The sequence below is a fragment of the Chenopodium album genome, chromosome 22 (genome assembly GCF_948465745.1).
Source record: "Chenopodium album chromosome 22, dcCheAlbu1.1, whole genome shotgun sequence".
NCBI lineage: Eukaryota > Viridiplantae > Streptophyta > Magnoliopsida > Caryophyllales > Amaranthaceae > Chenopodium > Chenopodium album.
In genome coordinates, this window is record NC_137855.1 from 18,379,979 (window position 1) to 18,524,157 (window position 144,179).

A 144,179-nucleotide genomic window follows, 5' to 3' on the forward strand; every position below is an offset into this window, starting at 1 on the left:
CGTGGTAATTGATATTGAAGCATGCTTTAACCTTTTGCTCGGCAGACCTTGGCTTCACGAGAACAGGGCAGTAGCCTATACATTACACCAAAAGGTGAAGTTGCTCACGGATCATGGTGCAGTGACACTTGTGGGTAATCCAGAAGTTATGAATGTTTCTATTCTTGGAAAATCGGTGCTCCATTTAGATGAAGAAGAGGGTAGTCAATTAGACGGATTCACTATTCACAATATTGGATTTGATCCAATTGGCTCATGGAAAGAAGAAGAAGAAACGGAGGAAGATCTGGAGGAGGACTTGGAGGAAGACGAAGAAACCGACGAAGAGCCGGAAGAAGAAACTGAGGAAGATCCAGAAGAGGAATGTCAAGAAAATGACAATGACTCTGAAGTTAATTCCCAAGAAGCTAGAGGTGGAACAAACTGGTCCAATAAAGATGAGGCAGAAGAAGAACCCAAAACTCCAAAAGACAACGATCCTTGTTTTAGAGGATAGTCTTGGACAAGTAATTCTTTTAGACGGGGTCATGATGAAGGATCTCGGAAAAGATCTAGGGGCCGAGGATTTTGATTTGGATTTCGATATCCTATGCTATAGAAGGTTAGTGTACCCGGAGGAGTTGGTTCTTTTCCCTAACTACCGGCATGAAGATCGTTACCAAAATCTTCCCCGGTTTGAAAAGTTCAACGGGTTGGGAGATCCCATCCTCCATTTATACAACTTTGTGAACACCTTATACCCCTTAAATGTTCCAGAAGAGCATTTTCCCATGTTGTTCAACAGGAGTTTGGATGAACATGCGTTATCTTGGTATTATACCTTAGGGGTAACAACTAAAAGTTCTGGGGGAGAAATTGCTCAAGCATTCAGTGATTGGGAATTTGAGTTTCGACAGACTGACACTGAAAAGCTGAAGCTAGTGAATATGGAGCAAAGTGACCAGGACTCCTTCTCGCATCTCTTTTCAAGATGTTCTTACATTCGGGCTCAACTTCGTTTTCCTATTACTGATCGGGAGTTCATGTTGATATTATTGAGGAAGTTAAATGATTTTTATTATCGTCATATGGTCTCTGTTATGTATGTCGACCTCTCGCATATGGAGAGACATGGTTACGAAATTGACGCATATCGACTACAAGAAAGAAGGCCTAAGGTGCATCCTTAAGGTGAAAGGGCTAACAGGAGGATATTCACTCGAATTGATGAACCATTAAGTGTGGTGTATGATCGTTTAAGCAAAAAAGGTATTCTTCGGGCAAAGAGCTATGTGTATTCATTACCACCACATGGAACAGATATGAGACAATATTGCAGTTTTTGTCATCAATACGGGCATAGAACAGATACCTTTTATGATCTTAAGTGTGCGATCTAGGATCTCATCGATCGCGGAATCATTGCTCCAGCCCATTCTAATTCTAACACACCATAGACAAACCCGACACAACCACAAACCTCCCAAGCTGATTTGTTGCTTCAGCTGCTCGAAAAAGGCCGTATCAAGCCACTACCTCGTCGAGCAGGAGCTGATCCTGTTGGGCCAAATCTCAGCAAATATTGTCATTATCATCAGTTACATGGTCATGATACTAATGAATGTCACGCCCTCCGTTGGTGTATAAAGCGCACCACTGGAATTTCTTGTCCGAATCAGAAAGTGTCCATAAATGCTTTGTCCATTTTGACACGCGAAGACGATCCCACTCTTTTGAATTCCTCGTCACTATTTGGAGAAGATATCTCAACAAGATTGCGAGGAAGGTTGCTCTAGGATAGTTGGAGACCCTGAAGCTAAGGAGTATCTCTACATGGGAAAGGAAGCATCTGCAATCACTACAACAACATGGTGATCTCTATCTCACCCTCCATCAAGAAGGATAAATGAGAGGGGTAGTATGAACTTTGTATTGTAAGCATTTCTTTTTTATTTTCTTTTAGTACAAAGAACTACGTACAGCTTGATCCCCCAAAGCACTATTTCATGATCATACACAAATATTGTACTTGCACGCACTTTGTTATTGGGGTACGTAGGCAACTCTGATCGAGTGCAGTTGTTTCAAAAAAAATCTTCTTTCTCCATTTTGAACTACGACGGGTCTGATTCTCCAAAAAGAAAAAAAAATATATACAAAAAAAATCTATCTGGAGATACGTAGGCAGCCTTATGGCACGACTTGAAATAATTAAAAGTTTGTTTTTTTGGGAATGAACACCCCACTAACTTATCTAACTTAACATACGTCTTTTAAATCTTTACCAAAATCTTTTTTTTCCGCATGTATTTTTGCATTCGTCATTTTTTTTTTCCAAAAAAAAAGGAGGAAATCCTAACCTTGAGTATGCATTGTTTAGGTATCCTTTGCCAACCAATGACCAACCAAACTCGAAAATCTACCCTACATCCAAATTCCATTCAAGAAATCCAAGACCCAATACCACAAACACTTACCAGAGGACTTCAATTGATGTTGAAAATGGGTTATGTTCCAGGAACTGGTTTAGGACGAAACGGTGAAGGCATGAGGCATCCAATCCCAATAATTGATAAGCGAAATCGTCATGGTTTGGGTTTCGACGAGAAAATGGGTTCTAAATTCATGAAAAGGAAGTCTCTCACCTTGAATGGGCAATTTGTGTTGCAAAACGACACTGAGCCGTTTTATGAGTTTCCAGAACCTTGGCGTGACTTAGATAAAGAGAAAACTCACCCTGGGTTAGAAATTTTCTTTACAGAAGCAAGGAATGAAGAATTTATTGAGAAATGGTTTGATAAGAAACAAGTATTTGAGAAAGATGTTGATTGGGCTGACTATCTAAAGCAAGGAGTTCCAAGAGGCTTGTTTTCGTTAAATTCTGATTATGAAGCTAGATTCGATCCCATTGCACTTATCACTCCAATAAGAACATAAGTTGAAAATGATATTCGACCCGAAACTCAAGAGCAATTCCTTCCTTTCCCCGAACTATATCCCTTTCAATCCTCTACCTCAGACGGTTATGAAACCGATAGTTCATCATCTAGCCAAACATCTATTCATACACTGCCTGATATCTCATATCATGAAGATATCAATAAAGTTACTTGTAAACATATTTGCGTATAAGAAATTGATCTTGATTATGATGCATTTTATAATAATGAACTTTTCAATGAACTTAAATCATGCGTGACACCCATGGAAGAGTCTATAACTGTAAACATAGGTACGGATAATGATGTAAAAGAAGTCAAGATAGGATCTTCCCTTTCCCTCGATGAACAAAATGCATTCATTACTTTACTTAAAGAATATGTGGATGTGTTCGCATGGTCTTATGTTGACATGCCTGGTGTCGATCGTAATATTGCTGAACATCGTATACCACTCTACCCTGATAGTAAGGCAAAGCAACAAAAGCTTCGTAGAATGAAACCAGAAGTTAGTCTCAAAGTTAAGGAAGAAATTCAAAAGCAGCTTGATGCCAACTTCATCAAACCAATCAAGCATCCGGAATGGCTGGCGAATGTGGTAGTAGTGCCCAAAAAAGATGGAAGGGTCAGAGTGTGTATTGATTTTAGGGATTTAAATTCAGCATCGCCAAAAGACTATTTTCCATTGCCCCACATTGATGTTCTGGTTGATAACACTGCTGGACACGCCATGTTCTCATTCATGGATGGATTCTCGGGATATAATCAGATACTTATGTCAGAAGAGGACATGTCCAAAACTTCTTTTATTACCCCATGGGGAACCTTTTGTTATAGAGCAATGCCTTTCGGATTAAAGAACGCTGGGGCAACCTATCAACGGGCCGCAACGACGATTTTGCATGACCTCATCCATGATATTGTGGAGGTCTATGTTGATGATATGATTGTCAAAAGTCATGATCGTGAGACGCATCTTGATGCTTTAAAATCATTCTTCGATAGAATTAGGAAATACAATCTGAGATTGAATCCTCAAAAATGTGTATTTGGAGTAACTTCGGGAAAACTTTTAGGCTTCGTCGTAAGTCAAGACGGAATTAAGGTCAATTCTGACAAGGTAAAGGCCATACAAGAGCTTCCTCCGCCAAGGACAGAAAAGGAGATTCGGGGATTTCTTGGTAGAATTCAATATATTAGTAGGTTCATATCGCAATTGACAACTCGGTGTGAACCTATATTCAAGTTACTTAAGAAAAATGTTCCTACAAAATGGAATAACGAATGTCAAGCCTCATTTGATTCAATGAAAGAATATCTCTCCAATCCTCCAGTTTTAATGCCGCCGAAACCGGGCAACCCTTGATATTATATCTTACCATCACGGAAACGGCCATGGGAGCTCTTTTGGCTCAGTATCAAGAGGGTACAAGGAAGGAAATAGCTATCTACTATCTCAGTAAAAAGTTCCTTGAGTATGAAACTAGGTACACTCCTTTGGAAAGAGCTTGCATTGCCCTTATTTACGCAACCAAGAAGCTTCGACATTATTTGCAAGCACATACTACTTATCTGGTCTCGAGGTTAGATCCAATCAAGTACATTTTTGAGAATCCAATTTTGAGTGAGAGAATAGCAAGATGGCATGCGATATTGTCAGAATTTGACATCCAGTGTGTGAATCAAAAGTCTGTCATGGGGAGGGCCATATCTGAAGCTTTGGCTGATGGACCTATATCGGGTGATGAATTTGATGATGATTTTCCAGATGAACATATTTTCAGTCTTAGTACGTCACAATGGAAGATGTATTTCGATGGAGCCTCTAACAGGAGGGGCAATGGTGCAGGAGTATTATTGATCGATCCTTATGGAGTACATATTCCCTTCGCTGTGAAGCTTAGTTCTCCAACGACAAATAACACGGCTGAATATGAAGCCTGCATCTATGGAATCAAAGCAGCATTAGCAGCTGGTGCAAAGAATCTCACGGTATACGGTGATTCTTTTCTCATAATTTCCCAGACTATTGGAGCTTGGAAAGTTCGGGACGTAAGGTTGCAAATGTACACGGAGTATCTTCAACAATTTATCCCATTCTTTGAAGAATAGAGTTCAAACATCTCCCTCGCGAACAAAACAGTTTCACTGATGCTTTGGCAAATCAGGCGGTAAATTTAACTTGGGACGATGATGTGAAGATACAATCAGTAACAATTGTAGAAAAAGAAATTCCAGTGGTTAATTTTGAACCAACAATTGCTTTATTGGCCCAAGAAGATAATGAGGATGCTTGGTATACTGATGTTAAGAAGTATTTAATCGATGGAGAATACCCTAAAGGAAGTCACAAGAAGGATCAGTTGGCTATTCGAAGGGTAGCTTCCCATTTCACAACATTGAAAGGTTTGTTGTATCATAAACTTTTCGATGGAAATTTGCAATTATGCATCGATGGGGAGCAGACACAAAGGATCATGGAAGAGGTACATAGGGGAGAATGTGGGCCTCATATGAATGGACGAATGCTTGCTTAGAAGATTCTGCGAGCAGGGTATTATTGGACCACTTTGGAAAGTGATTGCATCCATTTTGTACGAACATGCAAAAAATGTCAGCTATTTGCAAACCTTAATCATATGCCGCCAGTTAGCCTAAATAATTTTACTTCACCATGGCCTTTTTCCAGCTGGGGCATAGATATCATTGGGCAAATACATCCGAAAGCTTCGAACGGGCATCAATATACATTGGTTGTTGTCGATTACTTTTCAAAATGGGTGGAGGCATCATCATATTCGAAACTAGGGGCCAAACAAGTTTCAAAATTTGTAATTAATAGCATTATCTGTCGGTATGGGATACCTTTTGAAATTATTTCCGACAATGGTTCACAATTTGAAGGTCATCTCAAAGAAACCCTTGAGAAGTACAAAATCAGACATCATCAATCATCACCATATCGTCCTCAAACCAATGGAGCTGTTGAAGCAGCTGACAAAACCATCAAGATGATAATCGCTAAGATGACAGATAGGGCTCGAGAATGGCCTGATAAACTTCCCTATGCACTTTGGGGATACAGAATTTCCATTCGAACACCAACTGGGACTACTCCATATTCTTTGGTATATGGAATGGATCCGCTTCTTCCAATCGAAACGGAGATTCAATCGCTTCGCGTAATGAATGAAAGCGAGATATCTGAAGAACAATGGTTTAAAGAACAATATGATGAACTTTCTTTAGCAAGTGAACGAAGGTTACAAGCCCTTCACAACATTCAAATTTATCAAAGACGCATTGCTCGGGCTTTTAATAAAAAGGTCAGGGAAAGAAATATCCAAGAAGGAGATTTGGTACTTAATGAAAATCGAGCACCGATTCATGATCCACGTGGAAAGTTCAAGCCAAACTGGTCTGGTCCCTTCTTGGTCAAACATCTTACACCAGCGGGAGCAGTAAAATTGATGGATCTTGATGGAAATGAATTTGTTCATTTCACCAACCTTGATCAGTTAAAAAAGTATTATGCTTGATTGGTACAGTGTTGTATTTGTGGGATTCGAAAAAAAAACTTGAATCTCCTACTAGCTTTAGATAGTTATGTGTATCATGTTAAAGTTTAGATTTCATTCATGTTTGCCTTGCATGCTTAATGGTCATGTAGAAATATTCATTATTATTAAAAGATCATGATCAAGTCAATACTTAACAAAATATGATTACAACGAACAAAATTTTTTTTAACGCAAACTCTCTCGCTTTTTAGCGAGATTACATCCACTTTTAACCATGAAAACAACAACCACATACATCATACCCTAAAGACCAACGCCTTCGGATACGATTTTTCTGTTGGAATTGAAAATACATAAACCAAGGAGACACAAGTACAAGTATTGAATTATAATAAGGAAATTCTTCTAAGGATTGATTCAAGCATCACCCTCGAGGTCTTCCAACAACCATGTTGTGTAGGATGGGGTCAGAACATCGTTCTCAAGGACTGTAAATGCAGAGATCGTTCGTGCAAATTGCCATACACGAGATGATGCCCTAAGAGCTTCCACATTACCAATATCATAGGTGGTACAAGGTACTGATGGAAGCTCATGAAGCTCTAGAAGTCGCTGGAGTTGACCCGCTTGTCTCAAACATCTCCAAGGAAGATAGAAGGTGACGCGACATAATCCTGGAAGTTGAACACCCTTGCGTCTGCTAGTGCTAATTGTTATGGAATTTATATTGAGAAATGAAATGATCCATTCCACATCAGCTGCAGCAAAAAGGTCTGTCCATCCACCTTGGTTGCAACATTGACGGAATATAGGAAAAAAGTCTTTCTCCCAAATATGTCGGGTTTGGTAAGGAGTTTGAAAAGGTGGCCTAGACAGCTTGAATTTCTCGCATAACCAAAGTTGAAGCACAATTGGACACCCTTTAACGAAACCACCTGGATTTTGTTTCAGATGGTCAAGCCCCATCATAAGTTCCCCTAGGATAAGAGGCCCTAAACGGTTCCCTGACTCAATCTGTGACAGCAAAGAAAGGCAACGAACATGACAGGAAAATAATGATTCTTTGAGCAAAACAAGGCCGAGCAATAAAAGGATGCAAGCTCTTTCTTGGCATCTTTTGAAATCCTCATTATTGGCAGATTCCCAATGAGATAAAGAGAAGGTTTCAAGGAAATTCTCTAAGATTAGGCTGTCAAGCAGGCGATAATTGCTTTCCATATTTAATGGTATGCCTAGCAAATCCCTCATGGCCGCATTGGTTGCCCTTGGGTCAACAGGTGTAATCACACGACCTTCTTTATAAAGACCTAGTAAACCCTCCACTTCTTCGATCTAGAAGAGGAGTCATTTCCGTCTCTCCAAAACGAAAGACATAACGTTCTTCATCCCAAAATTCAACAGCAGCATGAATCATATCATACCGAGGTTGAATAGCTAGGAGAGGGGTGATGCTTCTGGTGAAGACACTTGTGTAAGGGGAAAGGCGAGGTGGAGAAATATTTTCTACCACCCCTTTTAGTTGGAGCTTTCTAGCTCCACCGATTTCATTTAATTCTTGAAATATGGCATTCATTTTTTTTTCTTAGAAATTTGAGGAGAGAAGAAATGAGACTTAAGAAGCTTGAAGGAAGTTTGATTTGGTGTAGAAAAGAATGAGTACCACATCCTTTTATAGGGTTGGTATTAACAATGGGGCCAGGAAGAAAAGGCCAAAGGAGTCTACTTTTCCAAAAACTCGGTACAAACCGGCTGCTATTTTTGCATCCGAAATCCATAAACTGTTTTTAAAGAATGATTGTTATTTTTTCTTCAAGCTCGTGCAAATTGGAGTTTTGATATTCTGCAAGGTTAAGCCAGTTTTTCAACTGCACCCAAGCCAACATTTGTGTTGCAACTGAGTGAGGATTTCACTCTATTTTTTTAGCCAGTTTTTCAACTGCACCCAAGCCAACATTTGTGTTGCAACTGAGTGAGGATTTCACTCTATTTTTTTAGCCAGTTTTTCAACTGCACCCAAGCCAACATTTGTGTTGCAACTGAGTGAGGATTCCACTCTATTTTTTTAGCTAGTTTTTCAACTGCACCCAAGCCAACATTTGTGTTGCAATTGAGTGAGAATTTCACTCTATTTTTTAGCCAGTTTTTCAAACTGAACCCAAGCCAACATTTGTGTTGCAATTGAGTGAGAATGTCACTTTATTTTTCAGCCAGTTTTTCAACTACACCCAAGCCAACATTTGTGTTGCAATTGAGTGAGAATTTCACTTTATTTTTCTGCCAGTTTTTCAACTGCACCCAAACCAACATTTGTGTTGCAATTGAGTGAGAATCTCACTTTATTATTCAGCTAGTTTTTCAACTGTACTCAAGCCAATGTTTAAATGAAAATCAATTGGGATTTTCCTCCTTTTTTTTTAGGAACGTACGTACATCAAAATTTTGTGTCTTTTCTCAAACATTGATTATCGTTTTATTGAAACTCAATCAATGTGTGGCAATCTGTAGACACCAAATTTTGATCCTACCTTTTTAATTACCTCTATTTTTTTTTTACTATAATTATTGTTTTTTTTTTTGCAAATAATAATTATTATTTTACTAATTATTTTTATAAACTTAATAATGTTTGTTTTATTACATAAAACGAAGGAAACGAGTAATAATAATGATTTTTTATTAATAATTTCCAAAATACATGTTACAATTTGTACTTCTAAATTACTAAATTACAAAATATTGAAGTAGAAGCTCACATTACATGCATTATTACCCTGCTCCGCCGAAGTAATTTTCGGGTTTTTACTTGTGGATTAACAAGTAAATTAATATGGCCATTAGGAGGACCACTAGCCCCACAATGTACATAAAATACACCCTTATCATCCTCATGTGTTCCTCAAATGTAAAGACAGGCTGATCTTCTTGATTTTCTTGAAACATGGTGGTTGAGTTTAATGGTGGTTTTTGTTTGATTTTTTCGGGTAAGGAGGAAGATGGAAGAAGATAAGAATTAAGTGGTGAGTGGAGATTTTGGATAAGGGTAATTTCTTTTTATAGTAAAAGTAAGTATTTTAGACCGTATTTTTATACGTATATGTATAATAATCGTATAGTATAAAGTGCAATATTTTTTGTCTCGCCAGGGGAATATGTCATTTTCCTTATAAACAAGCATTGTTTAACCCTTTAGAGTATAGTAAGCATATTAATATGTTCACTTAGACTGTTAGAGTGCTTTTTATTTTTATCTAGTGATTTTTGTTGTGTTTTGTGCACTACCCTAGTATATGACCAGTTTACCTAAGCTATAAAGTCCAATACTCTAAAGACTCATATTCGACCAAGGTAGGGAAATGACAAACATTCTCTTTCTTGAATGAGAATTTTTTACCATTATGAGCTGTGGACTAAGATAATACCACCCTTTTTTTTAATCTATTTATATTCCTTTAATCTATTTTGGATCCGATAAATTTCAATTCAGGCCAATTGTACCAATTTTATCTAACATGATAGATATGTGGATGTGAGTAAGTGGGATTTTGATGGTTAATATTACGCGTACAATGAATGGTGCAATACGTATTTTAGCAATTATATTGAAGCAATCATATATTGAATGCAGCGAAATATACGGATCATGTCTTTGAGTTTTCATTTCTCTGACAATTTGGTTACATGATGTACGTTTTTTTGTTTTTTTTTCTTTTACTTTTTTTTTGTTTTTTTTTCTTTTGTTGTTTATTTTCTCTGACAATTTGGTTACATGATGTTCGTTTTTTGTGTTTTTTTTTTCTTTTACTTTTTTTTTTGTTTTATTCTTTTGTTGTTTATTTTATTATTATTATTATTATTATTTCTTTCCTTTTTCTTTCTCAGATTTATTTACTTAATCTAGTTTGTGTATTCCTTCTTCAATTTTGATAAGCAATTGTCAATGGTGAGTAAACGTTACCTTTTTTTTATCCCCTGCGGTAAATGTGGTGTCCAATAAATTTTAGTTTGGATCAATTGTATCAATATTTATCCGACGCTAATTGGGATAGCAGGATTCCATACGCGTCATGTATTGTATTTTACTATGCAAGCACTATTTGACACTATGCAAGCACTATTTGACACTATGCAAACACTATTTGGCACTATTCCAAATAGTAATTTTTGTAATGAAAACTTTGTTTTTCCGACATATATTTGGCTCCAGTTTTATTTGTTTTCCTGTTGTTTTGATCTAGTTTTGTATCTTTTGTCTTTGTTTTTTACGACTATGGTAAATATAAGTTTGCGTTTTAGTAGAGTAAAGTAAGATAAGAGTTCACTTTTTTTTTAAGGTCATTTGGTTAAGGGAATATATTTTACTCTTGACCACCTTAAATTTACGTTGTATGACTTAGTATTGTATGATGTATTTTCACGTTGACCTTATCAATATTATGATTTTATATGATCCACTTTTTTTTTTAGTAAGGGTTATTATTTGAAATGCTCGTATATATAAGGTTTTGTCGTATGTTCAGATATTCTTGGGTAAATTTGTATGTACTATTTAATAAGGGTAGGGGTTATTTCTGTTTTACTTTTTTTTTACTAACTTTGAGATATTTTGTCCACCCCTTTTGGTATTGTAACCTAACGTCTTTGTATATCTTCTAGAGCTGACATCTCAGAGCTAACTTTTTTTTTATAATTGTTGTTTTAACACCTTGGTAAGTATAATAGTGACTAATTAAATTTAGACGCTCTTTTATTATATAACATGTAAGTATTTTATTTATTTATTTATTTTTTTTGAGTTATGACACGACTTGGTCATACATATTTTTTATATATATACCATGGCATTTTAGAACCTATTTATTATGTGAATATTAGAGTTGATTTTATTACGGTTATCTTTATTTTATCAGTTTAAGCATTGCAAAACAGATTAGCAAGTTTGTTACATGAAAAACAAGAGAATTTAATATCAAGATTCTCATTATTACCAAGATCTTGATATTTACCAAAGTAGTCCTTGAATTTTAACTTATTTACTTTTTTTTATTTACAAATTAACCCCTTTATTTACCTATAAATACTCCCCTAATTCTCAAGTTTTAACACACCAAAAAAAAATTCTTACAACTCTTCTCTCTAAAAATTCTCCTCTAATCTTAGTTTTAGTTAAAATCTCTCTAATTTAGCTTTATTATTAAGTTATAAGCTTTTTATAAAGCATCTTATAATTAAGTTGCTATTTTTATTTAAGTATTGTTATTATCTTTAATTCCTATAAAAAAAACAAAAAAAAAATATTTCGAGTGTTGTTATTATCTTTGTTAAAAATATTAGTTTAATTGCTTAAATATTCCTATTCTAACTTAAAACCCAAAAAAAAAGTTTATTTCTTAAGTTTAGCTTTATTTTTCAAGTTTATTTTCTCTAATCAAAAAAAAAAAAAAAAAAAAAAAAAAAAAGTTAATTAGCTTCATTTTGCTTTAGTTTCTTTAATAAATAAAAACTCAAAAAAAAAATTACTTAGACTCTTTAATTAATTTTAACTAAGGAGTGATCATATTTTCATCCTTGATAAACCAAAGAGGTTATCCAAAATATTGCTACATCTAGCTCAAGGTATTATCTTCAATCTTTTCTTAATTTCCTTAATTATTATTATTATGCTAACTAATTAATATGTTTGTTTCCATGTGATGTTATCAATAGGGGTAATGATGATATTAGGTGCTAAATTAGCCCTGAATCTTTAATTAATCCACATTAGAAAGCCAAGCCTATTGGTGAGGTGATACGTTATAAAAGAGGGGGGTAATTGCATTTTGCATTGCATCTCTTTCTAATGCATTTTATTAAATATGAAAGATTAATACATTCATATGTCTGCCTAAAGCATATTTTTAAGGATGATTTATTTCTTAAAGTGAGTTTAAAGACCTAATGAATTAAGAGTTTATGTAGAGGTTGTTCAAGAGTAGTGAGTTACTTACCATGTCTCAAAGATGGCCTATGAACAGGGCCGTAGCAATGATTTTGGGGGCCCTGTTCCAAATCGAAAAGGGGCCCTTAATAATGTGAAAATTATACATTTTTTTTAATCTATAATTTAGGCAATGCACAATTTTCCTATATATATATGTTGCAAAATGAAAATGCTTGCAAGATCGAAATTGATTTCTCATTGCCATTGTTATGGAACAAAATTAGTTTGAATTTGACTGAGTTTAATTTTTTTTTTTTTTTTTCCGTTGAAAATCCTTAAATGGGTGAATATCCAATATAATTTTTGGTGTTTTCCATAGAATTGACTGATGTAATTATGGAGGAATTTGGAAAATTAGAGAAATTAATATGGAAGGTTGAAAAGGGGGGAAAATAATGAGGAAGATTAGCGTGAATGTAGCTAACTCATTTATTGTTAATTAAATTGCTCTTGATATTCCAAAAAAAAATGAATATGCGCATAGTATGCTCAGGCTTGGCATTATAACTTATAAACAAGGAGTTTAGCCTTTTTTTTCTTTTTTTAGTCAGAATAAAAAATAAAAAAATGGGCCCCTTTAAATTGGGGGCCCAGTGCAAAGGGGCACCTTGCACTTGCTGTTCTACGGGCCTGCCTATGAAAGAACTTTTACGACCAGAATCAGTTCCAGTTTTTTAGCTCAAGTGATAGAACTTTTCAAGAGATTTCCAACCATATCTCATAATAATTTTTTCGATTTTTCTATGATTTTTAATGATTTTTTTAGTTTAAACTATCAAAAAGATGAAATATGCACGTTTTTCTCTTAATTGCTTTTTAAAATTTTTATTAATGGCTGTATGAAACCTATATTACACTATATTATATATATAATTCTTAACTTATGAAGTCTTAATAAAAATATCTTTAATCTTATTTTAAAAATGATTTTAGAAATAAGAGTTTTAACAAGCCTTAATTCTAAGTGTTGTTTTAAGAAACTTTAACCTTATTTTAAAGATGACTTCAGAAATAAGAGTCTTTAATTCTAAATGTTGTTGTTTTAAAATCTTTAACCTTATTATAAGATGAATTTTGAAATAAATGATGTCTTAAGGACTTTAATTTTCTTTTAAGACTTTAGGAATAAAAGTTTTAACAAACTTTATTTTTTTTAATAATTTTGTGAACCTTCTTATTTCAAACCCTTTTGTGAACAAGAATGAATCATAACTTTGATTGTTTGTTTTTAATAAGTAATAATAGTTAATATGAGGTTATGGCCTCATTTCCAAATATGAGGTTAAGATTAATTATTTAGTCATATAAGGTTGTAACAATTACCCATCTCCATGAAAATAAGCTTACATCCCATTATAATTACCCGATGGATTAATTGACAATCGGATATGATTAAATAGTTTATTGTTCCCTTTTATTTGGAAGTAAGGCCTTGACAGGTGTCGTGTTTTACTTGGCCAATTCCATTAAGCCTAAACACATAACCTTTAAAACCTTACAAAAATTACCCTTGAGTGAATTTAAACCCAAAGTGAGATTATATATTGAACCCTTACAATTTTGCTCCAAAAAATACCTTGACCCACTAGAAAGTCGTCAATTGGGACGCATTTGTTGAATTGTCTTATTCAAAAGACATTTTTTTTTTTTTGTGATCACTAATCGGGGTGATTTTTCTCAACCAAGGTGGTTCATTTTAATTTTATGAGTGAATCCGTCAAAGATCACTAAAATCCCACTTACAAAAATGACATTTATGTCAACAACCCAAATTAAAAACCCAATGGAATTGGTTATTTAAAACATGGCATCTGTCCGAACTACGAAGGTTTTGATCCGTGAGTGAATTCAAAATCTCACTATGATCGGTACGTAGTGCAACTTTGGTGCTCAAACCTACCTTGTATTAATTATTTTTTGTGGTTGATATGTCTTAAAACTTTTTTTTAACAACGCAATAGTAAGAGCCCGTTCCTTAGAACGGAAGAGAAGGCGAGTTCCAGACGTTCGATTCTCTTAACCTAAACCCCGAACCCTGTGCCTTTTTTTTTATGGAGTTAGCAGTTGATTTTATTTATTTATTTAATTTTATTTCTTAAAATTGACTGTTTTTAAATCCGTCCTTATTCGGATAAAAATAAGGTGGTGACTCTAATTCTTGTTTATAAGTCTTATCAGACACCTAAGTGGAACCTTTATAGACTAACCCTCTGCCCACTAAAAACCAGGTACCACACTATCCCCCAAAGAGATGGTATGAGAATGAGATTACGAGGTGACTAATGCCCAGGGGCGGTCCCACCTTTAGTCATGGTGGGTCCTGTGACATGGTATTATTTCCAAAAAAAAACATTAAAAAAAGCATTAGATTATTGCCTATACTATATTTTCTATTGTGTAGTTGACTAGTTTGCTATCGAAATGCCAGCTCTTTTCAATTATTACCACAATGTTACTGTTCAATCATTTGGTCTACTGGAGTCCTACGTACCTCCCCATTCAACTAGCCCCCAAGTCTTAGCATTGTCTCAACCAGGGCATTTTCGAGATTTTTGAGGCTGCTAACTACAATCATAAGGCCCAGTAAATTTGTTAAAAGACAATTAGTTAATGTAAAATTACATTAGCATCATCGTCAAGATTAGAATATTTTTTATTCGGGTACATCATTTATATTACTATATATTTTCAATAGAAACTTGTGCTTACCTCATAATGAACTCATCAAAATCTTAGTATTTATTTTATTTTCGTTTTTCAAAACCAAGATTATATTTCTTAATGTCAGGAGAAATAATTGAAACATTCAATACAATTACAATAGTTTTTTTTTTTTTAACAAAAAAAAAACAAATTAGCGATTATATTAAAATTGAAGCAAATTGAAAATTTAATAGATAAAACATGAAAATAATATTGACAATCATTGTGAAAAAATTTAAGAGCTTGGGTATAGAATGATTGAAAAGACCAATCCCACCTTTCGACTTTTGCCCATCTGCTCAAAATAATCGATCCCATCTTTTCGAATTCCGGAATTAATCCCACCTTGTAACCCCATCTTCCCTAAATGAAACTTTTTACCTTCAACCTGTTTTACAGGTTAAATTTTTTTTTAAATTTTTTTTTAATCTTCATTTCCACCTCATCCCCTTCATTCAACCACCATGACCACCCACCACCACCAAACTGACCGCCTGAGATGCAACTCCAGCCCCACCCAACCACCTAAGCCACACCCACCCAAATCCTACAAGTCTTCTCTACAACAAGCTCCAAGGTTTGAATCGGAAACCTCGTTCCCACCCATCACCATTGATTCGTATCAGTCAAGCTCCAAGGTCAAGCTCCGAGGTTTCGTCTTTGTTGTTCTGGCGGTCAAGCTCCAAGGTCAACCTCGTTCCCACCCCTCACCCCAACTCTAAACTAATAGCCCACTCAAATTGTTGTTACTCGGGTGAATAAAGAAGACGATGGAGATACCTGTTGGAGTAGACTCGGGCGAGTAAGGAAACTCGCTGGGAGTTGAGGAAACTGAGTCGACTCAACTCAGGGAACTCGCCAGTGAGTTGATTCTCCTGAATTTCCAATCCTTTTATAACGATCAACTCTGAAAAGCTAGGTAGGATGGGACCCATGACTCCATGAGAGCATTGATGTCGAGAACGAGCTCTTGGAGGTGGGTGAGTCGGGAATAAGATGTGGTGGTGGAATTATTTCTGGAATTAAAAAAGGTGGGATTATTTTGAGCAGATGGGCGAAAGGTGGGATTATTCTTTCAATTTTTCCAAACAAAAATTGTAGAATGTGAGAGGTTGTGATTGAAAGATCTCGATAAATGATGTAAGCATAAAAAATTTTGCCCATTGAAAAGCTTAGTTTACGTAAATTGTTTAAGAAGATGAATTAAAAGGTAGAGGGTTTTTAAGAGAATGATAATCTATTAAAAAGTTTTCCTGAAAAGGTTTAATATATGATGTCATTTATTAATGAGAAAAAAGTATCCCACAAGTTTCAAACAACAACATGGATATAAATTACACTTTTTACCATCTTAGCTAGTAGCATTTATGTTCTTTATATACACATAAATTAATATATCTTTAAGTAAATACAAATAAAAATAAAAATAATTATATAGCCCGGAAAAAGTAAGCAAAGAAGAATTGCCTCAACAATTCCAAGGCAATGAACAGTAATTCTCTATAAATAATCTTTCTTACTAACATTATGTTTTAAAGTAACAATCTGGTGCAACACCCGAGTCTCACACTAGTTGATAGTATTAATTTAAGTGTTTTTTTTTTAATTCAAGACATGGTAAATTGGAGAGATAAGTCGAAGGGTTTAATAAGCTTACTTAGGGGTGAAAGTTCGGTTTTCGGTTTGGTTTTCTGCCCAAACCAAAACCGAACCACCATATTTCGATTTCTTGATTTTGCAAACCACACCGCACCACTTTAGCTTTGAAACTGAACCAAACCAAACCAAACCACCTAAATTTCAGTTTTCTTAAAAAAAAATAACCAAACGGCCGCACCGAATTTTCCTATAAAGCATTACAAACATCAAATTTTGCAAAAAAAATCGATAGAAGTTGCGACAAATGCTTGTAAAGGGGGATGGACCCATGATGAAAAGCCTTTCCATTGTAAGGAGACAAGGGCAGTCTGGGAGGATTTCCAGCTTGTGGCATTGCATGCACTTTTGGCTTCTATTCTTTCCCCTGCTGGTTATCGACCACCGTATCTATCTAAGGGTCTTGAGATATTCCATAAAGGTAATTAATGTAGGTTTGCGTGTCTTGTGCCTTCATCTCAGTATAGTATTTATTTCCACAGTTCTAGCTTTTGTCTTTCAACATTGATCTCCATCTTCTGTATGTTTGCCTTTAGTGTGCAGTAATCTTCCATGTCTAGTGTCAGTCTCGATATTTTGCTCTTAAAATTCTTTGTTTTGGTAAATTTCATCACTAGTCTGACATGTTTTGGATTTGCCTGCATAGCCAACATGAGCAAGGGTCTGAATGTCATAATTTCAAATAAATGTAATTGTATTTTGGTTGTCATTTGTTTCAACAGGTAAGCAAAATTCTGGAACCAAGGTTGCTGAATTTTGTTCTCAAGCTCTTGTTGCCTTAGAAGTGCTAATACATCCTAGGGCACTTCCTCTAATAGATGTGCCACTGTCAAATGGCAATAGCTATTCTTTTGGGAGGACAGATTTTGGTGTTCCTACAGACAAGCAACCTCAGAACTTTCTGTATGAAATGTACAAGGAAGAAAATCTTGAATCAGGCGTTCCTGCTCGTGGAGTTCACAAAGGTATGCCGTTTGACGAGAATTCACTAGATGTTACCAGACATCGAAATCATGAAGAGGCCAATGTTGTCAATGGTTTACCTAATGACGTGATGCCAATGGAGAGAGATGACAGTTTAAAACCAGCAAACCTTCCCAGTAAAGTAAAATTTTCTTATGACAGAAAAATGGTAGATGTGCAACATCGCGAAGAGAGTAATAAATCATCTCTAGCATCTATCCATGATGACAACCCTGTTGTCTTACCAGTGAGCAGCTCTCATGTTGCTATAACTTCAACAACAGAAGTAGAATATGTAGTTACTGCTGCTCCGGATAACAAATTGAAGATGCCAATGATAGAGCAGGATGATGATTTATCTGATTCATTTCCTGATATCATTGATGCAGATCCAGATTCAGATTCAGATTCTGAGTAGAATATTCTTAGGAACTATGAAACTCATTTTCCCTGTAGATTATTTTATGAATTTTTTGAAAAATAGAACTATTTTTGGTGAGATAACATCATAACAATAGCTTTTTCACCTAAAAGAAATTATTTGAGGCTTAGATGTATGCATGTACGATGTACCTTTATATATATTTTTAAGGTCCTGTTTTATTTGTCTTGAATATTCATTTACTAGATTGATCTAGATTAATATATATATATATATTTTTTATAACATAATAGTATTTATGTTTCATTCGTTTCAGTAAAAATTACAATTTTCATTCATAAACTAGTGTGTGTAGCCCGGGAGTTGTACAGGGTTGCTACTTCAATAATTCTTTGTGATGATCTATTTGATATTTTTAATGTCTTTTTTTTATTATTATTTTTTTTTATTTTTTTAATTAGACTTTGTGATTATAAATTATATATACTTCCTCTATTTTTTTTTTTTTTATATATTTTTGCACCATAGGGGTGAGTACAAATATTTTGGTAGTGGAAAAAAGTAAGAGAGAAAGGTAAAAATACAAAATTACCCATGTGACATTGATAAACTAAAAAGTAAGTGTGAAAAGGAAAGGGTATGTTGGCATTTATAGTGTGAATACAAATAATTTTTTTCCTAAAGAGGAAATGGTGCAATATTTGTGAAACTTCCTAAAAAGGCAGGTGGTGCAATAATAAAAGAACGGAGGAAGTATTTATTTCATGTTTATAGCATACTTGATAATTGGCTTAGATGGTTAAATAACCTTTGGGTGTTTTTTTGACAGGAAGCAAAAGCTTTTATTCATTAAATATGGCTAGAATCAGCCAACACATACTCCATTACATCACTAGGGAAATCTTCCATCCAAACTCTAAGACTAGGATAAAAAATACAAGCTTTTGCTAAACCATGGGCAACACAATTTCCAGCTAGATCCCCACACATTGGGCAAATTATTTCAACATTCATGCCCCTTCTAGCAAGGTTATCTCTAGATGCCAGGGCCTCTCTTAACCCACGCCACGCAAATATTTTGATTTTTTGGGGAACCTCGACATTCCAGACTAAATTCCTGTCAAAGGAAATTGCCCCATCAGATGGAGATGCTACATTGTTCATTTGCTCCACAGTGATCAGATCATATGCACTCTTTACCGATAAATTTGCGTCTTTTGTATAATGCCACATCCAACAATCCTTGCTATCAAACATAGGAATAGGGATACTTCGAATCATACTAACCTCTGTCTCAGAGAAAAGGGTGTTGAGCACACTCACATCCCAAGACCTATTACTCCAGAGCTGACGCACATACATAGGGCAGGTAGCATCATCACTTTGGCTCGAAACAGCAGAAAACTCATGGAGTTGAAACCTAGGGGTCCCTCCATATGTGTATAGAGCTGCCATCTCCAATGTTTTTTCTAACACCCTTCTTTAAAACATCACGTGCTCCAAGGATCGACCTCCAAGTGTAGCTTGAGTTTGGATTAAGTTTAGCCTCCATAAAAGTCGAATGAGGGAAATATTTTCCTTTTAGCACCTTAGCCATAAGTGAGTCTTCTTGTGACAGAATTCTCCAGGCTTGCTTGGCCAATAGTGCCTTGTTAAAATTCTTCATATTCCTAAAACCAAGCCCTCCTTGGCTCTTAGGAACATACAATTTCTCCTACGCAACCCAACAAATTTTCTTCTCCTCCTTTTTTTGCCCCCAAAGAAATTGCCTACAAAGTTTTTACACCACATCCAAAATGCTAGCCGGGATTAAGAAGCATTGCATTGCATTGCATACGTCGGAATAGCTTGAGCGATAGACTTGATTAAAATTTCTTTTCCGGCCTGAGATAAGAATTTTTCTTTCCACCCCTTGAGTTTTTTCCAAATCCTGTCTTGAATATTTTGAAAAATCTGTTTCTTTGATCCCCCAATGTACGTTGGAACACCAAGATACTTGTCATGTCCTTCGACAACCTTAAAGGATAACTTCATCTGAAGCGTATTTTTCCATTCTTGCTCAATGTTTCGGCTAAAGGACACCTCCGATTTATCCATATTCAATTTCTGACCCGAAGCAATCTCATAGGTAGAAAGAATCCCAAGAACACTATCAACTTCTTCCGTCGCTCTCACAAAAAGAAGGCTATCATCAGCAAAGAAAAGGTGCGAAATCGGATTAACATGTCTACCAATCTTCACCCCGTGAATGAAATTATGATCTTCCACATCCCTCAAAAGTGTCGATAAGCTCTCCGCACACATGATAAATAGAAAAGGGGAGATAGGGTCCCCTTGTCTAATCCCCTGAGTCGGCTTGAAGATTCTCGATGGTTGTCCATTGACTAGGACATCAAAAGAGGCCGTACTCACACAGTTCATCACCAAACTCACAAACGAGCTAGGAATACCCAATTTCAACATCATCTCTTGCAAAAATTTCCATTCAACTCTGTCATAAGCCTTGCTCATATCTAGCTTGAGGCCTAGATATCCTTTCTTTCCTTTAATTTCCTCTTCTTTCTGAGATAGTGGAAACACTCATAGGCCACTAATACATTATCAGTGATCAACCGGCCCGGAATAAATCCACTCAGCGACTCATGAATAATGTGAGGAAGAACAATTTTCAATCTGTTTTCTAGCACTTTTGTAACAATTTTATACAACACATTACACAAACTAATAGGTCTAAAATCAACAGGAGACTCACATTCTTTCTTTTTCGGAATTAAAATAATGTGAGTCTGATTTATAGAGCCTATGTCCCCATTATTATTCAAAATATTTAACACTTTATCAACTACATCATCCCCCACAATATCCCAAAATTTTTGAAAAAAAATTGCAGACATACCATCGGGCCCGGGGGCCTTTGTAGGGTGCATTTGAAAAAGTGCTTTATGGACCTCCCCGCCAATGAAAGGGGCTGCCAACGTCATGTCTTGTCTCTCATCAATAAGCGGCTTCACCTTATCAATTACAGGTGCAGTCTCTAATATTGGATGTTCGAATCCCCTTACCATCATCTTTTTATATGGACCCAATATTGGATCACGTGGCATAGTGATTTTGGGTGTTCGAATCCCCTTACCATCCTCTTTTTATATGGACCCAATATTGGATCACGTGGCACAATGATTTTGGTCGCTTAAGTAGTGATGAAGTGGCATAATGAAAGATTTAGTAGGAGATGTGGCGTGGTAGACTTTCTTAGTAATGTCTTTTAATATATTAGTATAGATGGAATACAGACAAATTTAATCTTGAATTTTTTTTTTCTAATTAGTGCACTTTTTTCTTTGTTTTTATTTAAGATTTTATTTTTATTTTTATTTTTATTTTTTTTAAAACTGTTCATGTGCAAAACCTCCATTTTCTCATAAATATGAAAAAAAAAATGTATTTATTTACAATATTGTCACTAGATTGACAAAATTTCTCAATAATAAAGATTAACTTTAATTTTCTTCTTAAAATATATTTTAATTGTCGTAATTTTAGTGAAATATAGGAAGTTACATTTGCAGTAATTAAATTAGTGAGCGGAGTAGCGCGAAGGCAGAATTACCTTAGTTCTCTGCATTCACATCCATACAGTCTCATAATCAAAGGCACTCCACAATCAAACCTGGAATTTGGCATGTATAGGATTGTAAATGTTAAATAAAGTTGTGACCCAATTTAGGATAATTTTACAATCAAGTATAGGATTATTTGATTGTAAAATAATCAAATGGTTGTAAGCTGCATTTGAGGTTTTTACCATAAGTATGTTGGAAGTTCTTGGTATAAAACAAGAGTGTTGGGGAAAAATAAGAGAGAGAGAAAAAAAACAAATGAAAGGGGAAAAGTCCCACATTGATTGGGGAGGAAGGTTTTGCCTTGTTTTTATATTGTAGTGCTTTAGCACTACTTAGTTGAGTGAGTTGGAGGTATGTGTTACTCCACACACACGCGCGCGCACGGGGAGCCGGGCCCGGGCGGGTGGGGCTCGGGCCTCGGGACTTGGGGAATGCGATGCGCGGGTGTGGGTCCTTGTTATCTTTTTGGAGAAATTTTATTTCCTTTTTCCTTGTTAAACAGAATATTCCCCAAGTATCCGTTTTTGACTGTTGGGATTTTCTGACTGTTGCGGAAACTAATCAGTCATTAATTCCTTAATTGTAGCTGACTAATTAATTCCTTGTTTCTTTCCTCGGTTGTTGACTGACCAAATTAATCTGGTCATTTTCTTAGCCAGATTCTTCCCACCTTTTATGCTTCCCGTTTTCCTCTTCAACCTATAAATACTTGGCGGTTTTCTCAGCCAAAACACACAACACAATTAGTCTTCTCTCTTCTCTAAAATTATCTAAACACATGATCTTTTCGTTCTGTTTTCTGGGCAAGTATTCTGAGTTCCAGTCGGGTTTGAGAGTGCATATAAACTCCGGCGTCGTGCTTATCCTGGAGGGCGACCGCATTTGTCTACTGCACCGAGAGGTAGCGCGGAATCGTCTTTTAGGTTAGTGGTTCTCCACGACACAACTATTGTCAATTTGGTTCACGCATCAAGAGATAAGTACATTCTGCTTTATTGCTTATTAGTATAACAATCTAAAAGACGATTATGACTTCCAAATTCCTTGTTCCTGATATGTCTAAACTAGAACCTCTTGATGGAAAGAATTATAAACGTTAGGCTATTAGGATGCATTTTTATTTGGAGCAGGTTGATGTTGCATATGTTCTTGATGCTATTGTTGAACCTGTTGATAAAGATGATTTGTCTAAATCTGAGATTAAGTTTTCTAAGGATGATAGAACCTGTAAGGGCATTGTCGTTGCATTATATGTCGAATAGTCTGTTGGATATTTATATGGGTTTTTATCATGCTAAGGATATTTGGGATGCTTTAGAGAAAAAACATGGAACTGATGATGCTGGTACTAAACGTTATTGTGTTAGTAAGTGGTTAAGTTTTTATGTTGTTGATGATAAGCCTATTATTGATCAGATTCATGCTTATGAGAGTGTTTGTATTGATATGGCTGCTGAAGGTCTGTCTAGTTGTGATACTACCCTTGCTATTGTTCTGATTGAGAAACTCCCTCCCTCTTGGAAGGATTTTCGTAACCAACTCATGCACAAAAAGAAAGACCTAACCTTAGAGGAACTTGCTGCCAACCTCAAAATTGAGGAGGAAAACCGTATCAAAGATAAAACCCTTTCTGTTTTTCCTTCCTCTTCTTCTGCCAAAGCCAACCTTGTTGAACCCAAATCAAACAACTAGTCCAAAGCTAAAAACAGTAACCTTAAGCCTAATGGGAAGATTTAGAAGTACAAGTTTAAGGGAATCTGTTATGAGTGTGGTTTGACTGGTCACAGGGCTAAAGATTGCAGAGTCAAGGAGAAGAATGGGCAAAGTCAAGCAAATCTTATTGAGGATTCTGACGTTATTGTTGCTGTTGTTTTAGAAGCTAACTTTACAAGTAATGCTGCTGAGTGGATTGTTGACACTGGAGCTACCAGGCACATCTGCGCCAACAAGGACATGTTCACTACCTATGACAAGGTTGAAGGTAAAATTGTCTTCATGGGCAACTCAGCTTCTGCTTTTATCCAAGGCAAAGGGAAGATCGTTCTCACTCTCACTTTTGGAAAATTGCTTACTCTCACTAATGTTTTGCATGTTCTAGAAATGCACATTAATTTCTGGCAGTTTGCTCATAAAAGCTGGACTGAAGCTCTCCTTTGATTCTGATAGATTAGTTCTTACTCGCAATGGAGAATTTGTGGGGAAGGGTTTTTGTAATGGGGGGCTTTTTACTCTTGACGTTAAAGTTGACACTATGAATAAGAATGCTAGTACTTCTTCTGCTTATATTGCTGAGTCTATTGATTTATGGCATGCTAGATTAGGTCACGTTAATATTGATTCTGTTAAAAGGCTTAAACACTTAAATTTGATTCCAAGTTTTTCTAACACCGATTTTTCGAAATGTCAAGTTTTTGTTGAAGCCAAATTTACTAAGAAGCCATTTAAATTAGTAGATAGACAGACTGAAGTACTAGAACTTATTCATAGAGACTTAGGTGATTTTAATAATCACGAAAGTAGAGGGGGTAAAAAGTATTATGTTACTTTTGTTGATGATTGTTCACGTTTTTGCATGGTTTATCTTCTCAGGTCTAAGGACAAAGCTGAGGAAATGTTCCTCAAATATAAAGCTGAGGTAGAAAACTAGTTGGGCAAAAAGATCAAGAGGGTTAGGAGTGACAGGGGTGGTGAGTACAGCCCTGACACTCTTAAGGCATTTCGTGAGCAACTTGGCATTGTTCATGAGACGACGGCTCCCTATTCACCCAAACAAAATGGTATAGCTGAAAGGAAAAATAGAACTTTAAAGAATATGATGAATTCTATGCTTATTAGTTCTGGGCTTCCTAATAACATGTGGGGGGAGGCTATTCAAACTGCTTGTCATGTTTTGAACAGGGTTCTTAACAAGAAGCTTGACAAGACTCCATACGAAATATGAAATATGAAAAGGTCGAGCGCCAAACCTGAAATACTTGAAAGTGTGGGGGTGCCTAGCAAAAGTAGGCATACCTAGTTTCAAGAGGGATAAAATTGGTCCAAAAACTGTTGATGCTATTTTTATTGGCTATGCTTATCAAAGTGCAGCTTATCGTTTCTTTGTTAAAGATGCTAACAACTCTTATGTAAATGGTCATATCATTGAAGCAAGAGATGCTAAGTTCTTTTAGAACATTTTTCTTTGAAAATGTCTCCTTCTAATGATAGTGAATTGCATGCTAGTAGTTCTGTTAGTTTACCTATTGCTAATGCTCCTATTACTAACGATGATTCTGTTTTGGAGCCAAGGAGAAGCAAAAGGGCAAGAAAGGAAAACAGTTTTGGTCCTGATTTTATTACTTCCTATTTATCTGAATCTTCCTTAATTGATGGTGATTTTGTGCATATTTTTGTTTTGGAAGATGATCCAAGAACCTATGATGAGGCAATGAGGTCAGTTGATGCTGTTTTTTTGGAAAGAAGCAATTGATAGTGAATTACAATCAATTCTCAATAATAACACTTGGGAATTGGTTGAACTTCCTAGAGGTTGTAAGCCCATTACTTGTAATTGGATCTTTCGGAAAAAATTAAAGGCCGATGGATCCATAGACAAGTATAAGGCAAGGATAGTGGCAAGGGGTTTTACTCAAAAGTTTGGCATTGATTATTTTGATACTTACTCCCCTGTTACTAAAATTGCAACCATTAGAACTTTAATTGCTCTTGCTTGCATTTTTGATCTTGTTGTTCATCAAATGGATGTCAAAACTGCATTTTTGAATGGTGACTTGGATGAGGAGATTTACATGGTCCAACCTGAAGGTTTTGTTGTTCTAGGACAAGAGGAAAAGGTTTGTAAGTTAGTCAAGTTATTGTATGGGCTTAAACAAGCTACAAAGCAATGGCATGACAAATTCGATAAGACTATGACTGGTAATGGTTTTCATGTTAATGAAGGTGACTCTTGTGTTTATTTTAAGCAATATAATCATGGTTGTGTACTTATTTGTCTTTATGTGGATGATATGTTGATTTTTGGGACTGACTTGGATCGTGTAAATGAGACAAAACAGTTTTTGAGTTCGAATTTTGAAATGAAAGACATGGGTGAGGCAGATGTGATTTTAGGAGTAAAAATAAAAAAGACTCCAAATGGCATCTGTCTTAATCAGTCACACTATGTTGAAAAACTTCTTAAAAAGTTTGACTCATTTAATGTCGATCCAGTTAAGACTCCCTATGACCTAAGTTTCCGCCTAAAGAAAAATAATGGTATTCCAATTAATCAGTCTTAATATGCTAGAATTATTGGTAGTGTTATGTTTCTTATGAACTACACTAGACCTGACATTGTTATTCTGTTAGTAGGTTGAGCAGGTACACTCATAATCCAAGCAGTGATCATTGGATTGCTCTAAGGAGGTTGCTTAGGTACCTTAAGGGTACTATTGATTGGGGTTTGTACTACTCCAAATTTCTTGGAGTTTTGGAGGGTTTTTGTGATGCCAACTGGGTATCCGATAATGATGAAGTTAACTCCACAAGTGGCTATGTCTTCACCCTTGGGGGTGGAGCTGTATCCTGGAAATCTTGTAAGCAATCTTGTACTGCTGTGTCTACTATGGAATCTGAGTTTATTGCTCTTGAATTGGCAGGTCATGAGACAGAATGGTTGAGGAACATGCTTGCAGACATTCCACTGTGGGGGAAGCCAGCTCCTTCAGTTGCACTTCATTGTGATTCGCAAGCTGCTATTGCTATTGCACACAACCATGCTTATAATGGGAAGAAGAGACACATCCGTCTGAGGCATAAAGTCGTCAGAAATTTGCTGTCTGAAGGGGTGATATCACTGGACTATGTTAAGTCCAAAAAGAACATTGCAGATTCGTTAACTAAAGGCCTATGTAAAAAACTAGTTTTGGAAACATCGGAAGAGATGGGGCTAAAGCCCGTTGTATGAATTGTGAAATAATGAACTCCTACTCACTACGAGTTCAAAGGGGAACATTATGTAATAATTCGGAAGAACATTTTTATTTTTTTGTCCATCTCTAGATGTTTGTTTTGTGCTTTCATACATATGAGAAGGAGGTTGAGCATACGGCTCTTAATGAACCCATATCCATATTTTTGGAGGTGTGTTGTAGCTCACACTTGATGGAGTTCACCTACTTAGGTGTGGAAGTGTGGCCGCTTCATATGAGTATTTCGTGGGCTTATACTCTAGAGCACCTATGACCATCCAGGCTGGACGTATGGCCAGTATAATGCGTCACTTTTATTCGCGGAATTTCAAAATATTATACATGTTCAATTGTGTGGCTCAAAGTGACGGGCCCCTAACTCCCTATTGAGTTCAAGACGAAGGTCACTTGGTAGGTGAGGGATCATAGCTTGATGGCCACTATATGTTAATTCAAGTCGCGAGACATTGACACTTATGCAATTGTTTTGTTTTTGCCCAGAATTCATTTTTCCTTTCTATCTTCGAACATGTGGGGGATTGTTGGAAGTTCTTGATATAAAAACAAGAGTGTTGGGGAAAAATAAGAGAGAGAGAAAAAAAACAAATGAAAGGGGAAAAGTCCCACATTGATTGGGGAGGAAGGTTTTGCCTTGTTTTTATATTGTAGTGCTTTAGCACTACTTAGTTGAGTGAGTTGGAGGTATGTGTTACTCCACAAACGCACACGTGCGCGCGCTGAGCCGAGCCAGGTCGGATCGGGCCTCGGGATTTGGGGTCTTGGGGAATGCGATGCGCGGCGTGGGTCCTTATTATATTTTTGGAGAAATTTTATTTTCTTTTTCCTTGTTAAACAAAATATTCCCCAAGTACCCGTTTTTGGCTGTTGGGATTTTCTGACTGTTGCGGGAATTAATAAGTCATTAATTCCTTGATTGTAGCTGACTGATTAATTCCTTGTTTCTTGCCTCAGTTGTTGACTGACCAAATTAATCTAGTCATTTTCTTAGCCAGATTCTTCCCACCTTTTATGCTTCCCGTTTTCCTCTTCAGCCTATAAATACTCGGTGGTTTTCTCAGCCAAAACACATAACACAATCAGTCTTCTTTCTTCTCTAAAATTATCTAAACACATGTTCTTTTCATTCTGTTTTATGGGCAAGTATTCTGAGTTCCAGTCGGGTTTGTGAGTGCACATAAACTCCGGCGCCGTGCTTATCTTGGAGGGCGACCACATTTGTCTACTGCACCGGGAGGTAGCGCGGAATCGTCTTTTAGGTCAGTGGTTCTCCACGACGCGGCTATTGTCAGTTTGGTTCACGCATCAAGAGATAAGTACATTCTGTTTTATTGCTTATTAGTATAACAAAGTATTGTGTCCATCATGTAAGGTAATTCGCCATAGGTGTAATAGGTGATGCCCATAGTTGTTTAGATTGGAATTGACCTACGGTAGTTTCATCTTTTGAGGCGTTCGTACGCCATGGCAGCCTATGACCTGCAATTTTACACGTAGTTTCTTACTTACCATTTCCATTTGCACTCGCTTGTTCTAGACATTATTCTTATAATTGAAACCCAAAGCCTCTTCTTGTGCTTTACACTAACGTTTCTTAGTTACCACTTCCATTTGCACTCGCTTGTTCGTGACATGATTCTTCTATCTGAAACCCAAAGCCTCTTGTGCTTTACACTTCCATCTTTTGTACGTGTAAACCTATCAAGTGGATAGATGGTAGATTTGGGAGTCCGACGAACTAGGTGGAGGTAGGTGCTCCGGTTGACTCTGGATTGTTGGTAAGTAAATAATCTTAATCATCTTAGTGATTGATTTCCATAGACTATAACAAAATAATAATAACTAGTTTTGCAAAATTCAGAACTTAATAAACTTATTTCATTAATGAAATAATTACTATTACATAAGATCATTCAACAGTGGGCTCCATTGACCGCCATCTAGCTTTCTGCAGGCTGTGAAATTGGTAGCACACTACTTTGTCTAAGTTTAGTGTAAAATTGGCATCAAATTCTGTTCTATATCAGAACGTGTAGCATGGTATTATTGTACAAGAATAATTTATAAACTACCAAACATACACGACATCGCCACATGTTCCTAATATTGGTGCACTCGGGATCTGACCCTTTTTTAGGTTGCACGAATCCTAAACTGGTGTCTTAGGAGTCCTCACCAAGAAGTAGTGCTTTGAGAATAGCTTCATTCATCCCGTCTGCAAAGGGAAACAAATGCCCTGCTCCGGACACCTCATGGTACTGAATCCATGGATGTCTTTGAGCGATGTATCTCTGCAATGTGACAGGTACAAGTGTATCTTCATTACCCTGCCATAGATGCACTGATCCTTGCTTGGATCCAAAGGGATTTGTCAGATTCAGTGGACTAAAATCCCAGCTCCCAAATCCAATCATCATGTCCCGGTATATTGATTCGAATTCTCCTTGTTGCTTCACCTGTCCCTGGAAAGCCACAGATTTTCTTTATTACAATTTATCCTACTATACCAAACAGTTGCTCTGATATCGAGACAAAATATACTATTTACACATCAATCCATTAATCACTTGACCTTCTCACAAACTACATTTCATCTAACTCGATAAATTGCTATATATTTAGCCATGATATGACAGATATCAAAATACCATAGCCAGATTCAGTTGATCAGATATAAGTCAGTTTACCAGTTTGAAACAGATGAAGCAAATTGGCATATATTTTATAATTTCTCTCCTTGCAAAAGTTCTAAGGAAGACAACATGCTAGTAAGCTACATAGTTAAGACTGATGAATATCAAGCAGCAGTTCCAGATTGAATTATAAGCTACATTGTGTATCCAAAAACAAAAGAACAATAAGCATTATGAAATGAGGTCAAAACTGATGGAATGAGCTAACTTACCATATGACCAGTTCCAAGTGAAATAATCTTGGGGATAAGTTCATAATCCTGTCGACTTAGTACAGCTTTTCCAGCAGCGACACTGGAACCAGGAAATAGCCTTTGAGTGTTCCACCAGTAAGTAAGCCAGGGGAAGTAGTAGACAACCCTTTGTGCCCATTGATCCTGAGGTGGCTGTCGTTGAAAGGCTTCATTAGCTAAGTTGTCAGGGAAGCCACTCCACCAGTAATTCACAACTGGAGCTAATAGTGCTGCTCCTGCTAGCCTGCAACAGCATACCAGCAAAAAAAAACCAAAAAGCATTTTTAATTATATTATGATCTTACATTCTAAAACGAACACATGAACATTCAACCATTATCAATGGCCTTTTAAATAATATTCTCAGGCATTTACATTATATAACGGGTTCAATTAAAATAGCTCTTTAATAATCAAAGGCTTTGTTTTGTTGTTCTTTTTTTTTTTTCTTTTTAAAATTATGTTGGTGAAATTTGTGTTTCAATCCATGGTGAATTGGAAATAGCCTCATGCTCATAATTAAGTAATGTACATCACCCTCCATTACATCAGAGTGAGCCACTATGAAGGCATGATGATAATAATAATGATATTGAAAAATTATCTATTCCAATATACTAAGTAGTAGATTTGAATAATCCCAAGGTTTTTTTCTGCATTAATATTGTCAGGGTTATCACTGTCAAATAGTAGCAAATTTTAAAAAACCTAATGTTTTCCAAGGCATTATAAGCTAGCTCAATGTGGGTGTGGGTCCGATCTATCAGAATACGGCCAATAATTCAATGTAATATCAGACTTATCAAGAGGACCTTTACCAATTGAAAATTGATCATTATATAGGTAAGTATTTTGTCAATAGACTTGTACATAGCATTGTTTACTTTCAAGGAAGTCATTCTCACATTCTCACTCTCCAAATTTTCCAGAAGGGAGCAAGCCTACTGCTAACGTCTTAAAAAAGTCAAATTCTAATACCACAATGATGAATACTTTACAAAATGTATAGGAACAGAAATGATTCAAAAAGTTGATGACAGGTAACCTGTAGACTCTGACAGGATGCTACCACACCAAATCATTTTGTAGGTTCTTTATCCCAATTTTGAGGACTTCCAAGAGTTCCAACTCATCAAATGAACCAAACAATTCTTATAATATATTCACTCGATATTATGAACCTTGTAAACGTATAATACTCATAAGCGATAATATAGAAGGCCTGGTCATAGAAAGAACCATACTTCGCTACTTGTGTTAAGATGTATGGAGTGGCTATGTATAAGACAATACCTGTGAGGAATGTATTTGAGGGAACCCCAAACTGTTTGGCCGCCCATGGAGAAACCAATCAGATAAAATTTATCCCCAAGTTTTAACTGGTCGGCAAGATCTTCAATATCTAAAGCAAAGCTTTTAACTGTTCTCTTTGGATCAGGATCACTTTCTCCATAACCTGGCCTATCAAATGACACTATATACAATCCCAACTGTTCAATGACTTCCTGTGAGGGAGAGAAAAAAAAAATTGAAGCTTATGAATGTCTAATATGCCAAATCAATCGAATGAAATAGCGTTTCTTGTCTAGAAGTAAAGAGTGCATTTTATGTGTATTAATGACAAGAAAAGTTCATAACATAATATGCAAATGAATCACAAAAAGAAGTTAAATTAACTTATGTGAATAGTGTCCATAGTCAAAACTTTTCAGCTAAAAAATTTCAGAGGAAGTATCTATTTGTCACATTGTTAAAGAGAAAAATGAGAGAATAAGTGTACAAATTAATAAAACATCAATAATAGGCAAGGGTAGAGACTTTGGAGTTGAGTTATTAAGGTTTAAATATTTTAACTGGGCTGTCCGACCACCTTCTCTAATTTTTTCTTTAAAGTGGGTGCCAAAAAGGTATGTAGGAAGAAAAAAAACGGAGGAAGTATAATTGTAGCTAAGAATCTATTTTTGGATTTTTAAGAGATAAAACAAAAGTGAGTAACAAATGCAAAAGAGATTATGAGGACTAGCCTCAGATACACACTTAGGAGCCGTTTGGTTCATGCCGGGGAATCGAAATGGAATGAACAAAGGGAATGTAGGAGAATGGAATGAACCCCTTTCCAAGTAGTATGTTGTTTGGTTTTCAAAAAACAAAGGGAATCACCACAACCACCACACATCCCCTTTCTTCACTTTTCCGGCCACCAAAAGCCACCCCACAACAACGAAGGGAATCGTCAGCCCTCGGCGCACCTCCCCCACCCCTCGCCGCCCCTCCCCTCCCCAGAAAAACTTCCACCACCCACGCAAAAACACTTTCCCTCCCCTTAAAAACGCCGGCTGATCTTCCCCCCACCCTCGAAACCCTAGCGGCTAGGACCTGCGTTTATCAATCACAACACATAGTGATACATAATGGCGAAAATCATGAAGGACCTGAGTTTACCACAGATGTTCACAAAAGGACCAAGTTGAGAGAGTTCTCCGATTACATGTCATCAAAAGCTAGTCTTCTTTCTAAGCAATGTATTAGTAATTTATTGATAACCAAGGTAGGAGATAAGTTTTTTTTGCTTTACTACGCTGAGATTAGACTAGGCTCTCTATTTGTTTTTCATTCTTGGAAAAACTATTTTCTACCTTTGAGAAAATTGTTTCCACACTTTATAAACCAAATTATGGAAAATGGTCCTGAAAATGTTTCCGTCAAAACAAACGGAGACTATGAATGGAAATCAAATTAAACCCTCACTTGTGATCTAGCCTACTGGGTATGCTACTCAAACTGATGCTCAGAGTTATCAAAGCCAACTAAGAGACACTCCAAGCTTTCTGGAGCTTACCATCTATTGCTCAAACTTAAATAAGCATCATTTCCATTGGAGAGGTAGCAAATTCCAGCTAATTCTCTTCTTCTTTGATCTACAATAACTCACCCTTCAGACCTTTTAAGTCAATTTTAAGGGTATCTTCTAAGTAATATCTCAATGTTTCGAGCTAGTCAAACCTGAGAGTTGACCCTTTAAACAACCACCTACCTACCTAATCCAGAAAGGTGCCCACTATACATGACATGTGGCTTTATGTCACCTTAAAATCAACCAAACTTGAAGCCCCTGAATCTCCAATTATCCTGAAGACTTGATAAAGCATACAGTAAATTCTATGTTATTTGTTTGCAAGAGTGTTGTGCATACCAAAAAGACATAGGCAACACCCGAATGTATCGTTCAAAAAAAAGAGTCAAGTGTGCTTAAGCAAAAGATAACACTGTGTTGATGACCCTGTCCAAAAAAAAAAAAAAGAAAAAAATGTATCGATGACAAAGATGATTCATATTGAAACTAATAATGGTGCTGGATATGATATTCTATTGTTTCATTATGGATTTTTGGAGAAAAAGTCTATTTCATGCTTTTAGTATAAAGATAATATTCTTTGGAAATCCCATATTACATCATTTTTGGAAAGGAGAAAGAATCTTAAATCTATCTATAAGTAAAAAAAATGAATATTGATACATTGGAAACATAAACTGATTAAAAGTTTTTCTTAGGTATGTTAGATAAAAGATAGTACTCCCTAGAGTACATTAGCTCTTTCATTCTCATATACTCTCTACATTTTCATTTTGTGAATGAATTTACTAATATTTTATCATCTCTCTCTTCCTACACCTAGAAATCTCTTTCATTCAATTGGTAAAAACCCCACTAACTCTTGCCTCATCTAATTTTCAATAAAACAACAATTGATACCATTTATCACCTAAATCTCAGTGCAAAGACGAGAATAAACACCTTTCAAAGATGGAGGGAGTATATGAATATTGCTGAAATCTAAATGTTGCAAACTTGCATTTGAAAAAACTATTTTATTTTATTTTATTATTTTTTTTGAGGCAATTTTTTTTTTTTTTATTTATAAAGGGACCATTACCAAAAAAATAAAAAAATTATTCATGTAGCACCAATTTAGATCACATCACAAGAGCATATCAATTCATGTAAGTAGGCCCAACTTATATTCCTCAATGAATTTTTTTTTTCAATTTGCAATTACAAGTTTTCAATAAATTTAAAAGCAAGAAAGAAAGAATAAGGAATTTATATCCTTAGGTAGAAAAAAAACAAAATCAATTACCTTACGAAGGTTAGCTGCAACAACCACATCATGCCTGGAATTGCCAAAACCATGAACAAATACAATTTTAAACTTGGCATTCTCCTTTGGTACACCAATCTCACTGTAGGCCAAATATCTACCATCCCTCAGCTTCACTCTTGGTGCTGTTATGGGCGGTCCACCAGGAAACCCACATATCCTCGGTGATGGTGGCAGGTTAGATTGATAAATACATGTTGCCACTAAGGCAATAAGCAAGATTATTCCAACACTCTTCAACATACCTAAGAATATATTTTGAATTATAAGATGGAAACATGAACAACAATCTTTACTTAATGTTATTCTAGTAGATCGATCAACTTTTAATGTAGATAAATGGCACATACTATGTAAACAAATATCAGCAATTTACGCGATAACCAAAGAAAGACATGAACATTCATCACATAGGATATCAGTAGATTGCAATTCAGTGAATCATACAATTTAAAGATCATATTCAACAGGATTATTTACATAATTTCCATTCTACATGCGGGTGTAAATTATACACTCTATTCATCTCTTGCATTCTTCCACTCAACTATATAAAACATATTATTGACAATATCAGTTAACTTAACCCCCGGATCACAAAGATTAGTACTGTTCCATTAAACAAAAACATTTATTTCTCTTTTTAATTTTAGTTTGTAAAGTACAATTAATAATGAGATTCAACAAGAAATACTCCTAATTTGCCATCTGGGTAGTAACTTAATTTACTCATTATTGAACCCAAATGAACACACAAACAATTAAGAACAATTAATATCAAAATATACCCACAAAATTGAAAAACAGTAAGAGTACAATTTCATTGAATGAGAAAAAAATCAAAAGTAAAATTTGCATGAGTTGATTAAGAAAAGAAGAAACCTTCTCAGAAGCTGGGAAGATGAAAGTTAGTGACAATTTGAAACCAAAAGTAGCGCAGCTGAAGACTTGCTCTGAAGCTTGGTATGATTGTACTGATACAAATCATACAGGAAGAGTATAACTCTGAAGTTTGAATTTGGCAGAAAATGGTAGAAAAAGATAAACAAGTGAATTTGGCAGGGATTTCAATGCTGTTGTTGGTGGGTGAACCGGTATCTAATCCAGGCACACGCCCACACGTATGACACATAATGACGAAGTTTCTATTCTCACTCAATTCGAATTTTATTACTTACTCCATTTTTTATTATCGCCATATTTTATTACTACGAATTTTTTTCACTATTTATATACTGGTATCAACTTTGATTATACTTGTAGATTTTTATGAACGTAATAACAATGTATTTTATCTTAATGATTTCGAGAAGTTTTTGATAATCTTTTGTCAACTTCAACATCAAATCGGATCCTTAGGGTCAAAATGACTCCTAAAACGAACCTCTAAATAACATATTTTTGGCTTGAAAATCAAAGAACTTTTTAAATTCCGTTACATTTAACAGAAGGCTCTTGATACACAGTGGCAACTAGACTTGGCAAATGGGTCATTCGGGTCGGGTATGGGTCGGGTCATTTCGGGTCGGGTCAAGTTCGGGTCAAAAAGTTATCGGGTCATGTTCGGGTCGGGTCATTCCGGGTTTCGGGTTGATTTCGGGTCGACTGAAAATCGGGTCGGGTCGGGTATCGGGTCAAGTTTGGGTCGGGTCAGTTCGGGTCGGGTCAATTTTTGGGTCAACTTTGGGTCGGGTCAACTTCGAGTCGGGTTAGTGCATTGGGAAATATTCTCATATTCAGATGTAAGATTACGGACACACTTGTTGATCAATTAAAAATTTTCAAAATTTCAATTTTAACAAAGTTACAACTTAAAAGTGAAAATTCAAGAGGGAAACAAAATAAAACTTTTAACTTGGTTAAAATTGTGGGAAATTCTTACCCCCAAATGGCTAAAACTCCAAAAGTATTTCATGATGAGGACAAGAGGTAAATTATGAGCGGGAATACTCCCTCCAAATTTCCATAAGTAAAAGGTAAAGTGACTAAATTCTAAAATACAGAAAAACAAAAATAAAAGTAAAAAAATAGGAAGATAAAAAAAATCCTTTAGCTTAAATAGATTTGGGTCAATTAATTCAATTTAATTGCGGTTTTTTTCTATTTCGGTTTGCTAAGGTCAAGTCTTTAACTTAAATAGATTCTGGTCATTTCAGGTATAAGATAATTTTGGTTTAGGTCATTCTGGGTTTCGAGTCTATTTGGGTCAATTAATTCAAGTTAAAGGTCGGGTCAACTTCGGGTCTCGGGTCAACTTCGGGTCGGGTCGTTTCGGGTCTCGGGTCAACTTCGGGTCGGGTCATCTCGGGTCTCGGGTCAACTTCGGGTCGGGTCATCTCGGGTCGGGTCGTTTCGGGTTTCGGGTCTAGGTCGGGTTATTTCCACTTCGGGTCGGGTATGGGTCGGGTCGAGTTGATTCGGGTTTTGGGTCAATTTCGGGTCACTGATTTCGGGTCGATTTTGGGTCATGGGTCGGGTCATTCGGGTCGGGTCATCGGGTCTGGGTCAGGATTGCCAGGTCTAGTGGTAACTAGTAAAAACTGATTTTTGGTTCTTGTATGATGGTAAAATAAAACTATTAAGAGTTGGTAATAAGAAACAATTTTGTATGTTTATTTTTTTATGTAAAAATCAAAATTTCAATTATTTTTTACTAAATATTATCTTTTACAAGGTAAAGTAAAGGGCCTAAGAGTATATTGAATTAATAACAAAAATGTTCGTTCTCTTTTCTCTCTATCTCTAAATTCTTCTTATCTCTAGCTACTCTCTATTAATCCATATTCTAGTAGTGAGCTACTGAGCACAATTCTCCATAACAAATCACTAAAATATCCTAACGGTATGCTTGGACTTGATATTCCGAATTTAAGCTTCTTTAATCGAGCCCTATTGTTTAAGTATGTTAGCAATGTCAATCTAATTTCCAGTGCTCATTCGTCCTCCCTTTGTCCTCAATTGTTTGTCTCATAGAAATATTTCAAGTTATTACTCCCTCCGTCCCCTATGGATGGTCACTTTTGCCATTTTTGGTGACTCAAAATGTTAGTCACATTTGCTTTTTTTCAAGTACCATTAATATTATTTTTTTACCAAAATTCTCTTACATTTGCAAAAATATTTGTGCAAATTTAACTTTCCCATGTAAATTTTACTTTCCTATGTACTTTAATTACTTTCTCTCTCTACTTTTTTGCATACCCAATGTAAATTTACTTTTTAAATGTACTTTCTTTATTTATCCTTAATTCCCGTGATTTTTTAGCAAAAGAGACCATCAATAGGGGACGGAGGGAGTTATTTTTTTTATGCTCTTTTTGAGAGACACTTTAATAGTTTTAGTTGAGTATAATTGATAAGAGAGAAAAATGGTGGGAACTAAATTATTATTATGAGAGTAAAGTAGTGATCCTTATATACGTAAGTACGTTAGTAATATAGAACAATTTTTATAAGATAACTTAAAATAGAAATTGGGGCAAACAAAAAGGGATAGAAAGAGGATTTATTTAAAAGCTAATACCATCTTAGATTGATGAAGGAGATAGGGACAATTGACAAATAAACTTCACTAGTCATCATGAGGTTATAAAGGGTTTAGTTAGAGTTTCTAACTTTCTTCAGAGCTTAAAAGAATTGAACTCCCTCCGTTTTTTTGAAGTTACAAACAAAAGGCGTATGAAAGTAAACCCATCATAGTAATGTACTTACATGATAGATTAGTGAATGCTAGGAACAATAACACTACAAAGGTTCAATGGGTGAAAGGTTGGACATTTGAGCTTAAGGATTTGGTCACCATGAAGGAAAGACACTCACTGGACTCTGTCGCGAGTCTCATTAATAGTCAGATTACCTCATGAAAACATCAAATCATTTGGAAACTTTTCAACAGCTGTGACACCATAGATATTCTGAGAACCTGTATCACAAGGAGCAACGTAGCCAGAAGGATGAGCAAATCTTCTAGAACTGCACCTCTTCGGATTACTACACTGTTAAATCAGCATACACAGCAAGAACTTGCGAACACCTTTCCATGTATAACAAATTCAAATCTAATGGGGTATGAAAAACTTTCCATGGAAGCTTTGTTTTGAGCAGTCGAAAACTAATACTTGGCCTTGTGTTTGTTCTCTGTGGCCAAGCCCCGTAGTCTTCAAAACATCTGTTCAGGAACTTTGAATGGTCTTTAAAATTGTGGCTGGCATTGTCGTTGGGGATTAATTCTCGAACTAAATACCCCATTCAAATTGATCAGTAGATCAAATCCTGGATCAACCTTCTCTCAAAGGATGACAAGACTCTTTCAACTTACTAATGTGTTTTTTTTTGCAGGATTGTGGGTGATTTGGAAACATAAAAACAATGTGATTTCTCAAGCCTAAACATTTGGTCTCGTCGATGGAAGTGTGGGTTCGTATCAGCCAGGAAGTAGTGAATTTTATAGGTTAACGTGTTCCTAGCGCAGGAGCATTCCACCTACAAGTTACTGCAATCAGGTTGCCTCAGACAGGATAGCAAAGGAATTCCAGCCTGCTAATATTGATGGTCCTTGGAAACAATCTAAGACGAATAAATTTAAATTTTATGCAGGGATAAGGTAGACCTTCATAAGAGTCATAGAAAAATTTGTCATCAGCATGGTTAACATGCCAATTAGATGCTAGCCAGCAGCAGAAATGGAAATAAGAGGCATATGACTGCTAAAATGGTTGAAGGAAAAGGAAACTGTTAACATTCAGGTTAACACCGTCTGTATAATAAGAAACACACCAGTACCTATCCAATGCCTTTTAAAAGAAATTTTAATGCAGGATAGTAGTTTCCAATTGTATAATATTAATGATGTTCCCTGACATACTAATGCCCATAATTTAAGCTTACTAACTATATTTTCTTCATAACGATGCTAACTGGAATGGTTGATTTCCAGGATGCACAGATTCATATTGGTGTCAAAGGAGTGATCAATCTACTACTCACCCAACAGCAATGCTCTGAGAATAGCTTCGGCCTTCCCTTCTGCTAAGGGAAACACATGCCCTGCCCCTGCCAACTCATGGTACTTAATCCATGGAAGTCTTTGGGCAATATATCTTTGCAATGTGACCGGTACAAGGGTATCCTCATCACCCTGCCATAGATGCACCAATCCTTGCTTGCTTTCAAAGGGGTTCGTGAGGTTCATTGGACTAAATTCCCAGTTTCCAAATCCAATCATCATGTCTCGATGAAGTGACTCGAATTCTCCTTGTTGCTTTGTTTGTTCCTGTAAGAAAATCCACAGTTTTTCTTGGTTTTTATTATATTTATTATCCGTGGGATATCAAATTGTATCCCTGAAATTTAGACAAAAAATATACAATACATGGATCAAATTTTTTTCAGCTACTTCACAAAGTTCTCTTTAAAAAATTTAGGAAATTACTACTAGTTACTCTTTTTCAAAACCGACTTTGAAGATACAAGATCATTATTCTTGACCATGAATGACACACAGTTATGATTTTACCAAAAAAAAAAAAAAAAAAAAAAAAAAAACAAACACAAAGTCAGTTGGCCTACTAACTAGCTAGTTTATTTGAGGCCGATGTAGCATTTAGTTTATACCTTTTCCTACCTAAGAACGAAGTCCCAAGAAAATGATCATAATTGAGACTGATTTAATGTTATAGGTTTATTAGCAAAGGCAGATTGGAGAATTTTCAGGCCATATTATGAATCAAATCCAATAAAACCATAAGATTTATAACATTAGACCAAAACTGATAGATGAAGATAACTAACCTTGTGATTAGTACCGTCAGAGAATGTGATCTTGGAAAAGATTTCATAATCCTGTCGACTGAATACAATTTTTCCAGCAGCAACACTAGAAGCAGGAAAGAGCTTTTGAGTGTTCCACCAGTAAGTAAGCCAAGGAAAGTAGTGAACAACCCTTACAGTCCATTGGTCCTGTGGCAGCTGCTGTCTAAAGGCTTCATCAGATAAGCTCTCAGGGAAGCCACTCCACCAGTAATTCACTACTGGTGCTAACAGCGCTGCTCCTGCAAGCCTGAAACAACATCCCATTGAACAATTTCATGAAATTTTTATTCAAATATTTCATATTACCTTGCATCATTATGTATATATTTTCATTACACAAGCATATATAACAAAAAGTAACGGCTAAGTACCTATGGGGAATGTATTTGAGGGAAACCCAGACTGTTTGGCCGCCCATGGAAAATCCAACCAAATAAAACTTATCCCCGAGCTTTAACTGGTCAGCGAGTTCTTCAACATCCAAAGCCGTGCTTTTCATTGTTCTCTTGGGATCAGGATCACTCTCTCCATAGCCTGCCCTATCAAATGACACTATATACAATCCCAACTCTTCAACGACTTCCTGTGAAATGGGGATAAAATCAAGAATGAAGCTTATTTTTAATGTTTATTTCAGATCACCAAAAGGATATAGCATTGTTCCTCTAGTTGTATAAGGGACATTTTATTGTTAAATTCTAAAACTAAGGCTACGAAAGTGTAAGTAACAAGTATTTGTTAATGTTCACTAGATATCATATTGAATTTTAGATGCAGGAAAAACAGAATATAAATGCCTTGAGCTGCAAGAGCCGAAAGAATTGAGCTCACCATCCACAAAAGCCTGGATTTTAGCTTCTAGTTGAATCAAATAACTAAAGAAATAGCAAAATACAATCGCATCATTAATGAGAATAAAAACTATATATATAATTACCTGAGGAAGATTAGATGCAATAATTACATCATGTCTAGAATTGGCAAAACCATGAACATATAAAATCTTAAACTTGGCATTCTCCTTTGGTACGCCAATCTCTCTGTAGGCCAAATGTCTACCATCCCTCAGCTTCACCCTTGGTGCTGTTACGGGTGGTCCACCAGGAAGCCCACATATTCGCGGTGGTGGAGGCAGCGTTGACTGACAGATAAATGTCACTGCAATGGAGATCACTAGGATCACTCCAACACTCTTCAACATGATGCCTAAGAAAACCTTTCGAATGATGAGTTTGGATATATACACCCTTAGTCCCTAGCTAAACACATTCGGCCATATAATAAATATTTTAGCATTATACACGAAAATCGTTCATCTTTTATGACCAGGAACTTATAATACCAAATATAAGTATAAGCTTAGATTAGCCAAAAAAAAAATGGATGGCAAAATGATTAAGTATAGCATAAATTAAATAACTACGTAGATTAGAAAAAAGAAGATTACCTTATGTAAGTATATATTTAAAGCTCCAAAGATAAAAAAATTGAACGAGGACTTAGAACATGATTGTAAATTTGTTGTGATAGAAGAATAGAGCAAAAGGAGGTATATGAGCAAGAAAGAAAGTCAACACCAAACTTCACTGAATTAACGAATTTCACATTTATAGATGATGGACTCGTGGGGTGGGTGTACCACTGCACCCGTATCGTTCGTGCTCACATGTATCCACGGATCCGGATACAATATTTTCTAAATACTTTAGGTTAGTGTTGTTAAATTTCAAACCGAAACCGTTTAACTGTCCGAAACCGACCGACCCAAATGAGAACCGAACCGATTAAAAACCGATTTTTTTTTAAACCGAAAACCGACCCGAACCGTATTTTAGTAAACCCGAAACCGAATCGACCCGAATAATGTTAAACCGTATAAGAACCGAACCCGTTAACAAACCGAACCAAATATAAACCGAACTGAAAGAAAACCAAACCGAAAAAGAACCGAACCGTATCTAACCCGAAACAGATTCCAACCCGAAACCGTTTAAACTGGCAAAAAAGCCGTTTACACCGGACCGTTAGCAAACTGCTACCCGTTTGCACCGAACCATTTAAAAATCGAACTGATTGTAAACCGAACTGGTTATAAACCGAACCGTTTATGAACCAAACCGCTTCTAAATCGAACCGTTTACCACTACAAGAAATCAGGCAAATAACGACGGAAATTTTCTGTCGGACGTAATCGGTTGTCACAATACCCTTTGTCGGAAAATTAGCCTTTTCCGACGGAATTTCCGTAGGAAACACTATTCCAACGGAAAAGGGTTCGTCGGAATAGATTTTCAAGCTCAACGAAGTCCGTCGGAAATTTCCGACGGAAATTCCGTCGGAACATTCTGATAAAAAAACAAAAAAAAAGGGTCTGCCCCGCCACCACTCCCTTCTAAAATCACCTTAACACCACCGCAACAAACCCCGCCCTCCACTAAAACCACCACCATGATTCACCCTACCCACCACCGCAATTCTCCACAACCCGACTTACAAAGACCCACCACCACAACCCATAACCAACCCAGATCCACCTACCTAACCCTAACCCAAAGCCAGATCCACCAACCTAAACCTAACCTAAACCGTAACCCACCCACCTAACCCCAACCCAAACCCCAACCCAGATCTACCCAACTAAACCAAAACCTGATTGAACCCTAACTAAAATATCACAAAAATTCCGACCAAAAAAAAAAAAAAAAAAACACAAAACATCAAAAAAAAATCCCCAAAACCCAAACTTCAACAGTGACCACCATAGATTTCTAAAAAAATCCGAAAAGGACATTTAAAATAAGAATTAAGAAAAAAAAAATAGATACATACTTGAACTTGATCACTCAAAACCTCAGAATTGGGTTTACAAGGCCAAATTCGACCATGAAAACTCTAAAATAGTCGAATTTGACCTTAAAACCGTCGTTTTGCACCATTGATGTTGATGTAGAGTCTGTGTTGGTGTTGTTCACGACGGTGTTGTGGCATCTGGTGGTTGATAGTGTTGGTGGTGGTAGTATAGTCGATGGCGGCGTGGTAAATCAAAAGAGGGGGGAAAGAAGATAAGGAAGATGAGAGAAGAGAGAGGCGAGAAGAAGAAGAAGCAGAAGAAGAAGAAGAAGATGAAAGAGAAAGGGTTTCAAAAGGGTTTCATGTAAATCTAACCATTGATTTTTTAATCTATGGTTTAGATTGGTGATCTGTGTGTGTTGTGGGAGAAAGAATCTAACCATTGATTTTTTTAATCTATGGTTGAGAGTGGTGATCCGTGCATGTTGTGGGAGAAAGAATCTAACCATTGATTTTTTAATCTATGGTTGAGAGTGGTGATCCGTGTGTGTTTGTGTGTTGTACATCATTCATCTACAAAAATATTATTCCCTCAATTCTTTAGTATTTTTTTGCCCCATTTGATCGGGATCAGTGCCCAAGACACGTATTAAAACATCTACTAGTATATCTTTATTTTCATACACATAAAAATTATAAAAATGTTATATTAATAAAATGTATAAATAGATAAATTTAAAAAGATCACTAATGAGTCTATAACTTTAATTTGTACTAATACATACGAATAACGATGATACGAATATTTAACTATGAGATGAGTGTTAGATGCCATGTGTTAATAATGTGTACATATGATCGATTGAACTAATAAATATTACCTTGTTAATTACTCATTAGTGTTTTCTTTCATTATACAAATCAAAGCACTTTGTAATATCTTCATAATTTCATGAAAATATATAATGATAAACGAGTGATAATTATCAGTCTTGTTGACTAATCAAGTATCGCATTACCAAATTACAAATTTCCATTTCACAGGAAGTCAAGAACTCATCAAATCATGATTATGATACTATGCGTAGTATATAAATGATTAAATAAGAAGCATATAATAACCTAATTGTAAAACAAAAATACAGTAATACACTAACTCTTATAATCTACTTCGTAATAAACTAGTAAAATCAGTATGACTAAACTTGAAACAGAACATAATATGTATTTATAAAATCAATGAGAATTTGTTTATAATACGATGCCTAAATAAAAAATGATTCGCGACTTGCCGACTTTATATAAAACTTGTGAACGCAAAAGGTTAGCAAGTACTATCAAATTTCAAACCAAAACCATTTAACTGCCCGAATCCAAACAACTCGATAAACAATTTATTTTTTGAAACCGAAAACCGACCCGAACCGTAATTTAGTAAATTTGAAATGGAACCAATATGAATAACGTTAAAGTGGTTAAACCATCGAAGAACCAAACCACTTATAAACTGAACCGAAAAAGAACCGAATCAGTTATAAACTGAACCAAAAAAGAACCGAACCGTTTCTGACCCGAAACCGTTTCCAACCCGAAACTGTTTGAACCGGGATAAAATCGTTTACACCGCACCGTTAACAAACCGCAACCTGCCTGCACCGAATCGTTTACTACCCGGACTGTTTACAACCCGAACCGAATTAAAACCGCTCAAGAATAAACCGAAACTGAATCGAACCGATAACTATTTAAACCGAACCAAAACCGACCCGTGAGACAATTAAACCGATTCCAAACCGACCCGATTAACTACCGAACCGATTTGAAACCGAACCGAAACCGAACTGTCAAACCGTTTTGACAGTGCTACTTTAGGTGTTACATGTGACTTGTCTGATGTACAAGTTTGATAAAAAATACACAGTAATTTAAGCAAGTAATCATAAACACAATGTAAGCAATAATCACAAATACAAATAAGAATTAAACTAAAATTACGCAGTCACCGTCTTACCAATGACCTAAAACTGACACAAAATTATGACACAAAATTCTTTCGCTTTGATTTTGTATTGATATGAATTTTTATTGAAGTTGTAGATGTTTCAATTTACAGTGGTAGGCATAAAGAAATTTAATTTTTAAGGAATAACTTTTATTTCTTTATCATAAACACTATCAAGATTATTAGATATATAAATTTTATATCTAAAGATGGTTATTTTATAAGATAATATTTAGTTTTTTAAATAATCTAAATTCTTATAAATCACTATTCGTTTTTTTTTAAAGATAATTTTAGTTCAGTAAAATAATTTTGATCTAATAAATCATTATTCGTTTTTTTAACGCGGCAAAATTCTTAAATATCATTCGTCAGTTCTACCTACGTGGCAACTGAATTTTTTAATTCTAAAATAAAATAGAAATCTAATTTTTAATTGGTCAAAAATATACTTTTGCTTGTGTGGCGCGCCGAATGTTCTCCAAAAATGCCTACTTTATTTATATATATCAGATAAGATTTAATTTCCGTTAGAAGAAAAAAAACATACCAACTATTTAATTATCAATTATATGGATAATTTTTTTAAGGAACATGTTTGGAAATTATTCATTGAGATGATTACAACTAAGGCCTCGTTCACTAAATCTTATTTTTGTTGAACTGAAATTATTTTTACTGAAATAAAATTATATTTGTTGAACTTGAATTATTTTTACTGAACTTAAATTAATTTTACTGAGCTGAAATTATTTTGCTAACGGAAATTATTTTTCTGATTTTCTATTATAATTCTCTTTAAAAAAACTAAATTTTACTGAATGAACTTATTTTATTGAGCTGAAATTAATTTTACTGAACTGGACTTATTTTTACTGAACAGAAGTTATTTTTACCAAATTTTTTTTAAGGTGAAGCGAACAGGGCTTAAGTACCCTGGCGATTATAGTATATCTTACAAAATTTTTGGATTGTTACCATTTATATAAAGCCTTTGTTTTTTAATTTTTAATTACAACACTTAGCATCTTAACTTTATTTTTTAATTACAAGACTTTTTGGAAATATTTTTTACTCTCTCTTCAAAAACCCTAAAATTTTCTCTGTTCTCTCTCTTCAAACCTTGCCACCATATTAAAACTTAGGGGCTGCCATCGATTTTTATCAGCACAATAAAACACAAGAAACTAGGACGACGAGTGGAATTCTAGAAGAGTTAGGACTCATCGGTATAAATAAATAAATAAAAATCTATAATACTATGTTATATGAGTTAACACGGATTAAAGGACTTGGCTAAGACTAGCTTGACACGAAAAGATAAAAAAAAAAAAAAATAAATAAAAGTTGACGCTAAAAACAAACCTAAACAAGACAAACTGTAGTATATCGGTTATAACTTTTGATCTTTGACTCTTATTGGGGCGAAACTAACTCCAAATGAAAGATAAAACTCGGGGCTACAAATCCATAGGTGGCACGACACGTAACTTTTTCTAGAACTCTGGCTATGACCAAAACAAGTTGACGCTTATGCAGTATACGGGAATAAAAAATCGGGTTGACTCAAAATAAAAAAAAAATAAAAATCTATGACTCGACTCTAATAAAAAAGGAGGGTTAGATAAGGGAAAAAAAGAGAAGCAAACAAAAATATATGCACACATAAGCACATTGTCACGAAAGATGCAATGAAGTTCACAACCTAAAGTCAAGATCTATGTTCCACTATGGTCAAGCTTATTAGGGTGTCAAAGGGTACCATGGTTAAGAGTTTGGACGCGTTAGCAAGGCAGCCTCCCTTGAGGGTGTATGCCAATGGGCGGCTCCGCGAGTTCGTGATGAAATCGAACTCGACTCCATGGCCTGGGTGGATTTAAAAACTCGGATGAACCCTTATTGTCATGAACGTTTTCGGGTTGATAGAGCTTAAATCCCCCGGGCTAGCCACATACGTAGAACACGTACTGTTGTGGAAAAATAGGTAACCTAAATTGCATATGCATATGTGACAATGTCAATTAAATCGCAGGAATACAATTCAAGAACCTTTCAAGTCTCATCCACTCATCTCAATTAAATATCGATCACTCAAATCGATAAATAACCAAGAATCCTGCCCACTGGAATTGCCAAATTGTAGGCGTCGTTTGAAGTGCGCCTACGTTAAAGCATGTGTGAAAATGCTTGGCACTCATAGGAAGTGGGAATTGACATACAATTAGGGACAACGATTAGGGACAAGGAAAGTAGGGAGCCGCCAACAAGTTTTTAAGGAACTTGTAAAACGTTCACGGGTCATTTAAGGCAACCGCGATTAAGGGACAACGATAGGCAGCAACGATTGACCCGTGAAGATTACGCCCCATTCATAATCCAAGAGATTACTAACTCCATATGGTTCGGAATCACGAAAGGAGGATCGGGGATGATGGTACGAAGTGAGTCATGGAGTCACATTCGCCCGTATTGGCCTCTACTCGATTCTTATTGTGAAAAGTAGTTCATGCGATCTCAAAGGCATACAAACAAAATATTCAATTTGCTCCAAACTATTATTATGCTAAATTGGTTGAATATTAATGCACACATATAATTCTAATATATTGTGACCACTTCAATTAATAATAAGATTAAAGAGGAACCTAAACCGATCGTCCAAATTATCTTATTAAGCGTTATATTCAATAACATATTCCCTTTAACATGCAATATGGTGATCATAAACAATAATAGAATAAACATTAATATTGGAAGCAATTCAACAATAATAAAGTTAGTCAAATCAAAGCATAACCCTAATCATGATAATGGCAACAAAAATAAAAAAAAAAATTAAGTGATTAATTACTCATTTTCCACATTTCCTTGAATTGCTACATCTATGAATAAACTGTTAGTAACTTCAATAAAAATATAAATCAAATAAAATTTAAATTAAATAAAAAGTAGAGTTGATTTGGTCCAAACCCTCAGTTAATTATACCTTCCACGTCTAGGTTTAAGTATAGAACTTCGGGTGTTGTATGGACTCCTTGGAGTGCTTAAGGGATGTATTATAAGAGAATAGGGTGGCTAGAGTTAGGCTAAAGCAAAAGAGAGAGGAGAGAATGATTTTTGGTGTAGGGAGAGAGAACGATTTTTGGTGTAGAAGAGAGGAAGAGAGAATGATTTGATGATCAAGCTTGTTGATGATTGAAAAAGGGGTGATATGACCTCTATTTATAGGGAAAAAGAGGGGTCGAAGAATTACGATAAGATCCGAATGAAATCGGAATAAAACTCGATAGACAGCAATTTTTGCGGTTTTTGTTTTTATCATATCTTTTGATCCAGAAATCGGAATAAGATAAATAAGATATCGTTGGAAAGATCTTGAAGTCTACTTCTAACCCAATCAAAATCAGATTAAAATCCTTATAGAAACTTATAGAAGCTTATAGAAACACATTTAAGAAACTTATAGAAGCTTCTAATTAATCCTAATTGGATTAGGAATGAGATTAAATCCTTTGGACCCTCCACATGATCATTGGGTCGTTGGTAAGGTGGGCTTAGGTTCGGTTTGGATTAAGTTTAGTATTTTGGGCATGACTTATTCGTTATAACTCGGATTTGGGCTTATAATATATCGTTGGAAAGCTATTTTAAAGGCCCATCCAAATATTTAATAATTGCACCCATATTATGGACCAAAATAAACTGGTCTAAACGTTTTATAAGAAGGATACAAAATGAATGATTTTAATGGACACGAAATGAATTATTTTGGGTTTAAAGGTACAAAAAGGAGGAAAATAAGTTATGGTTTGGTGAAATAGGCTAGGAATTGGATTGTTTTATGAAATGTATTGGGAATGAACATGGATTTAAGCACTCTAAAGATTACATACTCAACCCGACCAATAATGGCAGTGAAAGGTTGTTTATCATCGGGTTTGGTTTTGGGGAGACATTTTTAGGTGTCTACATACTCTACAACTTGTGAATGAGGTATGATGTATTTTGAAAAAGACTAGGCTTAGAAAAAGAATAGAGAGAGAATAAGCTTTAGCTTAGAGAGAGAAGAGAGATGATTGTTGGTGATCAAGGTTGTTGATGATTTAAAAACGAGGAATATCGGCCCTATTTATAGAGAAAATAGTCCGGAAATCGATAGAAAAAGATAGAATTCGAATCGGAATAAAATTGGTTCTGTCGCAAGGCTGTCGCATGGCCCTAGGACAGTTTTTTTGCGAATTTTGTTTTTATCATATCTTTTGATCAAGAAGTCCAGATAAGCCATATAATATGTCGTTGGAAAGGTCTTGAAGTATACTTTCCAACCCAATTGGAATCAGATTAAAATTTTTTTAGATAAAAGATATGGCCGAAATAGTTGAAGGGTGTCAGTTTTGGATAAAGTTTCGTATTTTTTTCATATCTTTTTCGTTATAGCTCGAATTAATATTATACTATATCATTGGAAAAATAATTTCAAGATCTATCCAACCATATAAAATTTGGATAAAGATTATGAGGCACGAAAATAATATCTGAACAGATTCTATTTCGTACTGAACAAGGACTCTAAAAAAGAAGAGTTTTATTCAATTTTGAATTCTTTGATCTTATCTTTTCAAAAAGGATAATTAAGATCTTTTAGAAACTCATAGAAGCTTCTAATTGATCCTAATTAGTGTAGGAATGGAATTAAACTTTTGGACCCTCACATGATCTTTGGGTCGTAGGTAAAATCCGGTTTGGGTCCAGTTTAGTATTTTGGCCATAACTTCCTTATTATTCATCGGAATTGGGCATATAATATATCGTTGGAAAGGTCTATTCAAGCCCCATACAACTACACAATTATTGGACCCTTATCATGGACCAAATTATACTAGGTTGGACGTTTTTCATTAACAGGGTACGAAAAAGAATATTTTACAAAACAGAAATAAGATATTTTTATTACAAACAACCGTATCACTAGACTTTTCATACTTTCACTTAGTTCAATAATCATTGACGTGAAAGATATTATTCATCATTGGGTTTGGTTTTTGGGAAGACACATTTGGGTGTCTACAGCCACCAAAACACAAACAAGCCAACCAAGAACACCATCACTGTAGTAACGTTAGGGTTTCTATAAGGGATGAACAAGTCCAAAGCAAACAATAACCAAAACCAAAATCAAAGTCCAATAATGGAAAAAAGCTTAGGATTTTAGAATTTACGTTGCACAATTAGTTTGGAGGAATGTAATACTAGGGGTAGTAGATCTGCAGGTACGCCATATAAACATCATCTGGCTCAAGACCTTCAAGGAGGCTAGATCTGATGTGCTTCGCACCTGTATTAGGCCCACCACCACTCCCACATTGCATTTCAAGGGACTCATGTGGCTGTAGAACTTCATCGGTAGAGAGCTCAACTGTCCCCAGTCTCATATCCATCATATCCAGCATCTTGGACCCCTTGAACATCATCAACGACCATCACAACATAAAAATCCCCTCAGCGGGAGATTTCTAAACTAGATCTAAAGCCAAAGTAGGTGGAACACCGTATCGTCCTTAGTTTTTGAAACCCCATCAACGACCTTCGATGGTTTCTCCTCCTCATTGCTAGAGATGTACTTTGTCAATTTAGCCCCGCGAATCTTCCTCCTAGCAATAATAAAAGCGCGGTGAACTGGTTTCATGACGCTAGATTTACACCATTACTTGTACCTTTGGGAAGATGAACGAGGCATAGTATTATGATAATAAGTGCATAATTGTCCATATTTTTATTCCCTAATTTTATTATTATACTCGTCAATTATTAATTATATTGAGATTTTGTGTATGTTTATTGATTTAGATGATTTTATATACGATAATATATATTTATGATTATTTTACTACTTTGCTATTTTACTTGTTATAGGAAGTATTGAAGGTGTTTGGGTTAAGTGTAATAATTGCGAATCATAGAATTTCTTATATGGAAGTGCCAAACCTTTAAATATTACTTACAAGGGAGTAGCAAGATGAGAATAAGAATGAAAATACTCCCTCCGTTATTAAATACTTGCTCCACTTTCCTTTTCTGACCGTTTTTAAATACTTGCTCCATTTGCTTTTTTGAAAAACTTTTACAATATCTAATTCATTTCTCACATTTGGTGGACCCAAAATAATACTCTCTCTCCTCCTATTCTTCCACTACTTTTGCTTTTTACAATTTTTTATTTTTTTCAACTACCCTACTACTTCCATATTTTATTACTTTCTCCAATTTCTCCTATAACTTCGCGCATGGGGAAATGGAGCAAGTATTTGGGGAGTGGAGCAAGTATTTAAAAATGGAGGGAGTAATATTTTCTCAAACTCACCTCACGTGGAGAAAACTCAAGAGTCCACTCACATTTCTCCACTTCTCGTCCCTGTTCACGCAACAAGTCAGAAAAAATTGTTCTCCTTCTTCTCCTTGCGGGGCTTTTTCTACTGCTCAAAAAAGATGGCAATTAATCAAATTTCTTTCCCATATTCTTCATTTTTTATAATATTATTCCCCAAAATCTTCCCAAAAGTTATTCACTGAAATTGTCAGTTCCTAGTATGTCAAATTTGACAATTAATTGTCAAAAATGATGGTCACCCAATTTTTGAAAAAGATTTTTCTACCCAATGAAACACAAGCAGAACAAAAAATTGAGGGTTGTGAGATCACGTTTATAGTACAAGGGTGATTGAAGAGCTACGGTGTTGAGGATATTTGGAGGCGAGTGTTTTGAAATCGGCGGAGGATCGAGTGTACGTATCGGCTACCTTGGTGTACTGATATGTCCATTTTATATATTGTTTTACCCCCATCCCTTGGTCATATTTAGGAGTATTTTTGGCTTACGGAGCCACTTTTACAACTAATATGTGTTTACTAGAGTTTTCGTAGTTTTGGTATTGTTTTATAGGTTATTGCAGGTTTGAAGCATTTTCCCGGACTTATTAGAGCCACTACGAGCATTGGAGTAAGAGCGCGTTTATGTGACCATATTCCGTAGCCCAAAACTATTAAAAGCTCAGTGAAGAAGAAGAATTCGAGGAAATAGACCAAGTTTCTAGGCCCCAATGAGGAAATCCGGTTTGGGCTAGGAAAGTAGCCCAATCAAAGTCCATGTTTGCTCAAGAGCTTGCTCGACCCAGTAGGCCCTCGCCCTGAGGCGCCCTCGGCCGGGTGAGGCAGAAGGAAGAAAAGAAGTACTCCGCCCGCAAGTGCGCGCAAACGGGCGTGAGCGAAGACCCTCTCAGCAAAAAGGTGGGCCTGTCCGGGTGAGATGGCGCCCGACCGGAGGCGTATTTTTCGTTTTTATTCGTTTTAACTTACGATTTTCTAGCTTGAGTATAAATAGGGTTTCTAAGCATGATACGATTACGTCTTTCATTAGTAAAATTCTCAGATTTTAGTTTTAAGCTTTTGGTTAATACTCTTGTTCTCTCTCTGCACTTTTGGTTTATGCAATTCATTTTTCCGTTTATTATGGTAACGATTTCTTCCCTTTTTATTTTAAGTAATTTAACTGCTTTGATTAATCATGTCTTGTTTATTTGTTTTACTTAGTTTAAATTTTAAGATGTGTGAGTAGTTTTATTTCCAGGGTTGTGGGGATCCATAAATAATATAAAGGGGTAATTTATTGTTATTGATTTTCAATGCTTTGATTGATTTCCTATTAATTGATTTAATTTTATGCAATTAGATTAGGCCTGGTTTGATTGTATGAGTTATGCAATATTGATTCAAGATTCGAGAGATGAGAATTGATGTTTAGGCTTAGTTTCAATAGGTAGACTTAGGGAATATTTCAAGCATTACCCCAAACTTGAACCCAATAGTGATCATACACTTAATATAAGTACGGTGGCGTCCAAAGGGATGGAAACGAGAGAAAAAGAGTCAACAACAAGTTTTAGGAACTTGTAAACCGTTCACAAGGTGAAGGTTACACCCCTTAACGATTTATGAGATCGTCAACTCTAATAGGTCTGGAACCATGACTGGTGTTCGGAGATGAGGGTACGAATCCAATCTAAAAGAGAAAGAACCCTCCTTATAAAATAGGCCTCTACTCGTATTCATGTGCGCTTTCTGACTAACATGCAATCATTAGGTTAACCCTAAACCTGTTTACTCTATGTTGGTTGAATTTTAATGCACAAATAAAACTATTATTGGCGATCACTTGAATTAAAATTATATTTATAGCAAGATCCTAGGCATGATACTAATATGATATTCGAAAGCATATGAAGCATCCTAAACATGATACTAGAAAGCAATAATAATATCCTAACATGATCCTAGGAATTAATAAATAATAAACACGCTTTCTACAAGAATAGAGTAATAAGACTAGGGATGTCAATGGGGCGGGGCGGGACGGATGTTGGCCTTCCCATCCCCATCCCCACCTACTATTTTTATCCCCATCCCCATCCCCATCCCCGCGGCGGGTCCAATTTTCATCCCCATCCCCGCCCCACCGGGTACAACTCCAAAACCATCCCCGCCCCACCCCCCACTTGGATATCCATCCCCACCTTATCCCCACCAAAGACCCGCCTAATCCCCACCCAAGATCCACCTAATCTCCGTATCTCAAATAACCAATCTTACATAATTAATACGAATTATAAAATAAAACATTCTACACACATTTTTGTATTATAATATAAGTGTCATACAAAGTATTATAATTAATATTGTATTTCATGTAATTATTTTATAAATAGTATAAAAGTATGTAATTTTGCTTTAAAAGATATATAGATGTGGGTATGAGGTGGGGATGGGGCGGGTATGAAGTGGGGCGGGTGGGGCGGGGCGGGGATGGGGCGGGTACAACTTAAAATCCACCCCGCCCCATCACCCATGGCGGGTATGGTTTTTATCCCCATCCCCGCCCCACCACCCGCCAAACCGAGACTCATCCCCGCCCCACTGGGGCGGGGATGGGGCGGGTCTCCTACTTGACCCGCCCCACTGACATCCCTAAATAAGACTACATACTTTGATGCCTCGTGCCTCTTTCTAATAACAAAATACACGCGTTAGTAAACTTTAATGAAAATAATAAATCAAAGAATTAAATAATTAAAGAATTGAAATAAAGAGTAAAAAGTTTAGAACTGAATTTGGGGACCAAACCCTCAGAAATTATCAACCTTTCACATCTAGGGAGAAAGCCACTTCGAACTTGGCTAGGTGTGCCTAGAACTAATGAATGTGGTATGGTGTTTGTGAAAAATCTAGTTTAGAAAGCTAGAGGGAGAAAGAATAAGTTATTGCTTAAAGAGAGAGAATTATGATGGTTCTTGTCAAGCTTGTTGATTGAAAACGGAGGTCCAAGGACCCTATTTATAAGAAAATAGTCCAGAAACCGATAAAAGAGAGATCGAGTTCAAATCGGAATAAAAATGGTTCTGTCGAAAAGTTGTCGCGCGCGACAGAGCCTGTCGCCTGGCGACAATGTCTGTCGTTTGGCGTTGAAATAGTTTTTTGCAGATTTTGTTTTTATCATATCTTTTGATTCAGAAGTCCAAATAAGACATATAATATGTTATTGGAAAGTTCTTGAAGTCTACTTTCCAAACCAATTAGAATCAGATTAAAATCTTTTGTAGATAAAAAGATATGGCCGAAATAGTGAGACGATGTTAGTTTTGGATAGAGTTTTGTATTTCTTTCATATCTTTTTCGTTATAGCTTGGAATTAATATTATAATATATCATTGGAAAGATAATTTCAAGATCTATCAAACCATACAAATTTTTGATAAAGATTATGAGGCACGAAAATAATATCTGACTGTCTTTTAACATCTTTAAATTCGAATAGAATTAGGACTTAAAAAAGGAAAGTTTTTTATACAATCAAATTCTATGATCTTATCTTTTCAAAAAGGATAATTAAGATCTTTTAGAAACTTAAGGAAGCTTCCAAATAATTCTAATTAGTTTAGGAATGGGATTAAGCATTTGGACCCTCCACATGATCATTGGGTCGTAGGTAAAATCCAATTTGGGCCCAGTTTAGTATTTTGGCCATTACTTCCTCATTATTTATCGGAATTGGGCTTATAATATATCGTTGGAAAGATCTTTTTGAGCCCCATCCAACTAAACTATTATTGGACCCTTATCATGGACCAAATTAGACTGGATTGGACGTTTTCATAAATCGAGCAGGTTTTCGAAAATAGAAAGAAGGATTTTTAAATAAAAACAACCGCAACACTAGACTTTTCAGACTTTCACTTCATTCGATTATCATACGACGTGAAAGGTATTCATCATTGGGTTTGGTTTTGGGGAGACACAATTGGATGTCTAAAGTAGGTTAATTTATAAATGTTTATGTCAAGATTCAAAAGGTGTAATTTATTACCGGTAGATTAATTATCTGATTGTAATACGTAGCGAAAGTCATTTATGATCTAATTGATTGATGCATTTGATAATTGATTGTCTTTTTTTACCCTAGAATATTATTTATTGGTGAACCTATACTCTAGGGTTTATTTTATTGATCTCTCCCTTGCAATCCCCCATATTTTCAACCTAATTAAAGTATATTTATTTCTTATTGATATAAATATTTTTATTTAAATTTTATAATATGAATTATTTTGATGTAAAAACAATAAGATTTTTAAGCTAAAACTATAAAGTGTTTGATTTAAACCATAACCCCTTTTAAGTTTACAAAAACTTTTGCATGCCTCGGGTTTACAATAACTTTATTGTACATCGAACATTTTACGCGTGTGAACAATAATATTTTTACAAAAGTGACCCTTTTTTTTTCACAAAAGTGACCCATATTTTCACAAAAATGACCCTTTTTTTAATAAAAGTGACTCATATTTTCACAAAAGTGACCCTTTTTTTTTTTACAAAAGTGACCCCTTTTTTTTCACAAAAGTAACCCTTTTTATTTTCACAAAAACTTTATACACGATAGATCTCCATCAGTTATTTGAAGCTATATTACTAGTCTTCTTCATTCCACAATTTACAAGTAAAAATGTACTAAAAACGACGAAAGAAACACAATTAAAAATTGAAATTAAAGTTTAACAATAGCAAAATCACATAAATTATATTGATATACCGTAAAACAATTCAAAAAACATATTGCATGTGGTGGATTTGTACTAATCTTCTTCATTGATACGTTTGGAACTTCATAATCAAAAGAAAAATGCAGAAAAAATTAAAACTAGGAATCGAAAAGTAGAGTAAAGCCTAGAAAATTGAGAAATCGAATTTGTAATGTGAAAAAATGAGCCCAAAACAAGAGAAATTGGGAGCAAAAGAGAGTAATTGAGAGCAGAAGAGAGAGAAAGTTGGGTGAGAACTGAGAAATAAAGAGGAAAAAAATCGAGAGTGAAATTGAAGAACAAAGGAGATAGAAAGAGGGATAATGAAGAGCAAGAGGAGAGAGAAAAAACGAAATTAAAAGAAAATAAAGGGAGGTAAGAAGGTAACAAATTTCCTACTGCATCATATCATCACAACGAAACTAAGGGTATTGATTTGAAGGAGGAAAAAGCAGGAGGGGAGAGAAAAAAAAATAAGAGAGGAAAAGGTGTATATTGGGCCACAACCATTGGCCATTCAATAACTTATTGTAAACCGGTTTTTTTTAAACTTTTGTGTTAAGTTTAATAGCCCAATAATGAAATCTTACTCAAGCTCAAACCAATCCTACTCCTACTTGGATTAGGAAAGTTAAGCCCATGCCCTTACAAAAACATAAAACCCCAAAAACCCTTACTTTCCCTCACTATTGTTCCTCCTCGCTCTTTCACGACATTCACAAGTAATAAGGAAAAAAAAAAAAGATTCGAAACTCCTCATTGCACCTTGCTGCCAATCGACGCCCACCTCTCCGGCCACCTCTTGCCGCCTGTCAACAACCGCACGCCACCAAACCAGCCACCCTACAGTTCGCCCCCTTCTTCCTCCCTTTTCTTTACTTCTCTTTGTTTCATTAAATTGATTTAAAGTTCCAATCTTTGTTCAAATTTTGTTCTAAACTATTATTATAATGGTTTGATTATATATATAAGTTATAAAAGATTATGAATTTATGAGTTTTGACATGTTTAATTTATAATACAAAATTTCAGATTTTATATTATGTATATCTAAGGGTTAAAATAAGGATGGGCATGGGCCGTGCCGGCATGCGGGCAGCATGGGCCCGGCACGATTCCGGCACGGCCCGGCATGACACGGTCGTGGGCCGTGCCGTGAACAAAAATCTAGGAATCGGCACGAGCACGACACGAGGCACGGTGGCCGGCCCGTGGGTCGGCACGCCGGCACGACACGTGGCACGGCTTGGCACGACACTAGGAATTTAATTTTATTATATGTATTGTTGTTTTTTGCTAAATTAATAAAATTATTTATATAAATTTAAACATAATTGGATAAATAATTTATAAAACCTAAATTAAAATAAAGTTGTTCAAAACAAAATATATTAACATTAACATAAACATAAATTAATAACATTAATTATATAAAATTAAGTTGTACTAAAAAATATTTATATATCGTTTTTTATTTACGTTCATTTTTTTTTTAAAAAATAATAATAAAAAAAAAGTGGCACGGTTTGGCCCGCGGCCCGGCACGACACGGCCCGCCAGACACGTGGGCCGTGCTGTGGGCTGGGGTGTGCCAAATTTAGGCACGGACGGCACGACACGCCCACCACCGCGGCACGGCCGGGCCCGTTGCCCATCTTTAGGTTTAAATATTGATTTTTCATGTTTTAGGGCTTGTAAACGTGTTAAGCAAGGTAATTATCAATACTACAATTTCATAATGTCAAAACCCACAATTTTATATCTAAAATTAATTTCCAGATTATGTATCTTGTGAAATTAGAGTTTTATGTTGTTTATTTGAAGGAATTTAAGGTTTTAATGTGAAATATACTATTCTAACTATTGAATTATGAATGTAGATCTTTAAAATTTGAAATTTATAATTTCATTTATTTTTCAGATTTTATATAATCTGATTTTTATTAGTTTTGAGTCAAAAATAAAGGTTTATAACGCTTGTATATGTTTTAAACAACTATAATTGCAATATGATAAGTATAGATTATTTGAATTGCAAAAACTATTAATAAACAATTTTTCAGCATATGTTAGTAAGTTAAACTTGCTGTAATTTTGTATTATACGCTATATGTTTGTGATTTTAGCATATAAACTTATAGCTGGAGTATTATATTATTAACTTTGACTAACGGGAACAATTTAAAGGCTTTATTTTGATGGTTTAAGAGGTTTTTAAAGTATTTTGGTATTGCTGTAAATTTATTTTCTTAGGTATTGATTTAGTTCTTGTTGTTTGGTTTAGGAGAGGACTTTATAGAAGGTGATTTCTAGTTGGTTAAGTGGCAACCAATTCCAATTCGTTTACTCAAGGTACGTATGACTTATGAAACCTTGCCTTTAGAAGCATGTATAGGGATGTATCAAGAACTTAGTATCATGTATAGAGAAGACTGGGCTTAATTGTTTGGTTATACATTGTGATTTCCGTATGTTGTGTACTATTTTACTTTGCAAGTATTATTTATGCATTAATTTTGCAAGATGCGCTTAGAGACAAAGGTATGTAATTTGGTGGAATGATTTATTTATTACTCGTTCATGATTATTGAAATAGAATGAGTAAAGGAAGGATTTAAGTCTTATAAGACAAGATTAAGGTTTTGGGGTGCTTTAATTTATGCACACAAGGTGTTTATACACCGAGGTAGATAAAGGAATCAATAACAATTCTTTCTTTTAACTAATAAATTTTGAATTGAATTGGAAACTTGGTCTAATTTACTTGATTGAATTAATATTGGATTAATTGTATTGTTTGCATACGAGTCATCACCATGCCTAAACCTGTAAATCACGTAAAGAGCAAGATGGGTGAACAATAAAACTATAGATTGGTGCACATCTAGAGTATGACAATCAGGGGTTGGGGTACACGGGGTATTAGCCGTGCACTTTTCTAGAGGTCGTCTGATCTACGAGTCTCTTGTTTCAAATACTTTTCAAAAATTATGAATTAAATGAGATCTCATACTAGCTACGATCACGGAGTCGCGCCCATGGTCCTTGGATGTTTATTGATGTTTCTGAAAGGAGGCATGAGATTTTTCTTTTATTGATGTTCCAAATGGAGCATGGCATGGACAATCTTGTCTATTACTTAATTCGATGAATAAAATGAAATGATTTAACTATTATTAACTAGTGAAGTCTTGGTAAAACTGACAGTTGAGCCGTGTGTTGAGTCTATAATTTAATTGTGTATGATGATTGATTATTAGTATGCTAGGGATTTCTTATGTATTTCGTAGCTTGTATGTACTCAACGTTGCTGATTGCGTGCTTATGTGTGTCTTTCTTTGGTCATGGCCTTCGCCTTTCAATGACCCTGTGACGCTCCAATTTGTACACTTGTAATATTGGGGAGCAGATTAACCACATGTTCTTACATATTCAGCATTCACATCAAGGTGGTGGGATTTTGAGTGGAGTGTTGGTTACTTTCCACTACTCGTTTTGCTACTTTTGAATTTATTTTAAACTTGATTTTATTTTATAATACTTTTTCTAGTTTAGATTTTGAATAAGGGTCTTAATGGTTCCAAGTTGTAAGACTTAATCTGGTTTGTTTGTTGGTTTTGAAACTTATTTATCACTAATTTAGTTTTTCCGCTGCTAATTTCTGATATAGTCTTAACGTTTGAACACGTGGCGGTAGCACGCCAGTAACTCTTTTGGATATTGTTCAGGGTACTCACAGGTTTAAAGAGAGAATTATTGGGGTGTTACAGCTTAGTTTAATTGTGTTACTTTTAGTTTAACTTTCACATAATAATGAATTGGTTACTTGTTAGTTTAGATTAAATTAATTAATTAGGAATAGAAAGACTTGTTTCCCTGTGGATTCGACCCTAAGTCCCTATCTACTTTATTCTGTCATATACTCCTAATTCATAACCTACTTTAATTCTTACTTACCTAGTGTGTTAGATTAAACTTAATCTATTATACTTGTTAATTGGATGTAATTTTGTCTTTGATTTTTCATGATTTTGGTCTCACTATTGAATGCGGAGTTTGTTAGTATTTTAGTATTGAGTTTGGTATTTATTCAATTCATATGATCGTTTGTTTACATTTAAGGTTTAATCTTTGTATGTGTAATAGTGCACGATTACATTTAAAGAGTAATTAAACTAGCTAGATTATTGTTGGGCGTGACGTTTGATGGCAAATTAGAGTGAGCATTATTTATATGGTGACATGTAGCAACTTGTATGACTTGGCAAATTTTTCTGCTTTTAAATATTAGCATAGATTAGACAAACATACATGCTTTATTGGTGTAATATTAGATGCCTTGTCAGTTAGCTTTTTAGGTCACATTGCTCTCCCTTTTTGGGTTTAGTGTATAAGTAGCAATAGATATTGCTATCATTGAAATCTTAAAACTTATATGGTATTAAATTTCAAAAAACTATTGATAACCTAATATAAACAACATAGCCATGTATTCAATGAAAGAAGCGACTATTAGTATAGTTATTTTCCAAAATGCACAAATCCAATCATGGTCACTGAAATTTCTACTTTTCACCAAGTAGCATTGATCTGAGAATAGCTTCAGCCATACCTTCTGCATACGGAAACAAATGTCCTGCCCTTGCTAATTCATGGTATTGAATCCATGGAAGTTTTTGGGCAATGTATCTTTGCAACGTGACAGGTACAAGGAAATCCTCATCACCCTGCCATAAATGTACCGATCCTTGTTTTTGTTCAAAGGGATTTGTTAGGTTCATCGGACTAAATTCCCAACTCCCAAATCTAATCATCATGTCACGATGGAGTGACTCATATTCTCCTTGTTGCTTCACCTGCTCCTGTTAAAAAAAACTTCTTGATCACCTTAGTTATATTATCCTAGTGAGTCCATAGTGTTTAACAGGCACTAGAAATAACTACTAATCTTGAGTCTTGACGCTATAATATCCAATGTATCTAATTTTGACATTATAGATAGATATAAATCATTATGCAAATCCAAACCCAAATCAATTTAACCAAACTTATACCTTGTACATAGTTAATCTAAAGCATAGAGAGAAGCTAGCTTTACCATGTGATTGGATCTAAGTTTAATCTTCTTGCGTTTAATTTCAATATCCTGTTGACTTAATACAGCTTTTCCAGCAGCAACACTAGAACCAGGAAAAAGTTTTTGAGTGTTCCACCAGTAAGTAAGCCAGGGAACGTAGTGAACAACCCTTTGTGCCCATTGATCCTCTACCGGTTGTTGTCGAAAGGCTTCATTAGATAAGCTCTCAGGGAAGCCACTCCACCAGTAGTTCACAACTGGAGATAACAACACTGCTCCTGCTAGCCTGCAACAACATACCAGAATACTATTGCATGAAATATTGTCCACATATAGTATGATTGTATGGATAACAATCAATCATCAGCATAAGAATATATGTCCATTTCCACTGGCTAACAATCAATCAATCAATCAAAGCCTTAATCCATTGGCTAACAAAATTATAAAATAAAATCCTTAGGTGTTGACACAATATAATAGAATGTGTAAAGATTAGCTCATTCAAAGGATCAAAGACCATCACATCATATTTACAAATCATTTAAGGCGATAAGCTAAACATAAGACAATGAAGTACTTAACAATAGTGGGTCCTTAACAATTATAAAAAAGGCAAACTAAATTGGGATAGATGGAGGGATAGTGGTCTTTGTGTGTCCAAATGGTCAATAGTAACAGACTCTTTATTATCGCATAATCAAGCTATGTGCATTAGCCTCCATTACCTCAAAGCAAGACCACCTTTAAAGGCATAAGATTTTGACATTGATGTTAATGTCCTATCGTCATTTATTTATTTTTTTAGGTAAGGAGGACCCAACCCTGTTTAAGGTAAGGGAAGCCATGCCGCCAAGTACCCCCACTTGGTAAGATTCGAACCTTAGACTTCTATGATCTAAGGTAAGTCTCTTACCTAGTGAGTCAACACTTTGTTCGTATGTCCTATCGTTAATTGAATAAATATATCATATACTTTCTACTCTATATTTGAACTGTTCACAGGCAATTGTTCTGCCTTAAATTTATAAGTCTTTACTCTCAAGTAGCAATTTTCCAAAACCACACTTTTTCGTTGGTAATTTAAGCTTGATATGAGTCCATTACTATAAGGCCAAGAATACCAAGTAATATCAAACAAAACATTTCAAGAATGCCATTAACCATAGGTATAAATGAACATACAGCCATTTAAGAGGTATCACTTACAGAGTGATGATAGACTAAAATATCACATCATTAGGTTTACTCTGAGGTGCTCACAAACGTCTCTTGTGGTACCATCACATAACTTATCATCAAATTGGAATTCTACTACAAGATTAGATATAATGATGAAGGTTTTGGTTGGGAAATGTTACAATGTTTCATTAATTGCTCTTCAAAGCTTTTCAAAAGTTTTCTTAGGCTTATGGTATAGTTTTGAAGGTTAAATTACCCTACAACTTCCTTTTATAAATTAAAATAAATAATCAATAAAAAAAACCGCTTTCTTTCGCTCAATGCAGGCTATTGACTGAGACTTGAAGAGTAAGTAATTAGGGCTAAGTGTTGGACAATCAAACAACCAAGAAGGCTATAAAGGAAAAACTAGTCACTTGGAGCACTGTATGTCAACCTAAATGCTCAATTGGCAGGAACTTTGAGAATTTGAATTTACACCTAATTATGAAGTTTGTATGCTCTTCAATGGCCAAAGTGCAAAGAAATATAAATAATGGGTCATCGCTTCCTAGATTAGAATTATGACTTGTTAACCTTCTTTGTTCCTTCTATGACATGGATTTTTAAGAAGTTATGGTCCATAAGAGGATGGTAATCAAAACAAAGGTAGGGAGTCAATAATCAACAATGGAAACTTCTCTATACATAAAGAAGCCATATAAACTTCTCATTGATACATTTTATACAGTTAAAGAGGTTTTGTGTCCTTGTCAAAGTGCTACTAGATCACTAAAGATCATCCCCAGATGTTTATTGCAAGGGACATAGAATGTGGTTGTCCCCTATGTTACTCGGACTCTTCATTTAACCTCACGTACCCATGTCGGACCCTCGACACTCGGACATGGGTATGACACCGGACACTCACTTTTAGTTCAAAATCATGGAAATTTTTCACAAAAAAGCCGAGTCGGACGCTTAGACACATACCCGTGTCGGACATGGGTACCCGAGTCCAAGTAACATAGGTTGTCCCTATATTGGTCACATTGTCAAAATACTTAACACCTATGTTACAGACACTTCGACACTTAATTTTAGGCAAAAATCATGGAAAAGTTTCACAATTTAGCTGCACACTTGCACACATACCCATGTCCAACACTAGTACCTAAGTCCATATAACATAGCTTAATACTGCTCCACATGGATATTAGCCAGGTATAAGGAGTTCATTTGTAGTCTGACCCCCTTAGCCACTCAAGAAAACTATACATTAACGCGATGTATGCGTTAAGACCCAAATTAATAAAATAATTTATGTGTCCATGCGTAATGTTACTACCTTAGTTGAATGAATGGAAAATCCTTTTCACAGTTTAACAATTGTTTGGTTTTGTTAGTATTTTGGTGTGGTTCTTCATATTGTGTTTTTCATAAGTTATGTATTAAGATGAGTTACAATAATGTTTAATAAGTTTTATAAGGTCAAACAAATTCAATAAGAATTAATAAGTTCCAATAAACTAAATAAGGTCTAATAAGATTCTATAAGTTAAATAAGGTCTAATAAGTTCCAATAAGTTCTAATAAAGTCTAATAATAAGGTTTAACAAGGTCCATAAGTTTCAATAAGAGCCAATAAATTCTAATAATTTCAATAAAGTCTAATAAGTTCAATAAGGCCTAATAATTTCAATAGGGTTTTATAAGTTCAATAAGGTCTAATAAATTCAATTAAGTTCACGCTTAATAAGAGGTGAAGAGAACCCATCCATAAAAAATAAAAAAAAATTTAAAAAAAAAATAAAAAATAAAAAAAAAAATTTCATTTAGAGCACAATTTAAATTTATATGTAGCCCTAAGTATAACACTATGTATTATATTTAGCAATATGTACCATTCTCGTGAGCATTTCGTGGGATACCCCGAAAAACAAAATTCATATTCCAAGTGGTCAACAGAAGATGGAATACTTAGAATTGTGTTCAATGGAAGCGAATCGCACGGTATATTGTTGAAAACAATGTTAAAGAAAAAAAAAATAAATAAAAAAGCAGATGTCAGTGGGAGAAGGTTCCACGGTTATATATAACCCATGCAACCCTTCTATTTTTGAAGAAGAGATTGTTCTGTTATGACCATCTATAAAGTTTTAACGAATGTAATCCTCAAATTAAAACTTGTGCTGATATAAGGTATGTTTATGGTTAGTAATACTTTAAAGGTTTGTTTAGAAAGAATGATTAATGGTATGTAGCCAAACTAAGCAGCAATAGTTGCAAGGTTTAAATCAAACGTATGTCTATAAAATTCAAATAGCAGGTTGTTATAGCCTAGAAAGCACATCATGTGTTACTAATCTATGTAATGAGTTAATTTATTTTAAGATCAACAATGATTTTAGAATATCAGGTACCTATGAATCTATGATGACTTCTTTTAAGGTGTAAGCCAATGAATTCGTTGTTTGTTTGGAATCAGTTTTAGTGTGTGTTATGATTTATCATAAGTTATTTACTGGTATGGTAAAGTACCTTGGGTAATTATTAATCGAAAATGCTATGCTACATGCATACACGTCCCAAATCTTTCCCAAAAAAAAAAAAAAAAAAAAAAAAAAAAAAAAAATCCTAAAAAGTTGCAAACCTAATCTATCCAGCCACCTTTGATTAGGTTTAAAAAATGAAAAATGAAATAAGAAGATATCATACAATAAAAAATGAAATAAGAAGATATGTATAAAGTAGATGGAGTCTAAGAGGCAGTTTATTATTTAAGTTAGTGGTAAATATTTCAAAAGTTCAAAATCAACTAAGGTAGGATTTTTTTCATGGGGTTTTTTCCTGTAAAAAAAAGAGTTCTTGAAAGAATTTAATGCCTTTGAGTGGTCATGAAACTGACAATGCACTTAATTGCTTGATTAGAGCTCCTATAAAAGTAAACATGTCTTTTAAATGAAAAACATGTTTAGGTACATCTTTTGTCTCTAGGCTGATATGATTCATTTACATTATTAGTTAGTTGTGTTTCAAGATATGCATAAGAGCAGCTCGGTTAGAATATGCTAACAATAACTCTTATTTACAATACGCTTATCTATTTTGTATTTTAGATAGCTATAAATGATAAATTTGTGTATGTGCATGCATTAGATGGGTTTAAATCCTTGCTAAGTGAAATGAATGGTACGGTAATGCACGTATGTATCAAGGAATAGGAGAAGAGGAATGGAATGCAGTGGTATGAGATGTTGAAACAAATAACATATGGACTACATATAGAAGAAGGGTGGGAGGATTTGTTAATGGCAATGAATTTGATAATGGGGATACTTTGGGTTGAGTATTTTGTTTTTGGTCGTTCATTTTACACAAGGATTTTCAGCACCTATGGTGTAGAGAGGACATGCCACACTGAGATAGGATATAGTAGTGTGAGGCATCCCAATTAACTAAGGGTAAAAATGGCATTGCCTTTTTGAGGGCTTCAGCGGTTATGGCTTTTTATAGGTATACTTTTTTAAGGGTGTGTGTGTGTATATATGAGTCAAAACAATTCTCGGAAATCTCTTTAAAAGAAAAATCGAAATACTTCCCAATCTAGAAAATAAACATCAAGCACAAGCACATCACAACTTCACAAGTTTGTGTTGTTCCACTCCCACCACACCTGTCTTCGATTAAGATGAAGCCTCTAATGATCCTCAATTTAGAATTCAATGCGATTAGTTATTTATTCTAAACATAAAATTTATTACTAAATAAACATTAGAAATTGTACCTAATATTATCATATTAGTAAATCTATATTTAATTCATATTATTTTGATTTTATAATTTTTGCAGACTTATATCTCATGTATCAAAAAATGGTGAACCAAATAAGGAGTATTACATGTGAAAGTTCTTCAAAGTTATGAAGGCCAGATATAAATGTATTTACAAAATGAATATGAGCATGGAAACTTTGCCGTGGAATTTTATATTTGTTTCTACTCTCATTATGAATTAATTTAAAGTTGAGTAAAAGGTCAATTTTACATACGAAAATTAGGCCCTAGTAAGAGATGTTGATTGACCATGCAATGTGAATAGTTAGGCGATTTCATTCTAATTGTTGCGTTTTTTCAAACATTTTCTTTAGTTAGTAATACAAATATAACTGTCAACAAGAATATATACAATGCATTGCATAAAAATTAGTACCTGTGGGGAATATATCTGAGGGAACCCCAAACTGCATGTCCACCCATGGAATACCCAATCAGATAAAATCTGTTCCCAAAATTTAGCTGGTCAGCTAGCTCTTCAATATCAAAAGCCATGCTTTTCAATGTTCTTTTTGGATCAGGATCACTTTCTCCATAACCTGGCCTGTCAAATGACACTATATACAATCCCAACTCTTTAACGACTTCCTGCGAGGAGAGAAAGGGGGGTGGCTATAAGAGCCTTTCTTGTATTGAAATAAAAAGGACATTTTTCTGGAATACATTAATGACAGGAACTCATCACAAGATAAGCGAACAAAATTGAGTAGTTTTTTCTTTCAGTAGTAATCCTATGTTAGAGTTTGCTTTACCAAACATTCAAGAGATTTTGCCAAATACACAATAAAACTATATGTAATAAATTTGCAAGAGTGATATGCAAATCAATGAGATGAACTGGGAGCACTTATATGTGACAATGTTATAACACCGTCCACAAGTCCATTCATTATAAACAAATGAGCATTTAGTGTAACTATCCACAAGATGACAATGTACCCACGATGAAGGCGGTTATGTAAAAGCTAATAACACGATTTTCAATATATTGTACATGAATGATTTTTGGAAAATACATAACATCATGTATTTCAAAAAGAAGCCCTTTACTAAAATATGTTAGTACTCAACGATGAAATCCAGCTTCTAACATTTTTTTTAATCACAATGTATAGTTTACCACATTACTTGAGAAACTAAATCATGAAGATATTGTTAGATTTCAATAGAATTAAAAACATTAACAATTAGAAATTTAGAATAACTGAAAATTTACCACAGGAAGGTAAGCTGCAACAGCTACACTATGCCTGGAACCACCAAAACCATGAACAAATATGATCTTGAACTTGGCATTCTCCTTTAGTACACCAGTCTCTTTGTAGGCCAAATATCTACCATCTCTCAGCTTCACCCTTGGTGCGGTTATGGGTGGTCCATCCAGAAGCCCACATATCCGTGGTGATGGTGGCAAGTTGTACTGAAGTATACTTGTCACCACTATGACAACGAGTACAATCACTCCAACATTCTTCAACATGCCTAAGAATTTTTTTTATGAATGTTAAAAATGAGGCATAGACTACAAGTTATATTAGGCTAAGAGATTTTCTTCTTTCAACTTTCTTTGATTCACTTCGTTATTTGGTACTGTAAAAAGGTTCTCTTACTTATTTGGATATGATGCATTGGAATAATTTCTTGGCTTTACCAGCTAAGCACCTAGTTTTAGTCTATGAAAGATTAATGCTAGTGAAGATGAAACATCTTCAGCACAAAATACCTTCTGAAATTGCTTTAGCTTCTCTGACACATTACTGCAAATAACTTGCTGTTTTTTACATTTTTTTTCCATCTGTAGACATTATACAAACACTTTCCTTAGCTTATTACTATACACAATACTACAAACCTAATAATCACAAAATAAGAAAAGAAATTTCAAGGGCTGAAAACATCTGAATAACTTATGCTACTACTACTGGACTTACTGTTACTTTATTAGAAAAAAACAGCTTAACGAAATATATTAGGTACCAATAGTATGTGTAAAAACAAAACTTGTTCCTAGAGATAGGCATGGGAAGTTACTTATCATCACCATCATCATAACTCAGTCACATATGTAAAACAAAATATAAATAATGTATCATGACCATGAATATTATTTACTCAGGAGGAAGAAAGATGAGGGTAAGGAAACAAGGCCAAAAAAGAAGTCAAGGCCCCAACGAGTGCTAGAATTAAAATGCCCCGGTATTGGTGAAATAACAAACATAAGTGATAACAAGCTGGCCTAAACAATTCTTGTTCACCAAGGGGGCGAGGGGTGGGGGTGATATTAACAAGGTAATTTATAAATGCAGCAATAGCCGAAACCAAAGAAGTGGAGGCTGTTGAAAGACTACTTGGACCTCCTATCATCTAGAAGCACAATATAACAGAAAAGGCAGTTTAAAGAGGAACAAAAAACGCAAGGCAATGACCATGACTAGTGTCTATAAGGCTGGTCACAACAAGAGTCATCACAAGATAAGAAAAGGCAGGGAATATTAATTGCTTCTTGGAAGAGGCAAGGCCATAGAAGGTTATGCACCCTTCGATAATATAATGCAAGCCAAAGTTGTTCTTGAGGCCAGGAGCAGGAATAGGCTTGATCCTCAAAAATTGGTTGTCGCCTTAGATTTTCACACATCTACTTAAGACCCTTTCCAAAGCTATTGCTAATTCAGTCCTTATATAACTAAAAGTAATTTGGGTATAGGATAAGATTCAAAGTGATCAAGACAAGATGAAGGGAGTGAGCATGGCTGGGGTCCGGGAGAACTTGAGGGAAATGAATAGGTGCCATTATTATAAATAAATAATTTGTAGTCCAGCAAATAAAAAAATAACCAAGTCATTGCATTTGTCAGAAAATGGGATAATTATTCTCCTAACTATAGGTTTTGTTCCATTAGCGTCAACGTAAATAGATAAGTTGAACTACACACACTGAAAAGATGTTAATTTTAACTTTTTGTTGTACATTTATATTTTATTTATAAATTTGATGTTAATATAACTCTCTCATTTTCAATCCGTCATCCCAAAAATCTAAGTGTGTCAACTAAAATACGAAGGACATAAAGGCCTTGTCTGGTGAAGAGCTTTTTGAGAAGCTTTAAATTCATTGAGCACTATTGAAGGTTTGACCATTTAAAAAAGCTAATTTTGGTGTTTTGGTAAATAGCTTATTTAAAGAGCTTTTTGGATCCAAAATGCTCTTTTGCAATTCGCTTACTGAAGAATTAGCTTTTTGGGTAATGTATACACTAAAACAACTAATAATAAATAGCTATTTACCAAACACTTTTACAAAATCAGCTATTTACCACTGGCTAGTCAAATAAACTTATTTAACCGGCTAGGAAAACAAGTTAAGTTATATCAATCAGCTAAAAGCTAATTACCAAACAGAGCCTAAATATAAGTGTTACAATTAAACTAGAATAAGTGAGAGCAACTTCTTTATGTGAAATTTAAAAGGTCATGTTTGACATCTAGACATGTACCTGTATCAACACTTAGGCCATGTTTGGATTAGGGGTAATATATTAAGGTGGTAATAAGAGTCAAACAGAGGTGGTGTTGTATGAGGCAGGGTGTTTACAAATGAAATAAGATAGTTGTGCCATGAGGAAAAGAGAGAGATGGAACTCTCATAACGAGGGTAATAGACCCTCCCCCCAGTGTAACTATTACCACTAAAATAAGGATATTGGTTCCTCTTTCGTCACCTCATACTACACCATTACTACATAATTTTCTTTAAAATCACAGCATCACTATACCTTTCTTCTCTATATTCACTTTCATTTTACTTAGTGTGACTTTGATTACCCTATACATACATCTCCCTCGATCCAAGCATGCCAATGGGTACGTTTAGTACTAGCTTTTGAGTATCTCTTAGCAATTGGACCTAGTTAAACAAATAATTAAAAATAATAAGGGCTTGTTTCGCACCTTTTTTTTTTTCCAGCTTTTAGAGTTTTTGAAAATAAAAAACCAAAATAAAACAGGAAACAAGAAAAACGCATGTTCACTTTGCAATTGTGAGTTTTTACAATTATTATAATTTAAATAAGTTTGATTTTTTTAATCCATTATATGACATACATCATATGATTTGGAATAACATAAAACCAAAAAGCATAAATCAACAACGACACCAAACTCACCCTAAGTGTTTGGCAAGATATTGGTACAATAGTGATACATAGTTAACAACTAGTTTATCGAAAACTCAATACTTCAATTATTTATCTTTCATAGCAACAACTACTAATGGCTACCACCACAACTACTCCCACAACTATGTTTAGCCAAACGAGACTTATATCTTAGCCTACCTAATATAGCTTTAACACAATTTGTTTATTTTAATTTTTCATAGTCATTTGTTGATTTCTTTTTGCAGGATAAATTTCAATCAAATCAATCAGTTTTGGTGAATTCATGAATTTTCTAATTTCTCCATAACATGCATAATAATATAAATACAAACAAAAAAAATTGCTTTCAAAAAATAAATACCAACAAGAAAATTCGCTTAAACTGTATCACTTAAAATTTTTAATTTTTTAAATAGTACTGTACTACTATATCACTTGATTTGATTAATAATTAAGCTACAATGAACACACGAAATTAAATTAACCAAAATGTCGATATTAAAATTGATTGAAATGTATTGCCCAGTAATTTGCATTAGTGGAAACAAAGATTTTTAATTTGAAAATAAATAAAGGCTGATTATTCTATTGGACGGAAAAATAATCAAATTCAGCAGTTCTTTAAAAAAGTTGAAAAGGGAAGAGGAAAACCTTATGAGAAGATCGATCGATGAATATTAGTACCCCGTTTGAAAGATATGATGCATGGCCAAAAAAAAATATGAAAGTCAACTCAAAATCTCACTTGTACTTTGCAGAAATTTCATTTTTTTGAATTTTGTTTGCCGGACTGCACAAAAAGAACAGAAATTGCAATGAGCATATATATTAATAACCTTTTTGAGAAAATACATTAATCTACATAATAGTCGATATAACACTTTCGTAAATAAGTCAACATTTGAGGAACCCCTATTTTTATAAAAGTTGTTACGGGGTTTTTTTTTTTTTAGAATAATATCCCCCCCAAAAAAAAAAAAAAAAAAAAAAAAAAAAAAAAAAAAAAACCTCTTGTTTAAGTTACATCATTTGTGTCACAAAAATCAGATCAAATATTACACAGAAAGGAGTAGGTCTGTTTCATTCACCTTATTTTCATTTATTTCAAATTTATTAAGTTTTGATAAGGGTAACTTAAGTTCAAATTATAGCTAAAACAAGTTTCAATAAGTTCGGATAAATTCAAATAAGTAAAATTTAAGTTAATAGAATACATCCGTAGGGGTATTCTATTTCAATCGGTATATGATCTATAAACTCCAATTATTAAGAGAGTAAGTGGGACCTTATAATTTTAGGGTAAAAATATTCTAAATCAATCCCTGAAAATGCCTAAAATTGACTAGCTTTCTATTATAACATGTGGTAATGGTCACCATAACCAAGTCACAATATTAATTAAACCTAATATTCATGATCTCAATTTGCTCCCACCAAAATAGGATTCAATCTGCAATAGTCTTGACCCAAAGAGTATCTGAACTCGTTATAGATGCACTCATTAACATTGAAATTGATTATACCCCATAAATGCCATAATTACCGATATCATCACCTTGGGTGAATTGAATAACGTAAAGTTGTAGATTGCTTTAAAATCAATCAATTGCCAACCCAGCTTAAGAAACAATAAAACCAAAATTTCATAATATGTTTATGTATCAAAAGGTTAAATTTTATGAAACTTAATCATACATCTCCTCAATTATTCATATTATCATTTTATTTGAAATAAGCTCTTTAGTATCATTTATTAATAAATGGTGAAAGTATGTTCATAGTTTAACACTATTGTAATATCTACGACGTAAATTGTATTGTTAGCTTAAACAAAATATCTTAATTTCTTTCAATTAAAAAAAATAAATAAAAAAAAAAATCTTAATTGCTCAAGTACATATAAGAGTCATAATTTAATATGAGAGTGAGGAATAGCTCAAGTGGTTAGAGCTTCCCTTTCGATTCCATGATATCATAAGATCGATGCTCACCGACGCCCTTGTGGCTCTCTAAACACCAAAAAAATAATTTAATACTAACCTGATTTCAAGAATGATATAATTCATCATAATTGAATTTATACTCGACAAAGTAGCCTCAAGACCCTTAACTATGTTGTGTGCATCCAGCATCTTAAATATTGACTAATAGCAGACACACCACCAACTTCTTGCAACATACAAGGAATTAAGCCTTGTTTGCCGGGATATTTTAACGTTAAAATAGAAGAAAATGCGAACATATGTTCCTGAAAAGTAGTATAATCGTATTTTAACCATATTCAAGCATGGTAAATCCAAGAAACATTTTAAGCAGTAAATTGTCTTTAAAAGGGATGAAATATATATATATATATATATTAAAGACATTTATTGCTAAGAAGTAAGAATGGAAAAAGAATGTACATGAGCTCCTCCACACGACCGTCAAGCTTAAATTGTATACAAAAAATGACGATTAGGCCACAACATAAGGGTGGATCTGCCACTGGCTTCAAGTTGCAGCTTCAGCTATCTTTTAACAGCATAGTTCCTGAATATTAGGCTTCTTTTGCAAGAGGAACATGATCTTTTTGAAGCAAAGAATTGACAAGAAATGAATCCAAAATAATCTGCAAAATAACAATATTCCGTAAGCTGGGCTAATGCAGAGCTGAAACCAAGATTTATTTGAGTGCCCTCAAAAAGAGTAATGTGAGTGAGACGGAACACTAAGAGACCTGATTTATATGTGCTGCAACACAAGGGATAATCAACAAACCAGGAGCACCCATTGCACTACCAAGCTGATCTACAACTGCTACCATAACAGGCAGGGTTTTCTGCCGGCCAAAATTCAAGCACAATATCAAGCTAAAGACAAAGAGAACAGCTCAAGAACATGAAAAATTTAACGAGATTTTGCCATCAATTTTGAGGCTCAAATACTTGGAACTTTGTAAGAAAATGAAAAACTCACCTGGCTTGCAACCAAAAGCAGCGCAATGGCGTTTTGTCTGTTGTAGAAGACAGATTTACTACCACCAGAGATGGAAGATAAAATCTTTATGGCAAGAGCATTGAAAGCTAACAGAATGATGTGTAGGAGACTGCAACACAAACATAAGTCCTTGTTTCATGATCTAAACGACAGCAAAAATCTATTGCAAACTATATACTCATGCATGATAAAATTGATATCCTAAAATAAATAGCCCTCCCTTCCCCAGCATAGTCATATTGAATTATTGATCCAGGAACAATCTCATGGTAGATGACTTTATTGGGTCAACCCTAAACCTGGCAATTGGCCAGTCCTGCAGGTCCAGTTGGGTCAGATAGATAATTTTCGGGTGAGGGGTTCTTCTGATTGGGCTTGTATCAGATCAGTTAGGGTCAGATAAGTCTCTTGAATTTGATAGTCACACACTCACCTACTAAACAATATTATTTCAGCATGGTTGCCAGTGATCTTAGCTGTTTAACTCATTTTTTATAGTAATAACTACAAGGGAATCTTGATATTGTCAGATCATTTTACCAAAGCACAGTATATAACTAACAATGAGTTCTAACAAACTTTTGTTTGTGGGAAATCATTATGGATTTATAAATTCATTTCCAAGTGGTTAAATTGGTCTAAGTAAGAGTATGAACAGAAGTCTGGAGGGTGGAGCAGCAAATAGTTGACTTTTACAATTTAACAATTTATAGCCAATTAGATTGACCAAAAATACATAACAAGATTGACCAAAATACAAGGGTAAATGGAAAAATTATAGCACATGTACAAAAGAATTAACACTCTCTATTTGAAATTTTAACCAAATGCTTCAAACTTATGGAACAATGAGGAGAACAGGTGACTGGCCTACTGCCTATATTTAGTGTATGTTCTGCTTCAGTCTTCCAAAGTATCTTATCCATCAAGTTTATCATTGCAAAAGATATTACACAACAGTAACAATTTGTAAATGATGTATAATTTCTGTTAAAAGAAATCACATTACAAATCATAAAGATAAATAGGTCATCAACGAATAGTCAATGTCAATTAGTAATGCCTATCCAGGAAATATTCAACTTAGCAGCACAAGGTATCTATTATCATTTCTGTAAACAGTCAGGGGTAGTTAGCAACGTAAGGCTTTATGCAGTAGAAGTTCATATCAGACTGGGTTACTTACACTCCAAGGCCTATGGCCAGTAGGAAGCTTGTAGGGTTAACCATCAATAGCAACGACCTAGATTTGCTCACTTGTATCCATGGGACCTGATACCATAGATGGGAAAAAAGACAAGAAATTAATAATATGGCATGATAAGAGCCAGCCTCAATTTCTAATGTCATTTTTATCAATAGGAAAATGTGTGAACCTGCCACAGCAGCTATAATCCAATAGGTACTATTGAATGCATTTCATGTTCATTACAAAATGCATATTCTGGTGACTAGAAACCAAAATGACTATAATTGGGGATATAATAGGAATAATGTGATGGACTGGTTTAGTAACCCGAGGCAGCCAGGTCAAACACCTTTATTGGTGTATTCAAGCGGAGAAAGAGGAAGTACATGGGCCAACAACAAGGGAACAACAAGAGCAACAACAAGGGAGCATTTCTATGCCAGAAGACATCCAATTAAGAAAAGGAAAGAAAGCAACCAGCTTCAATCATGTTTGCTTATGGTTTTTCTATATTAGCTAAGTAGTCACATGTATCTCCTTAAGGTCAACTTTGACCATTAGATGTCTTGAGTATAAGTAATGTAGTAAGTGCAAGTAGAAGAGTATCCAGAAATAAAGTGAAAACTTTGTGAGATTAGTAGCCTCGAGCTACCATGATACTTATAGCCTAAAGCTATACTTATCCCTCTTAGTTTGTATTCCAAGTTCTTAATCAATCAATACTCAAGCCTTTGCCTTGAACTAGTGTGAATTAGTATTAATATTATTGTGTGAAATCTAATCCTGGGCGGGATAGATGGTAAGGTGGGAGAAGTGGAGCCGAGGCCGCGAGCAAAGCCATGGCTGATGCCCAGAAAGCCATGACCGAGCAATTCACAGCCCTGTTCGAGGCGGAGAGAAAGAAACAGGAGGAAGGTGCGGTGAGGCTTGAAGGAACGATATATCGTTTTTTAAACGAGCAAGAGGTCCAGGCCGCGATGATGGCTAAAGAAAACGAATAATTTCAGGATGAAGTGAGGGCCACCGTGACAGGGGCTCCCATACCCCGGATGGTAATAATAGTCACATCCATAGGGCAAACGAAGTGAGAACACCAATAGGGGGATAATTCGGCGTGCCGAAATGAAGGAGGGACCCAAGAGGTTGGCCTGAGGAGGACAACGATGATGGTAGAAAATGGAAGCACAAAAAGTTGGATAGATCGGTTTTCGAAGGTAAAGACATGGATAATTAGGTTATGCGAGCAAAAATGTATTTTGATTTTTATAGGCGGTCAAAGGAAGATCGGGTGATGGCGGCGGTGGTAGCAATGGATGATGCAGCGCTTCAATGGTACAGAGGTGAGGCAGCAGACTATATAGGAATTCCGACCAACCAACGCCGACTTCTTACACAAGCAATGGTTGGTGGTGACGCAGACGACGGCGGTGGAGGAATATCGAAGGAAGTTCATTAAGTTGGCTTTTCCGTTGGAGGGTGTGCTGAAGAGGTTGATGAAGGGGCAATCCTTGTATAGGTTAAAGGAGGATGTTAAGGCGGAGTTTCGGCTACTAACCCAGCCATTCACAATTTTTTTCCATAGCGATTGTGGATGTTGTGCAAATTTAATAGACGGAGGGGGGTGAGTTCGGAGTGTCCTTGGGTAATGGGGACACATTGAGAGAAAAGAGATTTGTCAAGGAGTGCGGGTCAATTTTACTGGGGGAATGACCATGGTGGAAGACTTTTACCCATAGGTTTGGATAATGCCAACCTCATACATGGGGTGCAATGGTTGGAGAAGTTAGGGACGGTGACCACAAATTGGAAGATGCATGAGATGAGATTTACGGTGGCCGGAGTACCAGTGACATTGACCGCCGACACAACCTTGGAAACTGCCATAATTTCTTTGACAGCCATGTTTAAAACAACAAACAAACAAACTTTGCCATAATTTCTTTGGCCAGAAGCTGAAATTGGGCCTTTGAAAGAAGATGGGCTGCCAACATTTTTTAAATATGTGATTGAGCAATTCGCGAGGGTGTTTAATATGCCCAACGGATTGCCTCTGAGACCATGAGCATGCAATTATTTTGAAAGAAGGCACATAGCGTAAGGCCCTATCACTACCCCCAAGCGCAAAAAGATGAGATCGAAAAATTAATGTGAGAAATGTTGGAAGACAAAATTATCTAACTATCAACTAGTCTGTTTTTAAGCCTACTAGTGAAGAAAAAAGATGGGGCATGGCGGTTTTGGGTGAACTATCGAGCTCTTAATAGGGAAACGGTGTCGGATAAGTACCCTATTTCGATGATTGATGAGTTACTGGACGAGTTACATGGAGCGGATATATTGTCTATGTTGGATTTGAAATCCCACTTCATCAAATACGGGTCAAGGCCGGGGACACTCATAAGACATCGTTTCGTATCCATGAGGGACATTAAGAATTTCTGGTGATGCGTTTCGGGTTAACTAACGCCCCGACCACCTCTCCCAATCTCTCATGAACGACATTTTTAGGCCCAATTTGAGGAAGTTGGTGTTGGTTTTGTTTGATGACATCCTTGTATACATTAAGGATGAGGTGGGACATCGTGACCATTTGTATCAAGTCTTGAAGAAACTAGCGGATCATGAATTGTATGCAAATTATAAGAAGTGTGAATTTGGGAAGCAAGAAGTGGCATACTTGGGCCACGTCATTTCTAGTCATGGGGTTGCCATGGGTAATGAAAAAGTAAAAGCAATTTTGGATTGGCCAGCCCACGCAACCTAAGGGAATTAAGGGGTTTTTGGGATTAACGGGCTACTACCGCAAAATTGTAGCCCGTTATGTCAGCTTAAGAAGGAAACATTTGGTTGGTCCGAAAAAAATAGCCTAAGCATTTGAGAAACTCAATGGCTATGACTACTGACCGGTTGTACCATGCCCCATTTTCAAAAGTTGTTTATACTTGAAACCGATGCTTTCGGTTATGGCCTCGGGGCCATACTTATGCAAGACAACCGGCCCATTGCATATTTTAGTAAGCTTTTGGGAGTAAGGGCTCAAGCTAAGTCCATTTACAATAAGGAGCTTATGGCTATTTGTCTGGCCATTGTGAAGTGGAGACATTATCTCCTTGGCGACATTTCATAGTGAGAACAAATCAACAAAGTCTACGCTATATCACTAAACAGAGGGAGGTCAAGAGTGAGTATCAAAAGTGGATGAGAAAGTTAGTACGCTTTGATTTTGAGGTCCAATATCGTCCAAGGGCGTCCAACCGAGTTGCGGATGCTATTTCAAGGATGGGGTGTGAATTGAAGTCCATGTGTCTTACTCAGTGAATCAACTAAGAGGGATTGAGTAAGGAATTAGAGAAAGATTCTTTGCTTGAAGAAATCAAGAAAGGGCTTCAATCCAATAATCATGGGCCTATCAAGTAAGGGGTGTTCAAATATAATTGACTCGAATGACTCAACCCGATGACCCAGCTTGATTTAGTCAGGTACCCGACCCGGGAAATTAGCAGATTTTCGGGTCGGGTCATGGGTCGGCTTGTGAGAAAGGCGGGTACCCGCTGACCTGAATATGTGTACTTTTTCAGCAGCTCTTCTATTTGTAGGGTTATTTTCACTTTTATTCTCTCTCCTCCTACAATAAAACCGCCTCTTTTCCTCCTGTTTCTTTAGTTCTCAACAATTTCTCACAACTCTACTATCTCTCCTCTATCTTATTCCTAGATTGAAGAGTTATTATCTCAAAACTCTTCAGTTTCTCCTGCATCTCACAAATCAATTATGGTTATTGCTAGCAAGATGTCATACGAAAAAGTCCTAAACTAAGAAGGAAATCAATTGCTTTATCTCTGTAATCTATAGATCTAGACATCAGCGGCAAGCATCAAATTGTAATGAGTTCGTGAGGGTATACACGACGCGTGCAATGGTGGTGCTTCCAAGTGCGGCGGTATTTTCAGATCTCTTGCTTTGGTTATATCGGTTTTTTTGTTTTGTTCTTACATAATTATTATTATGGGTTTTTATGTGTAAAACAAGTTTGGGATTTTTGGTTCCTAATTTAAAGAATATATTTTTTTTTTTTTTTTTTGGGAGAATGTTGTTGATTATTCGATTGAGTTTGTTATGAATTTTGAATATTTGAGTATGTTATGAATTTTCTTTACAAGTAGTAGTCAAATTCAATTTGTGTTTGATTGAGTAAGAAATCTAATAATTGGAGTAATTATAGAGAACTTTTTCTTAACAATTTCATTTACAGCTTTTTATGACTACGATCTTAATCCTCAAAGATAAAAGGTAATTTTGTTTCCAATTTTAAAATCGGGTACCCAATGACCCGACCCGAGAAAAGTTTATTGGGTCGGATCATGGGCCGGTTGTTCAACTACCTACCCGCATTTTCGGGTAACCCGTATTTGAACACCCCTATTATTACATTTTCGTTAGAAAACGAAAGGGTACTGTATAAAGGAAGAATTGTCATCACTAAATCTTCAAATACCATCCCTAAGTTACTTCATGAGTATCATGACTCCCCAACGTGCGGTCACGACGGGGAGGTCAAAACCTATCCCCAGACAACAACCGAGGCGCAAGGCAGTAGAAGAGTACGCGGGAAGCTGTGATGTTTGCCAGCGCAATAAAGACCGCCCACCCTATTGCTACAACCGCTATGGGAAGACATCTCGATGGATTTCATCAAGGGTAATCCGTTGTCTAAGGGGTGGATGTGAGATTGGCTATGGTGGACCGATTCTCAAAATATGGGCATTTTATTGGCTGAAACATCCCTTCACCGCCTTGAGAGTGGCGGAGAAATTCGTAAACAAGGTGGTTAGGTTGCCAGTATTGTCTCACATAGGGATCGAATTTTAATAAGCGATTTCTGGAAAGAGTTATTCCGGTTGCAAGGAACATAGTTAAAGCGAAGTACGGCCTACCACCCCCAAACCGACGACTAATCTGAAATTGTCAACAAGGGATTGGAGGTATATTTAAGGTGCTATGCATCCACCCAACCGAAGAAGTGGGCTTCGTGGTTGCCTTCGGTCGAGTATGTGTATAATACTACGCCGCATACCAGCACCAAAACCACCCAATGGTCGAGAATCGCCCTGGTTATGGAGAGCTGGAAGGGGGCAAATAACCGTGGGGTCTTAAGAGGAGCAACTGCAATTGCGGGATTGTCGGGATTGTATGCCCAATGAAATGAGGCTGATTTTAATTAGAGCTCAGCAAGTGATGCAGGAGAACACGGACAAACACTAGCGAGATAAGTAGTTTGCCATTGGAAAAGAGGTATTTCTCAAACTCAAGTAAAGGTCACTAGCCAAAAGCATGTTCAAAAAATTAGTGGCTCGCTTTCATGCGGTTCAAGGTCATACAGTGAATAGGTGAAGTAGCTTAAAAGTTAGACCTGTCGGAGAATTTCAAGCTTCACCCACACGTGGCCCAATTAAAGAAGGTTGTTGGAGGAAGACCAACTAGTCCGGAGCAACTTACGACAAAGCTCGAGCTGATGGCTAGAGGCTGTATTAGATGCCCGTACAAAAAAGGAAGGTAACACTGTGATCCTGGAAGTCCTTGTTAAGTGGTACCATCTTCTTGGGAAGAATTTCATGCCATGGATGATCGTTTTTCATCCTCTGAGGACAAGGTGAAACTTAAAGGGAGGAGAGATATGATGGACTGGGTCAAACACCTTTATTGGTGTATTCAAGGCGGAGAAAGGTGAAGAACATGGGCCAACAACAAGGTCAACAATTTGGGCAGCAGCAAGGGAGCAAATCTATGCTAGAGACAAATCCAATTAAGAAAAAATTAAGGAAAGAAAGCAACCAACTTCAATCATGTTTGCTTATGGTTTTTCTATATTAGCTAAGTAGTCACATACTCACATGTATCTCCTTAAGGTCAGCTTTAACCCTTAGAAGTCTCGAGTATAAGTAATGTAGTAAGTGCAAGTAAAAGAGTATCCAGAAATTAAGTGAAAACTTTGTGAAATTAGTAGCCTCAAGCTACCATCAGATTTATGGCCTAAAGCTACTTATCCCTCTTAGTTTGTAATCCAAGTTCTTAATCAATCAATACTCAAGCCTTTGCCTTAACTAGTGTGAATTAGTATTAATATTATTGTGTGAAATCTGATGAACCAACAACCGACGCCAAAGAGATAAACAAGACCAAGTGAAGGGTTGTTGCAAGAATCAAGGAGAAAATGTGTCACTAAGTATAAGTCATAGAAGTTGTTAGGAAGTATGTGCACCCTAGAGCAATTTATGTTCATCAAACGATCAAATAAAAGGTTTAACTACTACTCCCGTTATTTAAGGAAGCGGTTGAGTAAACCATGCAACAACCACCCACAATATCTAACAGCAATACATCAGAGGGCCTATAAAAGGGAAACTACTCCCTCTCAAGATCCATGATTAAACCATATACTTAAACTCGGCGTTTGAAAAAGAGGCGCAACGCGATCAGGGGTGAGCTAGCTGGTGTAGAACCCTTCTAGCTTTAGAGGGCGTCCTGAGCTTTTTTATACATTGCTTAAACTAAAATTACATCCTTAGAAAAATAAAAAACTAAAATTACTTATCTATCTTAAGCCTTCCTCACAATCCCATATCAAACCATAGCCTTTGTGATAAATAAAACAAGCTATTTGATCTTCCACAATGTATAAGCCTTGCATATGTTATTGTTTATTCCCTTAAAAAGACCATTCTCATCATAATTTTTTTTAATGCCTCTTGACCCACGCACAAGTGCACTACGTATGCCTAGCATCTACAAATATACATTCATCCTATTCCCTTCGATAGTTGTCAATGTACTCTGCACACCCAAAAATAAGTCATACTCTAAAGTCATCCTCTTTTGTCATTAGTATTTATTTTTAATATACTTAGATCAAACACACATTGTACTTGTAATCATTTTACGCCTGTATCAAAGTGTATCAAAGTGGATTGGTGGACTCATTGCCACTAGTGGTTTTTACCCATCTGCATCGAGGTTTTCCACGTCACCATATCGTATCTCTCTTCTTTCTTCATATTCTATCATGTATATTCTGCTTTATATTTCACTTATCTCTAATCTAGTCGGATAACAATCTCAACCAAAGTTTGTTTCCTTAGACGATACGACTTTTGGCATAAACAATGTAGAATTTGAAGGAAGATGGGAAATTTTAATGAATTATGGAAGGTTTAAATGGCGGGTGATGAAGATTTATGATGGCATAATGGTGCATAAGATGAGGAGTGAGAGAGCAGAGAGAAAATAATTGAATCCATTGATAATAGTAGCACTGATGTAGATTAGTATGCCTGTTACCCCCCCCCCCCCCCCCCCCCCCCCCCCCCCGTATTGATGATGTCTTGGAAGCACAATCGTGCCTATGCAAGTTGTGGCACAATCATGATTTTTGTTAGGCACGAACGTGCCTCTTCCTCCCTTGATGATCAATAGCTTATGTATTGCTTGTTTTGATGATCTAAATATTTTCGAACAAGACCCTTGTCGTGCAAACTTTAGCTTTCTCTTGGTACCACTTCAAGCTTTTACAGGCTTCAAGATGGAGATCGTCTAGCTCACAACAACCTCTTTACACCCGGTGCATGAGCACCAAAATTTAGTATCTTAATAGCCAATATGCACGATGCTCTAGCTCAACTTTTCCATATACTACTAATACAAGTCTATATTTGGTTGTACCAATTGGCGTTTTGAATGTTATTCGGTATGCCCATTGCGTTTTGAACGTCTTTAATATACACTTAATTTTGAAAAAATTCTATAGAAATCTCAGGATATTAATTTTTAAAATTCGAGGATCTTTAGAGACAAAATTGATAATACATGGACACAGCAGATTTTGGAGAGCGAGAGGTTCATTTTTAGTTTGTTGCCTGATTTTCCATGTTTTAAATTGCTATATGTCTGAGACAAACAATGTCTTTTTATTTACAACTATGTCATTAATGACACGCGTTCAATATCAACTTTTAGATCAAGTTAGTCCATTGGTCTATATATGTTCTCATATAAGTATGTACTCCCTCCATCCCCTTTTGATAGTCCCTTATGGGCAAATTTTAGTCCCAAAATATTCACCCCATTTGTTTTTTCCAACAATCATTAATATTAATTTTTTACCAAAATTCCCTCTAATTTGCAACAATACTTGTGCAAATTTAAATTTCCCATTTAAATTTTGTTTTTCCATGTATTTTTATTACTTTCTCTCTCTACTTTTTTGCATACCCAATGTCAATTTACTTTTTCAATGAACTTTTACTATTCTTATTTGTGTTTATTAATTTCCGTGAAAACTGCCCATAAGGGACTATCAAAAGGGGACGGAGGGAGTATAATGTTCTCACATAAGGATATATACGCACCAGATCCCAACCCTATAAATTTTTAATTCGCGAGTGCAAAGAACTTTCAGGAAGGGAGGTAGAGGTAGTATAATGCAGGGCAAACTCAAAATTATATTATATGAAATTAGAAATCTATGTCAACATAAAAGAGACATCTTTAAGGAAATTTAATTTTAGTTGTAAGTAGTCTCCATTAGTTATGGGGGCATATGAGAAGATAAAGACAAGTTCAGAACTTACAAAACCAAGAAAAAGTGCACTCATGTTTGATAGAAGCTTGCGGTTACTATCTGCAAAATCTGCTACACCTGACCATCTCGTAATGACGACATAGAGCCCCATAATCAATTCATGTATAAAATAATCAATGAGTATAGTAAAATAGGACAACCAAAAATTACAAAGTAATGTTACAAAAAAGTAAAGGTACAGTATGAATGTATGTTGTGGAAATTCAAATAACAAGAGATAATAAGATACCAACGAGTCACATGCTCACACCAAATAGATTGTTCCTAAGGAAAAATGTTGTCCCTAATAAGTAGCAGAGAGGCTTTACAATGTCACCCCTCCCAGGATATAACAAAAATACAAAAAAATAAACTTCGTCTTTTTCTTTTTACTTATAGCACTTTGACTTATGTACTATTCACAGCTCTACTTTGATTATTTGTGATGATTTATAATTAAGTAAAAAAAAAAGCCATTGTGGAAGTTGTGAAATTTGCCTCAATTTATGCTTCCATAATATTAAATTTTGATTTTTTTTTTGTTTTTCCTTTTACTTACTGATAATTTAAGATATTAACAATTGAAATAAATGCATTGGCAAGCATGAAATGAAAAACGTTGCAAGTGAAAATCAAACGAGAAAGTATATTTTTGGAATGTGCAAGAAGTCCTAGAACTATCTTTAAACGCAAAAAGGATACTGAAAAGTTATACATATAATATATATGTAGTTTTTTCACATTTAGCAAAAAAGAATCAGCACATAATATCCAGCATCAAAGAATTAGCAATAATGAGTTAAATATAAGACTAGTATCCTCCAAAAATTGATTACGAAGCACAGGCTTACTCAATGTTTTCATTTAAATTCACATAGCAGTTGGCAATCCAACAAGCATTTCACACCACAAAACGGCTATCAGATTACAAGACAATCAAAATAGTCAGCATCAAAACTAAGGTTATAATCTCTTCAACTTTTATCAAGAACTTACAGCTTTTTTATAAGCATAACTTCTTATCTTCATCTTCTAATTGCTAAACCTCTTTAAATTGGTACCACTAAAATTATGATATTTGGAAAACAAAAATATAATAAGATGAGTCTAACAAGACTCCACTTGATACTGATATTTTTTTACATATTAAAGTACAAATATGGTCAATGTTTAGTCAAATTAGAAGAAATCAAATCAACCTTGTTTCAAGTTAAGAGGACACAGCCAAAATAGTTTTACAAATTGACTACAAAGTATCATTACTTAAACTGATGTATACACAATTAACTGACACTGAAATGTGTTAAGAAATTATAACAGAAATTTAAGTCACTAAATGTATGATTTAAATCAAAGTAAATATAGTAGTTTTCAGATAGATGTTTTAACAAGACTCCACTCCTCCATAAATTGGACCGTGCGTTTCCTTGTAATCGGTTTCACAAGGTCTTGTTTACTTATAGAATCTTTATGTATTGACTAACATAGAAATTTAAACAAGACATAATCAACATCTACTATACTCTGGGAAACAGAAAGGAATATTATAGACACAGACACAGACACACACACACACACACACACACACACAAACACACACACACACACACACACACACACAAAGATCGAATCTTTAATAAATATGATCAAGGAACTCACCCTTGAACAATTCTCGGGCAATCTGCAAAAGAAGATAAATCATACTTCAGCTTTAGAAATAGAAGTTTGGCTACAGGTTTAATCACAATCACTTCAGGAATAGAGAAATCAGTTACATATGGAGTTGTCTACAACAAAGCATAGAGTTCTGAATCAAAATCCAGAAGCAAATACTTAGCAACTCCTAATTCTACGAAGAATACCCTGGCTGTCCTTGGTCTGTGCGATGAGAGAGGCCAGAACTTCATAGTCAAAACATTTCTATTTTATTTCACACAAGTGATCCATCATGTCCACTTCGGTAGACCTATAAGATTCACGGCTTTTACAGTCAATTGGAAACTGCTTTTTTGTTATGTAGGGGCACACAATGTACATGCTACCCACTTCCCCCACCCTTAACTTTACAGTGATATCAGCTCCATCATAGATAAATAAGATATCAAGCTACTTAAATGGAAAACTACATTGGTTACAGTTCCTCCGTTCTTTTTTAATCGCGACATTTAGAAATTTACACAATTCACACACTCTCTTTTAATCATCTTTTGTAATTTATACGTTGGAAAAAAACAATTATAGTAATGTGGGATCTTGTTAGACTCATCTCAAAATATACTATGAAACTATCAACTTTAATAGTTTTTACTGAAACATAAATTAAAATATTAGTGCTATAAAATGCTGATAAGTGGCATTTATGCCACTCTTTTATCCTTTTTTTCTAAGGCTTTCCCCTCATTTGTACTTGTTTAATCCTTTTCATGGCGATTTTGCCTTCGTTCTTGTTATGATTTGTCTTTTCTCGTGTGTTTCCTCTTTTTCTATCTTTTCTTGTGTTTTCTTTGTTTTCTTTGCTGTTTTTGTAGGTTCTCGGCTCTTACGATGAAGCTTAAGGAGCAATTTGGGCTAAGATAGGGGAAGATATGCTCAAAGGAGCAGGCGTGCAGCATAAGCAGAAGCTGCAGGCGCAGGGTCAGAAGCCGCGGGCGCGCGGTCAGCTGATTTGAAAGATCTCCTTTGGAAGCGGGAGATGCCTCGCCGCGCCCTGGGAGATGGCTCTCCTCAATTACCCGTGGGCGCGGCCTACTTGGAGAAAGTATTAGTGCAATTTCGTACCGGAGAAAGTACGGCGTGCTTTGAGAGGGCTCTCCTTGGGTCTTTATTTCCGGATATCTTGAGGCATATAAATAGACTTCTTCTTGAATTTTGTAATTATCTTATTTTCAATTATAATGAGAACTTTGTAGTGAGAGAAACTCTAGTATTTTAGAGCGAGAAATTTGCTTAATCTTCAAGTTTCATCATTGTAATCAAGATTTGTCCAAGTTTTCTTCAATCCAATGCTAATATTTCAAGTTTCCTTCTACATTCATGCTTTATAGTAGTATTCTCTTTGCTCTTTCCTTTTTGTTTGATAGAGCTTGTTTTCCATCTATTTCTTTGATTTTGCTTGATTGATTGCTTTTCCTTTGAATTTGAATCATGTTTAGCTTTGTTAAGTTTGAATCCTTGCTTAGTGTTGTTATGATGGTTAGTTTCACTTCTCTAGGCTAAGTTTTTAGCTAGGGGAAGGGGGTGAAGGGCATGGATTAATATTGATGATTGATTGAACTCATGCTATGAATTGATAAATGTATGATATTTGATGGTTGAGATTATTAGTAGCACATTATTCGATGTTCCTAATTTAGATGCACGAGAGTGATTTGGATTAGGATAAGATCTCTTGTACTTGAATGATTGCATGGAAATGGATTGTTTAAGTAGAGCTTTATGTATTGTGCACTCTTAATCTCTTGATTTAATTAGTGTCTAATTGGATGCACATAAGTGATCTTAATTAGGCCAAGATCTCATTCATTGATTGCTTGGACAATTGCATGGGAGTGAATTATTTAGGTAGAATTTTGTATTCCATAGCATGATCTTCATGATAATCATCATTGTCTATCTTTGTTAATCGTGTTTGACACCCTCGTACCCCTAGTGTTGTTTCCTTTATTCTAGTACCTCTAGCTTTAGATTTCTTAATTTGTTTGATTTCTATCCTTCGTAGTAGTAATTTTGACCATTGAAAAACACAAAAACATTCAAAATACCCCCATTACAATAGATTCGTAGTTCACTTTGATTGAGCAAAACTCCATTTCCTCGTGGATCGATCCTTTGCTTGCCCCTATGCATGTATTAGGGTAGTAAAGTGTTTATAAATATTGTTTGATTATGAGGAGATAGTAAACGATCTATTTCCCTACCTACTATCAAATGCCCATTGGCAAGCATGAAATTCTCATTTTTGAGATTAAAAAAAATGGAGGAAGCATCAGATTTTAAAAAAAAAAAAAAATTGTCAAAGTAGTCCCATCTAATATTATTAGCATCCATCATCCTGATTCCGTAGCAGAGTCTTCCTCTTTGAATTTGTATGTATCCATGTGCATGCATTATTATCTTTCCAAGAAAAATAAGAATGTTTGCAGATATTATATGTACGATACAGTTCATTTATTAATTGATCAATGCTGAAATATTCAACAATACATAGAAGTCCGCATTAGGTACGATATATATCAAACTATCAACCATCAACATTTGCAATTCGAACCTCGCAAATAGTATGATGCATTGCAAAGTTTTAAGCAAATGGCACCCGACCGGAAGGTTCGTTCGAGAGGACCGGTAAATCCATAAGCCTGCAGTAACCATAATATACTAGCTACTAGATATGTCCAACAAAATTAGATGAGAAGAATAGTACCTTTCCCAAGATCAATGGAATCAACAGTGTGATAACAAGGCTCCTAAGTAATTGGTTAGTTGGAATGGATATGCCAACACCAGCAGCTACATATTTAGTGATAGTAAATGGCACCTAAAGAGTGAAAAGAGGTAGTTTTAGCAGCAAACTATAAACAGTTTTCTGGGAAAAATAAAGGGTTTAAAATATGCACAGATGTTTAGATACACGTGTACGAAGTGGCACACATGCACGCAAATGCAAAGACATAGGATTTGGGTGGTGTGTTTGCAAATGTACAAATGTACTACCTCCGTTAAATGTTATCTACAACTTTTACTATTTTAGTCCGCTAAACATTATGTGCAACAAAAAAATTTCTTTCCTCTTTTAGTAAAAAAATACTAGTCAAATGTCAATTTTACCCTCATTTAAAAAATTAAAACACAATTTACCAACTATAATCAGATTTAATTAATCACTAATTTCTCACCCAATTATTACCCCAACCAACCCAATCTAATTTATCAACTCTTCATCTTCAACTCAAGAACCCCAAAACCACCTCCACCTTCATCTTCATCTTCATCTTCCCCCATATTTTCTCTCTCCTCTTTCCATATCATTATCTCTCTTTTTCTTTCTCTCTCTTCAACTTTCAAGAAATTGAATTTGTGATGGGTTTGTTGAATTGTTGGTGATGATTTCGTAGTGGGTTTCCGTCGGATCTATGCGGGCTTTCATAAGAATGGTGGTGGTGGTGGTTTCGTGAGGCTTATGGTGGTTTTTTGGGGGGTTTTGTGGGAGTTTCGTGGGGTTTTCGTGGTTTCGTGGGGGTTTCGTGGGGGGTTTTGTGGGGTTTCGTGGGGGGTTTCGTGAGAATGGTGGTGGTGGTTTCCGTCGGATCTATGGGTTGGTAGTGGTTTCGTGGGGGTTTCGTGGTGGTTTCGTGGGGCTGGTGGTGGTTTATGGGGTTTCGTGAGAATGGTGGTGGTGGTGGTGGTGGAATTCGTCGGATCTAAAATGGTGGGGGTTTCATGGTGGTATCGTGGGGTGGTAGTAGTGGTGGTGAAGCCGGCGTTGAAGGCGGCGGTGGTGTAGGTGAAGGCGGTGCCGCGGTGGTGGTGTTGGTGAAGGCGGTGTTGGACTGTTGGATGGTCTTGGTGGTGGCAGTGGGTAGTGGGTGGTGGTGGCTGGTCTTGGGGTGGTAGTGGGTGGTTGATTAAATATCCAAATATTCTCTATCCACCTTAATTACATGCCCCTAAAATACATTAATCATCATTATCAAATTTTGCATCATGAACCGCAAACCCTCCCAAAGTTGCAAAAAACATTTAACGGAGGTAGTAAAATATTTGGCCAACCACATCTCAGTAAGCAACTAAAAAGCAAAAACTGAAACTGTCGTGGGAGCCTTTATATTATGCAAAGGACAAGCAAATCATATGATATATGAAAATGATATTATCCCCCCTAAACCCAGTTGTTTCCTCTCACTACGAAATACACATCGATGGCTTGAGCATATTAAGAACATCCCGAAAAGAGATGAAAATAAACACAAAGTTCTATTACTTAAAAAACATCGACTGAATTATATACAATGTCACGCAATGACTCTATCACAGTTTCACCTTCCCCCTCTTTTCCATGCTCTCCCTGACTACTCTCTCCTTGTTAGATTATTCACCAGGAAGTGAGCAATCTCGAATAACAAGAATCCAGATCTTGTATAAATCCTGGCAGACATGGCAGTGCTTCCTTTACATGATTATAACCTGACAAGTAACTACAGTCATCACAATCAGCCTTCTCCAAATTGATCAAAATGTTTGGATATTTTCCTTAAATTCCTTAAATTGATCAAAATGTTCAACTATCTGCAATCATGTTTGAATCAACTACTGACGATCATTAGTTGTTTATGATAAGCCACTCTCTCCCAATGTTTGGAGGTCAGAAATAACCATAAATGACAAACAGTTTGTAAATATTCATAAAAGAAACTACACTTTATGTGTTGGAGATGGTGGTCGAAATACGAGGTAAAAAAATTTTGTATATTCATTTTATAAGCTGCTAAGATATACAATATTAAGGCTGCAATCTGCATAACAAAACCAACCAATGAGAAATTTTATGACGGTGACACGGTGAAAAAGGTTCACACAACTTACAACTAAGATTCCTAGTAAGTTAGATATCACGGTCATTGCCAAAGCCAACGCAAAATTTCCCCCAGCTAGCTGCATTGTTCGAAACAAATGTTATCTAATAAAAACGCAAATGGGATTAAAATAAAAAAAAAATCATACGAACGTCAAAAGCTTTACCATACTTGAGTAAGTGAAACCCCACTCGACAGTGTAGTAGGCATGCAGGCAAAAAGGGCTAAACCTGTAACAAGTAAAAATTAGTATATTTGAACAAGCCAAAAGCTCCAAATACAATTTTAAGTAAAATAATAACTGACATACATTGGAGGCACCTATGTTACATGGACTCTTCATTTTACCTCAAGTACCCATGTCAGACTCTTAACACTTAGATATGGGTATGACACTTGGACACCTCACTTTTAGTTCAAAATCATGAATTTTTCACAAAATGCAACTGCCTACTGTGTTACTTGAATACGGAAAAAAGCCCCAATACTCGTGTCGATACGACCTGCATCACCTGACACGGATCTGGGTATAAAATACGATCTGGATAAGCTAGTTTACACTCAGATATGCTAACTACTCTAACCATAAGTCAGCAAATATAAGTACATAACCCTAGCACAGTATTAAGAAGGAAAAGACACAAGCACATCTATAGGAAACAATTTTGTTAGAATAGAAAATATTCTAGAGATTATTTGAATATATTTTGTATTATCTTGACGAATTTGTGCTTCCATAAGGACTCTCGATGTAGTGATACATGTTGAAGACATATACAGTTCCTAATTTATGGAATTATACACCATCTTACATGGTAACCCTACCTTCCATGTACATTCTTTTTCTCCCTTCCATGCAATACCTTTCTCTACCATAACTTATGGTCTTATGCCACTGCTTCAGCATGGGCAAGGACAATGTCTCTACTACTCCTACTTCTTCATTGCCTACCTTTCATCCTACCCTTCCTTTAACAAATCTCAACAATCAGGTTCCCCTTTCTCCTAATACTGAAAAGTCCAACACTCATCTCACAAAGGTATTCTTGTTCAAAGCTAAAGAAGAAATCTCGCATGCCATGAACGCTGAATTACATCCAAACCTCTGCCCCTGAACATTAAAACATTTCACCACAATGAAGTACAAAACAAAATCCCATTTCACATAGACAAAATAAAAGACCTTGTTCTAAGAAAATACTAACCAGCTAACTGAGAAACAGCAATTCTACTTTAATGCCATGAAAATTCCTCCCCTTAATTCTATACTGCATCTAATCTAGACATTTTAGAGCAACTACAATAGTTGTACTAAGGACTTGTTAGCAAATTATAAAAGTCCCAATCTACTAGCTTAACCATTGGAGTTAAAAATGGAAATCAGCTTGGGCAAGTTAATTATAAATAAATAAATAAATAAAAGAGATCGAAATTCAGAATTTTTCAGGTGATGAGATGGGAATAGGTAATAGAGTAAGGCTTAATATACCCAAAAGGCCAAAACCCTACCTTATGCATATTCTTCACAAACTTTAAACCTAACCATGAGATGACAGAGAAATCAGAGGCACAAATTTTAACAAACGGAGTGCCTATTTTGAGTATATGAGTTCTCCTTTGTCATAGAAAACTCTATAGTCTTCATCGATTAAATACATAAGTTTCAGTAAATGCCACTGCCCAGAGGTACACACACCAATAAGGTACTAAGGTCATTAAAAAAATCCTTATCAAAAAACCATACTTGATTTCTCTAAAACTCATGCCAATTTGGCTTTCATAAGTTTCAAAAAAGAAATGTTACAAGACTCATAACCATTTAGATACCTTGGAGATGCTCTCAAGACACCTCGTGACACCCAAAAATAATCCTAAATACAGACAATTAATACAAAGAGATGCTCGACAAGAGCATTTAATAAAAGTACTCAACCTACCTAATGAAAATATATTGTACACCTACTCCAACCATTAGGTCCTCCCAAAGAGAGCTTCTCTGGGAATTCACTTCTAACAGACCATCAAAATATGAGATAAAGTCAAAAAAACCCAGTAAAGTCTATGTCCCATTGTCTTACATATCAGCTTATATTTTGATATTGTATAGCAAACATGATTTTCACCTTAAACATGTAGACAGTATACTAAATATAATACTTCACAAGACCGACAAAAATTTGAAAACAAGTACCAGTTACAAATTCTGGAGGCTGAAGATTGAGTAGCAAAATAATCCTTGCAAATGCTGGTGTCAACAGCAAAATAGACGCCTGCATTAACAAATAATTAAATTACTAACACAAGAAACTACTCACAATCCTGCATATTCATTTGATATCAAAATTACAAAAACTTCAGCCAAATGTCAGAGCATGCCATGAAGTAAATCAATTTAGTCCAGAAGAATACAAAAATTCTAACAAGCATTTTCATCATATATCACTGAACTACATTCAAATAAGCAGATTATACAGAAAAAAGGATCGGTAAATAAGGAGTTCCAAATCCAAACCCAGCTATGCTTCAGATTGAATTCAAAAAATAATCCAACTTGTGATTCATCTACAATGGCTAAAAATGTCATAAATTTGTTTAATTAGGGAAAAAATGCAGGAATTTTAACTTCCTATGAGCTGCTACTATTGAAGCTGATTACCTAACCCCTCCAAAATAAGTAAACTCCTTGTACTTTACAACAATTTCTTACTATAACATCACCAATCAATTTGAATTTGACACTCACTGATATATGTAACTCCAAATTACAACGAGACAACCACCTACACAATATCTTAGTTATTCAAGAGACATACCAGGCCAAATATACCAACAGGCCATGCTTTGGTAGCTGCTCCAATTTCTTGACTACGCAATGTTAAACCTACAAAACCAGAAATAAGAGAATTCCATCAACAAAACAACATGAAGTTCCAGGCAAAAAGTACCAACCCTAACTCACCTGAAATTATGAATATACAAAATGTGCTCACTTTTGACATGTAGTACCTATCAGCAGCACAGCCAAGGCCAGGATTTGCTAGTCCGAGAAAAACACCGCCAATAAGAGCTGCAAAGTTTAAGAAGAAATTATCAGCTCCCACGCAACTTTAGACACATGTTAACTAAGAGGAAATAGATGCACAGATAAAACTAGCAAACTATCTGAAAATGACTACAAAGGACATAGATGTATGCAGAACTATTGAGCTAAAACGGGACAGCAAACTTTTTTATTTTTCTTTAAAAAAAAAAAAATCATTTTCAAAACGAATTTTTTTACAGTACCCCCTCAGTTTTTGCAATTTTTACTTCAGAGACAAAAGTAATTATAACAACAAAGTCTTAGTCCCTAAACAATTTGGGATTGGCTATCATGAATCGTCACAAGGAACCATCCAACAAAAAAAAAGGACATACCAAGATAATCAGATGTAAAAGTTTGATAAAAGGTGGGTAGAGTGAAAAAAATAAATAAATAAATAAAATAAAAAATAAAAAAGAGCATCCCAATAAAATTTAAGAATGTTTAAACGAGTACCAAGAATAAAATTAAGAAAGTTTTAAAGAAGTGGTAAAAACGTGTCAATAAAAACAACATAATGTTAACGAGTTTTGACTCGGTCAAAACTCAACTCGAGTGAGCTCAACTCGAACTCAAGATTGACTCGAAATGTTAACGAGTCGAGCCGAGTTGCTCATTACTCGACTTGAAAGCTTGTAAGAAGCTCGAATCCTTCATATAAAATAATATTTACAAATTAGTGAAAATCTTTTGATAAAAAATTTTTTATTTTAGATTATTAATTAATAAATAAACATTATTTATGTATTCTTATCATCAAATATATACTTCTCAAATGACAAAATTAAAAAGATTGAAGAGATGTTATAGTAAATAAGGAGCTTTACTAAAGACGGATAAAATTGCAAGCTACTCGAGATCGACTCGATTCGGTCAAATTTGGTCAAGCTCAATTAAAACTCGACTCAATAAAGCTCGACTCGAGAGCTACCCCTGAACTCGACTCGCAGCATAAGCACCCCTAGTTAGCAAAGGAAATCCATAAAGCTTATAAAACACAAATCGAGTAAAATAATAAAAGTACATGCTAAGATAAAATAAACAAAAGTGTATATATATAATCATGACATGTCATTGATGTGAATTTTCTCCCTCCATACCACCCTATCCAACACCATATATTCCTCAATCCCCAAAGCACTCATATCACTCTTAATCACACTCTTCCAAGTTTTCTTAGGTCTTCCCTTACCCCTCGCGGTCCCAACACTTTGCAACTCTCCAAGCCTCCTTGCCTAAGCCTTACTTAGTCTCCTCCTTACATGGCCAATCCACATTAAGCGATTCTCCCTCATTTTGTACTCAATCAATGTAACCTTACTTTTTCCCTAAATATCTCATTCCTCAATTAAACCTTTCTTGTATGGACACACTCACACACCCATCATAACATACACATCTCCGCGACATTCATCTTATACACCGTGGCAATGCTTTTCAGCCAACATTCTTGGAAGAGGGTAACATGCTTTACAGAAAAAAGTAATTAGCATTTCAAAAATAACTCTTTATAGTTATTTCAAAGCATTACATTACTTTATTCCCTAAAATCCACCGGAGAAAACAGTGAGGATGAAAATTTAATAAGAAGATAACAAGAAGTTTTTATTATCAATACACTCATTCCCCTTCCCTCATTCGTGACTCCTAATGAAATTACCCACCCATTTCCCTCAGACCATTTCCTATCACTCAATCTTCTATGTTCATTATTAGTAAAAGAAGATAAGAAAAGGGAAGAAAAATGAAAGGAAAAGAAGGGAAAGGAAGGTGACTTTATTTTCCAATATTTGGTTATAATGAAAGGAAATGAAGGGCAGAGAAAGGAAGTTTGTCATGTATAACTTTTATTTTTCTCTTTCCGGTCGAATTCCTCCAATTTTGGGAGGAAGGAAAGCTAAAAATTGTTAAAGAGACTTTCCTTCCCCTTCCTTTCCTTTCCTTTCCTTTGGATTATCATGTCATTTATTCAACCAAACATGGGAACATGATTAAAACCATTTCCTTTCTTTTCTTTTCCACCCAAATCACTTCAACCAAGACGAACCTTGAAATCATTACCAAAGTTTTAATTATGAAGGAAAGTCAAATTTATCCTGGAAAATGTGAGATTTAAGAATTTGTCAACTATCAATTCAAGACCCCTTGTGGTTGCGGCACACCACTGATTATGATTTATTTACTCCCTCTTACCTTCCTCCATTGTTTTGTTCATCAAATATTCTCCCCATAAAATCATAGAATTACCCTTAATAATCAAGACTAAAATCACATTTACAAAAGCAAAAGCATGTGAAGAAAATTTGACATTACCTAATGGCAGAAAATTGTTGCTAGCAAGCCCAATCAATGGCCTCGCCCATTTCAACGCATCCCCAGATTGTTTACCTTCGCCATCATCAGCCTTTATTAAATTTTAAAACCAAAAGAAAAATTAATACCCACCAATTTTAAGCCCAAAAATATAAGAAAAAATTCAACAACAAATTAGAGTACAAGGATACATTACAGAATCAGAGGATGCAGCAGCGGCACGGATAGAAGATAACCGATATCGCGGTTGCAAATGAAGAAGATGATTACGAACGGAATGAAAGGGATTGACGCATAGATTAATCTTGGGAAGTTGGGAATTGAAAAGGGTAAGTTGAGTAGGAATTGAAGGAAGAAGGAGTGAGTGTGAGTTTGAGGGAGAAAATGAGAATTTGTAATTTAGAGCTTTGATTGTTCCCGCCATTTCTTTGAGCTTGAGCTTGATGTGAAGTGAGAGGAGGAGGGGCTGAAGGTAGTCGTGTACGGTGGTTGCTGCTGTCAACTAGACGTCGTTGCACCATATGTCAAGATATTTTTGGGAGGGAGAAGGCTTTGATCAATCGTCCTCGTGAGGGGCAAAATTGGGATAGTATTAGGATAAAAAAAAAAACAAAAAACAAAAAATAGAGGGTGAAATCGGAGGGCGCCCCCATTGATCTTCAAGATAAACATAATACGTTTATCTTGTGCACACATCGTCATTTGGCCATCCACTTGATGTGTTGTGCTGTAATATTTTGCGTTCTTGGCGACAGGTGGTATAACAAAGGCCAGCTGTATATTAACTCTGTTTGTGGCTACTAGTCGCATTTATGTTACAACCGAATGATAAAGTTTACGGTGTTTGCTAAGACTGTTTGCCGTTACCGTCACCTTCATGGCTAATAGTGTTAAGTTCAAAGTTCAAACTTCAACCAGAGTTCAAGCATACCTTGAAGATCTGAAGCCGTATCCTTTGATGGTTGGCAAGACAAGGTTGTAGATCCTCGTCGTGGTTTGGCTTCAGGTACGTCGATCATACATCTATCATTTGTCGATCATTGTAATTTTGCTTATTATCTGAAAAATACACTACGGATGATATATCGTATTTTGTCTATTTCAAAAAATTAAACACAACTAAAAATCTATTTTGCTGATCTATCTGTATTTTTTGTCTATCACATCACCTTTAAAACTGTATTATACGAGTGATGTATTGCATCGACTTGATGTACTTTTGATATGAAGCTTGTTTTTGTTTGGTATATGGGCTACCTATGTATAGTATGAATACTATCTTATGGTTGGATCACGCTTAACTAGTATTGTGTGGTATTCATATTCGATCATGTAACGAGCAGTAATGAATAAATTTTATTGGGTGTTGGGTGTTAAGAGTGTAGCTGTAGACCAATGTACCAGCATACAAGCTTTTGCAGGATTTGTAGATTAGATAGTCGTGTAACGAAATTAACAGATCTTATTGAATATATATGAACAAATGCATCTGATTAGGAATGTGTAATATTTTGGTTTGACATAAAATTGAAGATTTGAAGCATATATGAATCATGTGTTAAATTTGGGAATTATATGTGATACTCCATACATACGGTATTTGTACCTTTGTGATCGTTTAATCTTTTAGATACATACAAACTGAAGCTTGATTTAAACTTTTGTTTTCAATGCTTCAATTTCAGGGATACCCTTGCACTCCAATGGGGGATTGTGATGTGTCTCCCAAAGTTGATAGCGGTACTCATCTAGGTGTGGCTGGCAAGGGAAGTGGGGTTAAGTGTTGCGATAAAAGTGCTAAGCTGAGTGTTGCGATAAAAGTGCTGAGCAACATGATCATGTTGATGAGTGTGCGGACTTGCACGGTGGTATAATTATTCCATACGTGGAGGGACAACCACCTCCGATTAGTCCTGGGTCGTCTCAATGCATTGGGATGCAATACTTAACCCCAATCAAAACAATTGAGACTGTGCAAACGGTTGTATCTAGCAACCATGTCAGTATAGTATCTTATGTGGAGTCTCCTAAGGTTGGAATGGTATTTAAGAAATGGCAAGACGTAGAAGCTTATTACAAAGAATATGCTCAACAAATGGGATTTGGAGTTACCAGAGTCCAGGGCGTGTACTCTAAGGGTGAAGGGAGGGATCGTATTACCACGACTTGGATAGAACAAACATAAATATTGGAAGCAATTCAACAATAAAGTGTTAGTCAAATCAAATCATAACCCTAATCATGATAATAGCAACAAGAATATAAATAAGAGTAATTTAGTGATTAATTACTCACTTTCCGCGTTTCCTTGAATTGCTACATCATGAATAAACTGTTAGTAACTTCAATAAAAATAAATCAAATTGAAATGAAATTAAATAAAAGGTTGAGTTGATTTGGTCCAAACCCTCATTTAGTTATACCTTTCACGCCTTGGTTTAAGGGCGGAACCTCGGGTTAAATATGGACTCCTTGGAGTGCTTAGGGGAAGAATGATGTAATTAGGAATATAGGTTTGAGGCTTAGAATATAAGAGAAAGAGAAGAGAATGATTTTTGGTAGAAAAAAGAGGAATAGAGAAGGATTTGATGATCGAGCTTGTTGATGATTGAAAAAGGGGTGAAATGACCTCTATTTATAGGGAAAAAAGAGGGGTCGAATCAAGAAAAGATAAGAATTCGAATCGGATAAAACTCTTACGATAGACAGCAGTTATTGCGGTTTTTGTTTTTATCATATCTTTTGATCCAGAAATCGGAATAAGATGAATAAGATATCGTTGGAAAGCTCTTGAAGTCTACTTTCTAACCCAATTAAAATCAGATTAAAATATTTTTTAGAATAAAAGATATGGCCGAAATAGTGGGACGGTGTCAGTTTTGGATAGAGTTTCGTATTTCAATCATATCTTTTTCGTTATAGCTCGGAATTAATATTATAATATATCATTGGAAATATAATTTTAAGAGCTATCCAACCATATAAAAATTAGATAAAAACAGTGAGGCACGAAAATAATTTCTGACTATCTTTGAACGTCTTTCAATTCAAAAAGAATTAGGACTTTCAAAAAGATTAGTTTTATTCAATTTTAAACTCTTTAATCTTATCTTTTCAAAAAGGATAATTAAGATATTTTAGAAACTTATAGAAGCTTCTAATTAATCCTAATTGGATTAGAAGTGGGATTAAATCCTTTGGACCCTCCACATGATCATTGGGTCGTAGGTAAGGTGGGCTTAGGTTCGATTTAGATCCAATTTAGTGTTTTGGCCATAACTTATTCGTTACAACTCAGATTTAGGCTTATGATATACTGTTGGAAAGCTCTTTTAAAGCCCCATCCAAATATTTAATCATTGGACCCAGATTATGGATCAAAATAAACTGATCTAAACGTTTTTATAAAAAGAACACGAAATGAATGATTTTAAAGGACACGAAATGAATTATTTTGGGTTTAAAGGCACGAAAAGAGGAAAATAAGTTATGATTTGGAAAAATGGGTTTGGAATTGGGTTGGTTTATGAAATGTATTGGGTATATGATTTAAGCACTCCAAGGTTAAATACTCAAACCGACTAATAATGGCGGTGAAAGATTGTTCATCATCGGGTTTGGTTTTGCGGAGACATTTTTAGGTGTCTACAATATGCAAAAGCAAAAAACTGAAAAAATTGTGCAAGTTTAAAAAGACCGACTGAGTCGGTATACTTCATAAATATATATGGCTCAAGGCCAATGAACATTGTTAACCGGAATGACATCCGGTGTACTGAGAAGATAAAAAAATTGTCAACCCGACTCCCTAGTCTGTAAAAGTACATGAATACTCGGCATACAAGCCAGAAAAGCAACTACTTGGCATACTGCCGCTGAGAAAGAAGAAAAAAGAAATGGTTGGTTGGCATACGGTCGCAGAAATCAAGGAGAGCTACTCAGTGGGCTGCTCCGGCTGGTCCTGGCTTGTGGGGGGAACTTCCTACGAAACAACAGCCTCTTCAAGCTGGATGTCCTTGATTCCCTGTTCCCCCTCCAGGTCTTCTAGCTCCAGCTCCTCCGTGTCCGAGACCTAAACCCCAAGCTCAGCTGCCCATGCCTTGAAACGAGGCGGAGCTGGATCCCCGAGGACCTTGGCATCATACGCCGTAGTGGCGTAGTCATACTGAAGTTTGTAGACGTCAAAGCTACCTCCGAGTAAAGGAGCCGCCAGGCCATCTTCAAGTGGACCTCATTATCCCGCTCGTTCTCAGTAACGAGCCGGTTCTGCTCAGCCTCGAGCTCTTCCTTGTGCTTGCTATTCAGGGTGGCCAACTCGGCAACCAGCCAGGAGTTCTCCTTCCTGAGATCTGCATTCTCTTTATCAGCTCCCTCCAAGGCTTTGAGGTCCGATCCGACATTTTTCAGTTGAATCTCGAGGTCATTGATCCGGTTGTTAGCCGCGTCGTTAACAGCCGTCAGGGTCTTGACCAGCTCCTCCTGTTTCAACTCCACTGCTTTAATTGCAAGATCAGACATATAATGAACGTATTCAGCAGAGTTGAGGTTTTGTTGAGCCCTCATCTTGGCATCATTTACCTCATCTTGTTTTTTCCGGAAAGGCACCCGGAGCCCATCCACCCGAACAATAACGGTCATCCGGGAAATCAAACACTTAGCAAAACAAAAAAAATGAAGAATGAAATGAAAGAAAAGCTAAGTGACAAGTCCAACTTACCTCCGCCAGCTGACCCAGAATCTGGTCAAAGTCTACCTCATGGCGGTTGGGGACGGAGTTCTTCTCCGACTGGGTAAGAGTTCTCACCATTCTCTTTGCAAACCTCGCCATGTCCGGGGGACCAGAAGTAGCATTTGCACCACAAGAAGGACTTGGTGAGAGACTAGCAACGTTTTTGGCATTCATTCTTTGCCGGCTGCTGACTGACCCCCCGGAAGGGTCGACCATGGTCTTGACTCGCATAAAGTCAAGCGGCCAAGGAATCTCAATCTTACCTTTGGAGTCGACTCTCACCGTCTCCTCTCCTCCAACTGCAGCACCTACTGTAGCTTTGAGTGGCTCGCCACTCTTCGATGCCTCTGGGGCATCCGGCTTTTTCTTGTCTTCTTTCTCTGAGCTTTCACTCAGAGACTTCATGGCAGCGGGGCTCTTCCCCCCGGTTACTGGGCGCTCTTTGGCAGCAGAGCCAGAGACTGATGAGCATTTTCTCCCGGCTTTGGCAAACGGTGCCAGCAATTGCTCATCCCCAGGTCTTTTTAAGACCTTTGTAATGGAGCGGGGGAGGATGCCAGTAGAAGCCTGCAAAACAAATTGACTTTTAGTCATCCGGCATCAAAAGAACTTGAAAGAATTCAAGACAAAGTAAAGATGATCTTACCCCGCCTTTCTTGGCCTCTTTGGCCTCAGCGGCTGCTTTCTTCGCCAGCACCGACTCCTTGCGGAGCTGTGCGGCGGACTTGGCCAGCGTTTTTGCAGGATCCACCATGTTTCTTGCTTCCTCTGCAAAATACAAAGAAAAAAGGATTAGAACAAGAATAATCAAAATCATTGAAGTATGAAAATGCAGACGGCAAATTGCCGTGTGGGTGAGTGAGTCTACCCTTAGGAAACATGGGGCTCAACCCGCAGGCGGACAAGAATCTCTCGTCCGAGAAAAAATCCGGATGGGGGATCCAGTTTTTTGGTACAACTATGTGAGACCCATCCCCCAAGGGCTCAGTTGTAGTCTTGAAAAACTCCGGCTCTATTATTTACTCCCGGGCTTTGGTAGACAGAGCCAGGCGCACGCATTTTTGGCCCACCAAAGCCGACTCCTTGTTGTAGCGCCGGAGAATTTCGTTCATCTTCAAAGAAGGGGAGGAGACCAAGTACCACTTGTCCTTCCAACCTCCCCATTTGGACACCTTGTCCAAAGTCATCAAATATTCCGGGAGCGTGGAGATAGTATACCACGCCCCGTATCCGCCTAGGGCACTCTTCAGGTAGTGCATATGGGCGAATGCTGTGAAGCTGGGCTCAATATCCTGGAGCTCGTAGGCGGCAATGTAGCTCAAGATATTGACCCAAGAATTTGGAGTCAACTGCCACACTCCCAAATCGTACCCCTTCAAGATCTTGCGGATGCCTCTGTGAAGGGGGAAGCGGAGGCCGGCTTCTATTACCGCCTCATAGCAAACAAAGTAATTGTTTGCGTTGTCAATGTCGTCCCCCCAAGCCATTATAGCATCGGCAGGCGGGACAAGGATATCCCATCCCTCTCCAAAGGGATGTTGTTGCTTGAAGGCCTCAAAGCCACTTTCCAGGAGAGAGATATCTCCTGGCCGTATCTGGGTTTTCATAGGATCCGGATATACAATTGTCTTTGCTAAACGGTAATACGCCTCAGCAAGGTCCTCTTGGTCAGAGCCGGATTCCTCTAACCTCTCAGCGGCTTCGCCGTCTGAGTTATGCGGCTGCTCTGGAGAGGAGGCGGTTTCCTCACCGTCTCCTTCCTCCATTTCGTTGCTAGAAGAGGTGGAGGGGGCATCCTCCTGAGAGTTACTTTGCTCGGGACCCTCATAGTCCTCTTCCCTCACTACTTCATCAGCGGGCACTTCCCTAGTGCGCCGCCTCCTGGGCTTTGTAGCCGTCCGTTTTACCCTAGCCATTGTGTCCTGCACAGACACAGAGAGGAAAGAAGCCGGAGATGAGCAAAGCATTTCTGAAACTCCAGACAAGGCACCCTCGGTTCTAGACTCAGCCGTCCCAGGTGACCGGCTGAATGTCCTAGGCAGTGCCGTGTGTGCGGATGGAGAGTCCATTTTATTTTCAAAAAACTAATGTATACAGCCGTAAATGAATGTATACAAGCTAAAAGAAGAAAAGAAGACTGAAAGAAGGAAACGGATAGTTACCTTACTTAAAGTTCTGGAAATCTGAAAACCGCTACAATCGGTGACCGGGTGACTTCGAAAGAGCACACGGAGATCTTGAATTTGCTAGAACGCAACCGGAATCAGAGCCTCTCTCTCTAAGAATTCTCTTTCTCTCTCTAAAAAGTCAAGATTTTGTGAAAAGTGAAGAGGAGATAGGGGGTGAAACGGTGGAAATCCCCGTCACACCTCTGTTAAAAGAGTCGTTTTTACTGTTCACCTTTCACGGGTGGACACGTGTCACAGGCACTACGTGGCCTGCCACGTGCCACCTGTGAGGGGCTGCCACGTGTCAGAGGCTGGCAAGTCATCTCTGACCAATCTCCAGCTGACACGTGGCCTTGCCAGATATGTTTCCAGAATTGCAGCATTCAAAGGCCTAATTCCCCAAAAACTGCACTTTTGCGGCGCAGCCCACCTGCTTTAGGTCAGAATGACCTAGTGGAGGGCACTTTTCCCCATGACTATATAAATAGGGAGGTATTCCCCCATTTTGGGGGCATTCACAATCATTCATTAATCCATTTTCTCTCTCACCAGAGAATACCTGAGCTTGGAATCCAAGCAGATCCCCACCTTAAATTCTGCACTTTTTATCCTTCTTCAAGTTAATAACTCGAGCGTTGGAGGCGGAGCACCACCCAACCGGTGTCTCCATTGTTTTTGTAGGTACAGAGCCAGCTGGACCAGTCTTCGAGTTGTAACAATCCCAAGGGACAAAATCACCCAAAACAAACCTAGTATACGATCATAAACGACAAGGTGCACGACTCAAGTCGGAACATAAAGAAAGTGTGTGGACTATACTTGACTCGTAGTGATTAAGTGATGTCATAAGACTCGTGGTATGATCGCATGGCTAGACATGTGAACAGTAACCAAAATGACTGACGCGAGGACCAAATTAACACAGAAGACTAAAAGAAAACTGACTTGACTTATTTCCTAGGCACCGTGACATGGCAAACTGTACCGTGTCACAGCACAAGCTGCCGTGACGCGGTGACCGTTTCCATTTTTTTTGCTGGAAATCCGCCGTGCCACGGTGGACTCTGCCGTGACACAACAAATTTTCTTCTTCTCTTTTTTTTTACTCTGCCGTGACATGGTGAACTTTCCCGTGGCGCGGTGGAAGCTGACGTGGCACAGCAAATTTTCTTCTTTTTTTTTTTATTTGGAAATCCATCGTGCCATGGTGGACTCTACCGTGACACGGTGAGCTTTCTCGTGGCGCGGTGGAAGCTGACGTGGCACGACAATTTTTTTTTTGCTAGAAATCCACCGCGCAACGGTGAAAACTAACGTGACACGGTGAACTTTCCCGTGGCATGGAAATTTTTTTTTTGTTGATGCTAATTACTAAGTTAGTACGGTCCATTGGCAATTGTTAGTCATAAAATAATTCACCATAGACAAAGAAAGATCGTTAAGGTTAGATCAAAACGATCAAATACACACACATAGAACTCGTTGGCACAATGCTGAAAAAAAGAGTTCGCAACCTAAAGTCAGGTTCCATGTTCCACTATGGTCGGGTTTATTTGGTGTCAAAAGGGTACCATGGTTAAGAGTTTGGACGCGTTAGTAAGGCAGCCTCCCTTGAGGGTGTATGCCTACGGGCGGCTCCGCGAGTTCGTGATGAAATCGAACTCGACTCCATGGTTTGGGTGTATTTCAAAAACTCGGATGAACCCTTATTGCCAGGAGCGTTTTTTGGTTGATGGAGCTTAAATCCCCCGGGGCTAAGACGCATGTAGAACACACACGTTTTTTCAGAAAAACCTAAGGAAGTTGACTGTGAGAAGAGAAAATAAGCCACCGGACTGATTTTATGATTATCGTGACACGACAGAGAGCACCGTGTCACGCTGCTGCACACCGTCATACGGTAAACTGCACCGCGGCACGGCAGATTTTGCCGTGACACGACATTTAGAAAATTTAACTGGTGCCCTGTTTTCCTTCGTACGCCATCTAGTTATCCAATTTTTCCTACGGGACAGACCTAAATGCGACGTTAAAACGTCTATGCTTATGCAAAAATGCCAAATTAATCACAGGAATATTTTTCAAGAATCTTTCAAGTCTCATCCACTCATCTCAATTAAATACCGATCACTCAAATCGATAAATAACTAATAATCCTCCCAAGTGGAGTCACCAAATTGTAGGCATCGTTTGAAGTGCGCCTACGTAAAGCACGTGGTGAATATGCTTTGCACTCATAGGAAGTGGGAATTGACATATACGATTAGGGACAAGGAAAGTATGAAGCCGCCAACAAGTTTTTAAGGAACTTGTAAACCGTTCACGGATCATTTAAGGCAACCACGATTAAGGGACAACGAAAGGCAACAACGATTGACCCGTGAAGGTTACACCCAATTCATAATCCATGAGATTACTTACTCCATATGGTTCGGAACCACGAAAGGAGGAACGGGGATGATGGTACGAAGTGAGTCAAGGAGTTATGTTCGCCCATATTGACCTCTACTCGATTCTTATTGTGAAAAGTATTCCTGCAATATCAAAGGCATACAAACAAAATATTCAATTCACTCCAAACTATTATTATGCCAAATTGGTTTAATATTAATGCAACATAGTATTCTAAAATATTGGTGATCACTTCGATATAATAATAAGATTAAAGGAACCTAAACCGGTTGTCCAAATTATCTTATTAGGCGTGATTTTCAATTAAATATTCTCTTTAAACTTGCAATACGGTGATCATAATAACAATAGAATAAATATTAATATTGGAAGAAATCATAGAAATAAATCCAACAATATAAAATCGTTAGAAAAATAATAGAAATAAAAGGAACATGATTCCTTACTTTGATTTTGTTTTCTTGCTACTATAAAAACAATAAACGCGTTAGTAACTTCAAGGAAAATTAATAAAACAATAATTAAAACGAAATTAAATTAAATTGAATGGAATTGATTTGGGGCAAACCCTCAAACAGTTCTACCTTTCACGCCGCGGTTTAAGGATAAAACCTCGGGTAAAGTACGGACTCCTAGGAGTGCTTAGGGAAGGTATTTTGAGAGAGAAGGGTAGGCTAGTGTTTAGGCTAGAGCACAGAAGAGAGAATGAGAGAATTCATTGATGCCCCGTACATCAAAAATGAGGGGGTATTTATAGAAAAAATGTGCTGAGGGAACACACGGAACCCTAAAAAGATAAAAACCCTAAAAATATGCACCGCGACACGGTAGAGGTCACCGTGTCACGGGGAATCCCACCGTCTGACGGGACATGTTACCGTGACACGGTGGACTAGTCAGTGACGCAGGAGATAGATATTTAGGGTACGGGGGAAGAAAACGCGTGAAGGGTTTACGCGGAAAGGACTTTGTGTCACAGTAGGGGCACCGTGTCATGGGGAATCCCAGACAGGGAAAGTTCTCGTGACACGGTGGACAAATCCCGTGACGCGGGATTCTGTAATCCAATTTTCCGTCTAAATTCACTTTTAACCCTAATTTAATTCAGCATTTTTAGTGCCGATTGATAATTTCGGGCCATTTCTGATTTATTATTATTAATTGGGCTAAAATAATAAATGAAATAAATAAAATAAAAAGGTATGGGCCAAAATAAAAAGAAACTATGCTTTGACTAAACATCAAGACTGATCCGTGGGTTATTTTATGAACTGAATTTGATCGAATATGAATTTTAGGCACTCCCAGGATGAAATACTCAAGCCGACCAACTAATGGCGGTGAAAGGTTGTTCATCATCGGGTTTAGTTTTGGGGAGACATTTTTAGGTGTCTACAGTTAGTTAGGGTTTTCAATTTGTGAATGAAGGGTAAAATGGATGGAATTGATGGTAAATTGAGTGATTCTATGGCCTTTATCGAAAATGACTTTTGTAGCAATCGTAGTACATCCCCATTGGTTCTAATTCCTGAAAATAAATGCATCACTCCCCGGTCTGGAACTTTATTGGTTCCAAATTCTCAAGAAACTTGCACTGCTCTCATGTCACCATCCATTGGTACTGTTCAAACAGTTGAGACCATTCATTCTAGTAATAGGGGTGTCCTTGTTTTAGAGCCTTCGAAGGTAGGTATGATTTTCAAAAACTGGGAAGATGTTAAAAGGTATTATAAAGATTATGCTGAACAAGTAGGTTTTGAGGTGACTAGGTGTCAGTGGTCTTCGTCTAAGAAAGACAAGAATGTAAAGCTTTGTTGTACTTAGAGGTGTGAGTGTTGGGGTCCACCTTACCTTAGGGCTAGAAGGGAAGCAAACAAACGGGCGAAGGCCATGGATGAGGCTGGTACTTGTAGACACCCATTTGTGTCTCCCCAAAACCAAACCCAGTGATGAATACCTTTCGCGTCGAAACATAATCGAATGAGGTGAAAGTGTGAAAAGTCTTGTGTTGCGGTTAGTTTTTATTAAAAATCCTTCTTTCTGTTTTTGAAAACCCACTCTATTTTATAAAACGTCCAATTCAGTTTATTTTGGTCCATGATAAGGGTCCAATAATAGCGTAGTTGGATGGGGCTTGAAAAAACCTTTCCCATGATATATTATAAATCTAATTCCGATGAATAATGAAGAATAAACTGGGCCCAAACCGGATTTTACCTACGACCCAATGATCATGTGGAGGGTCCAAAGGTTTAATCCTATTCCTAAACTAATTAGGATTGATTAGAATCTTCTATAAGATTCTAAAATATCTTAATTATCCTTTTTTGAAAAGATAAGATTAAGGAATTTGATTTAAATATAAATTTTCCTTCTTTAAAAACTTTCCTTTTTTAAGTCCTAATTCTATTCGAATTTAAAGATGTTCAAAGATAGCCAGATATTATTTTTGTGCCTAATATTTTTTCATCCAAATTTTATATGGTTGGATAGATCTTGAAATTATCTTTCCAATGATATATTATAATATTAATTCCAAGCTATAACGAAAAAGATATGAAAGGAATACGAAACTTTATCCAAAACTGACACCCTTTCACTATTTCGGCCATATCTTTTTATCTACAAAATATTTTAATCTGATTCTAATTTCATTGTAAAGTAGACTTTATGGGCTTTCTAACGACATATTATATGACTTATTTAGACTTCTGGATCAAAAGATATGATAAAAACAAAATACGCAAAACTGCTGTCAACGAGTTTTATTTCGATTCGAATTTGGATTCTTTTCTTAATTCTTCGACCCTCTTTTTTCCTATAAATAGAGGTCATATCTCCCCTTTTTTAATCATCAACTCTCATCAAGAATTACCTAATTCTCTCGATTTTCTCTTGAGCATTATAGCTTATTCTTTCCCTCTTGTTTTTCTAAAATAGCTTTTTACAAACATAAATCGCATTCACAAGATCTTGAAACACCTAGCCAATTTCGAAGTTGCTTTCGCCCTAGACGTGAAAGGTTTATACTTTTCTGAGGGTTTTATTTGTGCATTAATATTCAACCAACATAAATAAACAGGTTAGGATTAATATAATGTTTGCATGTTAGTCAAAAAGCGCACATGAATACGAGCAGAACAAAGTAAAGGCCTATTTTATAGGGCGGGTCCTTTCTTTTGTAGATTAGATTCGTACCGTCATCCCCGAACCCTGTTTGGTTCAAGAACTTATGGAGTTGACGATCTCCTGGATCGTTTTTGGGTTTACAAGTTCCTAAAACTTGTTGGCGACTCTTTTGCTCTAACTTTTTTCCCTTTGGACGCCACCATACTTAAGTGTATGATCACAGTGGGGTTCAAGCTTGGGGTTATAGTGCTTGAAATATTCCCTACAATTTTTTGGCGACTCCACTGGGGAGGATTTCTATTTATAATCCTGAAATTTATTTTGGCAATTATTTAGAATGAGCGGATGAGACTCGAAAAATTCTAAGTATTTCATGTGCGTAATTTGATTAACATTATTGTCATATGCATAAAAAGGTTCTCATTGGATAGACCAATGAGTCAAAAACATAGGATTTTACACGTAGGAAATTTGAGAAATTTCTTTCACAACTAGAATCGAAATAGTACTGCGAAATCTGGAAAATTCTAAGAACACAGATACTTGCTGAGGCATGTAGGAACTAGCGTCTAGAAAACAGAGACCGTCGCCTGGCGACAGTTCTGTCGCTTGGCGACAGGGGTTCTTTTGCGGCGACAGTCCCTGTAATCTGAAGCCAAGTTCTTCCAATACCGAGCCAAAACTCTGCCTTCTTGTTTTGACCATTTCTAGTACTGTTGGCTCGATTCTACTTCCTGATTGAGCTTTTCTCACTTTTCTGAAACCCATATGTGTTCTACATATGGACATAACCCTCTAGGGGTTCACGCTTCATCTACCCAAACGAACGCTCCTGGCTACGATCATGGAAGCAAGTTTTTAACTTGCGGGGTCCCATCCATACGCGCCAACCCTTCACGATTAGGCTTCCGCGCGATGCATCCGGACTCATAACCATAGACCCTCTTTGACTTAACCCATATCCTTGAACTTTAGAGAACTAGAGCCATGGTTAGGTTGCAAACTCATTGCATCATATTAGTCGAGTCTGATGGTTTAACCCGGCGGATCATCGAACATAAGACTTTAGGCACACCTGGGGGAAGGACTACCTTTAATATACGCAATTAATAAACGGTTGTGACTACTTGACTACTTGTGCATTATTTGCTTGTGCATAGCTTATATGTGACTAAACTAACCGTTTGGTTTGACTTGTTCTTGTAAATAAGTTTTAATAAACTAACCAATGACTAAAGGACTTTTTTTAATTAATTAATTAATTAATTAGAACTAATAAAATTGCCTTAAATCGAGTCATAGTTCCTTTAAGTCAACCCGGATTTTTATTCCCGTATACTGCACATGCGTCAACTTATTTTGGTCATAGCCGGAGTTCTAGAAAGAACCACGAGTCGTATAACCTATGGATCTGTAGCCCCGAGTTTATCTTTAATTTGGCGTTGGTTTCGTCCCAATCAGAGTCACAGATCAAATGTTATGACTAAAATACCACAGCCTGTCCAGTTTAGTGCATATACGTGAAGTCTTAACTTAGTCTTTACTTGAGTCTAGTCACATAGTCTAGCCACGTGGTCATGACACAAGTCTTAACATGTCACCTACACTCACTAGTCTTAGCACACACTTTGTATATGTCATCATGACCATGTCTTAGGTTCATGCATAAGTCGATTTTTCCGTCATTTGAGTTAGGGTCCATTCTATTTCTAATTCTTCCATATTTCTTCATCTACATCTTCTTCCTACTCCCCACATACCTTCCTCCATATTTCTCCATTTACATCATCTTCTCACTCTCCACATACTTTCTCCACACATATCATTCCCTTCATTCTTTCATGATCTCTTCTCATCTATGCATGTTGAATCGAGTGTCATATGTGATTGACAATAACAAGAAAAAAAAGTAATGATGAGACAAAATACAAGGCAAGCTTCTCACCAAGATTTCATGCTTTCTTCTTTTTTTTTCAAACCCTTCCCCAATAAGTCTAGCATAGGCACCCTTTGTCTACCTTAGATTTATTACATAGGTTTTTTTTTTATTTTGTTCCCCTTTAATAAAATGAGCGTTTATTCCCTCACATATGATCATTGCATTGCATTGCAAAAAAAAAAATAAATAAATAAATAAAAAAAAAAGTAAAAATAAAAATAAAAATCAAGGTCGAACTAAGCACAAGGTATACCCATAATTAGAGGCACCCCTTGTAGCCCATCATATTATCTTCACCCTTCAAATATATAATCCTTTTTTGATAAAACACTTTAAGCCTCGTCTAACGATAGACCTTTTATTTTTCAACCCATATCTACTTAACCTTGGGATGGGATGGTGTGTAACTTATGCAAGTTACAAATATGAAAAGCTTGAGTGATCTCGAAATAATAAGAAAAATAAATAAAAGTGTGCAAAAGGGCAAGTGTTCCAATGTCTTGGATATAAAAATATCTTTGATAAGAACACGTCTAAGATTGCGTCTCTTATCGAGTGCTCGGTACCGTGCCTGAGAAACATGAATGCCAAGTGAGTGATAGACCGCATGATTGGAATTGCCCACACTTATAAAAATAAAAATGCAAAAGCAAAAAAAAAGAGAAGAGCAAAAATAAACAAAAAAAGAAAAGGAAAGCTCAAAAGTGAGAAAGCCTCAAGTAAAAAAATACAAAGATTCAAAAGCAAGGTTGCACACCTTGGGGGCTTATCTAGGGTCTTGAGCCTTTATCCCCTTCTTCTTCAACCTTTAGCCTAACCACGTTACAACCCTTAAAAGACCTTTTTGAGGTATACACACACTTGCGCGAGGTTCGGCTAGAGCTACGTTTGGCCTGATTCCTAACGGATACGTAGGCAACCTCACATTGAGGTGCAGCCATAATAAAAATGCATTCATTTTCACATTCACACACTCACACCATGATCATGTCAAGGGATCTCCAATACTCATCCCTATTCACTTAGATCTAGACTTGGGGGGCTTGATCCTTACATCATTAGCCTACCTAGCCTAAGAGTCATCATTATTTGACTCTTATCAAATAATACTTTTCCATACACTTAGCCTTTGCAGCCTAACTTTATTGTCACTTTCACACACATCACATAAACATGACCAAATAGTCCTTCCCATTAAGAAGCCTTTGTCACGAAATCTTAACAGAATGTGGAAGCATGCTTTGTCATATCAACATTACTCATCACTCATAATCACCATTGCATCAGGAAGTATGAAGTACTTAGCCTCCGTGCCTAAGTTACCTAAATACTTTCATAATCGAGTCAACTAAGATAGCTTAGGAGAAATTAATCCTTGCACCTTGAGAGATAGCATCAAATGCATATACTTGATTAAGTTCATTCAACATGCACCATCAAACACTTCGATTCTTTTTTTTTTTGCGTCTTTCTTTTTTGGGAGAAAGTCGGTACCCTCCACAAAAGTGACGGAAAATTTTTGCTTTTTTGCATTTTCGAGTCGCACATCACACACGAGTCCTGTACATTGAGTCATATCGTGTCATATCACATCGAGTTGAGTCAAAACACATGCGTCAAACGCTTTGAGTCGAGTCATGTCAAGTCAATGGGTCGAGCAACACTAAGCCTTAGGTTAACCCTAAGATAATAAAAGATGAGCAAAGTCCTATAGTCTGAAATATAGATGCAGGTACATTCCAGCGAGCAACAATATTTCCGGATTTTTTCGAAAAATCGCGAATATAGATATATGAGATTCTTCCAAGATGAGAGAAGTTTGAGCAAAATTATGAAGAGCCTTAATTTGCAAAAGATTTGAGCAGATTTGGTGGTAAGGAAACGACCAAAAGTTCGGAATGAAACCAGGAAATGAACAACAGCAGCAAAATTGAAAAGGAAATCTGTCGCCAAACGACAAGATTGTCGCCTAGCGACAGAGCGATATTGCGGCGACAAACACTTTTGGCTTGCGCTGGTGCGGCGACAGGTCACGTGGCTTCATGATGTAGTCATATGGACCTAGTGCGAAAGTTTGGGTTCCTTGGTACGCCAGTTAGCCCCTCTAAGAAATTTGACATGATTTAGTAATCGGCTCGATTACAATCACAATAAGTGATCGACCTGACAAAAGATCATCTCACTTAGCTTAAAGCGCCTAAGTATTGGCTCATCGCAAGCACCAAAGTAACGGTTCACAACGATTTCCTAGGATGGAAGAAGATTTGAAGATTCGAGATGACGAAGCCTTCAACAGGAGGCTTTAAGATTAAAAAGAGTCTATTGCTTGGATTTGAGAAGGACAATTTGAGATGAAGCGACCTTCAATAGCTTTCACTATGATTGGGGAAGTTATTATTAGATTTGAAAAGAACAATTCGAGATGAAGCAGTCTTTGATAGCTTTTGCTATGATCGAGGAAGTTATCACTTGATTTGAGAAGATGGCACGAAATGGGCGATCTTCGACAACATTCACTAAGATTGTGGAAGTTGTCACCAAGATTTGAGAAGATAGCACGAGATGGGCTATCTTCGACAACGTTCGCTAAGATTGTGGAAGTTGTCATCAAGATTTGAGAAGATAGCACGAGATGGGCGGTCTTCGACGACATTCACTAAGATTGTGGAAGTTGTCACTTATATTTGAGAAGAGCGGTTCGTGATGAGGCGGTCTTCGACGACATTCACTAAGATTGTGGAAGTTGTCACCTATATTTGAGAAGAGCGGTTCGTGATGAGGCGGTCTTCGACGACATTCGCTATGATTGGGAAGGTTGTCACCATGATTCAAGGAAAAGCTCGAGATGTGGCTGCAATGATAGACATCATTCCCTAGAATGTGGAGATTTATCACAAATTCTGAAGATGGCGAGATATGTTCACCTTCGACGGTCCCTCAAGATAAAGAAGAAATTGTCTATAGCGGCGACGCACTGCCGTGGCGACGTACCGCCACAACCCTGAAGATGACGACGTACGGTTATTTTCGACGATGTTCCCGAGATACTGTGGAAGATTGTCACCCAAGAAATGTTGAAGATGACGACGCAATGTTACCTTCAAAGATGGCGTGCTCTAGCTTGTAGAAGGTTATCAAAACGAAATGCAACAACAAAAATGGTTACCTCTAGAGACGTGTGCTCGACGGTGCAAGATACGCGTTTCTTAATTCTTTTATCTGTGTAACTAATATTGTTTTACAGGTATCGGTGTTATAAGAATGATTTGGGATCGCAGAGCGTTCTGAATCATTCTCCGTCCCTATCGCTACTTTGACTTTTGTTTTCGAAACCTAAGTTTCTCCAAACTCAGTCAAAGTGGGGGCTTCTGTAGACACCCATTTGTGTCTCCCCAAAACCAAACCCAGTGATGAATACATTTCACGTCGAAACATAATCGAATGAGGTGAAACTGTGGAAAGTCTTGTGTTGCGGTTAGTTTTTATTAAAATCCTTCTTTCTGTTTTTGAAAACCCACTCTATTTTATAAAACGTCCAATTCAGTTTATTTTGGTCCATGATAAGGGTCCAATAATGGCGTAGTTGGATGGGGCTTGAAAAAACCTTTCCAACGATATATTATAAACCCAATTCCGATGAATAATGAGGAAGTTATAGCCAAAATACTAAACTGGGCCCAAACCGGATTTTACCTACGATCCAATGATCATGTGGAGGGTCCAAAGGTTTAATCCTATTCCTAAACTAATTAGGATTGATTAGAATCTTCTATAAGATTCTAAAATATCTTAATTATCCTTTTTTGAAAAGATAAGATTAAGGAATTTGATTTAAATATAAACTTTCCTTCTTTAAAAACTTTCCTTTTTTAAGTCCTAATTCTATTCGAATTTAAAGATGTTCAAAGGCAGTCAGATATTATTTTCGAGCCTAATATTTTTTACCCAAATTTTATATAGTTGGATAGATCTTAAAATTATATTTCCAATGATATATTATAATATTAATTCCAAGCTATAACGAAAAAGATATGAAAGGAATACGAAACTCTATCAAAACTGACACCCTTTCACTATTTCGGCCATATCTTTTTATATACAAAATATTTTAATCTGATTTTAATTGCATTAGAAAGTAGACTTCAAGGGCTTTCTAACGACATATTATATGACTTATTTGGACTTCTGAATCAAAAGATATGATAAAAACAAAATACGCAAAACTGCTGTCAACGAGTTTTATTTCGATTCGAATTTGGATTCTTTTCTTAATTCTTTGACCCTCTTTTTTCCTATAAATAGAGGTCATATCTCCCCTTTTTTAATCATCAACTCTCATCAAGAATTACCTAATTCTCTCGATTTTCTCTTGAGCAATATAGTTTATTCTTTCCCTCTTGTTTTTCTAAAATAGCTTTTTACAAACATAAATCGCATTCACAAGATCTTGAAACACCTAGCCAATTTCGAAGTTGCTTTCGCCCTAGACGTGAAAGGTTTATACTTTTCTGAGGGTTTGGTCCCAAATCCAGTCTAAACTTTTCAACTCTTTCTTTCAATTTATTTAATTTAATTCCTTTAATTCTTTATTAATTTCATTGGAGTTTACTAACGCGTGTATTTTGTTATTAGAAAGAGGTACGAGGCTTCAAAGTATGTAATCTTATTACTCTCTTTCAATGTAGAAAGCATGTTTATTATTGTTTAATTCCTAGTATCATGTTAGGATGTTATTTATGCTTTCTAGAATCATGTTTAGGGTGCCTTTTATTATTTCTAATATCATGTTAGTACCATGTTAGGTTTCAAAGCTTTGATCTTTATTGCTTAGTGACATGCTAGGATTTGTTATTAATCTTGTTAGTATCATGCCTAGGATCTTGCTATTATTTAAGCTTTATTATTAACATAATTTTTATTGTTATTATTATCATGGTCTTTATTATTATTATGTTGCTTGATATATATTATTGTTATTGCTTGATCACGCCTTTTATGCTTGTTAAAGGGAATTTGTACTTGAAATCACGCTTAATAAGATAATTAATAATTTGGTTTAGGCTAATATGATTTTAACTCAAGTGATCGCCAATAATAGTTTTATTTGTGCATTAATATTCAACCAACATAGATAAACAGGGTAGGTTCAATATGATGTTTGTATGTTATTCGAAAAGTGCACATGGATACGAGCAGAACAAAGTAGAGGCCTATTTTATAGGGCGGGTCCTTTCTTTTGTAGATTGGATTCGTACCCTCATCCCCGAACCCTGTTTGGTTCAAGACCTTATGGAGTTGATGGTCCTTTTGGATTGTCTTTTGGGTTTACAAGTTCCTAAAACTTGTTGGCGACTCTTTTGCTCTAGCTTTTTTCCCTTTGGACGCCACCATACTTAAGTGTATGATCGCAGTGGGGTTCAAACTTGGGGTTATAGTGCTTGAAATATTCCCTACAGTACTGGAGGTGTTTTTAATAGTGTAATTGGTGAAGATGAGCTTGCCCGTGGGAAAAGGAAGTCCAAGAAATGTTTTGGCCTTGCAGTGTTATATGCTGGTGTTACTGTAGAAGGTTCTTGGGAGGTCAAAAAGGTTGAGTTGAATCATGGGCATGAGGTGACTCCTAATTTGGCTAAATTAGTCAAAGAATACCGTATGAAGAAATTAACCTCTACAAAGAAGAGGAGGTTAGTCAATTATTATGAACAAGGCGTTCCTGTTAAAAAGATCCATGGTTGCTTAGCTGTGGATGAAGGTGGTGTTGAAAACATGCCAAATGTTAAGGACCTCCAACATGGGGTGTACAAGGAGAGGAGGCTTAAAATGGAAGGTGTAGATGCTACCGCCATGATGAGGTATTTTGAATACATGCAACGAGACAACCAAAATTTTTATCATGCTATTCGGTTAGATGAAGAGGGTCGATTGAAAGACTTTATCTAGGTTGATGCTCTTTGCCATGTTGCTTATGAGGAATTTGGTGATGCGGTGTGCTTTGATGCAACGTATTTGATGAATGAGTACGAGTTGCCATTTGCTAATTTTGTGGGGGTCAACTATCACGACCAATCCATCCTGCTTGGATGTGCTTGTAGGAGTTTATAGGTACTACACAGCGGAAATAATATGAATCATATTCAATTAAGCACCTAATCTCAAGAATCACATGCATAACACACAAGACACATAATCATACCTTTGAAGCGTGAATTTCACCTAGCTATTCGACAGGCAAATCAGGGAGAGAATAGAGCCCCAAGTGTTGCTCCTCTACTTAGTCCACGAGATTCAAACAAGCCGTCCACCAATACTAGATTGGTCGAGTGATTGAGGAAAACCACGATCACCACCTTTTTGGACAACCGACCACCGCACGAACCACCACCACCACGAGACACCACCGTGGGCCGAGGAGGAGGAGAGATCCGTGAGAGAGAGGAGTATGAGAGGGGTTGGGTTTCGTGTTTGGTAATTAGGGTTTGATCAAATGATCAGTTAATTTCTTACACACAAACCTAGGCACCTAGTCTATTTATAATCTCATTATAATTAAACTTCCACTAATGCTAATCGTGACTGAACGCTTCAATTAACCTTCTACGGAGATTAAAGTCACGAACACACCACAACACCACCCACGCGCCACCCGGGGAGGAGGGCCGTACGGTCAAGGGAGGAGAGAGAGAGGGACGAATGAAGAGAGAAAGAATTAGGGTTTGGGATTATTTGGTTGCTTGTCTGAAAATTCACAGTGTGTCAATTGTTGTGTTATGCAACCCTAGGCATGGTTTATATTTATAGATCATATCTAGAATAAAACCATGTCATGTCCAAATCCTAATTAGACTCTACTTACAATCCAAGCCCAAATCAATAAGGTGTGTCATATACTCATGAGGCCCAATAATGGGCCTCTAACTTGTTTAACCCAATACTCTTGTGTGTGACCTTGTAGGATCCATTCTATAAGACTTTAGGCCATTTAACAAGCCCAAAGACCAATTGTCACATCTAGCACTAGACATTGGCAACCTTATAGTATGAACTTATTATCTCCATAACTGTGATCCTTTGATATATCTAGTAATTGCACTTATCGAAGACATAACTTCTTCAGCACCGGCATCGGCGCTCGTCGTGGTGGAAGCGGCTATTGCCGGTGGTCATGGTGGCAGCGAGGTGTTGGTGGAGTTGCAAGGAAGGGGAAGCAAGGAGGTTGGTGGAGTGTGTGAAGGGCGCAGGGAAAGGGAAGCGGGGAGGTGGGCAAGGAGGCGGTGATACGGAGGTGGGCAGGGAGGTTGCCGGCATCTAGTTGCCGGTGGTCTTGGTGGCCTGGTGGAGATCCATAGATGGCATAGAGGGAAGGGGGAAGAGGGAGGAGAGATAAGGTGTTTTTTTTAATCTAATTTAATTTAATTTACTTTACTTTATTTTATTTTTTTAACTTTATTTATTTATTTTAATTTTGATTTTTTTTAACCAAATCATACGCTGACACGTGTCTAGGTAACTTGCTTCATCAAGTTAGATAACCGGTTGGGTGCAATAGAAATTAATACCCCCTAATGTTGGGAGTGATGGGGAATAATCCAAAGTAGGGATTAATTTGGGCGGACGAGGCAAAGTACAGTTAATGGGAGCAATTTTTCCATAATATTATTGACAACGACTCATATTAGGCGTTGTTAATGTTGTTGCAGTAAATGAAATTTTCATTTCCCTCCTCCTAAAATTCGCACGGGGTGTTTGTGAAAATTTGGGTATATCTGTCAGTCTGTCACTACAAAATTGTTATTGCAATTAAAATTTACTTATGTATCGCCACGTAAGATGTCACTGTGAATAAATTTTCATAAATTAGCAAGAACTTGTTGTTGCAATAAATTATAATAAATATTTAAAAAAGAAAAAATAAAAAGGTTCTTGAAGATTACCTAGTATAATACTATACTTTTCCCCAAAAACTATACTTATCTATAACCCTTATAAAAGCCCCAAGCACCAGAACTATTCCCAATTTACTGTTCCTTCCCTGCCCTTAGCACCCTTCCTTGATTGACCAGATTGCTAGGGGTAGTTTGGTCGTTTTGGGTTGCCCATTTCTCTCTCCTTCTTTTGCTCCTTTCATCCTCAGTTCCTCACTCTTCTCCTTAGCATCCTCAAAATTCTCTCTCTCCTCCATTGAATTAGTTTCTGAAGCGCACTCTGAGTTCTCCATTAAAGCGCACTCTGAGTTCTCCATTGAAGCCTACTTTGAGTTTTCTCTCCTCCATTGAATCAGTTTCTGAGGTATAATGTTTTTTCTTTTTTCTTTTTTTCAATAATCTAATATAATTTTCACCATTTAGGGTTTAATTTCACTTTGTCGTTGATTTAGTCAAATTAGGGTTCTTCTTAGGTGGATTTCATGTAATTTTTGGACTATTTTTGATGAAAGAGTAGTGAAACTTTGATGAATTTGGGTTGTTTGTGACTTTGCTCTTTCATTGATTTTTACTTTCAAATTGATTTTTTTTTCCACATTTTATTTGCTGGTGAAATAATTTCTTCCCCTTTTTCTATGATCTTGAATTGATTTATTTTTAGGTACAGGGTTTTAAAATTCTTTTGGTTTATTAATTCCAGAAATTGAGCTTTCTTTAACTTAAATTTTCCGCGAAGTCTGCTAATGTTTCCGGCGAAGAAAAGGATGCTTGGGTTTTCGATGGTGTTGAAACCCGTCTTTTTAATTTACCTTATTATGGAGCATGGATACATGGATATAAGCACATACAGTAGTGATTCTATCGCCAATTTGAAGATCTGGGTTATTTTTTTGGTTTGGTTTTGTTTTTCTAATGGGTTTATGTTTATGATCTTTAGATGTGGATTAGTTATTCTAAGCTGTGTTTTTTCATGTCAGTTCTGCCTTAAAAAAGTACTACAAATGCTATAATAATGTAATCATGTAAGCAATTATGTTTTGCCTACTCATCGTTATGTACCCAGTATTAGTTTAACTCGTATAATTGATATGTCTAATTTATGTAGTATTTTACCCCCGTCCCTTGGTCATTATTAGTAGTGTTTTCGGCTCTTTAGAGCCACTTTTATTACTAATATGTGTTTTCTAGTGTTTTCGTAGTTTTGGTTGAGTTTTGTAGGGAATTGCACCTTTGGAGTACTTTTCCGAGATTTTATGGAGCAACTACGAGCATTGGAGGAGCGCGACCATCTTTCGTAGCCCAAGATCGGTTAGAGTAATCAAACCGGTGAATAAGGGCTCGACTTGTGTGAAGACGAGGCATTTGGACCGAATGATTAAAGCCCCAAAGAGGATATTTGGTTTGGGCCAAGTTATGAGCCTAAACGAGGAGTTAAAGCGGCCCAAGGGTATCCGCCCGGTGGTCCGCCCGATGGCGCGCCCGATCGGGCAAAGAAGACTTATATCGCAGCAGCCCTTTGCCCGATCAAAAAGGCGCGCCCGGTCGGGCGCGTGTCTCTGATAGATCTTTTAAGCATCGTTTAGTTTGTTTTAATTTAGGATTCTTGCTTATTATAAATATGTTTTCGTTAAGCAAGTTTAGTATTCTTTTACACTTCCTTATTCTCTCTTTACTTTTGTAATTCTTTTTCTAGACTTTCTCTCTACTTAAGCTTATTTTCTCTCTCTACACTTTATACTTTGTTCTTTACTCAACTCTTTATTCCGATTACTTTGGTAACGATTTCTTTTCTCTTAATCTCAGTTATTTATTTTATTTCTTCGATCATGTCTTATTTTATTGCTTTGATTAGTTTAGATTTAATTTTGTTTGAGTAGTTATCTTTCTAGGGTTTATGGGGATCCATAATTAATATGAAGGTGTAATTTATTGTTGTTAATTATCAATGCTATATTAATTTCCTATTGATTGATTTAATGCTCTGTGACTAAATTAGGCATGATCTTTTATGCATGAGTTTGACAATATTGATTCGAGATTCGAGAGATAAGAATTGATGTTTAGGTCTAGTTTCAATAGGCAGGTTAATCTATAAATGGTTAAGTCGAGATTCGAGAGATGAGATTTAATACCGGTAGACTAATTCTGTGATTGTAATACGTAGCGAAAGCCCTTTATAATCTGGTTAATTGATGCATTGATGATTGACTATTATGTTTTACCCTGGAGTATTATTTATTGGTGAACCTATGCCCTAGGTCTTTAATTCATTGATTCCTCCTATTTTATTCTCCTTACTTATATTCTTCGTAGTATAATCTTTAAATCACAACAAATTTTTACTAATAATTTAGATTGCTATTAATTAATAAGGAATAGAAAGACTAGTTTCCCTGTGGATTCGACCCTACTTCCCTATCTACTTTAGTTAGAGGACTTAAGTAATTACTTTTGATTAGGTGATACGACTTTAGTCTATCAAAATTTGGCGCCGTTGCCGGGGAGACGGTTTTTATTTTTATTTCTGATTGTTTTTGTAGTCTAGGTTATTTTCTTTCGTCCCATCTTTGGGACAATTCTCATATTTGTCGTCTAGTTCTTTGTTTATGCCCAGGTGTTCCAGATCAGATTACATTCTATTCGATCCTTAGATCGAGCGCTCTTTTCCATAGGCAAAAGAATTTATACAGGCAAATACTGGCGAGTTCTGGTGGTGATAGTCCTAGAGACCCTTCATCTGATTCTAGTTATCCAGACACTTCTTCAGAATCAGAATTAGAGATGGCAGATGATCCACCTAAAAAGCTCAGCGACTATTCTCAGCCATCTTTGGCGCATTTTCCCCACCTTTCTCCTACGCCAGATCTCGAGGGAGTTCAGTTCGAGATCAAGCCCCAGTTCATCACGATGATAGAAAGGAAGCAATTTAGTGGAGTTAAGGTTGAAGACCCTGATCTACACATTGCCGACTACTGTCAATATTGTAACATTATAAGGCAAGCTAGGGTCACATAAGACCAAATAGGGGAGATTCTCTTTCCTTTCTCTTTATGTGGAAAAGCTAAACTGTGGTTTAATGGTTTAAATAGAACTGCACTTGGCATTACTAATTGGGAGGCTCTTGTTTTGAATTTTTATAACAAGTATTACCCTGCAGAGAAAACAGTTCTATTGAGAAGCGCAATTCAAAATTTCGCCCAAGAGCCAGATGAAGCACTATATGAGGCTTGGAAGAGATTCAAAGACCTACAGAGAGAATGCCCTGGCCTCATCATAACTTAGCACAGTGGCAGTTGATACAAGCTTTCTACAATGGGATCGAAAATTCTTCTAGAGCAATTTTGGATTCTGCAGCTAATGGGAGGTTTATGAACCTTAATGTTGATGATGCAGGTCAGGTTATTAACGATATGGCGATGCATAATTCCCAATATGGGAATCCTAGAGGTTTTGCAAACAAGGGAAAACACCACGTCGATTCTGTATCCTTTTTGCAATCTCAATTAACCTCTATTTGTCAGAAATTGGATAACCTTACTACTGCTAATTTTAAAATAGCTAATGTTTCTGCAATTGATAATAATGATAGTGATGCTTTCTGTGAAAATGTGGAATTGTAGGTCATTGGGAACATGAGTGTAGGAGTTCTATGGAGCAGGTTAACGCTTTTAAGTCCATCAAGCAAAATAACCCATACTCCAACACCTATAATCCTGGGTATCGGAACCATCCTTATCTTTCCTACAGGAGCACTAATGTGCAAAATCCCACACCTCCACCTCCACAACAACCACAACAACCAGCACCACCACCACAGTAGAAATATTACCATCCCAATGCTGACCAGAAAAACCAACCACAAACTCCTCCACCACCTTCTAACCCAGCTTTATCAGAAATATGCAAAAGCATATGGAGAGTAGAGACTCACAAATTGACTTGATTGTAGCCCACAATAAAGTCATAGATACTCAAATTGCACAATTAGCCGCTGCCCTCCGGGTTCGCCAGCAGGGAGCCCTACCATCGCAACCAGTACAACCCACATATCGGGCGTTTACAATTACCCTCAGGAGTGGTTCACACAATGATGGGCCTCCTATGCCCAAAGAAGATGAACATGTTTCAATAGAAATTGCTAATCCTGATTCCTTTATACTAAGGGATATAAATCTTAGCCCTGCAGGGCTAAAGGGTAGTACTAATATTTCAGATGTTACATTGCAGGGTAAAACGCCAGGGAAGGTTGTAACTCAAGACAAGAGTAATGATGTGCAACAACCAATTATCAAACTACCATTCCCAAATTGACATCTGAAGACTAAAGTGGATAAGCAGTTTGGTAAGTTCTTGGAGATGGTGAAGGATTTGCAGGTAACAGTTCCATTTACAGAATTGATTACACAAATTCCTGCATATGCAAAATTCATGAAAGAAATATTGACTAGGAAAAGGTCTATTAGTGAGGTAGAGACTGTCGCTTTTACTGCAGAATGTAGTGCCGTACTACAAAATAAATCTCTACCCAAACTAAAAGATCCTGGTATTTTTTTCTATCCCTTGTCATATTGGCAATCTAATGATTGATAATGCATTATGTGATTTGGGTGCTAGTGTTAGTGTCATGCCATTATCTGTATGTTCAAAGCTAAAAATGGGTAAATTGAAGTCTACTAACATTACTCTGCAAATGGCCGATTGTTCTTCTAAATACCCCTAGGTATTTTAGAGGATGTCCCTGTTAGAGTAGGAAAATTTTATATACCTGTTGATTTTGTTGTTCTTGATATGACTGAGGATTTGCAAACCCCTATCATTTTGGGTAGACCCTTCCTTAATACTGCAGGAGCAATTATTGATGTAAAATGTGGTAAATTGACACTATCAGTAGGGGATGATAAAATTGTTTTTAACCTGAATAATACCCCTAAAAGCCCCATGCTAGAGGAGATGTGTTATAAAATTGATGTGGTTGGTAATTGTTCTAATAAGCCCCAAGCTTTTGTTAAAGATCCCTTGGAGGTGGTATCGTGTGTTGCATCTTCTACAGGTACAACTAACCAATGGAAAGAGGAAGTGGACGCAATGGAGAGAGCCTTATACTGTGAAGGTCTTGGTTTTGAAGATGAGAAAGTGGAAATAAGTACACAAGTTGCGGAAACTGAGCCTATAGTGAGAGTTCCACCAGATCGTGTTGTAATAGCTCAACAAAGTGACAAATCGAGGCAACCAACGGTCAAAAAGGGTTCTCAATCGAACAAAGGAAATGAACCACCAGTTCAAGCCAATGAGGATCCACCCAATAGGGTGAATTGGTGCCTTACAGGGCGTCTTAGGAAGCCGAGTCGTGGTTTAAAAATTGCTCAACCGGGTGAGGAACCACCCGACCAGGCGGTAGGCTAAGGGGCTTAACTTCTCAACATGCATGTGGTAAGAGGGTCGTGCGGGACCTAGATAAACCAGCGCTTTGCGGGAGGCAACCCGTATTTTTCTTGTTTTTTTTTAGTCTTCTTTCTATTTCTTATGAGAGGAGAGAGGAGAGAGTTTAATGAGTTTATTGAGTTGTTTAGGTTAGAAGGAAAAGAGTTAGTCAAATTTGGAAAAAAGAAAAGGAGTCTCTAGTACCAAACATTGCCTCGGGCCCGACCGGGCGAAGGACCGCCCGACTGGGCGCGAGAGCAAGGGTGAAAAATTGACAATTTTTGCCCGACCGGGCGCGAGAGTTGACGAGTACGGACATTTTGACCGCCCGACCGGGCGGTATGGCGCCCAACCGGGCACGATAACGAAGAGAATTTAGAGGGTTTATACCGCCCTACCGGGCGGAGTGGCGCCCGACCGGGCGCGAGAGCGGATCAGCAAAACTGCTCAACTTCGACAGGCCATAACTTTTGCGTTTCTAATTGGATTTTGGCGTGTGACCTATCGTTGGAAAGCTCTTCAAGTCTACTTTCCAATTCAATTAGAATCACTGTATTATCATTTATATATCAAAAGTTATGATTAGAATAGTGTACCCGACTCAATTTTTATTTTTTTTCCTCTAACACTTTGTTTCTTTCTTGCCCAATTTTGTTCCAAAGAGATGCATTGCAATCCTGAGGCTTTGGTAACATTGATGTGGTGATGATGAAGAGTAGTCACCTTGACTACTTGCTTCCTTGTGAAAATTGCAATCCTGAGGCTTTGGTAAAATTGAAAATTAAAAAAATTCAAAAATACGTTCCAATGAATTGTAAATCATGCTTCCTTGTGCCCCATACTTGAGAAAATTTGTTTTGATTCTTGGTTATTGATGATGAGCATTGTGGATTTGTTGGTCATGATTTGAAGTTTGATTGCTTGGATGCCTAAACATGCGTCAATTTTGTCCAACTACTTGTAAATATAGTGCTTGATTAGTTGATTTGATTAGGGATGTGTGTTTAGTTCCTGGTATGTCAATGAATTTGAGTATTGGTTTGCAACTATGAGTAGTATTTCATGACTCACCTATTATGCACATGAGGAGGACGAAGGCGTTCATTCTTTAAGGTAGCCTTCAGACGATATTAGATACATTTGTTCCCTTCTTGCTACCCATGTTGTTGCTTGTGCCCTTTTATTGTTTATTTAGCCACATTACCAGCCTTTTTAGCCCATTGGTTACTAGTCCCAAGCTTGGCTTGGGGGAGCTATAGTTAGTGAGGTGAGGGAGTTGTAGTGTGCACATTATTTGCACAATGTGGAGGTATAAGAAGTGTAATTTGTTCTTTGATTTTTGTGATTGGAAAAAATAAGAATTTGTGTTTCAAAGTTGAAATTTCCAATGTGAAAAAAAAGGAAAAAAAAAGAGCAAAAAGAAAAAAATTGTTATATGTTCAAATTATCTATATGAAAGTTTCCCAAGGAAAATTCAAAGAAAAAAAAAAGTATCAAGTTTGAAAAAAAAAAGAATGAAGTCAAAGTTTGTTTATTCACTCAAGTTCTACATTGTTATATTCTTATGAGTGAAATTGTAAGTGTTGGGATTGTTTATGTTGTTCGGAGTAGTATTTGGTGGATTCTTGTTGGAGTTAGTTATGTTGGAGATGTTGATCATTATTTATTTTGATCATTGGTTTTATTAGGATTCGACTCCCTTTAAGCATGGTTTTTCTCTCACATGTTCCCAAATATTTCCTACCCTTTACCCTAGCCTTACATTACAAGCTTTAAAAACCTTCTGACCTTGTGCATAGAGTTGTGTAGATGTGAAAGTGTTGTTTATCAATACAAATTATGAATTGACATATTCCGAGTCGACTATTAGGTTGAGTGCTTATCTTTTTAAATACACGAGTGTGTGAGTTTGGAAGGGCATTGTTCACATAAAGGGGTGGTTGGAGAGCGATCGAGTACATCTTTTACTCGCCACATAAATGAGAGTTGAGTGTGTGAGCACTAGTCTTGAATTCTATATGCTCATGTGGTTTGCTCTATTTGACAATTATTGGGGAGGAAGAGTGATTGGATGAATGAGATTGATTGATATTGAAGCATGCTCATTAGATTTGCCTTGAATCGTCTGTGCTTGATTTGATTATTGGGGTGAGGCATGTTTTATATGTTCATTGATGAGCTCTTTGCTTAGAGACAAGCAAAGGGTTGGCTTGGGGGAGTTTGATATGTCTAATTTATGTAGTATTTTACTCCTGTCCCTTGGTCATTATTAGTAGTGTTTTTGGCTCTTTAGAGCCACTTTTATTACTAATATGTGTTTTCTAGTGTTTTCGTAGTTTTGGTTGAGTTTTGTAGGGAATTGCACCTTTGGAGTACTTTTCCGGGATTTTATGGAGCAACTACGAGCATTGGAGGAGCGCGACCATCTTTCGTAGCCCAAGATCGGTTAGAGTAATCAAACCGGTGAATAAGGGCTCGACTTGTGTGAAGACGAGGCATTTGGACCGAATGATTAAAGCCCCAAAGAGGATATTTGGTTTGGGCCAAGTTATGAGCCTAAACGAGGAGTTAAAGCGGCCCAAGGGTATCCGCCCGGTGGTCCGCCCGATGGCGCGCCTGATCGGGCAAAGAAGACTTATATCGCAGCAGCCCTTCGCCCGATCAAAAAGGCGCGCCCGGTCGGGCGCGTGTCTCTGATAGATCTTTTAAGCATCATTTAGTTTGTTTTAGTTTAGGATTCTTGCTTATAATAAATATGTTTTCGTTAAGCAAGTTTAGTATTCTTTTACACTTCCTTATTCTCTCTTTACTTTTGTAATTCTTTCTCTAGACTTTCTCTCTACTTAAGCTTATTTTCTCTCTCTACACTTTATACTTTGTTCTTTACTCAACTCTTTATTCCGATTACTTTGGTAACGATTTCTTTTCTCTTAATCTCAGTTATTTATTTTATTTCTTCGATCATGTCTTATTTTATTGCTTTGATTAGTTTAGATTTAATTATGTGTGAGTAGTTATCTTTCTAGGGTTTATGGGGATCCATAAATAATATGAAGGGGTAATTTATTGTTGTTAATTATCAATGCTATATTAATTTCCTATTGATTGATTTAATGCTCTATGACTAGATTAGGCCTGATCTTTTATGCATGAGTTTGACAATATTGATTCGAGATTCGAGAGATGAGAATTGGTGTTTAGGTCTAGTTTCAATAGGCAGGTTAATCTATAAATGGTTAAGTCGAGATTCGAGAGATGAGATTTAATACCGGTAGACTAATTCTGTGATTGTAATACGTAGCGAAAGCCCTTTATAATCTGGTTAATTGATGCATTGATGATTGACTATTATGTTTTACCCTGGAGTATTATTTATTGGTGAACCTATGCCCTAGGTCTTTAATTCATTGATTCCTCCTATTTTATTCTCCCTACTTATATTCTTCGTAGTATAATCTTTAAATCACAACAAATTGTTACTTATAATTTACATTGCTATTAATTAATTAGGAATAGAAAGACTAGTTTCCCTGTGGATTCGACCCTACTTCCCTATCTACTTTAGTTAGAGGACTTAGGTAATTACTTTTGATTAGGTGATACGACTTTAGCCTATCAATAATGACGTTCTTTGATCATCTGTAAGGATTAGATAGGATGGTCTTATTATTACTATATTCAGAGTACATTAAAGAAAAAAAATAAAAAAAGCAATTTTATACAATTATATACTCCATAATTCCTTCTAAGTTTAAGGATGTGTTTGGTTTGTATACTGTGTAGTGGTGTGATATAAGTTTCTTGAGTTAAAAATAATCAATAACTATATACTAAAAGACACACCAGCAATGACACGTGTCATCTCCTAGTGTGTCCTTGTAGAGAATATTTCAAGCATTATGATCCCAAACTTGAACCCCACTGTGATCATACACTAAAGTATGGTGGCGTTCCAAAGGGAAAGAAAAGAGAGCAAAAGAGTCGCCAACAAGTTTTAGGAACTTGTAAACCCAAAAGACAATCCAAAAGGACCATCAACTCCATAAGGTCTTGAACCAAACAGGGTTCGGGGATGAGGGTACGAATCCAATCTACAAAAGAAAGGACCCGCCCTATAAAATAGGCCTCTACTTTGTTCTGCTTGTATCCATGTGCACTTTTCGAATAACATACAAACATCATATTGAACCTACCCTGTTTATCTATGTTGGTTGAATATTAATGCACAAATAAAACTATTATTGGCGATCACTTGAGTTAAAATCATATTAGCCTAAACCAAATTATTAATTATCTTATTAAGCGTGATTTCAAGTACAAATTCCCTTTAAACATGCATAAAAGGTGTGATCAAGCAATCACAATAAATATAAATATATCAAGCAACATAATAATAAGCAATAATCATAACCGTGATAAGGCATAATAAAGCTTAAATATAATAGCAAGATCCTAGGCATGATACTAACAAGATTAATAACAATCATAGCATGTCACTAAACAATAAAAATCAAAGCTTTCAACCTAACATGGTACTAACATGATATTAGAAAGAGTAAAGGCAACCTAAGCATGATACTAGAAAGCATTAAATAACCTAACATGATACTAGAAAGCATTAAAAGCATCCTAACATGATACTAGGAATTAAACAATAATAAACATGCTTTCTATATTGAAAGAGAGTAATAAGATTACATACTTTGAAGCCTCGTACCTCTTTCTAATAACAAAATACACAAGTTAGTAAACTTCAATGAAAATAATAAAGAATAACTAAATAATTAAATTGAAATCAAATTAAACAAAGTTTTGACTAGACTTGGACCAAATCCTCAGAAAATATCAAACCTTGCACGTCTAGGGCGAAGGCAACTTCGAACTTGGCTAAGTGATTCTAAGTCTTGTGAATACGGAATTGTGCTTGTAAAAAGGTTGGTTTAGAAAGAGAGAGAGAGAGAGAGAGATAAGAATTAAGTAATTCTTGATGAGAGTTGATTGTAGATTAGAATTGATTGGGAGAATTGATGAATCAAAACAGAGGTTCGGGACCCTATTTATAGGAAAATAGTCCGGAAAATCATAGAATTTGATAAGGAATAAAAATCCACTCTGTCGCTAACAAACCGACCTTGTCGCCAGAAAGTTATCTTGTCGCCAGGCGACAGAGTCTGTCGCGAGGCGACAAACCTGTCGTTTGGCGACAGAAACAGTTTTTGCGTATTTTGTTTTTATCATATCTTTTGATCTAGAAGTCCAAATAAGTCATATAATATGTCGTTGGAAAGCTCTTGAAGTCTAAATTCTAATGCAATTAGAATCGGATTAAAATCTTTTGTAGATAAAAATATATGGCCGAAATAGTGAAAGGGTGTCAGTTTTGGATAGAGTTTCGTATTCCTTTCATATCTTTTTTGTTATAGCTCGGAATTAATATTATAATATATCATTGGAAAGATAATTTAAAGATCTATCCAACCATATAAAATTTGGATAAAAAATATGAGGCAAAAAAATAATATCTGACTATCTTTGAACATGTTTAAATTCAAATAGAATTAGGAAAGTTTTAAAAAAGGAAAGTTTTATTTAAACGAAACTCTATGATCTTATCTTTTCAAAAAAGGATAATTAAGATATTTTAGAAACTTATAGAAGATTCTAATCAATCCTAATTAGTTTAGGAATAGGATTAAACCTTGGACCCTCCTCATGATCATTGGGTCGTAGGTAAAATCCGGTTTGGGCCCAGTTTAGTATTTTGGCCATAACTTCCTCATTATTCATCAAAATTGGGCTTATAATATATCGTTGGAAAGGTCTTTTCAACCCCATCCAACTACACTATTATTGGACCTTAATTATGGACCAAACTAAACTGGTTTGGCTATTTTTAAATAAATAGAGTTATTTTCGAAAACAGAGTGAAGAGAGTTTTAAATAAAACTAAACCGCAACACTTGACTTTTCAACACTTTCACCTCATTCGATTATGGTTTGACGCGAAAGGTATTCATCACTGGGTTTGGTTTTGGGGAGACACAAATGGGTGTCTACAGTCCTTAGTATTTTTTTTTTTAATTTAGAAAAGTTTATTTAAAGAAGTTATTTAAAATAAAAGTATTTTTTTGTCAACCAAATAAACAAACAATAATATATTTACCTTTCTTATGTTATTACCCAATTAAGTACGGATTAAAAAGGAAATAAATAATCTTTTTACAGAATTGTAATTATGGTGGAATATAATTTATTCTACAAAGATATTAACTTTTTATTTTGTATGCCATAAATGCATAAATTAAATTTATAAAAAGAAAATATGGAATAATTAAAATAACCGTGCATGGCACGGGACCTAATCTAGTTCTTCTATATACTGGAGTAGGCTTTCCCTTTTAGGTCACACTGGGAGTAGTATGCTGAGGGGGTAATGAAGAAAATTAGAGAGAATGATAGTGAAATCAGATGGTAGTCTATAGGATAGATTATGTAATGAGCAATAATTAAATGAAGAAGAGAATGAAGGGAAACTATGACCCTCGTTTTAAGGGTTAAACATTACCTTAGTGTGGTAGTGGGTAACATTTACCCCCAAAATTAAGGTATTAATTACAGTAAATTTGATATGTTTTTGGAATTTTGATCTTTGTTCTTTTTGTTTATTGAAATTCTGATGTTATGATGTAGGATAATTCCCGAATTTATAATGAAAAAATGGATTTTCATTTTTTTGGCGTATTTTTAAAAATTAGATAGTATGTTTATGAGAAGATTTATCTTGATTATCGTTTTGTTTTGTAATTAAGTATAAACAATAAAAAATTGAACTTGTTGGATCTTTTTTTATTTAGGTGCTTTAGATTGAATTCCCTGTTTAAAAATTGAAAATGGTTAGCCTGAAATATTGACTGAATGTTGTTTGGGCCTATTCTTTCAACCTACATTATTTGCATTAGGTGTACCCCTTTCATTCGGAAATATTAACTGTTGTGTTTAATTTTGGGATGTCCGAAAAAAGTTGTTGCCTTTCTTGTTGGGATGTTCAAAAAAAGTTGTCACCGGTCTTGTGTTAGCTATGGTTTGTGTTTTTTTGGTAAATTACTGTGGGTTATGATTATGTTAAATGTCTTAATATGTTAATGATATCATCTCATATCCTTAATTACGGGGGAATTGTACAATATGACTGCTATTTTTCTAAAGCCGGAGTAATTTAAAGCATGAACACTGCAAATTAAAACTACTTCCTGAATATAGGGGTGTTCTGACCCTTGGATTGGTTTGCTTTAGTAATTAGTATCTGACTGTTCATCTCAAGTATGCTAGCATGTACTGATCCTTAGTATAGCCAGCAATGTGAGGCTAACAAGAATTGCCACCCCAAAAAAAAAAAAAAAACTAACTGATCTACGGTACATTAAGCTATCCGGAATCTTTTAGTTTCTGATATTTTTATTTGGAAAGGCAAAGGAGTGGGATTTTTCTTTAATCTTTGAGAATTTTGTGCCTCTTGCAATTTTGGCCTCAAAACCGACTATTAGCTCTGGAAATGAGCCGTACAGTATTGTGACTTTTGACTTCAGATATTCTTCTATTTTACTAATGTCACTCACTCAATGCATAATCTCATGATTTCAGGAATGGCTTCACTTCAAGCTAGTTTGACTACAATCTGGTGCAAGAATGATAACCACTCTGCCCCATCCATGCCGCCCAAGACTTCTTTCTTGCCTAGATTTGATACGTTGGGAAATGCTGCAGCTGCTAACACCAAGGAATTTCATCTTAGAGTTCAGGTACTCGATCGGGCCACTTTGACCTTTGATCCACCAACCACAAATGAAAAAAAATCCAAACAAAATAAACATACAGTTGACCCTTCAGCCCTTGACTTACTTCCACTCCCATCCTTTGAGCAATGTTTTCCAAATAGCACAAAAGAATGCAGGCACTTGTTTTCATGCCTAAACTTTATAATTCCAGTTTCTTATAAGAGCACAACCTTTTTTAAAAAATTTTATTGCATTTTCATTAGAATAATCTCTTTATATTGCTTATTCATGTGAATATTACTTACTTCATTGTTACCATTACAATGATAATCATTATTGCACTTTTTATTCTATCCTGATTCCTGTAGCAAAATCTTTCTGTATCTTCTGATTGTTTGATTAAGGTTAGAGCAGTTCCATCAGTTTGCTTGCAAATTTACCACTGTCTTCATTGTATAATGGTTTATGCGTATAATGTACAGGGAGGTTACTCACGAGGAATCAGGTCATGTACTCAAGGTACCCTTTTGGCGCATCTATCTTTCTGGGGACGAACCCCATTCTGACACCTATGACACCAGTGGTCCTCAGGATATTAGTCCAAGGATTGGTATGGATCCTTTGCTCTATGAGCTTTGTGTTCAGCAGCATTGATTGAGTTAAGACAGAATTCCAACTTGCATATAACTTAACTTACTTGGTCACTTATGTTATGATAAATAGGACTCCCCAAGTTGCGCAAGCATTGGATTGACAGGAAGGAGAAGTTAGGTCTGCCTCGATACACACAGATGTTCTATGCTAAGCAAAGAATGAAAACTGAAGAGATTTTCTATGCTGCTCGTGAGAACCTTGATCCTGAATTTGTAAGGTCAGATGTTCTTGTACACTATTGAGGAAACTTAAATAGTTGTGCTGCTTCAGAATTTGAAATTTGAAAGTATTATCAAACTAACCTAGCATAGAATTATAAATGTGTGTGCTAACCTTAAAATGCTGCCGTCACTGACCTCAAATTCAACCAGACTGAACCACCCAGCAAATATATGCTGTGAGGATCACCTAGCATGAACACTAGAATAATATCAAAGTTGATATTATTGAATCTGGTCTAAGAGTGAGGATCACCTAGCATCAGTCTTTGGATGCACACAGGAAGAACTGACCTTTGTCAAGAGCAATGTTAGCCATGCTCCCCTTGGCGAGCTCTGTCAAGGCATGACTTCTTTATCTTGGTAATTAGTTAATAATATACTCAAGCTGGACGAATCCTCTTTTTGCCTTTGCTGAAACATTTACTTGATTGATCTCTTGATTTGAATGAGATGTTAGTTTTTTATATTTAGCTACATTGAAACCTTAGGTTCATTGTTCTAAATATAGGTTTTGATAGTCTGTTCTATCTTTGGTGGTCTATTGATATTATAAAGTTCTCATCTAAGTGACTATTAAGGCTTAAGAATATGAGCATGTGATAGTGTGATACTGCAGATTCCTATATCTTCTACCATTATACGTGGTCTTTAGATTATCCCAAATAAGTGGAAATGATTTATTTTGTTTATTTTCAGGTTTAGCTTCTATTTGATCAGTTGAAATCGAATATTCTTCTGATAATCACTCATCTATGCACTTTGTATATTTCCTCTTTAACTGTGATGCAAGTAGTATATCTAAAGATTAGTTAATCAATAATATCTTGACGAGCAGCATGAATTGTAATAGGCATGGGGGAATGACTCCGAAAAAGCACACTAGAGATCAAAACCCCGGGATTTCTCTAGGAAGAGATGATGTTGATGATGTACCCGAGACTCTACAACCTCAACAGAAGCAAGACACACATGTCATTGTGAAGACTGAGAAATTGAAAAAGGCGTCTGCTGAATCCACAACCAAGGAGATTTAGTCTTTGAAGCGCTAAGAAAATATGTAGTAAACTAATGAAGCACTGAAGATCATCTAAAACTTTTAAAACTTTTGCTAGGCTATAAATATATGGGCAACTATTAAAACTTTGCTTTTGCTGGGACTACATATAAACATATTTACTAAGTACAACAGATAGTTGCCTAAATAACTTATGTAGGACTCCAGCATCGCGTAGCATTGAATCTCTACTTTATGCCCATGATTTCATGTATATAGAAATAATTAGATGCCGTAAAGGGATATATTTTGAGGGGTTTCCCAGGAACAATAACAACAATTAGTGTTCCAGGCAAACACCCAGCTAAGACTATGTTCAGATGTACTGCTGTATTAATGTGCATATTTAAAAATAAATATATGTCTATTAGGAAATTATGGAAGTGTGCTGCTATTGGTAGACTTTTAATCTTGATAATATTCTCATACTTAGCATATAAAGTGCAAAGGCCAAGGAAAAAAGAAAAACAACCTCAACATATATTACAGCAATTTTAAATTTAAATTCTGTCAAACAACCTTTAGTCTACTAAATCAGAAGAACAAACTTATTAGCCAGAATCTGAAACAAGGAAAAGGTTGGGGAAGAAATAACTAGAGTCAAAAGTTTTTTTTTTTTTAAATACCTTCACCCTTATTTACTACAGCTAAACTGATCATTAGAAAATTTAACCTACATCAACACATAAACTACAACTAATCACACACTAATCACGGAGACGAGATCACATTGGGGGACTGCGCGCGTAGCGCGCAGGCCAACAACTAGTCCCCAAAAAAACCCTAAGTACTCCTCTTTCCCTCCATTGAAGCTACCCTTTCTCTTTTCCCCCAAAAAAAAACCTCTACTACTCACCTCCCTCTCCACCTAAATTTCTTTATCAATGTTATGCATGTCTTCTATGGATCTATAATTTCAATTACCGCTCCTTTGTGAATTGAAGTGGCTATATATTTCTCATCTCTTATAGAAACGAAAAGTATATGAATCAATACAATCACAAATATACTATATGATTTGGTGAATATATTGTGTTTAACTTTATAGTAACGTAAGCAATTAATGTCATTGGCTATAATAAAAAAAATAAAAAAAAAAGGGGGAGGGTATTTTGGAGGGAAAAAAATCATGAAATGACATGTGTCATTCTTAGTGTCTGTTTTGGTATAATACTAGCTTAAAGCCCGTGTCATGCACGATAAATCTAATTTTTGTAAGAATATCTAACAAATCAAATTTGATAAAACATACACATCAAATATAGAAATTATAATGTCATAATCTAGATTAATAGACAAGGCAAATATTAAACAAAAATAAAAATTTGGGCTACCTAAACCCGAAATCTTTTTCAGGCGGGGCTTGATTTGATCAAGTCTAATGGCCAACTGGCCATATTAGTAAATACTTATTTATAAATGAATTTTTAATAAACATCAAAAATTAAATTTATTGATATTTTACCATTTCCAAGAATTAGACATATGATATAATTGTCAAACACAACATTTATTTCATAGTTATATTACTCCGTATACTCTATAAATCCTTAATTTGTAATAATATATACGTAGTAGTAAAATTTCAGAAAAAAAATTATAATTAATTTCAATATATAATCATATTGAAATAGATATTAAGATGAAGTATTAGCTAGAGAAATTGGAAAAAAAAACATTAAGTGTTTTTTTTAACATCTATTATGTGAATCAATTAATTATTACTTCTTTTTTTTAGCAAAATTTTGTAATACTCCATTTGAAACTAAAGACAATATAAAATATTTAGAAAGATATGATTATAGAATCAAAATCATATATTAACAAAAAAAAAATTGTCATAAAAATAACATAAAATATTTAAAATGACATAATTATAGAATAAAATGTTAACAAAAAAATAAAATAAAAAAGAAATGGGAGTTTTGGAGGGAAAAAACAGCACCAGGATGTGACACATCACACATGTCATTCTCGATCTCTGTTTTAGTATTAAGTTATTGATGATTGATTGATTATTGATTAATTGTTAAATTAGTGTTGTACTTCGTTATATAATTTAATAAAACTCGTGCAATCATGAAACTTTAGCTAGTAAATAAATAAACAACAATCTACTTCCTCTGGCTCTTTTTTTTTATGGTGTTCAATACATCTTTTTTTTTCCTTTTATAAACATTATTTCATTCTAAGTACCTAGTATTTACAATTACGTATCATCTGTCATCTCTAAATAATCACTAAAAATATCATGGTTAGTTAAATATATGTAGTATCGACAATGAATTCAAAACATTGGAAATAAAATGGAGGAATTATACATCTAAATTCCAACTTACCATGACGTTCATTAGCATCAGTTAGCCAAATCATCCCAGTAAACAAAATTAGCCACAATAACATTGATCTTTGCATCTTCACCAGCAAAAACATTGATCTTTGAATTATTTAATAACATTGATCTTTGCCCGTGGTTTTTTTTTTTTTTTTTTGGTTGTTCGTTGAATGTTTGGTTTTTTTTTTATTTTTAGAATGAAATAAAGATTTTTTAGAGAGAGTGAAAAAGCTAGCAACCTGAATAAGTGAATAATATACTTCCCTTAAAAGTTAAAATCATGTAGTATTTGGGCCATGCGCTTTAATAATTACTCCCTTTATCCTTTTGTTCCTTTTTCTTCTTTTTCATCTTTAATAATTACTCCCCTACGCATTGACCTAAGCATCGATTATCAAGCTCAAAGTTTGGGCCACGCGCTTAATAACCTTCTTCATTCTTTTTCATCTTCTTATTACCTCCGTTACATATTATTTGCAACGATTTGACATAAAGTAGAGAGTAAAAGTGTCTAATCGTTGCAAATAATATGTAACGGAGGTAATATATTATTTGCAACGATTTGACATAAAGCAGAGAAGGAAAATGTCTAATCGTTGCAAATAATATATAACCGAGATAATATTTCGTTTTCTATTTGATATCCTTTGCTTTTTAAACTGATGATATCCCTTTGTTAACCTTTTTATTATCTTCCTATATTTTGTTTTGATATGTTCAATTCCTTTCGTTTTCATTTAATTGACACGTTAAAATGGATATGAAGTTTAAAAAATGTTTTAGTGAAGTGGTTATTAAATTTTAGACCTTCCAATTTGTACACTTGATTGGTTTTAAAGAAAATTGTTATGTGGTATGGTTGTTGTCGTGCTAAGTTTCTCATCTTTCTCCTCTTTGATGCTTAAGTGCATGCTTTTATATTCTGTGTATGCATTGGCGTTTGAGGAACCCGCCAATTAAATAAGAGATTATTAATTTCTTGTAGAATTAAATAATTCAAATATCACGTAAGCCATGACAGGGTAAAGTCGTATCCCCTAATCAAAAGTAATTACCTAAGTCCTCTAACTAAAGTAGATAGGGAAGTAGGGTCGAATCCACAGGGAAACTGGTCTTTCTATTCCTAATTAATTAATTTAATCTAAATTATTAAGGTAACCAATGCTGTTGTAATTAAAGACTATACTACGAAGAATATGAGTAGGGAAAATAAAGTAGGGAGAAATTAAATATTAAAAGGTCTAGGGCATAGGTTCACCAATAAACAATATTCCAGGGTAAAACATAATAATCAATCATCAATGCATCAATTAACCAGATTATAAAGGGCTTTCGCTACGTATTACAATCACAGAATTAATCTACCGGTATTAAATCTCATCTCTCGAATCCCGACTTAACCATTTATAGATTAACCTGCCTATTAAAACTAGACCTAAACATCAATTCTCATCTCTCGAATCTCGAATCAATATTGTCAAACTCATGCATAAAAGATCAGGCCTAATCTAGTCACAGAGCATTAAATCAATCAATAGGAAATCAATTAAGCATTGATAATTAACAACAATAAATTACCCCTTCATATTATTCATGGATCCCCACAAACCCTAGAAAGAGAACTACTCAAGCATAATTAAATCTAAACTAATCAAAGCAATAAAAGAAGACATGATAGAAGAAAGAAAATAAATAACTGAAATTAAACCAAGAGTTGTAGAGAGAGAAACAAGAGAGAAAATAATACTAAGAGTTTAATTAAAAGGAGAGAGAGAAAATAATACTAAGAGTTTAATTAAAAGGAGAGAGAGAAAAGTTAGAGAGAGAAAGAGAAAAGAAAACTAAATTAAAAACTAAAACTAAAACTAAACTAAAAGAAAACTAAAACTACCTAATCCCCCACTTACCTACGTACTACCTCCTTAAATAGGATAGGAAATAGGAGTTTTAAAACTAAATTAAATCTAATCCCACTCAAACTAGGACTAGATAAGCTAATTATATCAAGAAGTTTCGTAACCGACAATGCCCGAAACAGCGGCAACAACTTATAGTAGTAGGCCCAATTGGAGTAGACTCGCCTTCAGGCCCAGTAGACTTCACGCCCCATCAGCTTCTTCTCTTCTTTACTTTAATTTGCAAGCTCGGGCCCTTTCAAGCTTTTGGCCCAATTTCTTTCCTTGGTTGGTCTGTAATAATAACTTGTAAAATCTTAGACCTTCTCATGTATCGAGCCCTTAATCACCAAACTAAATTAATTTAGTTTGGCCTTGAGCTTCATATATATATATAGTCATAAAATACGATCAAACTTCAATATCTTTGTAGTGGCTCAATAAGCTCGGGAATTGTCATAAATCTGCAAATTCCTACAAAATAATACCAACTCTACAAAAACACTAGAAAACGTATATTAGTAATAAAAATAGCTCCGTAGAGCTCAAATAAGCACAAATATAACCGTGGGACGGGGAATAAAAATATATATAAAATAGACTCATCAAACTCCCCCAAGCCAAACCTTTGCTTGTCCCTAAGCAAAGCAATGAATAAATAAATCAATACTTCACCCCAAATACAATTAAAATCAATAAATATAATTCAAGGTAAATCCGACAAACATGTATCAAAGTCAACCAATCAAATTCATCCAACTACCAATCTTCCCTAACAATTGTCAAATAGAGCAAACCACAAGAGTATATAACATTCAAGACTAGTGCTCACACACTCAACTCTCATTTATGTGGCGAGTAAAAGATGTACTCGATCGCTCTCCAACCAACCCCTTTAATGTGAACAATGCCCTCCCAAATTTCACAACCTCGTGTGTTTAAAAAGACATACACTCAACCTAATAGTCGACTCGGAATATGTCAAGTCATAACTTGCATTGATAAGCAACATTTTCACATCTACACAACTCTAATGCACAAGGTCGGAAGGTCTTTAAAGCTTGTAATGTAAGGCTAGGGTAAAGGGTAGGATAAATTTGGGAATATGTGAGAGAAAAGCCTTGCTAAAAGGATGCCATATCCTAATAAACCCATGACCAAATATAATGATCATACACATCTCCAACAAAACTAACTCCAACACAAATCCACCAAATATACTCCAATCATAAAAACCAACCCAATACTTACAAAATTTCACTCATAAAAAATATAATAATATAAACTAGAGTGAATAAACAAACTCTAAACTCAAGCTCAATTATTTACAATGAAACTGAATTTTTTCTTTCTTTTCTTTTGATAAACCTTCACTTAGATAATTTGAACATGAAACACTTTTTTCTTTTTGCTCTTTTTTTCAATTTTTTCTTTTTTTTTCTTTTCTAGAAGTTCACTTTCTTTTTTTTCACTTTTTTTTCTTGAACTTCTCTTTTTTTCATCACACTTTTATTTTTCAAATATATACACAATAAAATTCATCAAAATAAAAATATGATCAAGAACAAATAACTTCTCAAACTCACCCAAATTGTGCAAATAATGTGCACACTACAAACTCCCTCACCTCACTCACTAATAGCTCCCCCAAGCCAAGCTTGGGACTAGTAACCAATGGGGCAAACATGGCTTGTAATGTGGCTAAAAACAATAAAAAGTCAAGGCAACAACATGGGTAGCAAGAAGGGAACAAATGTATCTAAATAAATCTGAAGGCTACCTAAAAGAACAAATGCCTTCGTCCTCCACATGTGCATAATAGTGAGTCATGAAACACTACTCATCGTTGCAAATCAATACTCAAATTTATTGACATACCAGGAACTAACACACATTCCTAACCAAATCAACTAGTCAAGCACTATATTCACAAGTAGTTGGATAAAATTGACGCATGTTAAGGTTCCAAGGCAATCAAACATCAAATCATGATCAACTAATCCACAATATTTATCATCAAAAACCAAGAATCAAAACAATTTCGAAAAATTTCATCAAGGGGCACATGGAAGCATGATTCATAATTCATTGGAATAAAACTAACCTAAGAAAGCAATAAAATCTATACTAAGCACACCAAAAGAAAACAAAAATAAATAAATAAATAAAAAGAGAGAGTGAAAGATATACCATGTGAACACGAGAACCTCCCCCCAAGCTAAATTGGATAATGTCCTCATTGTCTTAAAGGGAAGCTAGTAGTCAAGGTGACTACTCATCATCATCACCACATCAATGCCACCAAAGTCTCGAGGATTGCAATGCATCTCTTTGGAACAAATTTGGGCAAGAATGAAACAAAGTGTTAGTGGGAAAAAGTCTAAATTTGAGTCAGGTGCACTATTCTGATCATAACTTTTTATCTATAAATCATAATGCAGTGATTCCAATTGCATTGGAAAGTAGACTTGAAGAGATTTCCAACTATAGGTCACACGCCAAAATCGGATAAGAAACGCAAAAGTTATGGCCTGTCGAAGTTGACGACTTTTGCTGACACGTACGCGCGCCCGATCGGGCGAGCTCAGCCCGATCGAATACGAGTGCAATTCAGCTTATTCTTCTCCTTTTAAATCAGCCTTCTAGATCAAAATCTACACAAAAATAAACTCCCACAAGCATAAGATACACTCTCCTTACCTCTCCAAAACAGAAAACGAAAACACACAACAAAAAGAAAAGACTAAACTAAAAAAAAAAAACAATAAAATACGGGTTGCCTCCCGCAAAGCGCTAGTTTATCAAGGTCCCGCTCGACCATACTATTTCTCTCAATCGGAAGAATTCAATGCCTTGAGTAACTTATCAAACGCTCCTGCAAACATTTCATTGGGCACTAGATAGGGCTTAATTGCAAGCACATTAATCCCTTCTAGTTCCTCCGCTAAAAATTTAAAATTAATAGAACAAACATGGAGGTAGTCATTGTCTTTATCATCCAATAATGATTTGAATATTTTACCCTCATGAATAACCTCATCATCAACAAAGGAATTTTCAACCACCGTTTCTACAACTAATGATTTTTCAATCACCAATTCGTCAACCAGTGAATTTTCAACCACCAAGTCTATAACGGGTTCTTCATCCTCAATAACATTCGTATTATTATAGTGTCCATAGACTTTTTCATCAAGAGCCTTCCAATAACTTTCATTAGCAACTAATCGTTTTCGAATATGATCATATGTTAATGGAAAGACTCTAAAATCATCAGGAGCACGTACAAAAAACTCACTATAAGGGCATTCAGGATTTTCATGACAAAGACGTTGACAACAACAGTAGTCAGGTGCTGCATAAAAATCATATAATTCTTGTAATGACATAAGCATGGATATTTTCAACTCATAAGGAATATAAGGGGGGAAAAAAAATAATTTAGACTCAAATAACAACTAGAAATAAAAATAAAACCAGTTCCCCGGCAACGACGCCAAATTTTGACAGGGTAAAGTCGTATCCCCTAATCAAAAGTAATTACCTAAGTCCTCTAACTAAAGTAGATAGGGAAGTAGGGTCGAATCCACAGGGAAACTGGTCTTTCTATTCCTAATTAATTAATTTAATCTAAATTATTAAGGTAACCAATGCTGTTGTAATTAAAGACTATACTACGAAGAATATGAGTAGGGAAAATAAAGTAGGGAGAAATTAAATATTAAAAGGTCTAGGGCATAGGTTCACCAATAAACAATATTCCAGGGTAAAACATAATAATCAATCATCAATGCATCAATTAACCAGATTATAAAGGGCTTTCGCTACGTATTACAATCACAGAATTAATCTACCGGTATTAAATCTCATCTCTCGAATCCCGACTTAACCATTTATAGATTAACCTGCCTATTAAAACTAGACCTAAACATCAATTCTCATCTCTCGAATCTCGAATCAATATTGTCAAACTCATGCATAAAAGATCAGGCCTAATCTAGTCACAGAGCATTAAATCAATCAATAGGAAATCAATTAAGCATTGATAATTAACAACAATAAATTACCCCTTCATATTATTCATGGATCCCCACAAACCCTAGAAAGAGAACTACTCAAGCATAATTAAATCTAAACTAATCAAAGCAATAAAAGAAGACATGATAGAAGAAAGAAAATAAATAACTGAAATTAAACCAAGAGTTGTAGAGAGAGAAACAAGAGAGAAAATAATACTAAGAGTTTAATTAAAAGGAGAGAGAGAAAATAATACTAAGAGTTTAATTAAAAGGAGAGAGAGAAAAGTTAGAGAGAGAAAGAGAAAAGAAAACTAAATTAAAAACTAAAACTAAAACTAAACTAAAAGAAAACTAAAACTACCTAATCCCCCACTTACCTACGTACTACCTCCTTAAATAGGATAGGAAATAGGAGTTTTAAAACTAAATTAAATCTAATCCCACTCAAACTAGGACTAGATAAGCTAATTATATCAAGAAGTTTCGTAACCGACAATGCCCGAAACAGCGGCAACAACTTATAGTAGTAGGCCCAATTGGAGTAGACTCGCCTTCAGGCCCAGTAGACTTCACGCCCCATCAGCTTCTTCTCTTCTTTACTTTAATTTGCAAGCTCGGGCCCTTTCAAGCTTTTGGCCCAATTTCTTTCCTTGGTTGGTCTGTAATAATAACTTGTAAAATCTTAGACCTTCTCATGTATCGAGCCCTTAATCACCAAACTAAATTAATTTAGTTTGGCCTTGAGCTTCATATATATATATAGTCATAAAATACGATCAAACTTCAATATCTTTGTAGTGGCTCAATAAGCTCGGGAATTGTCATAAATCTGCAAATTCCTACAAAATAATACCAACTCTACAAAAACACTAGAAAACGTATATTAGTAATAAAAATAGCTCCGTAGAGCTCAAATAAGCACAAATATAACCGTGGGACGGGGAATAAAAATATATATAAAATAGACTCATCAAGCCAAAATTGGCGAATGGAAATTTTAAGTTTAAGTTAATTAAATATTATCTTTTAATATTAGGAATTTAATATATAACAAACTTTAGCACATTAATACAAAAAAAATTATTTTAAAAAAATGAAAACAAACCGTGCATCGCACGGGCTTCATCTAGTTTTATCTAAATATGTAACAAATTTTACCACATAAATACAAAAAAAAAAAAAAAAAATTCAAATAAATCGTGCATCGCATGAGCTTTATCTAGTACATGTATAATTGTATATTAAAAACGAAAATTTGTTCAAAAGGACCACTTAAGTGGCCTCTTTTGTTCAAAACGATCTATTAAGGAAAAAGTTGTTTAAAAGGACCACAAAACACAGTTTGAGTAGTTGAGGAGGACCAAAGCCGATTTTCAGGCAAGTCAACGCCGGAATCCGGCGTTGACCATCACGTGCCAAGCATGTGCTTCATTATTTTGAGGCCAAATTTTAATTTTCCCTTTTTTTCCCCTCTTTCCACCAATTCCCCCCAAATTTCCCCTTTACCCCCAATTTTTCCCTTTCTTCTTCTTTCTCACTCCTCAAAGCATAAACCATGAACCAAATTTGTTTTTTCCTTTTTCCACAATTTCCCCCCCCATTTTTCCCAATAACCCCAATCATCCCTTTTACCCTTCATTCTCTCTCCTCATTTTTGTAACCTTTGATTATATTCAACCCGTAAATTCGCATTTATTTTCAAACGAATTCATCCACACTATAATTGAGGATAATTCGCTCAAGGTAAGCATTGTGGGTTTAGGTGGTTGTGGGTTCGTTAGATGTTTGTTTGGGCTGTTTGGTGGAGGTGCGGAGGTGTGTTGGAGTGGTGGCCTGGTTGTTGCCGGTGGTGAAGTGGGAGGAGGGTTAGCATGTTGTGGGTTGATGTTGTGCTTATTTGCTGCTTGTGGTGAAGTTAATTTCATTAACCATTTAACTTGATGCTTTGACCTCACTAACAATGGCAAACAAGATGAGTATAGAGAAAGAAAGGAGGAGAGAGAATGAAATTGAAAAGGGTTAAATCGGGGTTAATTGGAAAATTAGAGGAAAATTTTGGAAAAAGGAAAAAAAAAATAAATTTTGGTGAAATTAATGAGTCATGTGCTTGGCACGTGATGGTCAATGCCGGAGTCCGGCGTTAACTTGCCTGAAAATCGGCTTTGGTCCTCCTCAACAACCCAAATTGTCTTTTGTGGTCCATTTAAACAACTTTGTTCTTAATAGATCTTTTTATTAAACTAAAGAGGCCACTTCAGTGATCCTTTTGAACAAATTTTCCTATTAAAAATACCTCTATAACAAAAATAAATTACAAACATTATGTGAATTTAACAGTTAACCTTCGTAGCGGCTATGCTCCTTATGAGTTGTGATTACACAGACACATCAATCGGCCCTGCTCTTAATTACACTTGATTGACACGTAAAATCGGAAGTCTCAACCCAGAAAATACGTCAAACCCTATCTCCTCTCTCTTTCTCGTATTCAATCATCTGTTGCCCTAACCTGTTCTCCTCTCCAAACCCTAATCCCCAAATTTCCATGAAAATCAATTCTCATCAACAAATTAGGGTTTCCGCCATGAAAACCATATCTTTCTGATGATCACTTCACCCACAAAATTCATAGCAGCAGCAGCAGCAGCAGCTCCATCTCAATAGCTTCTTCGACTTTCGACAATGGAGGGTGGAAACGCTGTTGAAGATCCTGAGTCATGGGAAGTGGCGGATGTGGAGGAGAGTATGAAGAGATTGCTGCTTTCTTCTTCTATCAAAGACTCTGTTACTTCATCTTCTCCTAGCAATTCTATTTCAGCTGATGATTTGACAACTTCTGGTTCGCTCAATTTGGGTTTTTCAACTAGTGCTGAAAACGCTGAGCTTTCGGATGATGCTATTAATCAGGTTGATCAGTTTCTTCGCGAAGCTTTGCAAAACCCTCGTGAACGCTTGTCCAGTAAGTTTGTTTGTTGTTTTTTTAGATCTTTTTGATTCAGATACGTGTATTTTTCTGTGCTTTGCGACGCTGAATTGAAATCATGCTGATTCTTCGTTGCTTATGTACTATAGATTAGACCAAGAAAGCAGAAAGTTATGTTTGTAGAATAGTTTGATTAATTTGGTATCAAAAAGTTTCGATGAGGTATCGGTGAAGCTGTTATATGACGAGGTGGGAATGTGGGATTGGTGGGTACATTATTTTCGAAGTAATCGGTGGTGTATTACGATGTCTATTCCCACTCTTTTGTTAGGTGTGACTACCATGTCAAAATCAAGAATAGAAATGCATGATAGCGGAGTATTTCGGGTTTTATTTTGTCTCGTTATGCTTATGTCCTGGTATAGGAATGTGGCAATGCTAATTGATTTGTGGTTGTCTCTAGCTGAGCTGTGAATTGAGTATTAGCTAATGTCACTTGAAGGTATAAAAAAGTCATAATGGCCAAATGTTGCGTTAGCCCAGAAAGATAAAGCAACAGTTCTATGGGCATCAATTTGGTCGATTTCTCGACAATTCAGTTGGATATGGAAACTTTTTGTTGATATGCTTGTAAATACAGATTACAGAATCAGCTGCGTTTGTGAAACTGATTTGCAGTTTATTTATTTATCTATTTTTTATTTTTTGTTTTTGTGTGTATCTATTATTCTTAGTATATATGAGGGATCTCACAACATGGACATTCTGTAAGATTGTATTAGTTGTGTAATTGGTTTAGTCGTGAAAGTTGTAGTTTAGAGTGTTTGCATTCTCACTTTCTTAGGGATGCTTGTAGATTAAGATTGTTTTTGCCTTTTGGTATCACTAAGATGTAGCATGTAGATTGGTGGTTAAAACTCTCGTCTCTCTCGGTGTGTTTGGATTGAAGGAAATGGAGGGAAAGAAGGGAAGAGAAATGGAGAGATGGGGTATCTTTCATTTGGATAACAAATGAGGAAGGAAGGGAATTGGAGGGGAGAGAAATGGAGGGATTAAATTGTAGGAAAATGATCCCTCC

At 35.9% G+C, this 144,179-nt stretch overlaps 7 protein-coding genes across 9 annotated transcripts in view; 3 read left to right on the plus strand and 4 right to left on the minus strand.

Moving 5' to 3' along the window:
* The first annotated feature begins 8,128 nt into the window (after positions 1 to 8,128).
* On the plus strand, positions 8,129 to 18,960 carry LOC145604049 (uncharacterized). Its single transcript, XM_081660001.1, has 3 exons — positions 8,129 to 8,177; positions 17,011 to 17,196; positions 17,498 to 18,960. The coding sequence occupies exons 1-3, from the start codon at positions 8,129 to 8,131 to the stop codon at positions 18,154 to 18,156; spliced, it is 894 nt and encodes a 297-aa protein (XP_081516127.1). The 3' UTR covers positions 18,157 to 18,960.
* A 9,706-nt stretch (positions 18,961 to 28,666) lies between these two features.
* Positions 28,667 to 34,920, minus strand: LOC145606341 (uncharacterized). Its single transcript, XM_081662352.1, has 5 exons — positions 34,679 to 34,920; positions 33,776 to 34,041; positions 30,930 to 31,141; positions 29,616 to 29,880; positions 28,667 to 29,172 (listed from the first exon to the last, which is right to left on the minus strand). Exons 2-5 carry the CDS (start codon positions 34,037 to 34,039, stop codon positions 28,873 to 28,875), a joined length of 1,041 nt encoding a protein of 346 aa, XP_081518478.1. The 5' UTR covers positions 34,040 to 34,041; positions 34,679 to 34,920; the 3' UTR covers positions 28,667 to 28,872.
* A 3,762-nt stretch (positions 34,921 to 38,682) lies between these two features.
* On the minus strand, positions 38,683 to 40,808 carry LOC145606343 (uncharacterized). Its single transcript, XM_081662356.1, has 4 exons — positions 40,545 to 40,808; positions 39,979 to 40,190; positions 39,601 to 39,854; positions 38,683 to 39,091 (listed from the first exon to the last, which is right to left on the minus strand). Exons 1-4 carry the CDS (start codon positions 40,806 to 40,808, stop codon positions 38,775 to 38,777), a joined length of 1,047 nt encoding a protein of 348 aa, XP_081518482.1. The 3' UTR covers positions 38,683 to 38,774.
* A 19,067-nt stretch (positions 40,809 to 59,875) lies between these two features.
* Positions 59,876 to 70,547, minus strand: LOC145606342 (uncharacterized). 2 transcript variants are annotated; one of them, XM_081662354.1, is made up of 6 exons: positions 70,411 to 70,541; positions 67,326 to 67,397; positions 66,819 to 67,084; positions 65,979 to 66,190; positions 60,627 to 60,891; positions 59,876 to 60,390 (listed from the first exon to the last, which is right to left on the minus strand). In XM_081662354.1, exons 3-6 carry the CDS (start codon positions 67,080 to 67,082, stop codon positions 60,094 to 60,096), a joined length of 1,038 nt encoding a protein of 345 aa, XP_081518480.1. In that variant the 5' UTR covers positions 67,083 to 67,084; positions 67,326 to 67,397; positions 70,411 to 70,541; the 3' UTR covers positions 59,876 to 60,093. The 2 variants fall into 2 exon arrangements, with proteins under 2 accessions (XP_081518480.1, XP_081518479.1); XM_081662353.1 differs by lacking the exon at positions 67,326 to 67,397 and having other exon boundaries at positions 70,411 to 70,547.
* Positions 70,548 to 72,004: 1,457 nt separating this feature from the next.
* On the minus strand, positions 72,005 to 95,208 carry LOC145604929 (putative sodium/metabolite cotransporter BASS4, chloroplastic). 2 transcript variants are annotated; one of them, XM_081660917.1, is made up of 14 exons: positions 94,702 to 95,205; positions 94,506 to 94,596; positions 92,070 to 92,177; positions 91,924 to 91,991; positions 91,302 to 91,380; positions 89,282 to 89,340; positions 89,121 to 89,189; positions 86,962 to 87,075; positions 84,201 to 84,222; positions 82,552 to 82,619; positions 73,925 to 74,010; positions 72,718 to 72,847; positions 72,479 to 72,580; positions 72,005 to 72,370 (listed from the first exon to the last, which is right to left on the minus strand). In XM_081660917.1, exons 1-14 carry the CDS (start codon positions 94,927 to 94,929, stop codon positions 72,299 to 72,301), a joined length of 1,296 nt encoding a protein of 431 aa, XP_081517043.1. In that variant the 5' UTR covers positions 94,930 to 95,205; the 3' UTR covers positions 72,005 to 72,298. The 2 variants fall into 2 exon arrangements, with proteins under 2 accessions (XP_081517043.1, XP_081517044.1); XM_081660918.1 differs by lacking the exon at positions 72,005 to 72,370 and having other exon boundaries at positions 72,494 to 72,555; positions 94,702 to 95,208.
* A 33,445-nt stretch (positions 95,209 to 128,653) lies between these two features.
* LOC145606042 (phosphomethylpyrimidine synthase, chloroplastic-like) lies at positions 128,654 to 132,446 on the plus strand. Its single transcript, XM_081662105.1, has 5 exons — positions 128,654 to 128,830; positions 129,867 to 130,024; positions 130,483 to 130,610; positions 130,724 to 130,871; positions 131,726 to 132,446. Exons 2-5 carry the CDS (start codon positions 129,912 to 129,914, stop codon positions 131,907 to 131,909), a joined length of 573 nt encoding a protein of 190 aa, XP_081518231.1. The 5' UTR covers positions 128,654 to 128,830; positions 129,867 to 129,911; the 3' UTR covers positions 131,910 to 132,446.
* Positions 132,447 to 142,508: 10,062 nt separating this feature from the next.
* Positions 142,509 to 144,179, plus strand: part of LOC145605630 (uncharacterized) — an 8,635-nt gene continuing 6,964 nt past the window's right edge. Inside the window, exon 1 of the mRNA XM_081661701.1 lies at positions 142,509 to 143,137. Within this exon, the coding sequence (XP_081517827.1) occupies positions 142,861 to 143,137 (277 nt within the window). The 5' untranslated portion in view covers positions 142,509 to 142,860. The remainder of the gene's footprint in view (positions 143,138 to 144,179) is intronic.

What these genes read in the sequence shown, in the direction of transcription:
- LOC145604049 (XM_081660001.1), top strand. Translation starts at nt 8,129, where the DNA reads ATGGGGCCAGGAAGAAAAGGCCAAAGGAGTCTACTTTTCCAAAAACTC. An exon ending in TCTACTTTTCCAAAAACTCG is followed by an intron (nt 8,178 to 17,010) that starts GTACAAACCGGC and finishes AAAAATCGATAG; the next exon opens with AAGTTGCGACAAATGCTTGT. An exon ending in TCTTGAGATATTCCATAAAG is followed by an intron (nt 17,197 to 17,497) that starts GTAATTAATGTA and finishes TTGTTTCAACAG; the next exon opens with GTAAGCAAAATTCTGGAACC.
- LOC145606341 (XM_081662352.1), bottom strand. Translation starts at nt 34,039, where the DNA reads ATGTTGAAGAGTGTTGGAATAATCTTGCTTATTGCCTTAGTGGCAACA. An exon ending in CTCAAATACATTCCTCACAG is followed by an intron (nt 29,881 to 30,929) that starts GTATTGTCTTAT and finishes ATGCTGTTGCAG; the next exon opens with GCTAGCAGGAGCAGCACTAT. An exon ending in CACTTGGAACTGGTCATATG is followed by an intron (nt 29,173 to 29,615) that starts GTAAGTTAGCTC and finishes GTGGCTTTCCAG; the next exon opens with GGACAGGTGAAGCAACAAGG.
- LOC145606343 (XM_081662356.1), bottom strand. Translation starts at nt 40,808, where the DNA reads ATGTTGAAGAGTGTTGGAGTGATCCTAGTGATCTCCATTGCAGTGACA. An exon ending in TTGCATCTAATCTTCCTCAG is followed by an intron (nt 40,191 to 40,544) that starts GTAATTATATAT and finishes CCCATTTCACAG; the next exon opens with GAAGTCGTTGAAGAGTTGGG. An exon ending in CAAGATCACATTCTCTGACG is followed by an intron (nt 39,092 to 39,600) that starts GTACTAATCACA and finishes ATAAAAACCAAG; the next exon opens with AAAAACTGTGGATTTTCTTA.
- LOC145606342 (XM_081662353.1), bottom strand. Translation starts at nt 67,082, where the DNA reads ATGTTGAAGAATGTTGGAGTGATTGTACTCGTTGTCATAGTGGTGACA. An exon ending in CTCAGATATATTCCCCACAG is followed by an intron (nt 60,892 to 65,978) that starts GTACTAATTTTT and finishes ATGTTGTTGCAG; the next exon opens with GCTAGCAGGAGCAGTGTTGT. An exon ending in AACTTAGATCCAATCACATG is followed by an intron (nt 60,391 to 60,626) that starts GTAAAGCTAGCT and finishes TTTTTTTAACAG; the next exon opens with GAGCAGGTGAAGCAACAAGG.
- LOC145604929 (XM_081660917.1), bottom strand. Translation starts at nt 94,929, where the DNA reads ATGGCGGGAACAATCAAAGCTCTAAATTACAAATTCTCATTTTCTCCC. An exon ending in GTGGGGTTTCACTTACTCAA is followed by an intron (nt 89,190 to 89,281) that starts GTATGGTAAAGC and finishes CGAACAATGCAG; the next exon opens with CTAGCTGGGGGAAATTTTGC. An exon ending in TTCCATTGATCTTGGGAAAG is followed by an intron (nt 84,223 to 86,961) that starts GTACTATTCTTC and finishes CTTCTTTTGCAG; the next exon opens with ATTGCCCGAGAATTGTTCAA.
- LOC145606042 (XM_081662105.1), top strand. Translation starts at nt 129,912, where the DNA reads ATGATAACCACTCTGCCCCATCCATGCCGCCCAAGACTTCTTTCTTGC. An exon ending in GGATATTAGTCCAAGGATTG is followed by an intron (nt 130,611 to 130,723) that starts GTATGGATCCTT and finishes TATGATAAATAG; the next exon opens with GACTCCCCAAGTTGCGCAAG. An exon ending in CTTGATCCTGAATTTGTAAG is followed by an intron (nt 130,872 to 131,725) that starts GTCAGATGTTCT and finishes GAATTGTAATAG; the next exon opens with GCATGGGGGAATGACTCCGA.